This window comes from Taudactylus pleione, unplaced genomic scaffold, assembly GCF_031769625.1.
Source record: "Taudactylus pleione unplaced genomic scaffold, aTauple2 ptg000256l, whole genome shotgun sequence".
Lineage (NCBI taxonomy): Eukaryota > Metazoa > Chordata > Amphibia > Anura > Myobatrachidae > Taudactylus > Taudactylus pleione.
The window spans coordinates 4,653,116-4,797,294 of record NW_028284658.1 but is presented as its reverse complement, the minus strand read 5'-3'; the positions used below and the strand labels follow the sequence as shown (position 1 = coordinate 4,797,294).

Here is a 144,179-nt window from a genome sequence, read left to right as displayed (position 1 = left end):
TGACCATAGTGGGATATTAAGATATGGAGCTAGGGCCCCCATCACCTACCTTTTGACCCTATATATGGTTAATATACATGACCTAATTTCTGATACTGAATACCTCTCTCTCGCTCATTATAAATACATTATGACTTATTAATAGTATGTTAGTGGTATAATCCTTAATCATATTTAAATTAGAGATGTAATCTATGTTTGTAGGAGGGATGATATGAATTGGGTTATGGTACACATACAGTCAGGTGCATAAATATTGGGACATTGAGAGAATTTTCATATTTTGGCCTCTATTCACCACCACAATGGCTTTGAAATGAAACAAACAAGATGTGCTTTAACTGCAGACTTTCAGATTTAATTTGAGGGTAATTACATCCAAATCAGGTGATTGGTGTAGGAATTACAACGGTTTCTATATGTGCCTCCCACTTTTTATGGGGCCAAAAGTAATGGGACAAACTAAACAATCCTAAATCTAACTTTCACTTGTTAATACTTTGTTGCAAATCCTTTGCAGGCAATTACAGCCTGAAGTCTGGAACGTATAGACATCACCAGACGCTGGGTTTCATCCCTGGTGATGCTCTGCCAGGCCTCTACTGCAAATGTCTTCAGTTCCTGCTTGTTCTTGGGGCATTTTCCCTTCAGTTTTGTCTTCATCAAGTGAAATGCAGGCTCAATAGGATTCAGGTCAGGGGACTGACTTGGCCATTGCATAACATTCCACTGTTTAGCCTTAAAAAACTCTTTGGTTGCTTTTGCAGTATGCTTTGGGTCATTGTCCATCTGCACTGTGAAGCGCCGTCCAATGAGTTCTGAAGCATTTGACTGAATATGAGCATATAATATTGCCCGAAACACTTCAGAATTCATTCTACTGCTTTTGTCAACAGTCACATCATCAATAAATACAAGGGAACCAATTCCATTGGCAGCCATACATGCCCACGCCATGACACTACCACCACCATGCATCACTGATGAGGTGGTATGTTTTGGATCATGTGCATTCCTTTCTTTCTCCATACTCTTCTCTTCCCATCACTCTGGCACAAGTTGATCTTTGTCTCATCTGTCCATAGGATGTTGTTCCAGAACTGTAATTGCTTTTTTAGATGTTGTTTGGCAAACTCTAATCTGGTCTTCCTGTTTTTGTGGCTCACCAATGGTTTACATCTTGTGGTGAACCCTCTATATTCACTCTTGTGAAGTCTTCTCTTGATTGTTGACTTTGACACATATACACCTACCTCCTGGAGAGTGTTCTTGATTTGGCCAACTGTTGTGAAGGGGTTTTTCTTCACCAGGGAAATAATTCTTCTGTCATCCACCACAGTTGTTTTCCGTGGTCTTCTGGGTCTTTTGGTGTTGCTGAGCTCTCCGTTGCGTTCTTTCTTTTTAAGAATGTTCCAAACAGTTGATTTGGCCACACCTAATGTTTTTGCTATCTCTCTGATGGGTTTGTTTTGATTTTTCAGCCTATTGATGGCTTGCTTCACTGATAGTGACAGCTCTTTGGATCTCATATTGAGAGTCGACAGCAACTGATTCCAAATGCAAATGTCACACCTAGAATCAACTCCAGACCTTTTACCTGCTTAATTGATAATGAAATAACGAGGGAATAGCCCACACCTGTCCATGAAATAGCTTTTGAGTTGATAGTCCCATCACTTTAGGCCCCTTAAAAAGTGGGAGGCACATATAGAAACCATTGTAATTCCTACACCGTTCACCTGATTTGGATGTAATTACCCTCAAATTAAATCTGAAAGTCTGCAGTTAAAGCACATCTTGTTTGTTTCATTTCAAAGCCATTGTGGTGGTGAACAGAGGCCAAAATATGAAAATTCTGTCAATGTCCCAATATTTATGCACCTGACTGTATGTTTGAATAAGTGTCTAGATATTGTGTGGAATTATTAGATAGAAATATATATATATATTAGTCATACTGCTAGATATATGGAATCTCTACCTGCAACTGAAGCTAGATAATTTATTAATACATTGTGTATCTTTTACAACACTGTGCTTTTTAGAATACATTGAACAAACGCGTATTTTTAGGATTTATTTATATTTAAGCCTCATGATTTTTGCAACATATTGTGTAAATATATATACATACACACACACACATATATATATATATATTAATTATTTTTTGTCATTGTTATTTTACTGTAATAATTCTTATAATTTACGTTTACTATAAAACTCATTTCCATCTTTGGAAGTAAAGACCATATTACTGAGGAGATCTATGTGATAATATATGATTACTTTATTATGACCATCTGATCTATATATCCCAACGTAATTGACCACATCACATGATAAATGATAGATTAGCTTTAAATGGGCTGAGTAGAAACATGACTGATATATCACCACTAGGATCAATCCTGAATTGGGACATCTTATATGCTTCCTCCTATAAAGAAACAGATTTCTAAAATATATTGTATATTTACATTAGATCCAAAGATCGCAATATTGAAGGTGCACATGCGGTCATGTGACAAGGGTATATCACATGACTACCCAATACACCTTACTAGTAAACACGCCGAGGCAATCTGCCTATGCATCCTGACGTGATTGTTTACATCACGTGACGGTCCACAAAGAGACAGATTCCCAATAAGCTAAACTGAGTCACGTGATCTTTACACACTTTGTTAGATACAGAAACCACTTGACTGGATGCTGGGAAATGGCTCCAACAAAGATGTATTTCTCCTGGATTTTATTTATACTTTATCCTGAATGGGACTGTGATGTTTCTACATACAGATTCTTGTTTTAATCCAGTTAAAAGTATTAAACTGTATACGGCTTAATTGATTAATTATACCGCAGCTGCTGCTTGTTTACCTCTGTCTGAGAGTATTTAAAGCCACCATTATGGAACAAGGGGATTATGCTATTGAGGAAATTGTGGGTCCTCCACAACGAAACACGTCTAGCACCCCACTGGCGTTGTCTACATTACATTTGGACCACCTTGCAGACCTGCACCATTTAACAGATCCCAGCAGCACCACTCCAACTTTACATCACATGTGGGCCTTATTGCCTAAAGGATAGGACGTAACTGAGCTTTCCAAGGCTGGTAACTAACTATAGCTTGACAATATCCCAGATTTTCCACTATAGAGGCCAATGACTTTACGTACCAACTAATCATTGCCATTTGGACTAGGACCTTTTAACAGGATACTATACAGAAACCTTTTGTTTGCTTTGGCATCCACCTAATGATTTTTTATTTTCCTTTTTAACTTGTAATATTCATTGCACGATATGTTTTGACATATTTTGTTTTATGCAGCAATAAATGTAAAACTGCACTCTCTCAACATAAGCTATATACAGTCGTCTTATTTGATATGCTATAGATGTATTGAAACCTCTTCACATGTTATAGATGAATTTGTATTCATATATTGATTTTGATTAGGATGTTATTGATTAGATATATATCCATCCATCCTCGAATATACTAGCATGGTCAATCCTTTTATTTCGTAGTTAACAAAAAATAGTTTGTTTTCACTTATCCATTATATGAAAGTTTTGTGCTCTCATTCCTGTAGAAGTATCAAATAATATGGGAGTCCAAGAGAGTATAATCACATAAAAGCACAAACACACACAAAGAAACAGGTTTGCAGTGCCATCACTACATATATTTATAGATCATTTAAAAAGTAATAAGGCTTGCCTGTTCTTTTTCACAGGGGTGAGAGAATTCTTAAAATATTGCACCTTGGAGAAGCATTAACAGAAAATTGCAAGCGTCTACACAAAAGGAGCCATTAACAATGTTTGCACTGTTGGTAGCACACAAAGCAGGTATTGGGAGCATAATAATTAGCTACACAGCCAACAACAATAAGCAACAAATGCATCAGTTAAAAGGCACTCACAGCCCTGGTACAATACACTAAGGGGGTCATTCAGACCCGCTTGCGAGCGTACTGTGCACTTTCCATCGGATACATCTTTATTATGCTTGTAATATGACGCTGTTTCAATAAAAAAATGTTTATATATATATATGTTACCATCACCAGATTATATGACAAACTTTACATGGCTAATTACCTACCTTACCTACCTTTGATTATTATTATTATTGGGCACGGCTTGGTGCAGAGGTCTATACAATAAAACCGAGAGAGCCGGTAGCACATTAGGCTGTCTCCAGCCTTTTTCATAGTCTTATCTTTTGGTTTAAGAACTGAGCCCGAGAGGAGACGGAGGACAACAGAAAAAACGAGGAGAAGGAGAAGACCACAGAACGGAACACCAACTGCAGGGCACATACATGCAGTCAGACAACCATATAAGGACCAAACAATACGGCAGGTATGCAGCGCTGGGCAGGCGTCCAGTGTCCCCTGTGGAATCGGAGAAAGGGATTTATCGGTAAGTACCAAAATAATGTTTTCTCCTTCATCCACTAGGGGACACTGGAGATCAAGACAGTGGGGACGTCCCAAAGCCAACTTCCTGGGTGGGAAGTGCGGAGAACTTGCTGACCCCTCGACCAAACCGAAACAGGGACCGCCAAGAACAACAGCCCCAGAGGATCAAGTGTCGTAGAGTACAGTAGACAAATACTACTCCTCAGAAGACAGTCACCGAAGAACTTCCACAACGTACGCACAGCAGAAGCCAAAAGGAACCGAACGGCTGGCGAGAAGCGGCAGAAAATAGACCAAACCAGATAGTTGGTAGCAGAGAGCCCCAACAAGAATCCATAGGAGAAGGGCAGAAAACGAGAAGAACTCATGAACCATACTAGAGTCTGCACAGGAATCTGCAACAGCTGCAGACAGCAGAATCCCAGCACCGCTGGTCATAATCGTATAGATAGAAGTATGACAATACCAATCAACAGATACAAAGTTGATCCTGTCCACAGACTCCTAACAAAGAGTATGCCGGAAGGTCAAAGATAAGACCGAACAGTCGCCCTGAACGATCCTTGAGGTCCAACTACAACAAATTTGTGGAGCAGCAGAAAGGTTAGACCATAGAATTCTACCACGAGTGGAGATCCCACGGGGCATGAGGCAGAGGCGAATACGAGAGGATGGAGACTACAATTCATTTCAGAGGGTCAGACAGCAGTACAACCCATACTGAAAACAGGGATAAAAAGACACAACTTCCAACCTGATGGAAGTGCGTAGTCAGTACTAACTGCCGGCCCTGAACATAGTGTGAAAACAACCAGGAACTTAGCAGTAAAGGAGCACGAATGTAACCCCACCCAGGGAGAGCTACCAATATAGGGAAGCATCCCACACAGCAAGGCCAGGGCAGCAGGACAATCATGAAAGTACCCGTCAGGTACCTATCAGTGTGATAAAAATATCAAAAGATACTGAACAGGAAAACCCAACCAGGCCCCCTGCGTGGAACATAGTGACTGTCACACTTATGTAAAGATGTGCACTAGCCCAGAGATGCGCTTTGGTCCATAACCCCAACAGATTCTAGTAGAATAGTGTCGCTAATCTCAATGTTCAAACTATGCACCCACACACCAGGGAAACTCTAAAGTGTAGAGCCAACTGATTAAAAGAGCAGATGGCTGCTAGGACAGCAGCTAGGCTGCATAAGGGAGATTAACGTTATGTATATCAGGTTGCCTGAAATAGGAGCATCTTCTGAGGCATTAGTGAGGTAAGCTCTTACCTGTGAGCAACCAAAAACCCTCGGGACACTATGTAGAATGTCACTGACCTTTTTTATCACACAACAACCCGCCACGTTAGGTATAGAGAGTAGCTTCAGTGGACTTAGACCAATGCTCCACAGCACAGACTTCAGTCTGGAGAAGTGCAGTAGAAATTAGTAAAATGTTAGTGGAGACAAGAACAGGACTCTAAATTGAACCTGTTCTGCAGGCGGCCAAGGCCTCATGGTATGAATTGTACCTAAGGGCCCTTTTGAGACTCATTTTATTGAGATATGTGACAAAAATATGGAGTACCGGAATAGCTACTGAGAAGGGTACCTGTACTTAGACATAGACTGCGTTGGTTATGCCAAGTAAGAAAGGATATATCAGTGGTGATAACCCCAGTTAGGGTTAAACAAAAAACAGGTTTTTCCCTATTATTCAGAAATATTAATACAAGTGCACCACTGTAGTTGTAATGATAATAGGTCCCCCGAACGGGGCACCGTAGATATAGAGTGAAGGGAACCGGACTATAAACTCAGAAGGGTGTAAGTACCTATCTTTATATACATACAAGAAGACCACAGGACATGTATAGGGTCCATTATGGAAGCAACGCCCAGGGAATTGTGACTATCACTATGTAAGCTGCAGAACATGACTCTAGTTTACAGAGCCACCATATAATAGGTACGGATATAGCCTACAGCTTCTGGTAAACCCAGATGGCTACCCATCCGTGTAATAATAGGTAAACCTAATGAATGTGGAAGTATAAACATAATATATATATTCACACACACACACAACCCAATACCTAGGGAGAGATAGTGTAAAGCGGAGTTATTGTACCAACTACTGCATCAGGAGCGTCCAGCCTCTAATCGCAGCATCTTTAATTATGCTAGTATGTTATGGTAAGGATAAAAAGCGATATCCACATATGCATACGTGTACCTACATACAAGTTTAGCAGGTGACGATAATATTTAAAATAGAACATGAGCATAATTAACGCCATGGAAGGACAAATTCACTCCAGCATATATATATTCTAAAGCAGGGCTGGTATAAAATACAATATATTATATATACATACACGTGGCTTACCTCCACGCAGGAAACTGCTCATGTGTCGCGTGTGGCCGTCATTCTGTTACGGCATAGGGGCAAGATGTGTTAGCAGCGTGCTGTCCCAGACTGGTGTCGATCCTGGGACTTCTGTTACTGGTGTACTCGCCTTATATGTTAGGAGCGTGCGTGCTTCAGGTGAGCTATTTTAGCTCCAGATGAACCCGTTTTTCGAAAGGGGAATCAAAAAGACGATCTCAGTTTAGGCAGAGTAGCTAATACACCATGGGGTAACCTTCACAGGCTATGATATCAGGCCATTAGATTAAGCTAGGCGCCCTTTGTTATAGAGCCAAGGGGAAGCCTGACAGTGGGTAACACCCTGCGCTGCAAAGGCGGCACTGTGTCCAGTCAGCCCAGCGCTTCTAGCTGGGAATGAGCACCGGCTGAGTAACAGGCCCCAGCAACAGGGGTTTAGGCTAGTTCTCATTCTGCTAACAACTAACTATTCACAGTAGCTAGCACTATACAGAACTGTAAGGTTTTAAAACCAGCCTATAATATATGTGCTGGCACCTATATAAGCCTACAGCACCTGGTATTCCCAGGCGGTCTCCCATCCAAGTACTAACCAGGCCTGACCCTGCTTAGCTTCCAAGATCAGACGAGATAAGAGCGTGTTCAGGGTGGTGTGGCCGTAGGCTGCATGGGAAGAGTACTGCCCCTTTTTAAGGCGAGCCAATGTGAGGCATAAGCCTGGGGATGGGCCGCAATAATGTGCTAACCCTGGTTAAGGGTAAGCTATAACCATAAGTTTTGGCCTCAGCACAAGAACAATGACTAGTACAAGTACTATACATACTATATATCTTATATGTCAGCAATTAGGTTAAGCCAGGCGCCCTTTGTTATAGAACCAAAGGGGAAGCCTGACAGGGGGTAACACCCGGCGCTTGCAAACTCCACACAGTTAGGACCACGGTGGGAAGAGAACCCATGACCTCATTGCTGTGAGGCAGTAACGCTAACCATTACACTGTCTGGCAAAATGGCGGGACCGTGTCCCGTCAGCACAGCGCATTTAGCCAGGAATACTCCTGTCATAGTGACAGACATCCCTTAATTGTTGAAGCACTCCCAACAAGGGAAGGGTCTCGTAGGAGACCAGCGCTAAAGCACTCCCTGCTGCAGGTAGTGCACTGAGCTATACTGCTTGTGTGCAGGTAGATACTGCTGCCCATCGCTGTTGTAGTCGCTGGGCCGTATGCATTCCTGAATTACCACGCTGTGTGTGCACCTGATATACTAGTCAACACAGCGCTACTTGCCCCCGCAGTAGAACCGCATAAAAGCGGAGTAGTTGAAGGTGGCCGGCGCCAATAACACGAGAGGAGCGATCATGGCTCCTACACAAGCAAGGGGGGATAAATCAGCATTTTTAGTAGATGAGGAGAGCTGCTAATAGCTAAGGCAGTGCTGCATTATGCCTAGCCTGCATACTGAAATGGCAGGCACAGGTCTGTAGCGCGTGGAGTGCGCGCCAACCGCAGAGTATTTCCCGCAAAGCCTCCTCCCTGTACTGCAATAGTGCCCGCACTTCCCTGTAAGTGACAATGCAGCATACAGGGCGGGAGGGTGCGCGGTGCAACGGAGACTTCACCGCGGTCCGCATACTAACAGCCATGCTGTTGAGCTGTCATACAGCGCATAGTGGGGAAGGGGTAGGAGACCCGGACCCAGCCGGTTTCAGCTGCGGCGGGTCCTGTCTTCCAGCCTCTCTCCCGAGCGGGGGGAGAGTCAGCGCTTGCCCACCTGTGTTGGAACTGACTGCTGGCATTGCTCAGGCAGGATGTTCCAGGGCGTCACAGTGAGGCGCTTACTTGCTGAGTCTAAGCCAGCGCCGGTGCTTTCATACAAGCACCAGCGCGGCAACGAAGAGCCGCGCTGAGCGGCTCCTTAAGCCCTGCCCCAGCCCCGTTATGCAGGGCTATATTAGCGGGGCTGTAAATGTAGACTCCCGTTATGGGAGTAGTGGGACGCGGCGGTCTCCCTCCTTGCATAGAGGAGCAGGCGTCTTCAGTGACAGCTGCGGCTAGCACCGCGCTGTCACCAACATAGAGGGGCCTCTATCCATCCCCTCATTTAAATAGGAGGGGGAATAGTGGCTAAACCAGAGACCCGGACGCTGACTGCTGAGTGCAGATCTGGGTCTCATCAGCAGCTCCAACACTGCCAGGTTTACTGGCAGGAGGAAGAAGGCTGTGTAACAGTCGCGCAGCGCGCGCGCTGTCTTGAGCCCAGCGTTTTGGCCCACCACTCCAGCTAGTCAGGAGTGGTGGTATATAATTAAGGGCTGCTGCGGCCGGGATGCTGGGCTGAGGGGGCGGCGAGGTACGCGGACACATGCCGGTTTCAGCAGTGGCGGGTCCTCGCAGGGTCCGATGACTCCATTTGCTGGTGCCCCCTCCTCAGGGTCACCGGACACAGGCTGCAGTAGCCATGGCGGTGCCCTTCCCGGCGGCTCTCCCGTAGCAGGCAGTCTGACACAGCAAGCAGTCTACCTGTCCTCAATGCTTGATTATAAAACCAAAAGATAAAAGACTATGAAAAAGGCTGGAGACAGTCTAATGTGCTACCGGCTCTCTCGGGTACATTCTAAAAACTGGGGCTGATGGGGCATAGAGGGGGAGGAGCCAGTCACACTTCTAAATTATTTAAAGTGCCAGGCTCTGCTCTACCACCGTCTATACCCCACTGTCTTGATCTCCAGTGTCCCCTAGTGGATGAAGGAGAAAAACATGCTAAAGATAACCCACAAAACTTGGAATCCTTGGTACACTTTGCATAACACACCAATCATGGATTTAATTTAGACATAAGACAGAGGGAACATGTTTTGTTTATGACCCCTGGCTCATTCCCACACTCCACCTCATCTTTAAATCCTCCCCATACCCTTTGCCACACACCCCCATTATACTCTTCTTTCAGGGTGCAAGATTTGGGAGATTGTCAAAACAGTTTAATTTAATACCATAACAGGGAGCCGATATTACAGAATAATCTAGGTGCACAGAATGTATGGTATACTGGTTAAAGATCATATTAAGATGGTTAAAGACCACCTAGACAATTCTGCAATATTGGCTTCCTGTTACGGTATGAATTGTAGGTATCTTGACAAAACAAAGAGATATTAAACAAAGAGATATTAAAAGAAAAAAAAAAAAACACCATGCATCACCAGTAAAATAAAAAATAATTAAGACTGGCTCCCACCCCTTATATAACCCCTCCCCTTCCGCTAGAACCTCAGTCTATGTTTAACAAAGACAGAGAAGGACCCACAAAAGAACTGAGAAAAACCAGAAAACCAACAGGTAACTAGTATGAAACCAAACAAGTGAGGGATCCCGGCATCCCCCAAATGGACTCCAAGGAAGAGATTTTATGGTGAGTAAAAATCGTATTTCCTTTTTCATCCATCTGAGGGATGCCATTACCTCTGGGATCTACCAAAGCCAGCCAACATAATAGGGGGGAGCAACGTGACCGGCCACTCAAAACAATTTTTCATCCAACACTGGCGTCCCTCGATCCAAAAGTATGGAAGTAGTAAAATTTAGTGCGTATAGATGACCAGGTAACTGCTCTGCACAGCTGCTCTATTAAGGCATCTGCCGCACAGCCCAAGAAGCCCCAACAGCATGAGTCGAGTGGGCCCGAATTTGAAGACAAATATGCCTGTCGTATGGCAGAAGTGACCCATCTAGCGATTTATCCTTTCCAGGCTGGCCAGTGTCTTTTTGGAGCATCAATCAATACCAACAAAGAATCTGTACGCCTCAAAGACGCAGTGCGCTCCAAGTACATGCGTAACACGTACCACATCCAACAGTGCTAAGGAAGAAGCTTTACTAGTCACTGAAGCCTGGTGAAAGGACGATATCCTGGTTAATGTGGAAAGCAGATACCACTTTTGGGAGAAAGGAAGGTCTAGTGCATAACACCACCCTATCCTCATGAAAAATGAGAAGCGGAGATTTACAAGAAAGAGCCGCTAACCCAGATACTCTTCTGGCCGAGGCAATGGCCAAAAGAAAAAACAACCTTCAAAGTGAGGTATTGCAATTCTACAAATTCCAATGGCTCAAAAGGAGCTTTTTAAGTGCCTCCAAAACCAAATTCAAATCCCAATGAGGAACCAGCGGGACATAAGGAGGTTGTATACGAAGAGGTTTGAACTTCAGGAATGAAGGCTAATTTCCTTTGAAACAGGATCAACAGGGCAGATATTTGTCTCTTAAAAAAACTTTTCAGGTTTAAACTTGTGTCGTTCACACCAAAAAATATATATATTCCATATCCAATGATAAATCTGGGAAGTGGCTGGTTTGCAAGCCTTTATCATGGTTTTCACAACAGATTCCGAAAACCCTTTGGCCCTCAAGATGTTGGATTCAAGAACCATGCCGTCAAAGCCAAGCGAGGCAAATCAGGATGACAGCATGGACCCTGAAGTAACAGATCTGGACGCAGGGGCAGTCTATACGGAATGTCTGCCAACATGTTCCGAAGAACTGCGTACCTATGAGAGCTCAGGCAGTCTAGCACCACCAGAATGACTGGCTGTGACACTGATCGAATCCACTGAATTACCCTTGGTAACATTACTAAAAGAGAAAAAGATGTATTCCAGCCGGAACACCCAAGGTGCTGTCATTGAAATCAACCAGAGATGCTTGAGGATCCCGCGAAAGAGATTAGATGCACGTCTGGAGACCTTTATTTAGAGACTATTTCCGCGAACACCTCCTGGTGTAATTCACATTCCCCTGGATGCACACTATGGCAACTTAAGAAGTCCGCCTCCCAGTTGTCCACCCCTGGAATGTAAACCCGTGAAAACAGCTGGAATACAACTTTCTACACAATGAAGGGTGTGAGAAACCTCCCTCATTGCTCGCCAACAGCGTGTGCCACTCTGCTTGTTTATATAAAGCAACTGCCGTGGCATTGTCCGATTGGATTTGCACTACTGGGCTCCTTAGATGAGATTGAGCCTGAACCACTGTACACCGAATTACCCTTAATTCCAGTATGTTGATGGAAAGAGAAGCTCCCTGAACAGACCAAAGACCCTGTAGGTGCATGTCTAGAAACCCCCCCCCCCCAGCCTGTTAGGCTGGCATCTTTGGTGACAATGATCAAGGTTATTATTGACAACTGGCAACCCCTGTTCAGATTTACATCCTGCAGCCACCATAGGAGTGACTGACAGGTCTGCAGAGATAATATGAACTTCTGTCTGTTTAATCAAGGGTCTGACTTTACTCATCGATGAAGCAATTGATTTTGCAGTGGAAGAGCATGGAATCTGGCAAAAGGAATGGCTTCGAAGGAAGTTACCATTTTTCGCAGTAATTGCATAGCCCTGAGGACTGAGATATGAGGCATATGTAAAATGATCCTTATTCTGGATTGGAGATCCTGAATCTTTGGCTGTGTAAGAAACACTGACACTGGGTGATGAAGAGAAGACCCAAAAATACCATCCCCAGATAGATTTAAATTGGATTTGGGAAAATTGATGATCCAGACAAATCTCTGGAGCATGCCTATGGTAATCTAAAGATGTTGTTGCAATAGGGCTATTGAAGGTGCACTTAGCAACAAATCATCCAGATACACCAGCACATTGACCCCTCCCCCACTCCTGAGTACGGAGATCATGTACACCATATCCTTTATAAAGACTCTGGTAGCAGTAGACAAACAGAATGGCAGAGCCTGGAACTGAAAATGCCAGTGTCCCACTGCAAACCACAGAAGATGTTGATGACCCCTCCATATAGAAATATGGAGGTAGGCATCCTTGATATCTATGGAAGCCAGAAATTCCCCTTCCTCTATGGAACAAATGACAGACCTTACAGACTCCATCTTGAATTTTTCAAAGTGGAGATAAAGATTTAACCCCTTGGAGGTTGAGAATGGGTCAAAACAACCCTTCTGGTTTGTATACCAAGAAAACACTGGAGTAAAACCCCAGGCCTTGCTGTAGTACCGGAACTGGAATAATTACTCTTGAATTGGAAAACGCAGAAATTGCCTGTGTGAGAGCCACCTTTCTGCAACCATCTACAGGGAGAGGAGTGAAAGAAAATCTTTCAGGAACAGGACCCTCCAAATCTAAAATATAACCTCCCAGTATGAGATATCTTCCCAGTCATAATCCAATCCCCTTCTTCCTAGGAAGATGCGGCTGAAGCCTCATCTCCAGGAAAATCCACTGAGGACTGACCTGAAAGTCTTAGTGGCTGTGGCCCCTGCTGAAGTTACCATTTTATTTAGGGACATTGCCATCTCAGCAAAACGTTGTCCCATATCCTGGGCACATCTGGGCTCTACTGAGGGATCAGAAACTAGGAATTTGACCACGGGTACCATATAATTTGCCCAAGAGTGATATAATTCTCCTATGGCCTCATAGACCTGGTCTAATCAGGCATCACCTACTGTTCAGCCAAATTTCCTGGTAATGAATCTCCCTGTGAACAATCACCACAGAGCTGCTTAGTGTGCCAATACCCTCAGAGATAATCCTGACCCCTCCACCACAAATATTCAATGCACATAAAAGTGGGAATTGACGTCACCAGTTCTCCTTAAAATTGTATAGCAAAGTCCTTGCTTGTCTCCATGGACAGTTGGTGTAGCCTTTAAAGCCTTAGGTACAACATACAACTCCATTTAAAACATCATATGAGCCACTTAGTTATCACTTTTGCCTTATGGCAAGGTGCTCCATCATGCTGGAAAAGGCATTGTTCATCACCAAACTGTTCTTGGATGGTTGGGAGAAGTTGTTCTTGGAGGATGTTTTGGTACCATTCTTTATTCATGGCTGTGTTCTTAGGCAAAATTGTGAGTAATCCCACACCCTTGGCTGAGAAGAAACCCCACACATGAATGGTCTGAAAAGCAATACTTGTGTCATTCTCAAAACTTTTGGCCATGGCTGTATATATTGTCTGAAATATCGTCAGCTGCAGATCGGAACAACCATCGTACAGTGTGTGCCCTGTAAACCACCCAATGTATTATACAATGCTGCACATCTGATGGGAAGATGACGCAGTATAGTTTTCAGTACAGCGCTGTAAACTGGATCGTGCAAGGTGTACAGCGATGCAATGTATCATTACATCACATTGCAGCGTCGTCTACTCCGCTTGAAGCTAGGCACACTTCAGCGATATCGGCCCGATATGTAGTTTCTGTCCAAATCTGCACGCTCTCATGGTCGTTAGCGATATATACCATTCAGCCATGCTGCACGGCCAATTGGACGATATCGCATATGGCGCTGTGCAAGGGAAAGAAGAATGGAACGAGGGATCGTTCCATCCTTCATTACATCATTCTGATGTGTACCGTGGATCGATATGTCTGCCTGTCCACCGCAATATCACCCGGGTACACATTGCTCCAGTAGGTCCGTAGTATTAGAATAAGATGAGTGGTAATGGGGACGGGCAAATAAAGTTACAAGGTGTCAAGAATCCAGGGTTATTTGATCTGTAACAATAAAACGAGATGCCAAAAAAAAAGCAATTGAAATTTGAGCCCAGAATTATGAAAGCTGCAGGTGATACTACTTAGAGGACTCAAACACCTTCAATATTTTTCATCCGGAGGGAGAAAGTTAATAAATCCCATTTAAAAATAAGTTTAAACACCTTCTCCACACCTAAGAGGGTGGCCTTCCTGTTGAAATAAGAGTAAATCAATTAGTTCCAATTTAACCATATTAACTGTAGGAGAGAAGGAAAGCTCCATTTACTCAAGATGCCTTTTTTCAATTGCAAAAGGTCTGCCAACTTTTTTTTGGTAGAATACATGAAATAATCAAAATCTGACCTCATGGCTCATACAGTGAATTGCAATTGAAACTTTTTGTTAAATAATAACATTGTGCTAGAAAATTACTATTTTTGGGCAAACCACATATTATGTATAACAGAGCACTCTGCAGCTGCTGGATTCCGGAGAGGTAAGTATTAAAGAACATGGGTGCAGGGTGTGCGAACTGGGAGCCCTTGCACGCATTATAGATATGCCACTGTTCATAGGAGTATCAAATGCCGCACATCCACTGGGCGACTGTGAGAAACGACTGCACGATTACAATGTCGTAATCGTGCTCTCATTTCAGTCTGTGATGTGCCTACACTGAACATTCAGTGTAGGCACATTCATCATCCCCATACATGCTGAACCTGACATCGCCAGGTTGACCAGCATGTTCGGGCGATGATAGAGGTAAAAAATGACCAGCGGGCACGTGCATCGCTGGTCGTTTTTTACTTTAAACTGCCCAATTTTCGGACGATTAACAAGCCATTGAACGATAACGATGTTGTGATCATTCAATCGGCCTGTTTAATCGTCTAGTGGATATGCACCTTAAATCCGAGAGATCTTTCAGTCATAACCACAATTTAGACCATGAAAACACCTGATTGAAGCAGAGTGTAGATAACACTCTAAATCAGGGGTGGGCAATAAGCAGCCCTCCAGCTGCTGTAGAAGTACACATCCCAGCATGCCCTGCCAGTTTTGCCATCTGGCCATGCTGAAACTATTGCAGGACATGCTGGGATGTGTGGTTCAACAGCACATGGAGGACCGCTTATTGCCCACCCCTGTTCTAAATTGATTGGAGCTTGAGAATATAAAAGTGTCTCCTGACCATCTGTATTCAGTATGGGAATTTGCGCAAAGCATAATGACAAGATATTAAGTATATAAAGAAATAGGGGTTCAGCATAATATATTTCTCCTTTAGTCATTGGAAGTTGTATAGAGTCCCTGCAGGGTCAAATATACCTTTTGTAACAGCAATTAATTTATATTTCTAGAGTGCACTTAGAGTGTTAGAGAGGAATAACGCAAATTCAGGGTTCCCCTAGAGAGGGAAGTATTTAGTGTAGTTACTATTCTAGTACTTTGTATTAATCCCAAGCAATCTTTCAAAAATGCATTCATCTGAAAACATTGGGGGTTTAGAAAGATAAAAAGAAACTCCCTTTAAGAACCCACCGTCCCATTTGCCAAAAGAATATGGGGCCAAGTTTTGGAGGAAGTCAAACAAGTGGGAAAATGTTAGTGTAGGTGACATTCAGTGTTGGGGTGACAATAGGTCCTTAACGCATTTAATTAAACCAGGTAACTTTCTCAGTTTATATTCTGAGAAAGTTGCCTGGCATAACGAAAAGCAAAAGTGGGATGACAGTCAGATGTACTGCAAGTTTGTGTGGTTCTGCTCTATCTATAACCCCCCCCCACCATACTACATTTTATTACATGGAGGGCTGCCATGGAAGAACCCATTACTACCTTCCCTTGTAACTAAAATTAAGTTTCGCTTTGACAAGGAGACTATGGGAGCACTCAGGGGGTCATTCAGACCCGCTCGCGAGCGCAGGACGCTCACAAGCGGGTCGATGTTGCCCCACTGTGCATGCGCACAACGCCTTTGGTGGGCGTGGTTGCCAGACGGAGGCGTTCCCATGGGAACGCCTGTCGTCTGAAGCCGGCCCCACTGACATAACTAGTGATGTCAGTGGGAGTGATTTTGGCTCTGACAGAGCCAAAATCACTCCAGGGCTTGCGGCAGCGAGACCCTACCGCAGGGTATCCATCGCAAGCCCGATGGTCTTGACCATCGCGACCATCATGGACGCTCGCATAAGCTGTGGGTGGTCACCCACAGCTATGCGAGCGTCCAGGACGCTGCTCCATTTTCATGGAGAAGGGCCCTGATTCAGAGCGAGCGCTCTGGTCAGAGCGTTTGGCTCTGAATCAGGCCCTCAGTCTCTTCCCCCTTTATTTGCTGTTGGTTTTGCCCCTCCCTCTTATTTCTGTATTCTTCTTGCCTACATTTAATAAAAATAGAGCCTTCAGTACCAAAGTCTGATCTGCACAACACAGGTTTGTGGACTCAGAACTAGTCAATAAAATGAGAGCTATGGTAAAACTTACCTTTCTTACCTTACTCTTTCTTCTAAGTCCATAGGGTCCACAGGAATACCTTGGGTTTAGGTGGAGGTTAAAACCAGAGAGTTAATGCTGTTGACTCCCATGATGCACTGGTCATTCCCCCTATACCCCATCCCTATGCCAGAGGCCCTTCAGTTATTTAGAAAGCCAATGGCAGGAGGAGGACAGGAGAGAAAAAACAAACACTCTCACAAGGGAGACTGAGACCAGAGACCAGGAAAACCACCCCAGAGAAGCCAGGGGCGTATGGACGTCGAAGAAAGAATTAAGAAAGGTAAGTTTAACCAAAACTCATTTTCTTCTTCATGGTCCATAGGGATCCACAGGGATACCTTGGGGATGTTCCGAAGCAGTATTCAAGGGTGGGGACGCTCCGGTGCCCAAAGGAAGCATCCTGAGAGGCAACAGTGTCAAATGCGTAGAAGCGCAGAAAGGTGTGGACAGAGCACCACATGCCCGCCTTACAAAGCTGTTCAGCCGAGGCGCCACGGCGAGCTGCCCACGAAGGTCCCACAGAGCGAGTGGAATGAGCAGTGATAGTAGCTGGCACAGGGAGATCCAAGTGCAAGTAGGCCTTAAAGATAGCCAAACAAAACCATCTGGCCAGGGTCTTAGCAGGCCAGCCCTTCTTATGGAATCCATAGAGGACAAATAGAGAATCTGTTTTCCTAAAGGAACTGGTACGGTCCACATCGGTCCTGAGGGCACGGACCACATCCAAGGAAGCCTCCCCAGCCGAAACATCAGATAAACAGAAGGCCGGGACTACAATTTCCTCATTGATCTGGAACTTCGAGAGCACCTTGGGAAGAAACCCAGGGCGAGTACGAAGAACCGTCCTATCTGGATGAAAAATCTGAAAGGGAGGGCGACATGACAGAGCCCCCAAGTCTGACACCCTTCGAGCAGAAGCAATAGCCAGAAGAAAGATTGTCTTTGTTGTTAACCATTTGAGATCCACTGATTTCAGGAGTTCAAACGGAGGGCTCTGCAGAGCCTAAAGAACCACAGACAAATCCCAAGGCTCCACCAGAGGGACAAAGGGAGGTTGAATGCAGAAAACACCCTGTACAAAGGTGTGAATATCCAGTAATGTAACAATCTTGCGTTGGAACCAAATAGACAAAGCAGAGACATGAACTTTAAGTGAGGCCAGCCGAAGTCAAAGTTCCAGTCCAGCCTGAAGGAAGGCAAGGATTCTAGAGACCCCAAAAAATTGCAGGTCATAACGTCTGGCACTACAACACTGAAAGTAAGTATGCCATACTCTGTGATATATCCAGGCAGAAGCTGGTTTACACGACCTGAGCATAGTCTGTACTACAGCCGAACAGAATTCCTTAGATCTTAAGAGGGATGTCTCAAGAGCCACGCCGTCAAAGCTAGACGACCCAAGTCCGGGTGTAGGCAAGGACTAAGACAAGAGATCCGGGTGTTGAGGCAGCAAAAGAGTTAGAACACTTCCGGGTGGAGAGACCATTCTCCGGCCTGCACATCGTGACGGCTGAGGAAGTCCGCTTCCCAATTCAGAACTCCGGGAATGAACATGGCTGAGATTGCCAGAAAATGTTTTTCGGCCCATATGAGAATGTGAGCCACTTCTGACATGGCTGCCTGACTGCGAGTGCCTCCTTGGTGATTGAGGTAGGCTACTGCCGTGGCATTGTTGGACAGTACCTACACAGGCTGTCCTTGAAGAACATGCTGTGCCACAGTGAGGGCTTTGTATACTGTTCGAAGTTCCAACATGTTGATCGGTAGGGTTGTCTCGACAGTTGTCCAATGGCCATGAAAAGAGTGCGGGCCGGTCACCACTCCCAAACCCCAGAGACTAACATCCATCGTTAGGATCACGCAGTCCGGGACCAAGAAGGGGTGACCTCTGGTTAGGCAAGACGTCTACAACCACCATGAGAAGACAGATGACTATTCTCTCTCCAAAGGTTCTTCTAAGACTTTAGAGAATGAGGCAATCAGTTCCACCTGGAGAGAATTAAGAGCTGTAGTGGTCTTGAGTGGAATTGGGCATATTCCACCATGTTGAAGGTGGAGACCATGGATCCCAGAACCTGCATCGCTGAGTGAATGGACAAACGGCGAGTGTGGAGTAGTCTGCATACATGTTGTTGCAGTGTGGAGATCTTGTCCGTAGTCAGGAAGTCTTTGAACCAGAGTATCTAGAAGAGCCCCCAGATGGACCATCCTTTGGGAAGGGACCAGTGAAGATATTTTTCCATTTGATTAACCAGCCATGATCTAGCAGAGAGGCAATGATAACCTAAAGGTGTTGATGAAGAACCTCTGGGGAGTGTGCCAATAGCAAGAGGTCATCCAGGTATGGTAGCAGTCCGATTCCCTGATAGCGGAGATGAGCTGCCATGACCGCCATCATTTTGGTAAAGATCCATGGGGCTGTAGACCATCCAAAGGGTAGAGCCTGAAACTGAAAATGTTGTCGCTGAATAGCAGACCTGAGGAATTTTTGGTGTGAAGGCGCTTTAGGTATATGAAGGTAAGCGTCCCGAATGTCCAATGACACCATAAAGTCTCTCGGTTCCATAGCTAGCACTATAGAGCGCAAGGTCTCTATCCGAAACCTGGGCACCCTGATAAACTTGTTCAGGAATTTGAGCTTGAGAATAATACGGTAAGCCCCATTCGGGTTCTGAACCAGAAACAAGGTGGAATAACAACCTGTCCCTCTCCAAGATAGAGGGACCGGAACTCTCACACCCGCCTGCAGTAATGACTGAATAGCCTGCTGTATCAGCAGGGTTTTCATTGGGTCAGAGTGAGGGCCCATGTGGAAAAACTGGTGGGGTAGTTGTCTTAGAAAAAAGGGCGTACCCCGTAAGAGACCACTTCCTGTAGCCAAGCATCTGAGGTGATCGGAGTCTAGCACTGGGCAAAAAGAAGTCGCCACCTACCCTGGGTGCGCCCCAAAGGGAGGCCCGCCCCATCTGGCAGATGGTTTGTCCTCTGATTTTGCAGCAGGACAGTGGGTTGCCCAGGCCTGCTTGGGCCTAGGTTTGGATAACTTAGAGGAAGCCTGCTGTTGAGGACAGGACTGCGTACCTAATGTGAGCCACAAGGGAAAGCATGTCCTGAAAGCCGTCCTCGTGGAGGAGCTCCTCGAGGGCATCTGTCCAGCCTTCAATCGCCTTGGCTACCCAAGCAATAGCCATGGATGGGTGAGCAGAGGCTTCTGAAAGAGAATATATACATTTCAGACCAGCTTCTACCTTTTTATTTGTGGGATCCTTCAGCGAGGAAGCAGACGGAATAGGCAAGGTAGAACTTTTGATCAACCGCATGACAGGAGAATCCACAGCCAGGGGAGTCTCCCATTTCGTACAAAGATCAGCTGGAAAGGGTTAACAATGGACCAGTCTTTTCTGCAGCTGAAATCTTTTACAGAGCATCTGCCAGGCAGCCATCACATGTTCAGCTAGCTGATAAGAGATCGGAAACTCTGTAGAGTTTTTGTTTCTTAAACAGCGGGTGTTTAAACTTTGGAGCGGGTTCATCACCTTCTATGTAAAGTAGATCTCTAACCGCTCAAACTAGGGCAGAGATATTAATTTTTGCATGTAGTTCCTCTTCCCCTGAGAAAGATTCAGTATTAGCGAGAGCTCAGCCTCTCCAGAGGAAGCCTCAGAATCTGAAAGGAGCGTGGACTGAGAGGAAACCAGAGAATGTTTATTTTTACTAGGTAGTGATTTCTCACCCTGTAATATATTTTTAACAGGCGTGGATACCATCATTTCTAGGGTAGCGGACAGAGAATTTACTGGTACCTGTTGTGGCAACACCATAGGGGGAATTACAGCCTGTATATGCTGTGGTAATCCCAATGAAGGAACTACTGCCCGGGACAGTTAGGCGATCCACAAGTGAATTTAGCACCCGAATAAAGGAGGCCCAAGGGGGCTCCTGGACAGGGAGGCTAGGGGAGGTGACGGGCCAGGTGTGTAATAACATATGGCACAGAGTCCTTCTTGGATTAAATCATCTTCATTCAATCCTTGTGCTCATGATTTACAGGAGAGTAATATAGGTGCAGCAGCTACTATGTTACCTTTGCCTGTGGTAGGCTATTTTACTCTGCAATATGTCTAACAGTATGAGGCAGAATATCACCACTGTGTTTATAACACAAGGGGGAAGTAAGGCAAATAGCTACTTCAAGCCTGTACAAAGCTGTAGAACTTTAGCACATATATGGCACTATATATAGTGCAACTGCCCCAGTATGCGACAACTTCACAAGTCCAGTGAGAAATGAAGTATATATGGTCCCTGAATACACCGGTATTGTTAGGGACCCAGAGAGAAAGAAAGTGATAGCCAAAGTTTGACAGTATAGGAAATATAAAACATACACACAGTGCTAGCAGATCGCATACAATGCAGAAAATTAACTGCACAATTGGCACTAAATACAACTACTCAGACTGTATTGTCTGGTAGGCAATAGTGCTACATAACCTGGCTCCAGGTAGAGGTATGTAGAGGGGCCTGGACCCTGCGTTCCCGGAAAGAGCTGTGGCTGAGCTGAGATGGCCACCGGAGATCTGAGGGGACGTAGCCGGATCGTCGCCCTGAGCTGGGGGAAGGGGCCGCATAAACAGAGAAGACTGGCCTCCTCTGGCTGATTATTGACCCCAGGGATGCTAGTTTCCCGCACCTTGTGTATCCTGGTGGTCTTAGTGGAGCACGCAGACTTACCTGATGTACAAACGCAGCGTCCGCCGATTTGTCCTGAGACCGGAGGAAAGACTGCCCTCACGCTGGTTAAAGAAAGCAGTTATCCGCCTTACATGTCCCGTGTCCAAGTCAATGGTCAATCCTGCGGGGCCAGCTAGCAAAGTTCCCGGGGAGCGAGAGTACCAGACGGAACTGGAGTCGCGACGCCCCGGAGCGTTGATGGAGTTCACCACAGACGTCTCAGACAGTCTGTTGCTGAACACTCAGCTTATAGAATAATCAACTATTAAATCAAAGAAAGAAAAATGCTTATGGGCTGCCTAACGCAGCCCAGTGTCTAAAACGGTGGTCTGACTCCTGTAAACACCAGAACAAACTAAAGGGCCTCTGGCTTAGGGGTGGGGTATAGGGGGAAGGACCAGTGCACCCTGGGAGTCAACAGCTTTAACTGTCTGGTCCTAAACTCCACCTAAACCCAAGGTATCCCTGTGGATCCCTATGGACCCTGAAGAAAAGGAAATTTCTAAGGAACTCAGAAAAAGCTGTTCATATTCATTAGGCTGGAAGAATTTCAAATGCAATTCTAAAGCTAGGTACACACTGGACGATATGTCATCCGATCCGGCAGTTTTTACCTGCTATGTCGCCGACGATTGCGCTCCCGCATCGCAAGCAGGTCCGATGGGAGCTATGGTCAACAGGGGCCATGCTGCCAAATTCGCATGATCCCTGCTGTCGTTCCGTAGCTCGAGACATCATGCTGGGTTCACATCGTTTAGTGTGTACACAGCATAAAAACTTTAGCCTTCACCAAACCACTGTCAGGTAGATAGTGTATAAATGGAAAAAAACAAACAAACACAATTGTTATCCTTCCCAGGAGTGGTTGATCAATAAAAATCACTCCCAGAGCAAGGTATACAATATTCCAGGAGATCACAAAGAACCCGAGAGCAGCATGTCTCTCTTGCACTGACTTGTATCAGTATTCATGATTCCACCATCAGGCAAACACTAGACAAGAACAGTGTGCATAAGAGGAGAGCAAGTAGGAAGCTACAAGAAGAACATTGCTTCCTGATTATCATTTGCTAAAGACAACCTGGATGAGCCAGAAGATGACTGGAAGAATGTTTTGTGGATGGATTAGTCCAGTGTTTCTCAACCCCAGACCTCAGGACCCCTAACAAGTCACATTTTCCACACCACTTAGCAGGTGCACAGGTGTATTACCAACTGTCACATTTTAAAGAGCCACAGGCGACCTGAAAAACAAAGTGTTTGGGTCCGGAGGACAGTTTGGGAAACCCGGCCTTATTAATCTAATACAAAATGTTTGGCAGGACCTGAAACTGGATGTTCATGCATGAAGGTCCAACATCATCCAGGAGTTGAAGCAGTTCTGAAAGGAGGTATTGGCCAGAATTCCTCCAAGCCGATGTGGAGGACTGTTAACAATTACCATAAACATCTGATGGAAGTCATTGCTGCTCAGGGTTCACACCAGTTTGTAAATCTTAGTGATTCATATACTTTTTCTTGACAAATAATAAAAAATTGAATCGTATTGAGCAATAACTGAATGAAATAAAAAGTATACACTTTTGTGTGTTATTTGATTTATTGGGTTCTGTTTTTTATGACTGAATACCTGAAAACATTTAAAGGTCATATTTATGCAGATATTCAAAACAGTAAAAAAAAAAAAATTCTAGCACCACTAAATGCAGCCCTGTTCATGTCAATACTAGTACAACAATAGACTATGCTATTCCATTATATAGCAAACAGCACAAGTGTTGCCCATAGCAGGTTTGTCAACAGGAAACCCCCTCCTTGTCTCCTTATTCACTTTTTAAATAATAGGTAACCCCAAGAAAGATGCATAAGGGGTCATTTCCAGGAAACTGAGCCAGTTACAAAATAAAAAAAAAAATTATGAATTTATAAATATGAAACTAGAACAATTAACACTATAAAGGGGATTATTTAATACCAAATACAAAGCTTTTTTTTTTTTTTTTGTAACTGACAACATTTTCATGGAATGAGCCAGATGAATAACGGGTGGTAGGGAGTCTCCAGTGATACAGCACAACACTTGAATGTGATGGTATACAGAGCTTTATTCAAACAGAAACATCTATTCAGACTTTTTTTCTTATCCTTATTTTGAGGTTACCTTGTATTAAAAAAAAATAAAAATGTAAATATCACCCTGATGAAATGGATACAGGGTATGGGCGTGATTCTAGCAATTGAATTATGTTTTGGGATTGGCCTCATGGATGGGTCAGTGCATTTGGGTTGTAAATTAAAAAAAAAAAAAAAAAAAAAAAAAACACATTCTATAACTATCTTAACTTACCAACATTTGCAAAGTCTATCTCTAGATTTTACACTAGTAAATAACACAGCAAATAACACTGCTGTCAGATTGTTGTACAAAGTGTTGCCTGAGAATATTTAAATACAATGTTAAGTACCTCTAAAGTCCGAATGGAATATAGTTTTCTGGGACACGCACTGACTCTCTGGACTGGCAGACAGATTTACAATTCTTTACAGAAATATACATTTGTAGCCATCCTACAACTTCTGTGGCAATGAAGTCAAATGATTATTTAAAAACAGCTGTCAAATTGATATATCATATTTTAGCGTTTCTTTTCTGTTTTGAGGAACACAACTAAAACCAATTGTGTTATGGCAGGTGGTCACATGATGATTCACAAGCAGTCACATGATGATTCAGGAAATAGTATCTCTTCAGTTATCACTTCTTGAACAGCTTACAAAGACCATAGGGCCTGGTTGAGGTGCACTGTTGAAGGCTGTAACAAATTTATAGATAGTTTCGTCTTTGTAGCTGCTAGTTGAAGGATTCCTATAAGGTCAGTATAGTCTTCTGCAGTCAATCACCATTGTTTAAATGAATATCATGATAGTATGAGAGTTCGTGAAGTAGAGCTGTGTTTGTACAAGTTCAGGATGGCTCGTGCTTTTTCCTGCATGTGTAGCTGATCCTGGGAGCCACCAAAGGCAATGATTTTCCAGGCCTGACTCATCTGGGAAGTAAAGAAGTCACTAGTATTAGGATAAAAACACCTCACAATGAACACAGGCTAAATGCAAGCAGGGTTACCTCCATTATTTTTATTTAAATTAACAATAACGATCTATATCAATAATACATAATATAATTATTAATATAATAAGTGAATAATATACATTACTAGCTTTTTAGACCAGTAATTTTTGTCAGGTCACGAGCTAATGCACGGGGTTTACACTCACGCCCTCCCCCCTCCCTCCCAAATCCTCCCGTATCGTTTCCGTTCCTCCCATCTCACCCCATCACTCTCCTTAATATGTACCCTCTCCCTGCTTCTTTATACCCCGTTATTATGTACTCACCCCCCCACTGTGCCTGTATTCCCCCTTGTTATTATGGGTATGTGTTCGGCATCCCACTGGTCTGGATGCCGACGCTTATCTTACCGGCTGCAGTCAGAATCCCGGTGCCGGCATCCTGATCGCCAGGATGCCGAAGAAAAGCAGCGGGGTGGGTAATGGGTTAGACACTAGGGGGAGGGTTAGGTTTAGGGAGCGGGATGGTTAGGTTTAGGCACTGGGGGGGTGTTAGTTTCAGGAAGGAAGGTGGGAAAGTGGGAGGCAGCACGCAATATACTATCACGCCACGTGGCAGTGCAAACTAAAACCATGTGGGTTTCCTTCTGAGGGGCACCCAGGAAACTGGCACAGAGAGCGCTGAGCATCGGCAGCCAGACCCCAGACACATGCCTCAGCAAAAGACCTAGCACTTCCAGCTATTGCTGTCAGCATACCACAGCTGTTGGCAGGGGAGAAAACTATGACATGACGGGTGGGTGGCTTGTGGCAGTGAAAGCAGAGGGTGGTCTGCTCGTAGCTAATAAGATTGGAGCCTCCTGCTGCCAACTCCCCTCTGTCTCTTGTGAAGAAGCGACTACTCCTGAGTTGAAGGGAGCTGTCAGCTGTTACCTTTTAACTTTTCACCCCCATCTAAAACCTGACTTCTGAGAACATTTATGGTTAAATTACCTTGAATATAGTATACTTTTAAATGGCTAATTAAAATAAAAATCAAGAATTGTATTTATCAGTAATTCTTTTCCTTATCCTGCATGACAGTACTGAGAGAATGATAACATCTCAATTAGATTGACATGAAAACTCTGGAAAGAGACCCTTGATCAGCCATAAAGCTTAACTGGGAATCTGTATTTAATGCTGGCAGACTAAATACAGACGCTGGAAGCTTGAACAGTCAGGAACCTGACTGGGGCTGGTAAGTACCCTAACCCTCCCCCACCCCCCCTAACCTCCTCCCTGGGGTACCTAACCCTCCCCCCCCCCAGTGGTGCGTAAACTTAACCCCCCTCCCTGCACCCTAAACCTAACCCTCCCAGGGTGGTGCCAAACCCTGACCTCCCCCCAGTGGTAAACAAAAAATGGCAGCTGCTCAATTAATCTGGCAATTGAGCAGCTACCTTTTTTTGTTTGTCGTTGTGAGATGCATGAATGAGCCAGTATTAGAAGGGCATGCTGGTTCTAGTAGTGCTGCTTGGAGTTCCCAGGGGTGGCTCCAGGTAAGCTGGCTCTTAATTTGGATGCATTTATGTACGTGCCTTTATCATGAGGCCTTACATTTGTCAAAATATATATGTGCCTTTATTATGAGGCCTTATAATTGATATAGATTACATTTGGGGTGAGCGTTTGGGCATAGGGCCCCTGAGGCTACTCTGGCTGGGCCTCCTCATTGCATCACCACTTAATACACAGTTACTTTTCACATCACCTTTAATGTATGTCTTGTTTTCATGTAATTTTTCACATATATTTTAACCCCTTTTTCAACACTTATTAATTAGTCTTACACATCTATACTTTACACTTCACTGTCACTTCTTCCTTTTTTCGTGTGATGCCCTGGGGGGGTCCTGGGCTGGGCATTTTTTGGGGCGCCCTGCTCCCCGGACGTGAACCCCTTAGTGTTAGGGACGGCTAGTGACAGAAGCTGTGACGCGGCCTAGCAGCTTCCCATGTATTTGCAAATGCATGCAACTAATCTCTGAATTCCTATTACCATATAGTTTTCATATATTGTTGCAAGTATAATTCAGTGTGCTGAGGAACAATAGGGGGTTAAACACCCCCTTTTTTCTCCCCCAGTGGTGCCTAACCCCCCCCCCCCCACCCTAAACCTCCCAGGGTGGAGACTAACCCTAAGTCCCCCCGGGGTTCCCTAACTAAATAGTTTGACCTGCACTACAGAAAGTTGGAGGGAAATCTATCCACGATATCTATGGTTGTTCAAGTTGTTCCGTGTGTATGCAGCATAATAGTTAGGATTTGACCATTTCATTTCAGCAACTGGAGAGTCAAAGTTGTTAGCAAAAGTCCAAATACATGCTGGGGTAGGACAAACTAAATATATGTTAAAGGTTAAAAATGCAGACTAGATCACAGGGTTTGCTGGAAAATATAGTGTGGTCCCTTTAACTCGGTTGAATATTTTAAAAGTGGAAAAGCATGATTATTTAAATTCCTATAATTATGAATCTGTGTGGGAGCCAAGGGTGGCATAGTAATAGCGAGATGGATGTTGTTTGGTATGAGAACACCTGCAGTCAATTCTTTTCTAGCTGTATAATCTGCACAGAAATTGTGCTCAATTTAACCTTTTGCAGCCTCGCTTCCACATAAACATGTGTCGTTATAAACTTTCAAGGTTTACAAGCAAAAAAGGAGAACAGTGGCATACTTTGTAAGAGAGTTAAAATACAATTAATTTTCTATAATCTAAAATGTGCACCTTTATCACAGATATTATGTGCCCAGGTTTTGTAACAATCTAAACATGGAACTTGTATGGTAAACTCCAAGAGAAACACAAGGATGATTATTACCCATGCCATATTAGTGTGGGGTTTGATATAAGCCTGTTCAGGCTCTGTGTGCATTCCATGAGGAAAAACATCCATAAGCCACCAATGTTAATGAAGACCCAATGGAAACAGAAACATCCTGATTTGAATTCTAGAGAAGGGTATTAAGGACTTCTGAAGCTAATCATTAAATTATCTGATCATTTACAGTTGTTTTTAACAGGTCTTATGGGGAGACACTTACCGGTTCCGGGATCCTGGGCTTTTCTGCCTGTGCCAAAGTTGGTTTCTCAGCATCCCCAGCCACGGATGAATCCAGCTTTGCATTAGATGCTTTGCTTTTGTTTAAAGAGGTCCTCACAACTTCATCTATATCCACTGCCAAGCGTGGACAAGAGTCTCTATTTAAATGTTTGTTTGGGCCAGTTATCAGCAGCATTCCTGTGTCAGCATTACAAAGAGTGGATGTCTGTGTTTTCACCAGCTCTCCAATGTCAGTCTGTGAGGTATCATCATGAGTAAATGAACTTTTCCCTGGCATGACCTGTACAAAGCCTTGGTTTAGGAGACTGTTCTCCTCTTTGCTGCTACAAGAGGACTCGTTGAGAGACATGGACAGAAAGCTCTCGCAGCTTTGAGGAGGCTGAGATAGGGTACAAATAGAAAGCCATCAAGTTAATTTTTCTTTTTGTGAGACCAACTGTCCATATTAACTAGCAGTTCCCATCAACCAAACTGTGCTTCCAGCAATGTTCCTCCAACTGCTCAAATGCCTTTACACATTGCCCCACCTTCTATAACAGTGTTGGCTAACCTTGACACTCCACCTGTTATGGAACTACATAACCCAGCATGCACTGCTACAGTTTTGCTATTAGGGCATGCTAAAACTGTGGCAGGGCATGCTGGGATATATAGTTCCACAACAGCTGGAGTGTCAAGGTTAGCCAACACTGTTCTATAACAATCCCTGCATATACTCAAGTGTACAGGTTTTCTGACATCAGAAACATTAGTTGGAAAATTGTAATAGGATTAAGAGAGATATAGATAGATAAATATTTATATATATCTATTTTCTTTATTTGCACCTCTTATACCCTACCCCCATTCATTCATCCATGTGCCTCACTGATTTTGAGCAATAGCTAAAGAGAAGGCAGTTCTCCACACTGATTTTGGCTAAGAAACACATCCACAAGACAATAAGACCAAATACCAAACACACTACTTTATATAAGACAGCTAAAGCAATATTTATACTGTTATTTTACATTTTCAGCAATCTAAGTTAAAATGGCCTTATACATTTCTAACAGGAAAAAAAAAAAAAGAAAAAACTGGGCGACTTGAAATGAAGGGCTTGTCGCGTCAATTGAGTTTGCCACGGGTCAAGAGGAGACTATAGGATGTAAAATAAAAAAAAAAGATATATATATATATATTTATATATGGAGATATGGTAAGAACTTACCTTTGTTATCTCTATCTCTACGAAGTCCATAGGGTTCCACAGGATACCTTGGGGTATAGGTAATGACGTCAGGCATCGGGCACCATAGAGTTAAGTTTTCAGCCTCCCAGGATGCACTAGGGTCCCCCACTTATACCCCGCCCCCGAGCCAAGGCATCTCAGTTACGTACCAAGCCATAGGCCGGAGAAGGAGAAGGAAGAGAGTGAAGAAAGATCTGGACACACATAAGAATCACATTCTCACCAGAGGGAGACAGAAAAAAAACGGTGACTAGAGTAAAGCTCATCTGCAGCACAGGTGCGACAGGGCGGGAGTCCTGTGGAACCCTATGGACTTCGTAGAAATAGAGATAACAAAGGTAAGTTCTTACCATATCTCATTTTCTACATCAGGGTCCATAGGGTATCCACAGGATACCTTGGGGATGTCCCAAAGCAGTATCCTTTAAGGGTGGTGACGCTCCTGTGCTGAAAGGAGAATCCGCTGCCCGAAGGAAGCATCCTGAGAGGCAAAGGTGTCAAACGCGTAATACCTCACAAAGGTATGGACAGAGGACCACGTGGCAGCCTTGCAGATCTGGACTGCAGATGCACCACGTCGAGCTGCCCACGAAGGACCCACAGACCTAGAAGAATGTGCCCTCACAGAGGAAGGAACCGGAAGGCCTTCATGAAGATAAGCGTCTGAAATAGCCATACGAATCCAACCTGCCAAAGTTTGCTTTGAAGCAGGCCAACCCTTTTTACGGAAGCCATAGAGGACAAACAAGGCGTCCGACTTCCTAAAAGAAGTGCGGTCAAGATAAATCCTTAAGGCCCGCACAACGTCCAAAGTGGCCACATCCACTGAAAGATCAGGTGAGTTAAAAGCCGGCACAACGATTTCCTCATTTATGTGGAAACTTGAAACAACTTTCAGAAGGAATCCAGGACGAGTGAGCAGCACCGCCCTGTTCCTACAAAAAAAAAAAAAAATCAGAAAAGGGGGTCTACAGGAGAGAGCTCCTAAGTCAGAAACACGTCTGGCCGAAGCAATGGCCAGAAGGAATATTGTTTTAGCTGTAAGCCATTTAAGGTCCACTAAGCCCAGTGGTTCAAACGGCAGTCCTCAGGACCACAGCGAAATCCCAAGGAGCCACCGTTGGAACAAAAGGTGGCTGAATGCGAAGAACACCTTGCATAAAGGTGTGCACATCAGGGAGCGCAGTAATCCCACGATGGAACCAGACTGACAGGGCAGACACCTGCACTTTCAGGGAAGCAAGGCGAACCCCATGGTCTAGCCCCGCCTGTAGGAAAGCCAACACTCTAGACAGACTGAACTCTCGAGGGGCATAACCTCTCGGTCGACGCCACTGGAAGAACGTATGACACACACGATGGTATATCCTTGCAGAGGATGGCTTCCGAGCTCTTAGCATTGTTTGCACCACAGAGCTGGAAAACTGGATCTTAACATGGCGGTCTCAACAGCCACGCCGTCAAATACAGCCGAGCCAGGTCCGGGTGAAGACAAGGACCCTGTGATAGCAGGTCCAGTCGCAGTGGCAACCGCAGAGGAATGTCCATGGACAGACTCTGGAGGTCCGAGAACCAGTGCCGCCTGGGCCATGCAGGAGCTATCAACAGGAGTGAACCCCCTTCCTGTTTGAATTTCCGGATTACACGCGGAAGAAGGGAAAACGGAGGAAAGAGACAGGCAAACTGGAACGTCCACTGGACGGACAGAGCATCCACCAGAGACGCCTTTTCGTCTCTTTTTCGAGACCCGTACACCGGCAACTTGTTGTTGTGCCGTGACGCCATGTGGTCTATCTCTGGAAGACTCCACCTGTCCACAAGAAGTTGAAAGACTTCCTGGTGCAAAGACCATTCTCCCGGATGTACGTCCTGCCGACAGAGAAAATCCGCTTCCCAGTTGAGGACTCCCGGGATGGACACTGCTGATATAGCCGGGAGATTGCGCTCCGCCCAGACCAGGATGCGGGACACCTCTGCGAGTGCCGCCCGACTTCGGGTTCCTCCTTGTCGATTTATGTAGGCCACGGTGGTGGCGTTGTCCGACTGGACCTGCACGGGGTGACCTTGGAGAACCCAATGTGCCTGCTGGAGAGCATTGAAAACCGCGCGGAGTTCCAAGATGTTTATTGGAAGCTCCTTTTCGGCCTGAGTCCCCGTGCCCTGGAACAAGTGTGGACCCGTGACAGCTCCCCAGCCCCGAAGACTGGCGTCCGTTGTTAATAGGACCCAGTTCGCCACCCAAAATGGGCGACCCTCGTTGAGGTGGGACGTCTGCAACCACCAGGCTAGAGACAGGCGAACCTTCGGAGTGAGCACCATCGTCTGGGACTTTAGACTCTGAGGCAGTTCATTCCATTTGAACAGTATCAATTGCTGCAGAGGTCTGGAGTGAAACTAGGCATATTCCACCATGTCGCATACTGACACCATGGAGCCCAGCAACCTCATCGCCAAGTGCAGAGACACTCAGCGACACTGTAGACAACTGCGCACCCTCAACTGCAAAGCAGAGATCTTTTCCACCGTCACAAAGATCCGCTGCTGCCTGGAGTCCAACAAGGCCCCAAGGTGCAGAATCCTCTGAGACGGGATCAGGGTGGACTTTTGCCAGTTTATCAACCAGCCGTGACATTGCAGCACTGCAATCGTCAGGTCCAAATGGCGTAGAAGGAGCTCTGGAGACCCTGCCAACAAGAGAAGGTCGTCCAGATACGGTAACCTGCTTACTCCCTGTGAGCCGCCATGACCTTGGTGAACACTCGTGGTGCTGTCGCCAGGCCAAAAGGTAGCGCCCGGAACTGGAAGTGATCATTGCGGATTGCAAACCTGAGGAACTGCTGATGGCGCAAAAGAATAGGAACATGCAGGTAAGCGTCCTGGATGTCCAATGACACCATGTAATCCCCAGGTTCCAGCGCCAGAATGATGGACCGTAGGGTCTCCATCCGAAACCGAGGCACCCTCAAGGACTTGTTGAGGGCCTTGAGGTTGAGTATTGGACGGTACAACCCATTGGGTTTCTGCACCAAAAAGAGATTGGAATAGAAACCCCGGCCCCTCTGGGAGAATGGAACAGGCACTATAACTCCAGCCTGGAGCATAGTGTGCAAAACCTTCCGCAGGTCCAAGGCTTTGTTCAAGTCTAATGGAAGGGCATAAATTGACTTGAGGCAGATTTCCACCTTGCGGTCCATAGCATCCTTCAAGGAGGACATGGAAGGCATGGGCAAAGTGGCACTTCGGACAAGACGCGTCACATGAGAATCCACCTGTGGAGGAGATTCCCACTTAGAAAAATAAATTGTCAGCAAACGGATAAGCCACGGCTAAGCACCTCTGAGGCTGATACAGTTTTCCAGGGTGTTTCCACGCCTCCTCTAAATGGTCTACTAACTGACCCGAAAGAGGAAACACTGTGGCGTCACCCTTAATATCCTTAAAAAAGGCATATTTGGACTTGGACACCGGAGGATCATCATCCTCAATAACTAAAGCCGTGCGGACTGCCCGAATAAGGCCAGCAATATAAACCTTGGACTTGGCGTCCGACTATTTAGTACGGAGAGGTTCTTGGTCAGATAGATCCAGAATCTCCCCATCATCGGACGTCACGTTGTCAACCTCATAAGGAGCGGACAGAGACGCCACAGGCCGCAACACAGACTGCCCCTGTGACACTACCGACAAATGCTGTACGGAATTTGTCAGTGAATTAACCCACGCAGGCTCCTGTGAAACCTGGGGAGGGGAAATAGGGAGACAGTGGGGTACCATCAGTTGTCTCGGGAAACCCTGCATGGGTGACGACACCACTGACTGCTGGGACAATCCCATCTGGGAAAATGCAGGTGGCAGAGCTAACTGGCCCACTAAGGTTGTAAGAGCCTTAGCGAAACAAGCCTAGGGAGGTTCCTGTACCGGAGCCGTGACAGTAATTGGCCGCGCCAATAAATAACACTGCCGACATAGCCCCTCCGCGTTACCCTCCCCTTCCGCTATTGGTACATTGCACTTAGTACACATAAGCTGGAGAGGAAATTCACTCTCAGACATGATGGTAAGTATGTGACCCCTCTCACTGATACTTGTTAGTATAGTGGGAGAACCGCCCTGCAATCACCGCACCGCAAGAGCTTTAGCAGAGTAAAAGCAGGGACAGTAAAATGGCTGACAGTAGAAAGTGAAAGTACAGGCAGCAGTCGCTAGCAGAAGTAACATACAATGCAGAAGAAATCAATCCCTGCACTATCAGCGCTGTTTCTCAACTACACAGACACAGAGTCTGGTAGGACACAGCGCTGCATACACTGACCTTAAGCCACGGAGGAGAGGTATGCTGGGGGACACAGACCGCGATGCCACCGATCAGCAGCTCCAGCAGAGTTCACCATGCAAAGATGGCCACCGAGGAGCAGAGAGGAGGCCGGCCTGGGGGAGGAGCGCTACCACAGGACCAATCGGCAACGCTGAGAGGGCTGTGTGCAGCGGGGGAGGCACCGGCTGTATATAGGGAAGGCGTGCTCCCCTGGCATGCAATTAACCCCTGGGACGCTGCAGCGCTTGCCGCTCAGCTGCGGCCCGCTGTCACGGGGGGATAGTGGAAGCGCAGGTTAGTACCTGGCTCCATGCTGCAGCCAGTCCCCAGGGAGCCCCCTACCTGGGGACTGAATACTGAGGACCATGTTCTCAGCAGGGACCCACCGCGGGACCCCCGCTGCTTACCTGCTCCCCTTGAATCCGGCCATGGTCCGAAACATCTGGGGTCACCGCTAGCCGTGACCCCAGATTACCAGCATCCCCGGATTAGTACCGGCGTTCTGGTACCGGCGGGGTGTAGGGGAGACAGCATGGACGTCAGCAGTGACTGTCCATGCTGTACTCCCAGATGTGCAGCCACAGCTTCCTTGAAAAAAAACTTCAGGGTATTCGTAGCCCCCCTCTAAACATGTGCTCTGACTCTGAGCCGGGCACCGACAAAACAGATGCCTTGGCTCGGGGGCGAGGTATAGGAGGGGGACCCTAGTGCATCCTGGGAGGCTGAAAACTTTACTCTATGGTGCCAGATGCCTGACGTCATCACCTATACCCCAAGGTATCTATCTAAATATATATATACACATACACACACACATATTTGGTTATGTATATTCTTGCTGTAAATTAGGCAAATAGTCTGAGGTCAAAATCAAATTTGGAAGTTCAGTGCTAAGCTAAAATGGCAGCCTAGACTAATCAATGCATCACATTATAAGTCAAATTTAAAAACAAGCTGTGGTCTGCCAAGAGGGCACTTTCTAGTGTTCAGGCTAGCTGTAGATTGCCCCAGCCTAGAGTAACAACCATGTAATACACAAAAGAAACATAGCAATATCTGAATAACAAATTTCAAAACAAGAGTACAATTGCAGTTTATATATTGTGCCAAAGGTAATAACATAGTACTTAGATTAGCTAATGTTTAAATTATTTAAAGACCTGTAATGTAAGATTCGGTCTTAAGTGTCTGCTATAGATCTGGGTGACCTATATTTACTTTACCTGTACACGTGAAGAGGCAGCTGATGAAACAGACAGTGTGATAGGCTTGATCTCCTTGTCTACAATATCCAAAGCGAGGGACTTCCGCACTTTTTTTATGGGACTGTGGGAATGCTAGAAGAGACAGGAGAATGCTTACATACTACATAGCTCAGTCCAGGCCTGTAAATATATTGGCCCAAATTTAGGCATTCTGATACTACAGCCATGGCCAAAAATTTTGAGAATGACACAAGTATTGGTTTTCACAAAGTCTGCTGCTTCAGTTTTTATGATGGCAATTTGCATATATAGTCCTGATTGTCATGAAGGGTGATCAGATGAATTGCAATTAATTGCAAAGTCCCTCTTTGCCATGACAATGAACTTAATCCCAAAAACAACCTTTCCACTGCATTTCAGCCCTGCAACAAAAGGCTCAGCTGACATCATGTCAGTGATTCGCTTGTTAACACAGGTGAGAATGTTGAAAAGGACAAGGCTGGAGATCACTCTGTCATGAAGATTGAGTTAGAACAGCAGACTGGAAGCTTTAAAAATGAGAGCGGAGCTTGAAATCATTGTTTTTCCAGTTAACCATGGTTACCTGCAAGGAAACACGTGCAGTCATCATTGCTTTGCACAAAAAGGATTTCACAGGCAAGGATATTGCTTGCTAGTAAGATTGCACCAAATCAACCATTTATCGGATCATCAAGAACTTCAAGGAGAGAGGTTCAATAGTTGTGAAGGCGGCTTCAGAGTGCCCAAGAACTTCCAGCAAGCTCCAGGACCATCTCCTAGTGCATCTTCACGCATAGTGAGGCAAAGACTTTTGGAGGATGACCTTGTGTCAAGAAGGGCAGCAAAGAAGCCACTTCTCTCCAGGAAAAGCATTAGGTACAGACTGATATTCTGCAAAACGTACAGGGATTGAACTGCTGAGGACTGGGGTAAAGTTATTTTCTCTGATGAATCCTCTTCAGGTTGTTTGGGGCATCTGGAAGAACACTTGTCTGGAGAAGGAAAGGTGAGCGCTACCATCTGTCCTGTGTCATGCCAACAGTAAAGCATCCAGAGACCATTGTTGTGTGCTGTTACTTCTCAGCCAAGGGAGTGGGCTCACTCACAATTTTGCCTAAGAGCACAGCCATGAATAAAGAATGGTACCAAAACATCCTCCAAGAGCAACTTCTCCCAACCATCCAAGAACAGTTTGGTGATGTACAATGCCTTTTCCAGCATGATGGAGCACCTTACCATAAGCCAAAAGTGATAACTAAGTGGCTCGGGGAACAAAACATCAAAATTTTGGGTCCATGGTCAGGAAACTCCCCAGACCTTAATCCCATTGAGATATGTGGTCAATCCTCAAGAGGCGGGTGGACAATCAAAAACCCACAAATTCTGACAAACTCCAAGCATTGATAAGGCAAGAATAGGTGGCCATCAGTGAGTATGTGGCCCAGAAATTGATTGACAGCATGCCAGGGCGAATTGCAGAGGTCTTGAAAAAGAAGGGTCAACACTGCAAATATTGACTCTTTGCATAAACTTAATGTAATTGTCAATAAAAGCTATTGACATTTATAAAATGCTTGTAATTTTACTTCAGTATACCATAGTAACATCTGACAAAAAGGTCTAAAAACACTGAAGCAGCAAAATATGTGAAAACCAATACTTGTCATTCTCAAAACTTTTGTCCATGGCTGTACTATTTACTGAAAGATCTACAGCACCTTATTAACAAAAGGTATAAAGCTTAAACACTCTGCAATCAAAAAGGAAAAGCAAGATTAGATTGGCTACAATTTATACCAGTAATCAATCTTTAGGTTATTCTCAAATTACCATTTTTTCTTTAAACACATTAAATTGAATATTGCAAAACAACAAACTTGCTTATTTCTCTTGTGAATTAAATAAATAAAAAGTAATTTAAGACGAAACTAACACTTGTGGATAAGTTTGTGTGCATTTTTGCCAACATGTTTGAAATACTAGCAAGCAGAAGTGTAGGTGGGCTGTATAAAAAGATGAAGAAATTCTAATCGTTACCCCAGGTTTCCTCTTCTGACGCTCATGATTGGTCTCATCTACAATGATCAGCTCAATGCCAGCCTCACTGAGCAACACTTCCTTCAAATCTTCTTCCAGGTGAGGAGTTGGAGGCTACAGTATCAGTGTTCAAAGAAAAAAATTGTTATCAATGTTAAGCTTACCATAACTCTTATTTTATCTTTTTTTAAGTCCATAGGGTCCACAGGGATAATGTGGTTGGAGTGATCCAGGAACCAAACAGTTAAGCTTTCAGCTCCCAGGATGCCTCTGGTCCTCCTCCATATATACCCCCGCCCCTGGCCACAGGCATACAGTTCTGTAAACAAGCCCAAGGCAGGAGAAGAAAAGAGGAGAAGGAAGAACAATCGTACCCAGAAACTCTCAGAAAATGAAGGAATCCGTGCCCGAAAGAAAAATTACCCAATGAAGCAAGGTGCATCAGGGTGGGTGCCCTGTGGACCATATGGATTAGAAGAAAAACAGTTATCAATGGTAAGTCTAGCATAACTTATTTTCTTCTTCAGGGTCCATAGAAATCCACAGGAATACCATAGGGGGAACTGCTTTAGGACACCCCAAGGGTGGGGGAGGCAAATGTTCAACATGAAACCACGATGAAACGCCCGCGATGGTTCCACAGAGTAGAATATGCTGTCGCCGTGTTTGGTACAGGGAGATCAGCCTTAGCTTAAACCTGGAAGATAGTCATATGTAACCATCGAGCCAGAGTTTGTTTGTTGGCTGGCCAACTTTGTTTGTGAAAACCATATAACACAAAAAGAGCATCTAATTTTCTAACAGTTTGTACGCTCCACATAGATGCGGTGAGCACGAACCATATCCAGGAAGATTTCACCTACAAAAAGATCTGAAGACTGAAAAAGCTGGAAGCACAATTTCTTCATTCACATGAAGACGGAACACTACCTTAGAAAGGTAACCCTCCCCTGCACGGAGGACAGCTCTAACCTGGTGAAAAAAAAATGGGGAGCAACAATAAAGTGCTGCAAAAATCAGATACTCTGTAGATTGGAAGAGGTTGATAGCGAAGACATTTTTTTTTTCTCCTCTCTATCACTTCTGCATGCAGAGTCCAGAGGTTCCAAAAAGGGGGAGCTTGTAGCCCCTTGAGAACCAAAATCAAATCCCACGGTGCTACCGGTGGTACAAAAGGTGCCTTAACTTGGAGAGCCCCTGAAAAAAAGAATTCTAACATCCGGCAAAGAAGCAATTCTCTTCTGGAACCAGACTGACAGCGCAGAAACCTGTACTCCCAGGGTGGCTAGGCAGCGACCAAAGTCTCTGGTCCAGCCTAGAAAAAAATAAAGTACCCGGGAAAACCTAAAACCTTAGAATCATAGTTTCTTGTGGGAACACCCAACAGAATGCCAAACTCTGTAACAGATGCAGGCAGAGGAAGACTTTCGTGCCCTAAGCATCGTTTAAATCACAGAGCTGGAGAAGCCTTTGGCTCTTAAGATGCAAGCCTTAAGAGTCACCCCGTCAAGGACAAACGCGGTAAATCCGGATGCAGGCAGGGACCCTGCACTAACAGATCCGGCCATAGAGGAAGAGGAAACTATCTATGGATAGATTCCATACGTCGGTGAACCAATGACATCTAGGCCAAGCAGGAAGTATTACTGTTCTGACTTCCTGCTTGAATTTCCTTAGATCCTTGGGAGGAGGGAAATTGGAGGAAAGAAAGAGATACGCCAGCTTTATCAGTGCATCGCTGAAGGAGGCTGAGGGGTCTTTTACCTGGACCAGTACCTGGAGACCTTGTGGTTGTGAAGTGATTTCAAGAGGTCTGTGTCTGCTAGGTCCCAATTGTGCACCAGGAGTTGAAAAACCCCCAGAGGAGAACCCACTCTCCAACGTGTATGTCCTGACAACTTGGGAAGTCTGCTTCCCAATTGTGGACTCCCTGGACCAGAGATAGCCAGAAGATGATGTTCTGTCCAAAAAAAGAATGTTTGTCACTTCCCTCATGGCTACATGACTTTGATTGCCTCCCTGACGATTGGAATAGGCTACTGTGGTCATGTTGTCGGACTGGATCTGGACCAGCATGCCCTGGACCAGGTCATGTGCCATGACAAGTGCTTTGTATACTGCTTGAAGCTCCAGAATGTTTATGGGCAGATGACTTTCCTTTTTGTCCGTTTTCCCGGAAAGGTGTGATGACCTGTCACCTCTCGAAGACTGGCATCCGTGGTGAAAAGCACCCCATTGTGGATCCAGAATGAGCAACCTTTATCCAGATGATCCTGAGCGAGAGCACGCGCGAGAGAGAGCAGGAGCGCGAGACAGACAAATATATATATATATATATATATATATATATACATATATATATACATACACACACACACACACACACACATATATACACATATATATACACACACACACACATAATATACACACACACATATAATATACACACACATATAATATATATATATATATATATACACACATATATACACATATATATATATATATACACACACACACACATATAATATACACACACATATTATATATATATATATATACATATATACATACATACACACGTGAGATAGATATAGATATTCTCTATCTATATCTATATATATATCCATACATATGCACACATACATACACATAGATAGATATATCTATCTATCTCCGGAGTGAAAAGGATCCTCTGGTACCATATTAGATGATACTGTCCGTTCCATCTGTAGAGAATCAATTGCTGCAAAAAACTGGAGTGGAACTGAGCATATGCCACCATGTCGAAGGTGGATACCATCTACCCCAAGACCTTGCAATGATAGGGCCAGTGTCTTGTCCTCTGGCAGAAACACGATTTATGCCAGATAATCCAGAAGGCCCCCAGATGTACCATCCGTTGTATTGGAGACAGAAGATTTCTTCTAATCCAGAGGCTCCCAACCACAGTCCTCAAGGCTCCCCAACAGTTTAGGTTTCAGAGATATCCTGGTTGAGCACAGGTGACTTAATTAGTACCTCAGTCAGTCAATTTGATTTAACCACCTGTGCTCTACCAAGGATATCGCTAAAACCTGAACTGTTGGGGTGCCTTGACGACCACTTTTGGGAACCTCTGTTCTAATCAATTATCCAGCTGTGCTTCTGTAGGCAGGCCATGAGAGTTGGAGATGGTGTTGTAGAATCGCTGGAGACTGTCATCAGAAGACCCGCCCAGGTTTGGCCGTATTCGGATTCCCTGAAGCAGGCCGGCATCACCGCCATTATGTCGGTGAAGACCCGCGGGGCTGTCGAGAATCCAAAGTGCAGTGCCTAAAATTGGTAATGTTTTACGACAGCAACCCATAGAAATTGTTGGTGAGATGGCTTATTCGGCACATGGAAGTACGCACCCTGAATGTCCAGAGAAGCCAAACAAAATCCCCATAGATCAAAGAGTTTCCATATGGAACTTGAGTACACAGATAACCCTGTTGAGGATTTACAGATTTAGAATAGGGCGATGAGACCCATTCTGTTTCTGAACCAAACATAAATTGGAATAATCCTTTCCCTGTTGAACCACAGGAACCGGGATTAATCACCCCTGCATGCAGCAGGGAGCAAAATGGCCTTCTGTAGGGCCAAGTTCCTAATGGACTCCGATGGAGGAGTTAGTGCAAAAAACGTTTAGGGAGGATGTCTCAGAAAAGTGAGAGCATACCCTTGAAAAACCACTTCTCAGACCCAGGAGTTTGTAGTTATTTGATGCCAGTAGGCCGCAATTGAAGAAGTCGGCCTCCCGTCCTGGGGTCCCCCAGGAGGAGGCCCACTCCATCAGGCAGAGGGTTTGTCGTCTGGCTTAGAAGCCGGACATCTGGCAGACCAGAACCTCTTAGCTTGCTTGGCGGTCCTGCAAAGACTTCCTAGACTTTAATTTAGCTGTTGATGGCAGACCTGCAGAATTTGAAGCTGCCAGAGTAGCCAGTATCTTATCTAATTCTGCTCAAAAAAGTATATTTCCAAAGTAAGGATTCCAAAGCCTTCTTTGCCCCGTATCTGACTTCCAGGACCTTAACCAAAAAGGCTCTACAAACCACAACAGAGGCTGACAATGCTCTAGAAGCAAGGAGCCCAGCATCTGTTAACAGCTTCTCCAAAATAGGGCCAGATTCCCGTATCTGGAGACATAAGTCAGCTGTTCTCTGGTAGCATTTGGTAGAGTATCCTCCAATGCCCTCATCCATTCTTCAATAGCCCTGCCCCAGCCATAGCTGGTCGAGTAACAGCTCTATATGATGAAAATACTGCTTTATGACAGGTTTCAATTTTTCTAATCTGTAGGATCTTTAAGAGGAGATTCTGACCGAATAAGCAACGTAGCGTTCTTGACTAGGTGTCACCTGAGAATCCACGGTAGGAGGGACTTCCCACTTAGTACATTCAGTAGCTGGGAAAGGATACAAAGATGCAAATCTTTCCGTTGATCCGGGTTACTCCATGCCTCTTCAATCAGTGAGCGGACCACCACCCACCCCTCAGATTTAGGAAACTCAGGCTTTAACATCTTCTGGTGTTTAGATACTGGAGCCTTCTTTCTAGGAGCCTGCACATCATCCTATATACTTAGGATTGATTTGACCACCCTCAAAAAAAAAAAAAAAAAGACATCCACTATAGAAGGATGGTCGTCCTCTCCCGAGCTAGACTCGGGAGAAGAACCCGGCGTATCATCTGATTCCTCCGATGATGCGTCTGAATCTACACACTGAGCAGACATAAAAAACTAACATCCGCTTATGGACCGTAGCGCCTACCGGTCTGTTCGTAACAGTGGCCATACTCTGACCTGAGTGAGTATAAACATCCAACCAGGAAGGATGTATACAGTAGGAGGGACAAACATAGCATTCTGAGAGTATCCCATTAAAAGGAGGCAGTGTAGGAGTAGCCAAATGATCCACTGCATCATCACCTGGGAAAAGGAGGCACCCAAGATGGCTCCTATACCTGGGCTGGTAGACTGGACTGGTGATGTGGTTCTTTATAACAGACAGCACACCAACTATCCTGTATAAAGTCCTGAGGGGACAAGCCTGCTAAACAGGATTTACCTGAAACCAGCACAGAGGCCTCAACCTCCTGTTTCCCTTTACCTTTTGCATATTCCATAATAAAAGGTAACAATGCAATGCAACAGCCTTTACAAATACTAGGATATATGAAGTACACAGAAAGCCCCCCTCCCCATCCACCTGTACCAGAGTGATGAGGAGGAATGAGAGTTATGGTAAAACTTACCTTTGTTAACTCTTTATTCGAAGTACATAGGGTCCACAGGGAGACCGTGGGGTGTAGGTGGTGGTTTAGGACCGGGCACCACGCAGTTAAAGCTTTCAGTTTCTTGGATGCACCAGTCCATCCCCCTATACCCTGAACCCGAGGCACCTCAGTTCGTGACAAACCAAAGGCCGGAGGAGAAGAGAGAAGGAAGACTGGTACATACAAGAATCACACTCTCAAGGAGAAGGAGACGGGGGAACTGGTGACCAGAAACATAGCCCATATGAAGCCAGGTGCGTCAGGGCGAGTGCCCTATGGACTTCGAAGAAAGAGTTAACAAAAGGTAAGTTTTACCAGAACTCACTTTCTTTTCAGGGTCCATAGGGTCCTACAGGGAGACCTTGGGGATGTCCCAAACCAGTAATTTAAGGGTGGGGACGGTCCTGTGCTGAGAGGAGAATCAGGCGCCTAAATGAAGCATCCTGAGAGGCAAATGTATCAAAGGCATAAAACCTCAGAAATGTATGGACAGAGGACCACGTGGCCACCTTACAAAGCTGTTCAGCTGAGGCGCCAAGGCGAGCTGCCCACGAAGGACCAACAGAGCAAGTAGAATGAGCAGTAACAGTAGTCGGTACAGGAAGGGCTGCCTGCGTGTAAGCCTGTGAGATAGTCATGCGAAGCCATCTAGCCAATGTCTGTTTGTTGGCTGGCCATCCCTTCTTGTGAAATCCATAGAGCACAAATAAGGAGTCTGATCTTCAAAGGGAACTGGCACGGTCCACGTATATCCTGAGGCCACGGACCACATCCAAGGAGGCCTCACCTGCCAATGGGTCTGGTGATTGAAAGGCCGGGACTACAATTTCCTTATTAATGTGGAAACTAGTAACAACATTTGAAAAGAAATCACGGAGAGTCCAAAGCACAGTCCTGTCCTGATGAAATATCAGAAATGCGGAGTCAGGAGAGTGCCCCTAAATCTTACACCCTTCTGGCGGAAGCCATAGCCAGAAGAAAAAGTCTGCTGTGAGCCACTTGAGTTCCACAGAATCCAGGGTTCAAATGGAGGACCCTGGAGGGCATGAAGCACTACTGACAAATCCCATGGAGCCACTGGAGGGACAAAGGGAGGTTGTATACGGAAGACACCCTGAAGGAAGGAAGGTGTGGACATCCGGAAGTGGAGCAAGTCTACGCTGGAACCAAATGGATAGAGCAGAGACATGCACTTTCAGTGAGGCCAGGCGGAGTCAAAGCTCTAATCCAGCTTGAAGGAAGGCCAGGACTCTGGAAATCCTAAACACTTGGGAATCGTAGCTTCTGGTACGACACCATTGGAAATATGAATGCAACACTCTGTGGTAGATCTGAGCAGAGGCTGACTTACGAGCTCTGAGCATAGTTTAGACTACAGAGCTACAGAATGCTTTGGACCTCAGGAGGAATGTCTAAAAAGCCACGCCGTCAAAGACAGACGACTCAGGTCAATGTAAAGGCAAAGACCCTGAGACAACAGGTCCGGTCATCGAGGCAGCAGGAACAGAGTGTCGATGGAGAGACTCTGAAGATCTGAGTACCAATGACGTCTGGGCCAAGCTGGAGCCAGCAGCAGGACAGTGCCTCCGTCTTGTTTGAATTTCCGAAGAATTAGAGGAAAAAGGAAGACTGGAGGGAATAGATACGCAAACTGGAAGGTCCACTTCACCGATAATGCGTTTACAAAGGGTGCCTTGGCATCCCTTGTTCTGGACCCGTACACCGGCAGTTTGTGATTGTGTCGGGAGGCCATGAGGTCAACCTCTGGGAGGCCCCATCTGCTCACTAGGAGTTGAAAAACCTCTTGGTGAAGAGACCATTCCCGGGAATGCACGTTGTGACGGCTGAGGAAGTCTGCTTTCCAAATGAAAACTCCCAGAATGAACACCGCAGACATGGCCGGGAGGTGGCCCTCTGCCAGTGTCAGAATGCATGACACTTTGGTCATTGCTGCCCGACTTAGAGTAACTCCTTGATGGTTGATGTAAGTCACTGTTGTGGCATTTTCGGACTGTACCTGTACAGGTTATCCATGAAGTATGTCCTGGGTCAGTATGAGGGCCCTGTAGACAGCTCGAAGTCCCAATATGTTGATTGGCTGGGTTGAATCGACAGATGTCCAGCGGCCCTGAAAGGAGTGTGGACTGGTCACTGCACCCCAACCCCGGAGACTGGTGTCTGTTAGGAGAACCCAGTCCAGGATCCAAAAGGGGCGACCCTTTGTTAGATTAGATGTCTGTAGCCACCAAGATAGGGACAGACGCACCTCCGGAGAGAGTACCATCGTCTGAGCTTTGATCCGATGGGGTAACCTGTTCCACCTGGAGAGGATCAGCCTTTGCAAAGACCTGGAGTGGAACGGAGCATACTCCACCATGTCGAAGGTGGACACCATGGATCCCAGAACCTGCATTGCTGAGTGGATCGACACCCGGCGACTGTGGAGTCATCTGCGCACTCGTAGTTGAAGTGTGGAGATCTTGTCTGATGTCGGAAAGATTATCTGATCCTGAGAATCCAGCAGGGCTCCCAGATGAATCACTCTCTGTGAGGGATTCAGGGAGGACTTTTTCCAGTTGATTAACCATCCGTGCTGGTGAAGGAAATAAATGGTTAGCTGCAGATGGCGGTGAAGCACTTCTGGGAATACTGCTAAGAGCAGGAGGTCGTCCAGATATGGTAGCAGTCGGACACCCTGACCACGCAGGTGGGCCGCCATGATAGCGATCATTTTGGTAGACACCCGTGGAGCTGTGGATAGTCCAAAGGGCAGAGCCTGAAATTGGAAGTGTTGCTGTAGTATAGCAAACCGGAGAGATCACTGCTGTGAGGGCGCTATAGGTACATATAGGTACACGTCCTGAATATCCAGCGATACCATAAAGTCACCAGGCTCCATAGCTAGGATGATAGAGCGTAGGGTTTCCATCCTGAACCTGGGTGACCTGAGGAATTTGTTCAGGGATTTGAGGTTGAGAATAGGCCGATGAGACCAATTCAGATTCTGAACCAGAAAGAGTAGAATAATAATCTGTCCCCCGCTGAAATAGCGGGACTGGCACAATTACCGCTGCCTGCAGCAAGGACTGTATGGCTTTCTGGATTTTAGGGCCTTGTTCGGGTCTGAAAGAGGGCCTGTGTAGAAAAACTGGTGGGGAGGCAGTAAAAGAAATGAGAGGGCCTACCCGTGAGAGACCACTTCTCTTACCCAAGCATCCGTGGTGGTTTGACACCAGCACTACGCAAACTGAAGTAGTCAGTCTCCCACTCTGGGATCCCCCAGAGGGAGGCACGTCCCGTCAGGCTGAGGGCTTATCCTCGTGTTTTGAAGCAGGGCATCTGGTGGTCCAGGCCTGCTTGGTCCCGGGCTTGGCAGCCCTAGTGAAAGCCGATTGCCTAGGAACGGACTGACCTTTAAGCTTTCTGTGAGAATGAAAGGACTTAAAAGATGTAGTTCTAGGCTTTGTAGCAGAAGTTGCTGAAGGCAGAAATGCAGTTTTTGATGCTGCCAAAGTGGTTACAATCTTGTCAAGGTCTGGGCAAAACAAGATCTCTCCGTTGTAGGGTAACACTTCTAGGCCTTTCTTGGAATCCACATCTGTCTTCCATGAGCGTAGCCACAGAGTACGACAGACTGACATGTCGCGGCCGAGACTCTGGCATCCAACATCGCTTCTCCAATATAGGAAGCTGGATCTTGTATGTGAGCGACGAAAGACATCTGATGGAAGAGAGTCAAGTGCGTCAGCCCAGCTCTCTATAGCTTTAGCCACCCATACAATAGTTATGGTCGGACGGGCAACAGCTCCTGAAAGAGTATATCGACTTAAAGCAAGATTAGACTTTTCTATCCGTAGGATCCTTCAAAGAGGTTACTGTAGGGATAGGTAAAGTAGCGCTTTTAATTAAACGCGTAACATGTGAATCTACTGCAGGGGAAGTTTCCCATTTTGAACAATGAGCTGCAGGAGATCAGACGTTCTTGGGGCTGAAACCTCTCACCAGGCATCTGCCAGGATGCAGCCATGTGTTCAGCTAGTTGATCCGATAGAGAGAACTCTGCTGAAGCCACTTTCTGTCGTTTAAACAGTGGGTGCTTAGATTTAGGGGCTGGCTCGTCATCTTCTATGAGTAAGAGGGATCTAACAGCTCGCACCAAGGCAGGAATATTAATTTTAGACTGACTCGTCCTCCCCCAGAGGGGAGTCAGTGTTAGAGAGATCAGCATCTTCTGCCTCCTGAGATGACACTTCAGAATCTGAGAGCTGCGTGGACTGATAACACAGGACGCTTAAAAGGCTTACTGGGTAGGGCAGAGGTTCCCAAACTTTTTTTGAATCACGGCACCCTAGAGTAACAGCATTGGTTTCACGGCACCCCTAAGCCAAATGATTGTTATTGAGAAATTCAGAATTTTTTTTTTTAGTAAAGAAAGTGAAGCATATTGTGCTTACCGGTCATCCTTAGGTTCAGTTATGTTGTGTTAGACAGTTTTGAGCTTCTGTGTGTCGCCATATTTACATTGCATTGGCCACAAATAATTTGATATGGTGCTGGACCACCAACCTGAGGCACCCCTGCAAGTGTCCTGAGGCACCCCAGAGTGCCACAGCGCACACTTTGAGAACCACTGGGGTAGGGGCTTCTCACCTTGCAACATAGTTTGAAAGGCTGTAGAGGTAGCCACTACTAGATTGTACTGAGCTAGAGAGTAGGTCAACCCATGGAAGGGGCACAGGAGGTACCTGTATTGCCTGAACCTGTTGTGGCAAACCCACAGAGGGAATTACGCCAGTTGTGGTAACCCCATATGGAGAATTACAGCCAGTACCGCCAGGCGGTCTGCAATAGCAGCCAGCACCTGAAAAATGAAGTCCAGGGGGGCTCTTGTGCAGGAGCTGGGGAGTCTGATTGGCCTGGTGGAGTATAGCACATAACCCATCTTGAATCAAATCATCCTCACTTAAGCCTGAAGCACATAATTTGCATGATAGCAGTATGGGTGCAGATGCATGCTTGCTACTCTTGCCTTTGCTAGACATAGCTGTAGCGTAGTATAGCACACAATATGGCACTGGGTATGTAGGATGCGAAAGCAATATACTGATCCTGTCTTATGCTTGGGCAAGCTGCAGGAGCGCAAAGCACAAATATGGGACAGTGCAGTAACCAACTGTATGTGACAACTCTCAAAAATACATTTGTTGTAGAGATGTGATGCACTGGAAAAACCCTGATTACACCTGTATGTTAGTGCAAAGAAAGCAAAAAAAAAAAAAGAAAATACATACTGACAGTATAGAGCAATAAACTAATAGAATAAGTCACATACAATGCAGAAATACCATATAACTACAGAAGGGCACTACAATCAACTAAACAGATTCTGTGGTTAGTGACTCAACATCTGGTAGGCTATAGCACTACATAACTTGACTCCAGGGAGAGGTATGTAGGGGGACTGGACCCTGGTTTCCCTGAGAGAGCTGTGGCTGAGCCTGGAGAAAATGGCCGCTGGAGACCTCTGAAGGGGCGTGGTCGGAGGAGAGCAGTTCAGGGAAGCGAGACCTCAGAGGAATGGTGCCTTAAGCTGAGGGGCCACTTTAATGGGGAACGCTGACCTCCCCATGCTGATTTTTAACCATCGGAACGCTGGATTCCAGCTCCATATGTACCCTGGTGGTCTAGTGGATCACTTTGGACCAAGCCTGTGTCCATTCTCAGCGCCTCAGGTCTATCCGCCTTACTTGTCCCCTTGCGTCCGGGCTGCAGTCTGGGTCCATCCGCGGGGCCGGCTAGCGAGGACCCCGGGATGCCCGCCGGAATCCCCAGCCGAGGCTGGCGTTGCGGTGTCCTTGAGAGGTGACAGAGTGGCACCGCAGACGTCCTGTGGACAGTCTGCTGCCGCACGCTCAGCAGGAAAATATAACATAAACAAATCATAAAATAAAAGCTAATTGGACTGCCTAAGCAGCCGAATGCATAATGGTAATCAGACTCCGGCCGGGCACCGACAAAACTAGAGGTATAGGGGGTTGGACCAAAGCATCCGGGGAGCTGAAAGCTTTAACTGCGTGGTGCCCGGTCCTCAACCACCACCTACACCCCAAGGTCTCCATGTGGAGCCCTATGGACCCTGAAGGAGAAAACAGTGATAGTTATAACTGAGTCAGAAATAAAAGGCATTATCAACACACAGCAAGCAAACAGACACATACAATGCATATGTAATTTAGTTACAATAGACTCTGAATCAACTACTCAAACACAAGGCTTGGTAGTATATAGAGCACCTAACCCGAGGGAGAGGCATAAAGGGAGACTGGCCCAAAAACCACGAGACCAAATCGCTTCAGCATGTAAATGGACTGTGAGCGTCTCATTTACACGAGGAGGGTAGGAGTGACCCAGATGCGCAAAAACCTTTTATGGATATGCGCCAGGGGAGGAGCTGCTGGGGGAGAACTGCATCAAACGACCAGGCATGCTGGCCTTACGGCAGCAGAAGCGTCTGCTGTTGGACGTCAATGCAGCGGTTTCCGGTATGTCTCCAGCGCCGGAAGCAAGGACTGCCGAGCGCAATTCCCCGTAAGCGAAGAATCACCTTACCTGACATCTCCATGCATCCGGTTGCAATTCAGGCCCCAGCATCGCTGCTAGCAAGCTCTGCTGTGACCAGCCGAAATCACCAGAGAGGTTACTGGTGTTGCGGCCAGGTGGAGGTAGATGGAGTCTCAGTGCATGCGTGTTAATACAAACGCTCAGCACTGCTAACTCAAAAACATATAAAAATAACATAAAACATAAAATAAAAAGCTTGGGACTGCCTGAGCAGTCCCTTTACAATGGTGCGTCTGAATCCTGCAGCACCAAACGAACAACTGAATGTCTGCGGCCGGGTATATAAGGAGGAGGACCAGAGGCATCCTGGGAGCTGAAAGCTTAACTGTTTGGAGCCTGGGTCACTCCAACCCCATTATCCCCATGGTATCCCTGAGGATACCTAAGGTCCCTGAAGAAGAAAAAAATGTATTGCTTCCACATCTAAGGGCTAACAATGTCATAAAAATTAAAACTAAACTTTACTCAACTGCATTGCGACACTTACAAAATGACAGGTTTAATACATTCACAGTAGTTCATGTAAGGAGCAGACAGTGTAGACAAGGACATGTGTAGATTTGATGTAGCGCATCATTTGACTAAAGTGACTAAAGCATGCCAAGTCATGGTTGTGAGGATACTGGGCTTCTGCAAAGCTTTGTGCATAGGTGGTCATCCTAAGACAGCCTTATGTATTAACAGATGGTACACAGTAGCATTGAGAGTTTGGCATCAATCTCTTTATCAAAGTAACTTTTAAGAATAGAGTGTTGCTATTAAGCATTCTTCAAGTACTCAAACTGCAGCAGATGCACTGCGGAGAGTGGATCCATCAAGCTTGTATAGTGTCACTGGACAAAACTGGGCACCCATTCGTGAGGCAATAAAGGGTAACTCAAAAAAGTCTATAGCCAAAAGTGGTCCTACAGCTGACCAAAATTTCCTGCCTTTCATGGCTGCCTAATAGCATGAGAAGTCTATGGCCAGTAGCGAGCACAACTTCTAAGGGAACCCTCCAGGTGACTAGATGACCTGATAACCCAAGGTGAATATAGCTCTACTTGAGGAAATTTTAGAGGACCTAGTGGAATCTAAAGAACACACCTGGTGACATTTAACATATAACCCACCGCACTTCAGATGGAAATGTAGGGGGTAATTCAATTAGGTGCATTTATTTCACACACGCAAGTGTGACTTCATGCTAGTACCTTTGGACTCGCAGATTTTTGTTCACAGCCCCAAAGGACAGCTAGCAAAGGGGTCCAAGCAGTGAAAGAGACGAGTACCAATGTCGTTGCTGGCGTTTACACACCGTCGCAACGGCAACTCGTCCTCCTCGCATGCGAGATAATTGGACCTAATTGAATTCCCTCATAATCTGCTTGAGGATACATGGAATACAATACTCGATGAGAGTATTAATATGACACATTCTGCTCTCAGCACAATGCTTAAGTACTTCTAATATAACATAGTACGAGGGTTGTCCAAAAAGTAATGCCTAAATGCTCATAACTAAAATAATATGCAACATTATTTGAAACGTTGTCAGTTTGTAGTTTAATATGTCTGCTAGCTATATATGTATTTTTGTTTAGGTAGTCCAAGAAATACCATGGAATCCAAGATGAAACAAAGAGCCATCATTGAATTTCTGGGAAAAAAAAGGCTGAGTGCTACAGAAATCCACAGAAGACTGAAAAATTAGCAATGTCAGAAGGTGGATGAAGTTTTTTCAATCGGGAGAATCATCCATGTGCGACAAACCTTGTGGTGGCTGACCATCAACTGCAGTGACAGCAGAGAACCAACACAAAGTTGATGCCATGATTCAGAAAGACCGTCGTCTGACCATCAGAGATATCAGTGATGAACTTGAATGTAGCCATGGCACTGTAGAAACACTAATCAATGATTTGGGATATCGTAAAGTGTGTGGTAAATGGGTTCCAAAGCAATTAACCAGGGATCATAAGGCCCAGAGGGTGGAAGTGTGCAATGACCTTTTGACTAACTTTGAAGCCTACCCTAAGACGTTTTTGAAAAACGTAATTACAGGAGATGAGACCTGGGTATTCCTTTATGACCCAGAAACAAAGGCCCAATCAAAACAATGGAAACACCCAAGTTCACCTAGGCCAAAAAAGTTTAAATCACAGCGATCCGTAAACAAAGTTATGGCCACATTCTTCTGTGATTGCTGAGGTGTTATTCTCATCGATTACTTGGAACCAAACCAATCAATCAACAGTGATCGATACATTATTACATTTAACAAGCTGAAAGAAGCCATCCGCAAAAAAATTTAAACAATTCCACTGTCAAATATCATTTTACACCACGACAATACCAGTCCTCACACTTCGCTGGCAATATCTGCGGCCTTTGCCAAAATGGGTGTGGGCAATAATGCCACATCCACCATAGAGTCCTGATTTGGCCCCTTCTGACTTTCATCTGTTTGGCCCTCTCAAATACTGTCTCCGGGGTTAACATTTTAGAGACCTAGAGATTGTTAAACTCATCATACGTGCCAGGGTCAAACACCAACCACTAGAAATTTTTCCAAAGTGGATTCACAGCTTGGGTTGAGAGGTGGAGAAAATGTTTGAGTGCAGATGGTGAATATTTTGAGTAGAGGCATTCTGTTACTAAGACTTCAAAGTATTTTACTGCAAATTTTCAAATCTGTATCTATAATAAAATTTTTTAGTTGTGAGCATTTAGGCATTACTTTTTGAACAACCCTCGTATTTCTATCCTTACCAAGACAAAACCGGCAACCTGTCAACCAACTAGTCATCTCTGGACAACTATTACCGCAAAACGTAGATAGATAGGATAGATATGATTATACTTACCAATGGCTTCAATGACCCAAACTTTTCCAATGCATTTTTAAATGGTGTGGGTGTGTGGGGTGCATTCTCCCATGCATATTTTCGATTTGGAGTGACAAAACTAAAATGATAGCAGTAAAGAGAATATCACTGTATAAATATGAGCAATATTCAAAACAATACTCTGACTGGAGAATTCATAAAGCACTTATTACCATTACATCTGTGACGGCATCTACAACCATGATTTATATCATGTGAAAAGCTTGAAAGCTCCAGGAAATTTCTGGATTTGGAACAAAATGCAACCTCGCTTTAAGCTATGACTCAACATAGGACTTCTTATTACAATGATATCAGGGTACAATATCTAACATACGGTTTAGCTGGATTACAGTTTCAGTTATAAATAAAATGAGGCTGAAGCTTAGTTCTGAATAGCCGCAATACAGTTTAATACGTCCAAAAACAAGGACTCAATTATGCTAATATTAAAAGGAGAGTAAAAAAACTAAAAAGTAAAGGCATTCAAGAGTTAAAATTTATGTTTTCTAGATTTAAGAGGCCCATATATCAATTTCACGATTCCCCGATCCCCATTCCACCACCTATCAAAAATATCCAGCATGTTAGAAATCGGACTTGACAATTTCGATTACTTTTGGGTCGAAATCGGTGAATCGAGGATCTACAACATGTTGAATTTTGACAACTTTTTTGCACAATCAACGCAGCATTGTGCTGATAAGATTTTTGATGTTTGGGCTACATTACACATTTTGAGCGAGAGCAACCATGGCTGCTATCACAAACCTTGCAGTGGATGTGCATGATGAGAAGTAAACAGTAAAGGTAATCAAAGGGTTAAGAAGAAAAAGGAGAAAAAAACCTACGCGGAATTCTTCTGCAACAATGGTGTTTTGTCCCGGTGGAGAGGTGTAGTAACCACAACTTTTTGGCTACAGACTGGCGTGGAGGTTAGAGATGGGTTTTCAAGTTCCAAAGTATCATGTTTTGACCAGAAATTCAGGAACTGAAGGGGAGAAAATTTTCAATAAAAAAAATAAATAATAATAATAATGAATAGTCCATGTGAGCAAGGTATTCTCATTACATGTAATGTTATGGTAAGGCTACCTAGTTTCCCAAAAGAGAGTTGTTTAGTATTAAAGAACAAAAATCCCCTCACTCTGATCACTAACAACAACACATAAGACAACAATAAAGTATTTTGAATTGTATAAGTTGGATTTTCATGGCGACAAGTCACATTCTAGGTTTAATTACTGAAATAAAACAATTTTGTTTTATATGTAGTTAAATGTAGCTCGTTGATCATGTATGTCCCATAAGTATGGAAATGATGCATAGATAGCTAGAAAGCAGCTTGTTCTGTACAAGTTTTAAAACTTTGAAAGGAAGCTCCAGGGTACACACAACCCACTCCAAAACCATGGTAACAGAAGATATTTTTATACTTGCGTTAATCTCCTTTTCTCAAAGTCCATTTGGTGACACTGTAAAAACCGAAGGGCATTGAGGACGAACAGTGGGATTTAGTCACTTTAAAATGTGCTGAAATGGAGTTGAAATTCCACCCCCACTAAATCCCCTTAAACTTCCAGGTCTTCAGTACTTAGAGGAAAACAAACGAGAAGATGACAACAAGCACCAATTTAAACTACAACCTTAAGGAGAAAAAGGATACAGAACAAAAGCATACAGATTCAGAGAAAAGGCTTTAACACAAGTATAAAAATATATAGTTTTCCTCTTTCATCCATACGTTAAACACTGGAGATTTCCCAATCTGTCCCTAAGAAAGTAAGATCAAAAGTTGATGCACGTAGCACCTTTTTTTGTTGTTTTTGTAACACAGGAAATTTTTTTTGGGGGGGGGGGGGTGGGGGCTCTTGGTTAACCGCAGCAGCACAGATGGGTTTCACTGATCCCGTCTGTGCTTCTGTGTCGCTGACACTAATGCATAAAGCACGGATCTTCCAGATCCGAGCCTGCATCTGTGTCATATGGCACTCGATCTAATGAATATGCAAATCATTAGATCGTGCACTTTAGATTGGGTGAACATCGTGCAGCTTTTGCTGCACGTTGTTCACTTCAGCTGCCGGAGAGAATCAAGGAAGATTGCATATGACATCGGATTGCTAGTTCTCTATGCGGAAGCTGCAGCCAGAGTGAGAAGAACACAGTAGGGATGGCTATTGACCATCAACCGTTTACAAACATCGATGATTTACTATCGATGGACAATGGTTTTGCCATCGATGTTAGAGAGACAATTCTTTTCTGCCATCGATGGCAAAGTGGAACCCGATTTTTTTTTTCTGCTCATGACAGAGCTTCGCACCCTGTCTGTCCACTAAGCCCCGCCACCTGTCTCTTTATTAGCCCGTGGCTTGCCAGACACACGGTAGCAGAGGCCATCAAGTGATGCAAACCATCGATGGTTCACCAGTTTGCTATTGTACCATCAATGGAAAACTACCGATGGCCATCCCTAGAACACAGAGAGAGACACTACAAGACAAGTCTGAACTTGCCAGTTGCATGGTTAGTGCAAGATGGGTTGAACTGCCGTACTTAATATTTTTTACTCCTGTTCCCAAAATGAAACTTATACCAAAGAGATTGTATTTAAGTGTATAACCTACTTAATGTACAAAAAAAAATGAAACACACTTTTTTTTATTAGATATTCGAGGTGAAAGGTCAAATCATGTGACCTTGAAATGTAGAATTGAATAATTAAATATAACACTTATTTTTTTACGAAAATTATTGTGGTAGAACTTTCATGTTGGTCTTGTTTTGAAGTTAAGTTATGATTCGCTTTAGTTGACCTTGCAAACATAAATTTTAAATTTTTTGTCATGTTTGCAACCCTGTAGCATGAACACTGTGTATCACTGAGGCATAAAATTTTACATATGAAAGTTACTTTATGACATCTATCATCCTACCAAATTTAATGAAAATCTGAGACGATTGGGTTGAAAAGTTACTTTACTTGTGATGATTTGGCATGGAATGACCCATACACTAAGCGGCCAAATTATTATGACCACCATGCGATTTTATGCAAAGTAGCTATATCGCAGATAATACCGACATAGGATGTATGAATCTGTATAAGAACAGAAGAAAGGTATGCAGAGACTAAAAGTCTATCACTCGTGAAATAATAAACAACGCAATCTGACAACGAACAGTACACAGCACATTACATAGTATGAGCTACAGAAGCAGAGCAGGCCTGTGCGTACGCCATTGCTACATGCTGCAAACAGGATGAAATGCCTCCAGTTTGCTCATGAACATAGGAATTGGACAGTAAATGATCTGACAAATCACGTTTGCAATTACGCCATGCAGATGATAGGGTGAGGATATTGAGACAACAGCACATAGCATGGATACTTCTTTCATAGTCATAACTCTTCAGGCTGGTTGAGGAAACATCATAATATGGAGCATGTTTACATGGGAGTGTCTGGGCTCTTTGATTCATGTGGGCAATTTGTAGAATCCATGCCAAGAAGAATTCAAGCTATAGTAAGGGCAAAAGGTGGCCTAAAGGTACTAACCCGGTGGTCATAATAATTTGGCCACTCAGTGTACATTACACAATATCTCCTTCTCTACATATCTATGTATATAATAGTCTTCCAAAAACTGAAAAATAATTTGAATTTCAGATACAAAAATAAACAAAAAATATTTTTTTCTGTGAAAAGTAATGGGTTGAAAACTTACAGCCGTCTTGTAGCAATGAAGCACCTCATGCAGACTACTGAGGACAGGAAGGAGATCTTATGGGCAGGTGAAGCAAAATGTTTAAATCGCGCACACACACACACACACACACAATATAAAAACACATATGTAGTCAAACGCAAGTTCTAACGCTTCAGTGTTTATACATGCCAGAATTCGTTTTTGATTACTTGTGTGAAATGTGTATTATTTCTGAGTGCCACAGCAGTATACCACAGGTTCTCAAACTCGGTCCTCAAGACCCCAAACAGTGCATGTTTTCCAGGTCTCCTCATAGAATCACAAGTGAAATAATTAGCGCTTTTAAAATGTGTGAGTAATGACTACACCTGTGCACCTGCTAGATGAGCTGGAACATGTGACCAGTGTGGGGTCCTGAGGACAGAGTTTGAGAACCACTGGTTTATACTATTGAAATTTTACTTGAAGGGCAACTGAAAGAATAATTACTACAATCTAGAGTGCCAGGACCTGCCTAATATTAATATAGGTCACCTTGCCATGGTAGTTGGGCATTCAATTTACCCAAAATGCGCTCTAAGAAACGAACGTTTTTTCTTTTTTTTTTTTTGAAATGTTTATTTCAAAAATCTATATACTTGCAGAGTTCAACAGAAATGTTATTATCCTAGGGCAGTGGTTCCCAAACTTTTTCGAATCACGGCGCCCTAGAGTATCAGCATTTTTTCCACAGCCAAAAGTTTCGTATTGAGAAATTCAGCAAAAATTAAATGAAGTAATCTGTGCTTATATGTCACCCTTAGGGTCAGTTATGCGGTGGATGACAGGGCTGCGCTTCTTTTTGTCCATATATTTTTTGACTGGCAGCCATTAGCACTGATTTTGCCTATCACACTGACTAAAACTAATTTTATTTGGTCCTGGACCACCAACTGGACGCACCCCTGTAAGTGCCCTTAGGCACCCAGTTTGGGAACCAATGTCCTAGGGTCAAAAGTGTGCACTTGCATCTTGGATTGTGTATTGTATTTTCAGTCACAGCAATGTAACAGCTTTAAATGTGGACACACACACACATTTTTTTTTTCTGTATTATTATTTTACAGGCTCCTTGGCCCCCACCATGCCTCTAGATAAGGAGAAACAGAAGTCTTCAAAATAATTTCTAAAGAAGATCTTCAAAACATTTAAAGAATGAAGGCTAGTTCTCATACATGGGTCTGCCTTGTTCCCACAGGTAAACACTCGCGTCGCCTTTTAGTGCACTCGCAGCAAGATGCAGAAGGCAGCTTCTGGTGGGCTTTCTACTCCTAAGCCCGTCCTGGTTGTTCCAGTCTGGATAAGACATCTAGGCATATATTTATCTTGCAACCGAACTCCCTGTGCAAGTGAGGGGGGAAAGGTGGCTGCCACTGAGCAATGCTAGCAGATGTCTGGAACTGCCCGGTAATTGAGCAAGCCCACTCTTGACATCCCCTTGATCTGGGAAAAGAGCTGCTTCATCCTTTGACCCAATTCTGGCGGCTTTCGTTTACTTCCATTGGCAATGGACGCCGCTAACACCTGCTATAATGAAGCTTCCCTGGAGAGTGGCTCAGCTCCTGTACTAAGAACCACCAGAGACAGCTTGAAAGTCACTCTTCCACTGCCTGCTTCTGTGCGTGTACATGTGTGTGTGAAAATGGAGTACTCCATTCACCTTTAGAACTTTCAATATGGGGTATCCCTCCAGAACTTGCAGACCATTACCAAGCAAAACTGTGAAAACAATCTATACCACTATCCAGCCAAACGGGTACATGTAATAACACAAGAACAGTAACAAATCAAGAACTAGTTTTCCCACAATATCTACAATTCATAGACAGAAAATAAAGGGTCCAGGCTGCTAAGTGCCTGTAATGCTGAAGCTCACACTGCATTACAACGGGATCGGTATGAAATACCGCAGGACGCATATTCAAATCCCGACGCCCGAAGACCAGCAACAGAAAGATCCCGACAGGTACGTTTTTGTACTATTACTAACCCTCTCCCCCCCACCCCTATCCCTTCCCTTAGGGGTTCCTATCCCTACCTCCCCCCCCCCCCCTAGCCTAAGTCCCCTGGGAGCCCCTAACCTAACCATCCTCCTGTCCGCGCCCGCCGCCCGGCTTACTTTCGTTCGGTATGCCGGCGTCGGGCTCCCGGCATAGGGATAATGATAGGAGTCAGGATTTTGACGACCATCATTAGACCCCTGCCGGGATTAGACAGTCGGGAAGCCGGTGGTCGGCCTTTCGTCCATCGGCTTCCAGACTGCATCCCATTACAACTTATGTGGGTACAAAAGCCAAAGAGGAGGAGTTGCAGAGGGAAGGAGAGAATTTTTTTCACTTAACGAGATAAACCTTTTAAGTGCCCAGCTCCTGTGCCCTCTCCACAGCGCTCGTGTCTTCATCCAATCTGGGGAGCACTGATACCATATCATTTTAAATATAATCTAAAACTCCAGGAACAATTGACAATTCCAAGCTATAGATATTTCAGTGCCCATAAAATAGCAATGTGAACCAGTAAAACTCATGTTTGACAGCCTGGTCCCAGCAATTTAAATGTCACCAATGCATCATTTCCATACTTAACGTACACAATCCACATTCAACACCAAGTTAAACAATGTGGCTCACAGAATATTTTAACAGATCAGTACTTAAACTCTGTGGAAGCTACAATGGTCTATATTTTCACATCAAATTTTTCTTGTAGTCATACCTGTGATGGTGAAAAGGGCAGCGATTTAACAGGTGTGCTTTTTGGAGTCATGCTGTTTGTGTCTGTAATGGAGGCATTGCTGCTGACTGATTTTTCTGTGACAGGTGATAATGTAATTTTCCTCTTCTTGTGGTGTTTGAGCAGTGAAGGTGGTGTTCCAAATCCAGGTTGGGGACGTGGAGAAATGGGTATTAACTCCCCCTTGCTGCCTTTACTGAGGTCAGATAGCGTATGTCCATCCAGCCGGTATTCTGTAACATTGGGTGTCAAAGCTTTCGAAGATGTTGAAGCAGCTGTCGGGCTGCCAACATCGCTTACTGCTGAATCCTCTGCAAAATCAAATGTTGTGAGGTCACACCAACCTTCAGTGTCCTGGGAAAGAAATGTTAACATGAGATCAATAAGAGGGAGAAAATAACCTGTGCAAGTGCAACATTATTGCAGACACTGGAAAAAGCAAACAAGTCACAATGAAAAAACCTTTCATATATTTTGTTTTTTATTTGAGACTCCTTCCCAATAAAATTGAAGAACTGGCCATTGTAAATAATATGCTTTCCAACTTTCGTACTTGGATTATTGGCCTCATAGTAAAGACAGCATTTGATGGGTAATCTTAAGGTGCGTACACACGGTACGATTAAAATGGACGATATGAATAACGATATTGATCATATCGTTATCATTCATATCGTCCATTTTTCGGTGGCCAAACGACCTGCGATGCGCGGGCACGCATGGAAGATAACTATATCGTCCATCGCCCATGCATACAGGTCAACCTGGTCGATATGGACCAGGTTACTATAGGGAATCGCGGGTCGTTACAGTCGTTGGTGGGTACATGGTGTGCTGGATGATAGATATCGATTGTCCAGCACACCCTGGACATCGTACAACGATATCGTTGTCGATCGTCCCGTGTGTATGCACCATTAGGGACTGGTCTGTAGAACTTCAGGCTTTTTAACAACGAGCTTTAAATAAAACTTATTTTGTGACTGACTTTCACAGCCTGGCACACCAGTACTTAAGTTGCATTTACAAAAATAAATGCATACATTTCATAAATTTTTAACATAAAGCTGAAAAGTTCCAAAGCTTCCCTGCTCAGAGATTTTGCTTACCTGTGTAATCGCACACTAACAAACTGTAAACGTATAGTTTTGGAGAACAATGAATACAAAATGTACTAGTGGCTGTGCCCCCAAGATCTAGAAGCCAATAATATTAACACATTCCTTTACTAACCACACAAATGGAGCTATTTATTATTAAATATTTGCGACATTCCCCGAAAACACACGATTTCGAGGGATAACAAGAGATATGGTAAGAACTTACCTTTGTTATCTCTGTTTCTACGAAGTCCATAGGGTCCACAGGGTTGACCTTGGGGTATAGGTTGGGAACCAAATCCGGGCACCACGCAGTTAAAGCTTTTAGCTCCCAGGATGCACTGGGTCCACTCTCCCTATAACCCCACCCCCAAGCCAGAGGCACCTCAGTTTGTAAGTAGCCAAAGGCCGGAGGAGGAGAGAAAAAGAGAGAGAAAACTGGAACACTCAATAACCATACTCACCGAAATGGGAGACGGAAAACCGGTGACCAGCCACACAGCCCATATGAAGCCAGGTGCGTCAGGGCGGGCGCCCTGTGGACCCTATGGACTTCGTAGAAACAGAGATAACAAAGGTAAGTTCTTACCATATCTCTTGTTTTCTACTTCAGGGTCCATAGGGGGTCCACAGGGTTGACCTTGGGGATGTCCCAAAGCAGTTCAACCAAGGGTGGGGACGCTCCTGTGCTGAGAGGAGAATCCGTCGCCAAAAAGGAAGCATCCTGAGAGGCAAAGGAAACCAATGCCTAGAACCTTAAAAAGGTGTGGACAGAAGACCACGTGGCCACCTAGTAAGGCAAAACAGCCGAGGCGCCACAGCGAGCCGCACACGAGGGTCACATGGCCCGAGAAAAAACAAGCATCAACAACAGGAAGGCCTACCCATGGGTAGGCCCCTGAGGAAGACCTACGAGGCCATCCAAGCCAACATTTGGTTATAGGCCGGCCATCCTTTCCTGTGAAAACCAGAAATCTCAGACCACCAATAAGGAGTCCGATTTCCGTAAGGAACCTGAACGGATCACATAAATCCAAAGAGGCCAGACCACAGTCAATGAGGCCACACCAGCCGAGAGGACTGGGGACAGAATGGCCGTACCATAAGTTCCAGAATAATATGGAACCTGAAAACCACTAAGAAGAAACACAGGGCGAGAGCAACTCCCACCCTGACATGATGCCCTCCAGAAGAGGGAGCCACATGAGAACGCTCCCAATTCAGACACTCTCCTGGTTGATATAAACACCCTGAGAGAAAGAGAGAGCCTAAGCAATAGACCATGTAATGGCTATCACAACCAGCGGTTCCATTGACTGTCCCCGGAGGTAACGAAGAACCACTACTTACTCCCAAGGAGTCCCTAGGGAGGACAAATGGAGGCATAATCAAGAAAACACTCCAAAGGATGAACTGGATACCAGAGTGAAGCAATTCCATATCTTAACCATACTGACAGTGTAGAGATCCGCACTGTCAGGAAGACCAGGCCAAGTGTGAAACCCAAGCCAGCCGGAAGGAATGCCAGAATATCTGGAAATCCTGGACACCGGAGGATTGTATCGACAGGTACAATACCATAAGATTTATGGCTGCCACAGTTTGTGGTAGGTCCCAGCAAAAGCTGATCCATGTGCTCTAATCATTCAAACGATGACAAAGCCAGGGAAGCCGTAAGACCACTGTAAGGACACAGTCAAAGACAAACGACCCAGGTCCAAGGCAAAACCAAGGACCCTGAGACAACAGGTCCGGGCAGTGAAGCATCAGGGATGGAGTATCGATGTAGAGACTCCGAAGATCCAAGTACCCCTGACATCTGGGGCAATCAGGAGCCACCAGCAGGAAAGCATCTCCGTCTCGATTGAAAACACTTCCAAAGACCTCGAGGAAGAAGGGAGACCGGAGAACACAGGTACACAAAGTGGAAGGACCACTTCACCGACAAAGAGTCGCTGAAGTTTGCTTCAGAATCCCCAGAGCTGAACTGTAACACCATAGTGTGATAAAGTCAGAAGGCCATGAGGGTCACCTCAGGGGGGCCCCCCCTGCTCACCAGGAGATGAAACCTCTCTTGGGGAAGAGACTAGTCCCCGGGATGCACGTCGTGATGGCTGAGGACTCCCGCTTCCCAATGGAGAGCTCCTGAAATGAACGCTGCCGAGATGGTCGGGAGGAGACCCTCGGACTATGTCCGAATATGTGACATACCTGTCATTGCCACCCAACGAACAGTGTTGCTAAAAAGGAAGCCACTGTCCTGACCCTGTCCTTTTTCCCCGTTGATTAAACGTCTGCACCCTGAAGAAGCCACAGTCATCCTGACCTGGCCGTAAAGTACCCCGGTGATCCCGCTAAGAGCAGGAGGCCGTCCAGGTACAGGAGCATTGGGATATACTGAACAGAAGAACTGTCAGAAAATCCAAAACGCTGGTAAACCCCTGTGGGGCTGAGGACAGTCCCAACAGGCAGAGCCCGAAAAATTGTAAGTGTTGCTGTGATACAGCAAACCTCAGCCCATGCTGAGGAAAGGTCTCTGTAAGTACCCGTAGGCACGCGTCCTGTATATCCAGTGATACCCTAAAGTCCCCAGGTTCCAAACATCGTATGATGGAGCATAGGGATTTCCTCCTGAGCCCAGGTAGCTTTAGGAACTGGTTCAGGGAATTGAGACAGAGAACAGGCCAAAGAGGACCATTCAGCCACCGCACCAGAAAGAAAACAGAACAACCAGTCCCTCACTGAGATAGTGGGGATGGCCCAATTAGCTCCGCTTACCGCAACAACTGCATAGCTTTCTGGATCTGTAAGGCCCTTGTAAAGAGGGCGTACCCTCCTACCCACGTAGCCACGGCAACTTGACACCAATACCGGGCGAACTGAGAAAATCGTTATCTCCCAGTTGTAGGCCTGTCCCGTCAGACTGAAGAGATATCCGTAGGTTCAGAAGCAGGATCGGCTGGCAGTCCAGGCCTGCTCGGTACTGGATATGTCGGCCCTTGTAGATGCCGACAGTCTACGAAGAAACAGACCTTTAGGCTGACCCAGAGGACAAAAATGACTTAACAGACTTAGTCTGAGGCCTTGTAGTGGGCATAGCTGAAAGCGGTAAACTTGTTGTTAGTAATACTGCCAATGTTACTACAATCTTGTCAAGGTCAGGACCAAACAATATCAACCCTAAAGATGGTATCTGCACCTCTGCATTCCCAGAGCGCAGCCATAGGGTATTACGGAGGATACAGTCGCAGCCGGAACTCTGAAAGTTAGGAGACTGGTATCCAATATAGGCATTTCCACCTATGACAACAGCATATATTACGTGAGCGACCAAATACATTTGAACCCCCGACGTGTTGGAGGGGAAAAAACGTTACAAATGCATCAACCCAATATGCAATAGTATTAACCAACCATGCTATAGCCATGGTAGGATGGGTAACAACTCCTGAAAGCAAGTATACTGATTTCAGGCAGAGTTACCACCTACGGATCCGAAGAATCCGACCACGCAGGAATGGGAGGCGTAGTAACGTCTGTAATCAGACGAGTAACACGCCCATCCCCCCCAGGAGGGGCTCGTGATGACCCTCAGGGAATTTGGGACAGGAGGCCAAACACTGTTGTAACACCTCCTATCTGGCAACAGCCAGAGTCCCGCTATGCGATCCACCCGCTAGTCAGCAACAGGTAACCCGAAGGCACGCAATACTGAGGGTGTATGATACAGGTGCAGGTCAACATTCACTCTAACCAGAATGGACCTGCTACCAGCCCTAAAGCAGGGATAATAATACCTGAAATAGGCTTCCCTCCGTGTAAGAGGGAAAGAGCCCCGAACAGTACCCAGCTCACGGCAGAGCCAACTGGGAAGTAACCACAGGGCGTCAACCACGCCAATTAGCGTTTCGTAGAAAACGACATCCACCCAGGGTGGCTGTTGTGGTAATCCCTGCAAGGGGAATGACAGACTATTGTGGCACCAGGGGGAATTCATATACTGCGAAAAACCCCTGCAGGGAGCGGTAGTCTGTGTCACAGGGGAAGAGTGCAAGAAGCTGCGAGATACCCTGAGATGAAAAGGGCAGTATGGTGAAGTAACCCCAAGTGAGGTACAACAATGGGGCCCGCCCGGCGATCCGCAATTGAGAGGATCCCGAGAAAACAAACCGCCCAAGGGGGTCGTGAAAGAGGCCGGCACCAGATGACGCCACATACAGAACCCTTTATGAGTCAAATCCTCCGCACTAACACCTGCAGCACATGACTTGCAGGATAGTAAAAATGGGTGCAGTATAACGCTCTATCTCCTGGTCAGACATATCTGACCAATCTTGGCAGAAATATTAAGCAGCACTATACTGGTCCTGACTGATGCCAAAAATTAGCTGCAGGGACCCATTTTCAGCGTATGCAACACACAGTTCCATCTAAAATATGGCAACGTGCAGCACGCAACAGTATGTGACAAACCACACAAATATTAACAAGTATATAAATGTGAGGTCTCAGAACCACCCTAAGTACAGCTGTATTAGGGCAGATAAAGAAAAGGGATAGATATACACTGACAGGTGAGAGAATAAAGTACAGTCAGCACTAGCATAAGTCACATACAATGCAGATATATACATATATACATAAACATGTCATATAATATACTGCACTATTACACTGCATTCAACTGCCCAGATTCAGTGTCTGGGAAGGCTACAGTGCTGTGTACACTGACCTGATGGTGAGGTACGCAGGGGGACTGGACTCACTGCCATCCTGAGAGATTTCTGCTGCACCACAGAGATAAAATGGCCGCTGGAGACCTCAGAGGAAGCGTGGCCCGCGGAGGAAGCAGCTCAGCGACGCCAGACTATGGATACTCAAAGGCGCGCTGAGCTGAGGGGAGGAGCCGCTGTATCAGGGAAGGCTGCCTCCCCTGGCCGGCTATTAACCCCCGGGACGCCGGCTCCCTGCACCGATCGTTAAGTCCCTGGTGGTCTAGTGGACACACGGGGTATGGGGGGCCCGCCGCCACTGCCGGCGCCTCCGGTCTGTCCTCTGAGACCGGAGGCACAGGACTGCATTTGAAATGCGCGGATCACCGCAAGCGGTGATCCGCGACCTTACCTGCTCCCCGTGGATCCGGCAGCAGTCCTGGGCGCCCGCAGAGTCCGGCTAGTACAGACTCTGGGGTCCCGCTGAGATCCCCAGATCTGTACTGGCGTCTCAGCGCCAGCGGGGTGACGGAGCGGCAGCTTAGACGTCCTATGGACAGTCCGACGCTGCCGCTCTGAAGAGTCCAAAGTCCATGAAAAAACTTTGTCCCTAAAAAAATAAAATAAGCTTAGGGGCTGCTAATCAGCTCCCCCTGCGCTAACGGTGACCCGACTCCGGCCGGGCACCAACTTAAACTGAGGTGCCTCTGGCTTGGGGGTGGGGTTATAGGGAGAGTGGACCCAGTGCATCCTGGGAGCTAAAAGCTTTAACTGCGTGGTGCCCGGATTTGGTTCCCAACCTATACCCCAAGGTCAACCCTGTGGACCCCCTATGGACCCTGAAGTAGAAACCTGCAAATATTTAATATCCCCCAGATGCATTATGGAGGGACAGCAACAGATCTCAGATATCTGCTGCAGTCCCTCCATTTCCGACAGCAGCCACAACTCCCATAGGTTTCTATGTAGGATGCGATGCTATCAGATTTACCAAGCTCTGGAATGTAAAGCATTCCAGAGCTTAGCCCCCACAGCTAATGCCATCTGAAGATGGTGTTGTGTGGCTGTAGCCTATGTGCTAAACTTGGTAAAAATTACTCGGAGAGGGTTCCGGCCGCCACGAATGAGTGGTCTGTAAATCTCTCATAAGTAGGAGTCCGGTACAGAAGTGGAGATAATGGCCCTGATTCAGAGCCGCTCGTAAGCAGCCGCTCGCTCGTTCTGACCGATGTTCGCACATCTGCACATGCGTACAGATTTTAATACGCATGCGCGAACCAGTCAGTGCGGCCGAAAATAGTTTGTTCGCTATATAGCGAATGCCTGCTATTTTGAGTGACAGAAGGAGGCGCATGTGGGTGGTAACAGGGGAAGGTGCTTGAAAACGGGGGTGTGGAATTCGAACGCAGGCGTGCTTAAAGGTCAAAACGGGCATTTTAAGGGAGTGCATAATTAATACAGCAGCGTCATTGACCACGTCACTTGGTTTTTCTTTACTCAGAACTGCTCGCAAGATAGCGGTTGAAAAAACCAGCCACAAGAATAGCGAGCAGTTCATACGCTGTTCGATGTACTCATTAATCTAATAAATAGCGGACATGACGTATGGTGCGAGCGGCAAGGGGCGTATTTTTCAAAATTACAACCGCAAGTTTTGCTCACTCGTTCAGACTTAGAGGCGTGAACAGACCGCAATTAGCGAACGGTTCATTTGAATAGCCACCCCTTGTTTTAGAACGAACGACCGCAAATAGCGAGCGGCTCTGAATGAGGGCCCATGTCTCTTCACTCGGAGCACATCACAGTTACAGGCTCCTTTCGGCCCCCATGTCCCTGTGGGTGCTCATATATATCCCGGCGCTATGATCGCATTCTGCAATGCGATCATGGTCGTGAATATCACTCCCAGGTCGCATTGCAAATGCAATTATTGATAAATGGGACCCCAAGTCTTTAAGCCTAGGAAAGGAGTGTGCAAACAATATCATATGACAATCAACTTTGTAAATTAAAAAGGAACAATTGCAGAAAAAAAAAAAATGGCTGTTCAAGCAACTCAGAGAAAAGGTTTAAAGCAACTACAAGACCATCATTATTTTTGGGGACAATAGAACTGTGGGGACGTTCCAAAGATGCCCTATGGGTGGGTACGTTAAAAAGTTGCGTTGAGTAATATTTTCCATTCAAAACTTGCATATTTAGATGCAAGAACCTGAACTTCGTATGCCCTAACAAACTTATAAACAGAAGACTAGTCGGCTGCTCAACATAGCTGCTCAGCCGAGTCTCTGTGACACGATACCAGGCAGTGCTCAGCAAATTGGTATACTTTAAACACAGGCCAACCCTCTTCTTGACATCCCAGAGAACCAAAAGGTCATCTGTTTCACGAAACTCTGATCCACCCTCCCCTGAAGACTGAAAGCTCTAAATCTGGAATCACAATATGCCCAAGGAAGATTTTTCCTGAAGAATAGCCCTGTTTTCAGGAAAAATTAGATTTGATCATTAAAAGCTCTCATATGCTTCTCATTATAGAGATAACCAAAAGAAAACAGCCTTTCATTAAGAGACTTTAACGGCACTGAATCCAAGGGTTCAAGCGGTGGATGTTGTAAAGCTGTTGAGACGAAGTTTAATGCTGCCCATCCACTAGCAGACCTCAAACGACTGCACAATTACGACATTGTAATCGTGCAGTTGTTTGTCAGTCTGGGATGTGTCTACATTGAACGAGCAATCGTTCAGCTAGGCACATCAATCATCTGCAAACATGCTGAACCTGACGTTATCTTCAGGTTGTCCAGCATGTTTGCCCAATGATAGATGTCTAAACAACAAGCAGGAGCGCGCATCGCTGGTCCTTTAAGACATTTTTACGATTTATGAACGATATCGTTATCGTTTAATCACTCAACTTAATAGTCTAGTGGATGGGCACCTTTAAGTCCACTGAAGCTAGGATGCTGCACATGTATCAAAACCTGCACTTAAAACAAGCAAGCTTGTTCTAAATGCCAGGGTGCCAAGATATGAAGTTTTAAGTAGCACGTCTCAAAGCATTGTCCAAACCTTCCTGCAAAAGAACAAGAATTAGGTCAACAGAAAAAAAAAAAAAGGACGAAAATTATTGCCCAATAATGATTTTGTGGCCTTAAACATGGTCCAACCCTGTAAATTAAGCCCTTTGCTTTAATAATAGCTTTAAACAGCCACATCATTAAACCCAGCCATGTTAAACCCTGAAGAGGAAACAGTCTTTGATTTAACTAATCCTATCTTAAAAGAGTGAACAACAGATGGGGCATGCTGCTATATTGAGAAAGTCACTGTGCCACAACCTTCTTGGCCAGTTCGATGACATTAGAATTACCTTCTTTAAATCCAATGGAAGCATTGCTACCATGGGAACAGGTAAATTAGGAGAAAATTCAATGGAACCGACAGTTTTTCCATGAACAGAAGATCTACAGTATAAAAAGGTAGACACCAACTGGTCAACAGGTACAAAAGGTCGACATGGGTGAAGATCGACAGGTATAGAAAGTCAACATGGTCAAAAGGTTTTTGTTTTCTAACCTTTTCACCATAACCCTCTCCTTGGTGCCTAACCCTAACCCTCCGGTAAGAGCCTAACTGTAACCGTCAATCCTAGTGCCTATTCCTAACAGTCAAGATAAGTGCCTAATTCTAACCGTCCCTTCTAGAGGCCGACCCTAACCCCAAAATACAAAAATGTTGATCTTTTGTACCAGTCAACCTATTGCATGTCTACCAGTTGATGTCAACCTGGACACAGTCCACCATTTAACTGCAAATCTATTGATTGGAACCGGATGTATATAATTCTTGTGTTTCCACCGAGACACCCCCATATTAACATTTTTCCATGATCTGCTGAAATCATTTCAGATGAAAAGGCGATTAATCAGATTGCTGGACAGGTCTGCTGAGAAAATCTGCTTCCTAGTTCTCCGCTGCAAAACACACTGAGATTGTGTGAACATTTTGTTCTACTTAACATATTACCCTGTTCTTCTCACTCTTCACAAGAGATCTTGGATTCTTCTATAGTTATGGGCAGCACGATGGTGTAATGATTAGCTTGCTGCCTCACAGCACCGAGGCCCTTGGTGGACACTAAAACCAAGAACTATCTGTGTGGAGTTTGAATGTTCTCTCAATGATTGCATTTGTTTCTTCCCGCAATACAAAACATACATGTAGGTTACTTGGCAACTGAAAAAAAAGTACCCAAATGTATAGGTTTGTGAACATGCGCCAAGGAAAATAGATTGCAAGCTCCACTTGGGCAGGGACTGATGTGAATTATTTAATATACTCTGTTAAGTTCTGTGGAAAGTGTGAACACTATATAAATAACTTAATAGTTGATAATCCACCAATAGGACTTCAAAATCTGTAGTAAAGAGGAGGACTTTCCCCCTCCTTGATCAACAGGGAATCCTGGTAAGGAAGGATAGTCACTCTATTGGACATCTAATGAGTACCATAAAAGTCATGATCCTGAGAAGACATCAGTGCCCTACCCAGATCTGAACTGAAGTACAAATCCTTGATGTCTATATAGACCATGAACTTGCTGTGCTAAATCCCATCTTTACAGACCTCAAATACAACATCTTAAACCTGCCCACCCCAATTTGAGTGTTTACAGATTTCAGGTTTATTAAATTATAAGCAAAAAATTATCAGTCTGGTTTTTAGAGAAAAAAAAAAAAAAAAAAAAAAGATGTGACCAGAATCTCAAGCCCTTCTCAGAGCCAGTCTTTGTTTTGTCACAAGAAAGCTAGTGGTATGGTATGAGACATTCTGAAGTGGAATTAAACCAATGATTCCAGAAGAGAAATCAACTGATGTCATGAGTGGGCATATTGCCCATCATGAAGAGGGTTAGGAGGCTGGCAACATAGCTGACAAAGCCTGGTGACTCTTTGCTATCCTCTAAACTTATGTTTACCTGTGGAATGAAACAAATGAAACCAAAAGCCCTTGTGGTTGAGATCATTAATGGGGAGCAAGAAACACTTTTTTCCCCAATGACTGGCTAGTAATCTTGTCCAGTTCCAGGCCAAATAAAACATTACTTGCAAGAGTTAGGGCGGTTTCCAAGTCAGCCATGGAGTAGCAGGCAAATTTGCAAGCTCCCCAGCCCTAATACCCCATTCTAGACATTCTGAAACCAACCTATGTGGTTGTTGGGCTCCTTACCCTCTCCTGAGTGGCTAGTGTGTATATTGACAGGATTCCCTGCTGGGTCGGGGCATCGGCGGTGGAGAATTGTCTGTCGGCATCTTGACTGCCTGGCCCCTTCTATACCAGGCGTCTCTTGCACTTGGAGAACAATCATATGTTTGGAGGGCACTATCACATTGTTCTACATCACTCCTTGAATCCAGTCCATATTTTGGGATCCACTTATACACTGGATTTGAAGTCCCATTTTTGCATGATTATGCAATTAATTTTTTCCTATAGTTATGAATGATCTATGAACGATTTCCAGTAAATGAATCATAACATTGCATTATAATTCTTGATTTCTTACCCCCGAAGAAGTCAATTTACGGACAAAACACGTAGGGTTTCTGGTGCAATGTCCAAACACCAAGCGGGAGAATCCTGCCAATCGAGCTCACACCCATAAAGATGGTAGCAGGATTAGATCATCACCGCAACTGTATTGTGATTGTGGATACTTTACCTTCTTTATGCTGTAAGCAGTTTTTTATTAAAAAAAAAGAAAAAAGATAAATTGCCAATTATTTATGGTCCGGCCATTGGGCCTATTTTTTGTTGGGTGATCTTTGGCGAGAAGGTATTTCTTTTAGGAACATGCCAGACATATCAGCCTCCTAGTATCCTAGTGGAAAGGATTTGTAGACACAGTAAAGACAACCTACTGATCCTATCACATGATTTTATCACTTCTATTTTAATATTTTTTTTTTTTTTATGTATAGCGCCCTCTGGGGGGGTGTGTATGTGGGTGTAATATATATATATATATATATATATATATATATATATATATATATATATATCATACACATACATATACACACACACCTATCCTGTGCGGCCACTGGCTTGTTTCTTGGCCTGGCGGAATTATACGTTTTGTTTTTTTTACTTGACCTGTAGCCCTATGGGTCATTTGTTTTTCTCCTTAGTGTATATTTTCTCTTTAGTTTTTTTCATTTGTTTCTGTCTGGTCTTAAATAGAATACTGGTCCGCAGCACTACATTGTGTTGGAGATTCTGGGGTTGGGATCCCCCTTGCTGCTCCCCATACCAACACCTAAATCTTAAGTATCTAGCACACTATGGGGGTGATTCAGTTTAGGTCAGAATTGCAAAGCTGCATGCAAGCACCTCTGCAATTCCATTCTTGTTAAAATGCAAAATGCAGCACGTGGTGTCTGATACCTCCTGCTGCATGTGTGATCCCAGCACTGCAACAGAGGTCGTAGGCTAGGCTCACAATCGCAACCATTAGTCGCGACAGTGGACGGCGCCTGACCGCCAGCCAGCTAAGTAAGCCTCAGCTTACCTCAGGCAGGCCGGCTTGCGGGGCCAGGAAATTATGTCCGTGGATACAGCCCTTAGCTTTACCACTCCCGGAAAATGGGGTCAACACGGCCCCGTTTCCGGGAACGCCGGCCATTCCTGCCAGTTTCTGACCATTTGCCCAAGTGCCTGAGGATGTATGCTGCACCTGTGGCCAAAAGTGTCCTGACGAGGAGTGCTGGACAACATTCAATGGACCAAACTATAAATCGGGCTGAAAATGTAGTGTACGTAATTTCAACCATCTGGCTTACATTCCTGCCGATAATGCATGTTAAAATTTCACCTTTGTGGATGTATTTAAATCAGCAGACGTGTATTTGCGTCTTCTCTTAAAACAAGTAACCTGTTACTGAATACAAGTCCATTATTTGACAGTCTTTAGTGATCTATAAATAGAGCATATGTTTTCCATCAATGAACGTTGGTCAAACTTTCCACCTAGGTTTATAAACCCTTGATCTCTTCTGTTTCTACCAGTGCAATACTGGTGTGACATTGCTTCACCTGAATGATGTGCTACCACAGATGAGGGCACATTTGAATTTTGAAGGACATATAGTCGCAATGCTTTGCTACAGCTGTGTGGGGAATTGTGTGCATTAATGTGTAGCATAGTATGTAATTTTTATATCCTTCCTATTCAATCCCCACATGCTTTTTCAATGCCCCTCCGTCCTCCCCACATGCAATCAGGCCATCCGACATGCACTTACTATGCCCTCCAGACTACCTCACATTCCCTTTCAGTGCCCTTCAGGAATATACCCTTTGATGTTCTTTCCAGAAAGTATTCTGTCCGAGGATATGCCTCCCCATCAGTCGATGGCAAAAGAGACGACGGGGATCCTATCTGGAGACAGACGTAGGGGCTGGTATTGCCTCAGCAGGAAAAAACAAATTCTTATAAACGAAGAAGATTGATTCTGGTATTGCCTCAGCAGGAAAAAACAAATTCTTATAAACGAAGAAGATTGATTCTCTAATTCAGGTCGCAATGGTTTTCTTAGTTGGCATGTAACCTTTTTGTCATATCTGCTGGAAGAACAAACAAGTGCTCTGGTTTCCCAAAGTTCCTTCAAATCTGAGTAGGTAGTCAAGAGTAAATATTGCTCTTACAAGATCTAGCGTATGTCATTTATTTTCAATCTCACCCTTAGGTTGATGGAAGAAAGACGGTAGTGTGATCTCCTGATTCAGGTGGAATGAAGATACTACTTTTGGCAGAATGGCTGGATTTGTACTCCGTACGACTGTCTGGCATGGTATATTAAAGAAAGACTTCTGCACATAGGGCTGTAAATCACTCGATCTCCTGGCTGAGATAATTAAAAATACCACTTTCCAAGTTAGGAATTTTATAAAGGCTTTCTACAAAGGCTCAAACAGATGTGACATCAGAACATTAAGTATTACACTTAGGTTCCAAGGGGTGACCTAATTTGTGGGCAAATTCTCTTTATGGCTTGAGAATCTTATCCAAGTCTCCTGCTAACATTCTGTCCAGAAGGATGGCACAGATGCATTTCCTGCACGATAGCTTTATGAAAGGTCCAGCGGTATCAATAAAACTGCATCCTTCTGTGCAAGACATGACTTTCCTGCTTTCATTATGTCGAATTTAGATCCTGTCCAGAAATAAACGTTCACCAGATTCTAAAGTACACTTGCGAAGACACTTGTTGTCTGCATAAGGAGTTGAATTAATTGATCACAGTCCTTTTTCTTTCAACAATTCCTGCTCAATTCCTGCTCAAACTCCACATCATCAAGATGGAGCCTGGAAGATTTGAAAGTTGAAGTGGCCCCTGATGCAATAGATCAGATTGGTAAATATCCACTGCTCTTCTATCGCCATTTCCCAAGTGATTGAGAATGAAGCTCTTCTAGGCCAGTAAGGCAGAATTGGTACCAACTCTACTTGCTCTTCTATGATTTTTTTTCAGAGTGTAAGTTATCACAGGGAATGGTGGGTACAAAACCCAGATGAAACACCCATCATAGTGAGAAAGTGTCTATGCCTTGTGTCCCTGGTAGACTATATCTGAAGTAGTAGTGAGGCAGCTTTGTATTCAGGTGTTGCCATGAGGTCTATTTCTGGGCAACCAAACCTCACTATGGCCTGGATTACCTGTGTATTCAGCTCCTATTCTCCCAGCAGGTCCTGCTGTTTGCTGAGAAAGTATGCTATAACATTTTCTTTGCCTGGTACATTGAGTGCGGATTTAACTGCCCATGCCATGATTCTTGTTACTTCGCTCATTAGAGCCTGGCTTTTGGCTCTGTAGATTACTTATTGCTTTCCATACAGGGCTAATTTCTCTATTGAGTCCAACATCCTTGTACTACGTGCTGTAACAGAACTGCCCCCCAACGTAATGAGCTTGTTAATATCCGGTACTGTGGTTGTGATAGCAAAGTTGACCAGTGTTCCAATGAGCCAGACTCTTTTTGTGGATTGTTCCAGCTGTACAGTGTACTGTAGAGAGGCTTCTGACTGTATTTTAACATATTATAATGTAGCTTTAACATTCGCCATCTTGCCCATGGAAATAGGTCTACAAACGAAGGGCAGTGCCATTTTTAGGTCCTTTAACAGGCCGGGGGCATGCACAGACCGCCCCGCAAAAGGCATCCTGGTCTGGCCACATCACAGGTCCCCTCTGGCGTGCGGCTGCACACTGTACTCTGCTCACCACTGAAGGACTTGACATGGGGACTGTATAAAGGTTTTGGCTGAGGTTCCCTGCTGACCAAGTCGCCGGCCATCACCAGGCTGTCCATGTCCATGACAGGAAAAATAGGACAAGAGGGAAGAGGAGGGAGCTGGGATATATAGACCAGGTGGGTGGTCTCTTCGGAAAAAAACTAATTCCCTGTTTAAACCGAGGAGAATGTGGTACTAACCCAAAGTAATGGCTGCCATAGAGAAGAGATGAAGAAAATAAACTTCAACCAACAAAACTCACTGGGGGCGTTGACCCATTATATTGCACTTGCTAGGAAAATGGGTAGTTTTACACCTGCTACATACCGACTCCATGTCTGTGTTTGGCACTAGGTAATTGATGTACTCCACCATCCATTTCTCTGGACCGGAGCTCACCGAAGCCACAGCTGATGAGGGACTGGACTGTGCGCTATCTTCATCCTCTCCTTCACTTAGCAGCTCAGACTTTACCTCTGTTATTTTTACTTCCACTATGTCAGAGGCGGGAATGTTTTCTACTAAGTCAACCTTTTCCTGCAAACCGGTCTGTAAAAGAAACAGTTAATGGTAATAAGCTCCAGATCTAGGAGAAGAAAAAAAAAAAAAGGTCACTTTAAAGACGGTGTGTCGCTTTACCGATGCCACGGCAGCTTGGTAACCAGAGTCTTCTTTTTCCTCTTTGACACTGCTTTTACTCCCATTCAGATAACCCCCAGTCTCAACCTTCCGCTTGATGGTTGAGTTCCAGTGATTCTTCACTGCATTGTCAGTTCTGTGCAGGAAAATAGCAGATTAAAAAGGGAAGCATTCTCTCCGACAGTGCTACCATTTCATTACATCCTCAACATAAGGGTTCACAAATCTGTTTTTAGGCCTCACCAACAAGGCATTTTCTGCATTGTATTGATGGACATCAGATCTATGGGTAGGAGTAGGAGTTTGAAGTAAAAATCCTTCCCCTCTATATACCCTAGCCTGATAAGAAACTGCTTTTTCCAATTGCCCCCAGGAGCATTGAAAAATCATCGCAGAACTGCTTATGGCAGCAAAAGAATGTTAATTTTCATTTATCTACTGCGGTCATCAGCCACCACAGCAGTGATTATGAGGTGACTGTTGTATATAGCTAGATGGGGTGGGACCCATCAGTTAGAACCTCCTACTAGGCTGACTTTCTCACAAAGGAAAGACCACCTAAACAATAAGACATTAAACCCAACAGCTGTTGCTTCTCTGATCTCTCTCAAAAAGCAGGTGGTGGGTATTTTACATTTTCTGTGGAGTTGCCTGTCTTTATAGTCTCATTGCAATAGAAGTGCCCATTTTCTCTTTCTGGTCAGATAAACTGGGTTGTTCCAGAGCTAAATCTGAAGTGGTACTGTCTGGTATATTTTTTTTTTATTTACATGCTGAATACATGTCATACATAATTACCTAGTGGATAGTGAGGAGCAAACACTGTTAGCAGCTGAGGGCCTACAGTCATGCACACTAGTGTGCGGATGGGCCGATCTGGCAGAAATAGCCTGAACTGCTTCTCCAGGGATGCAAACCAACAGGAATTGGTGAAGAAACTTTAAACTTGTTTTACAAGCAGGGGGCTGTATTATCACCTGTCAAAACATATTTGAGAGCTGCCATATAAAAGTCTACAATCATCTATTCCAGGGATTTTCAACATTCAGCTGTTGTGGAACTACACATACCATCATGCCCTACCACAGTTCTGCTATTAGGGCATGTTGTGATGCTTAGCTCCACAACAGCCGGAGGCCGCAAAGTGAATACCCCTGCTCTATTCCAGCTATATCATCACTAACCCATAGTGGTGTATAAACGCTTTTAATGGATACAAATAAGCAATAAACACCATTCTTCCTAAAACACCCTACAAAACAACCATCAGCCGTAATCCTGTGACCTACAGATAAGAGGCTACTTCTGTAACTCGTTTCATGACTGTTTTAGGTTGCCCCAACCTATAGATGTTATCAGTAATAGTAGGTTACGAATGGTAATTTCTGGACACCTTGCCACCAGCTTTCATTACAATCTGGACAAATCTTTCGCAAGACCCTGCCTCTACATGGCAAGCAACTACCACTGTCTGCTGCACTTATTTTTTTTATATGCATGTTTTTTTACATGGTGCAGTTTAAATCATTCCTGTACCACTGTCAATTTATCTGAATAGCACTGTAATATCTACCATTGCTTCACACCCACACATTTGTAAGAATATTGTATCCTAATTTTATAATTAGGACTAATTTTATAGTCCTGCAACTTCACAGCTCTATACTCCTTTTGTTTACAATATACTATTGTAGTTGTGCCTCTATATCTACCAGCACTGTTCTTCCTTTGATCTGCATTTTAGAAGTTTTAACTCTACTGTTCCTGTATCTCATGCTTATTACTACTACTGCTATTTTTTCCCCCCCATGTCCCTCTTTTCTTCAACTCCCCCCTCATTCAGCAGCTACATACTGTAATTCTCTCTTCTACAAACAGTTCCCACCTCTTTCCTCCGTCCATAGTCTGCTCCTTCTCCTCCCCCTCTCTCCTCCGTCACCCTTCATCCCAAATAGTACTCTTCACCGTATCTCCCATTACTCCATTATCTATCACTCCCTTCTCTCCAAGTCACCTCTCCTCCACCAACACTACACTAAACCTTCACCTTGCCCACCACCTGCTGTCACCCTTCCTCATTCAGAACCCTGCCACATCTCCACATCCCCCTTCTCTAAATTAACCAATCAATCTCACCTCCACGATACAGCAACCCTAATCTCATCCTCATCTATCCTCTTAACACTGTCCATATCTCCTGTGCCAGCTGGAATGCCAGATCTATCTATAGTTATCTGGTCCCCATCCATCTCCAACTTCCTAAATCTCCTAGTTATCAGGGAATCCTGGATTTGCCCCTCTGACACCACTTCCCCTGCAACCATCTTCTTTGGGGGCCTCACATTCTCACACCCCCTGGCCCGGGAATCTCCATGGTAGTGGTGTTGGGGTCCTTCTATCTTCTGGTCACTCCTCACACTCACCTTCTGAACCCTCCTTTTCATTCTTTACATTCGAGGTTCATGCTATTTGCCTCTTCCAACCTGTTCACCTTTGAGTAGTCATTTATCGTCCCCCTTAGCCCTAGCTTTAAATAACTTTATTACTTTGCTTCCTCGTTCCTAATCTTCAAATGGGCTCTCAAGACCCACCTTCCACAAAGCTTTCCAGTACTCATCTTATCCTGCTGCTGCATGCTCTATCTACCCCATCTGTGTCACTCCTTTTTGTCTGCCTATTCCTTTAGAATGTAAGCCCTCACGAGCATGGCCCCGTTTCCGCACGTGCTTCTCCTTGCCTACTTATACTCATTTACTGCTAACTCCCCACATTGACACCTAACACTTGGCTGCTGACACACTGCTTATTTAAGAGTTATGCAGCAATGTTTATAAATCATATCCTTGTCCTGTTATTCACGGTTTTTCTTGTATGCTTGTTTATGTACTCTGCAAGGCGCTGCGGAACCCTTGTTGCTCCATATAATTAATGGATAATAATGAATAAAAAAAATGTATATTATAACAATAATAAAAACAAGAGAGATATGGTAAGGAACTAACCTTTGTTATCTCTGTTTCTACGAAGTCCATAGGGTCCACAGGGTTGACCTTGGGATATAGCTGGATGTAAACCCTCCTGTGCATAAGCCACACAAACAGAACAAAGCCAATGGGCTAACGGTTGTTTGTTGGCAGGCCAACCCCTCCTGTGAAAACCAAAGAGGACAAACAATGAATCAGACTTCCTAACGGAAGCAGTCCGGTCCACATAGATTCTGAGAGCACGGACTACAACCAAGGAAGCCTCACCAGCTGAAAGATCAGGTGACTGAAAAGCTGGCACCACAAGTTCCCGATTGATGTGGAACTTCGAAACCACTTTAGGTAAAAACTCAGGACGAGTGTGAAGCACTGCTCTGTCCTGGTGAAAAATCAGAAAAGGGGGACGACAGGAATGTGCCCCCAATTCTGACACCCTCCTGGTAGAAGCAATTGCAAGGAGAAAAACAGTCTTAAACGTTAACCACTTGAGTTCCACCGACTCAAGAGGCTCAAAAGGAGGACCCTGCAGGACCCGAAGAACCACCGCCAAGTCCCAAGGAGCCACAGGAGGCACGAAGGGAGGCTGGATTCGGAGAACACCTTGGAAAAAAAGTGTGAACATCTGGCAGTGTAGCGATCCTTCGTTGGAACCACACGGTCAGCGCAGACACATGCACCTTCAGGGAGGCAAGGCGTAAGCCTAGGTCCAAACCTGATTGAAGAAATTCCAAGATCCTAGAAACTCGGAACACCTGAGGATCATAGTTTCTGGACTCACACTACTGAAAGCAAGTGTGCCAAACCCTGTGGTAAATCCGTGCGGAAGCAGGCTTGCGTACCCTGAGCATGGTACTAATAACCGAACCAGAGAAGCCCCGAGACCTTAAGACGGCTGTCTCAAGAGCCACGCCATCAAAGACAGCCGAGCCAGATCCGTGTAAAGGCAGGGCCCTTGAGACAATAGGTCCCGACACTGAGGAAGAAGGTACGGAGCGTCGATGGAGAGGCTCCTCAGATCGGGAGAACCAAGGACGTCTGGGCCACACTGGAGCCACCAGCACGAGTGTGCCGCCGTCCTGCTTGAATTTCCGCAGGACCCGAGGGAGAAGGGATATCGGAGGAAACAGATACGCCAGTTAAAACTGCCATATCACCGACAGCGCGTCTACCAGACATGCGCCTGTGTCTCTTGTCCTTGACCCGTAAACAGGCAACTTGTGATTGTGACGGGAGGCCATCAAGTCCAGCTCCGGCAGCCCCCATCTGTCCACGAGTAGCTGAAACACCTCTGGGTGAAGCGTCCATTCCCCGGGATGCACGTCGTGACGGCTGAGGAAGTCTGCCTCCCAATTGAGGACTCCGGGGATGAAGACCGCAGAGACTGCTGGAATGTGGCACTCCGCCCAAGCAAGGATGCGAGACACCTCCAACATCACAGCCCGACTGCAAGGACTTTCTCCAATTTATCAATTGGGAGCATCCTGGGAGCAGCAAAAGCTTTAACTGCGTGGTGCCCGTGGATCCAGATCCAGCTATACCCCAAGGTCAACCCTGTGGACCCCCTATTGACCCTGAAGTAGAAAAAAATATGAGATATGGTAAGAACTTACCTTTGTTATCTCTATTTCTACGAAGTCCATAGGGTACCACAGGATACCTTGGGTATAGGTGATGACGTCAGGCATCTGGCACCATAGAGTAAAGTTTTCAGCCTCCCAGGATGCACTAGGGTCCCCCTCCTATACCCCGCCTCCGAGCCAAGGCATCTCAGTTACGTGCCAAGCCATAGGCCGGAGGAGAAGGAAGAGAGAAAAAAGATCTGGACACACACAAGAATCACATTCTAACCAGAGGGAGACGGAAAAACCGGTGACCAGAGCAAAGCCCATCTGCAGCACAGGTGCAACAGGGCGGGAGTCCTGTAGAACCCTATGGACTTCGTAGAAATAGAGCTAAGGGTAAGTTCTTACCATCTCTCATATTTTCTACTTCAGGGTCCATACGGTATCCACAGGATACCTTGGGGATGTCCCAAAGCAGTATCCTTTAAGGGTGGGGGACGCTCCTGTGCTGAAAGGAGAATCCGCCACCCGAAGGAAGCATCCTGAGAGGCAAAGGTGTCAAACGCGTAATACCTCACAAACGGTATGGACAGAGGACCACGTGGCCGCCTTGCAGATCTGGACTGCAGAAGCACCACGTCGAGCTGCCCACGAAGTTCCCACAGACCTAGTGGAATGGAGCCCTCACAGAAGGTGGAACCGGCAGGCCTTCATGAAGATAAGCTTCTGAAATCGCCATACGGATCCAAGCTGCCAAAGTTTGCTTTGAAACAGGCCAACCCTTTTTACGGAAGCCATAGAGGACAAACAAGGCGTCAGACTTCCTAAATGAAGAAGTGCGGTCAACATAAGTCCTTAAGGCCCGCACAACATCCAAAGTGGCCACACCCACTGAAAGGCCAGGTGAGTTAAAAGCCGGCACAACGATTTCTTCGTTAATATGAAACCGGGAAACAACTTTGGGAAGAAATTCAGGACGAGTGCGCAGCACTGCCCTGTTCCCATGAAAAATCAAGAAAGGGGGTCTACAAGAGAGAGCCCCTAAATCAGAAACATGTCTGGCCGAAGCTATGGCCAGAAGGAAAACTGTCTTAGCTGTTAGCCATTTAAGATCCACTGAGCCCAGTGGTTCAAACGGCGGTCCCTGGAGAGCCCTCAGGACCACAGCCAAGTCCCAAGGCGCCACAGGTGGAACAAAAGGCGGCTGAATTCGCAGAACACCTTGCATAAAGGTGTGCACATCAGGGATTGTAGCAATCCTACGATGGAACCAGACAGACAGGGCAGAAACCTGCACCTTCAAAGAAGCAAGGCGAAGCCCATGGTCCAGTCCCGCTTGTAAGAAGGCTAGCACTCTAGACAGACGAAATTCCCGAGGTGCATAACCTCTCGGTCGACACCACTGGAAGAACGTATGCGACACACGATGGTATATTCTCGCAGAAGACGGTTTCCGAGCTCTTAGCATGGTTCGCACTACAGAGCTGGAAAACCCCCTGGACCTTAACATGGCCGTCTCAACAGTCACGCCGTCAAAGACAGCCAAGTCAGGTCCGGGTGAAGACAGGGACCCTGTGACAGAAGGTCCGGTCGTAGCGGCAACCGCAGAGGAATGTCCACGGACAGACTCTGAAGGTCTGAGAACCAGTGCCGTCTGGGCCATGCAGGAGCTATCAACAGAAGCGTCCCTCCTTCCTGTTTGAATTTCCGGCGGAAGAAGGGAAAACGGAGGAAACAGATAAGCGAACCAGAACGTCCACCGGACGGACAGAGCATCCACCAGAGACGCCTTTTCGTCTCTTGTTCGAGACCCGTACACCGGCAACTTGTTGTTGTGCCGGGACGCCATGAGGTCGATCTCTGGAAGACCCCACCTGTCCACCAGCAGCTGAAAAACGTCTGGGTGCAGGGACCATTCCCCCGGATGAACGTCCTGGCGACTGAAAAAGTCCGCCTCCCAGTTTAGCACTCCCGGGATGAATACTGCTGATATGGCCGGGAGATTGCGCTCCGCCCATACCAGGATTCGGGACACCTCTACGAGAGCCGCCCGACTTCGGGTTCCTCCCTGCCGATTTATGTAGGCCACGGTGGTAGCGTTGTCCGACTGGACCTGCACTGGGTGACCTTGGAGAACCCGATGTGCCTGCTGGAGAGCATTGAACACCGCGCGGAGCTCCAGAATGTTTATTGGAAGCTCTGTTTCTGCCTGAGTCCACCTGCCCTGGAACAAGTGTGGACCAGAGACTGCTCCCCAGCCCCGAAGACTGGCGTCAGTTGTCAACAGGTCACAAATCGCCACCCAGAACGGACGACCCTTGTTGAGATGGGTCGTCTGCAACCACCAGGCTAAGGGCTAGGCGAACCTCCTGAGTGAGCACCATCGTCTGGGATTTTAGAGTCTGAGGCAGTCCATTCCATTTGGACAAGATCAGGTGCTGCAGAGGTCTGGAGTGAAACTGGGCATATTCCACCATGTCGAATACCGACACCATGGGGCCCAGTAACCTCATCGCCGAGTGCAGAGACACCCGGCGGCTCTGCAGACAACCGCGCACCCTCAACTGCAAGGCCGAGATCTTTTCCCCCGTCACAAAGATCCTTTGCTGTCCGGAGTCCAATAAGGCTCCGAGGTGCAGAATCCGTTGATCAGGGTGGACTTCTGCCGGTTTATTAACCAGCCGTGCTGTTGCAGTACCGCAATGGTCAGGTCCAAGTGGCGTAGAAGGAGCTATGAAGATCCTGCCACCAAGAGAAGGTCGTCCAAGTACGGTAACATGTGGACTCCCTGCAGCCGTAGGGAAGCCGCCATGACCGCCATCACCTTGGTGAAAACACGTGGTGCTGTCGCCAGGCCAAAAGGTAACGCCCAGAACTGAAAGTGGTCGTTGCGGATTGCAAACCTGAGGAACTGTTTTATGATGGCGTAAACGAATAGGGACATGCAGGTAAGCGTCCTGTATGTCCAACGACACCATGTAGTCCCCAGGTTCCAGCGCCAGAATGATGGACCGTAGGGTCTCCATCCGAAACTTCGGCACCCGCAATGACTTGTTGAGAGCTTTGAGGTTGAGTATCGGACGATACGACCCATTGGGTTTCTGCACCAAAAAGAGATCGGAAAAGAAACCCTGGCCCCTCTGGGAGAATAGAACAGGCACTATAACTCTCCAGCCTGGAGCATAGTGTGCAAGACCTTCCGCAGTTCCAAGGCTTTGTTCCGGTATGATGGCAGACCCGTGGTGAAGAATCGAGACGGGGGTCTGTGCCGGAAGGAGAGGGCGTACCCGTGAGAAACCACCTCGAGAACCCAAGTGTCTGTCGTGGTGACTGACCAACACCGGGCGAACTGCAGCAGGCGGCCTCCCACTTTGGGATCCCCCAAAGGGAGGCCCGGACCGTCAGGCCGCAGGCTTGTCATCTGGCTTAGGGGCCGGACGTCTGGTACTCCAGGCCTGCACCGGGGCTTGGACGATTTTTTGGGGCCAGCCTGTCGGGGAAAGGACTGTGCTTTAGGCCTACCCTGGGCCCTATAAGGCCGAAAGGACGACGTACCTGAACCGGAAGGAACTGCAGCAGACGGGAGACATGCAGATTTGGCTGCCGCCAGTGTGGCTACAATTTTGTCCAGGTCCGGACCAAATAGAACTTCTCCATTAAAAGGCAACGCTTCCAAGCCCTTTTTGGAATCAGCGTCCGCCTTCCAAGATAGCAACCATAAGGTGCGACGAGCAGCTACAGCTGCCGAAGAAATCCGAGACGCCAGGGTACTGATATCCAAGGCCGCTTTGTTGATATAAGTGGCCGAATCCCGGAGATTGCCGATCAACTCCGTCTATTCAGCCAAACAGTCGGAATCGAAGGACGCCTCCAAAGTGTCAGCCCAGCGCTCCATAGCTCTGGCAACCCAACAAATGGCCATAGCCGGCCTAGCTGCCACTGCCCCCCCGCCCCCCGCAAGGGAATAAACGGACTTTAGGCAGATCTCCAGCTTGCGGTCCGTAGCATCCTTTAGGGAAGACATGGATGGCATGGGTAATGTGGCACTACGGACTAGGCGTGTCACATGAGAATCCACCTGTGGAGGGGATTCCCACTTAGAAAAATAATTATCCGCGAACGGATAAGCCACCGCCAACCGCCTCTGTGGCTGGTACCGTTTGCCAGGCTGTTTCCACGCGTCCTCTAAATGGTCCACCATTTGACCCGAAAGAGGAAACACTGTGGCGTCACCTTTAATATCCTTAAAAAAGGCATATTTAGATTTGGACACAGGAGGATCTTCGTCCTCAATCACCAAAGCTGTGCGGACTGCCTGAATAAGTCCAGGAATATACACCTTGGACCTAGCGTCCACATCCTTAGTACGGAGAGGTTCCTGGTCCGAAAGATCCAGAATCTCCCCATCATCAGACGTCACGTCGTCATCCTCATAAGGAGCAGACAGACGCCACCGGCCGCAACACAGACTCCCCTTGTAACACATCCGACAAGTGCTGTACAGAACTAGTCAGGGAATTAACCCACGCAGGCTCCTGAGAGACCTGGGGAGGAGAAATAGGGAGACTGTGGGGTACCATCAATTGCCTCGGGAAACCCTGCATGGGTGACGACACCACTGATTGCTGGGACAATCCCATCTGTGAGAACGCAGGCTGCGGAGCTAACTGGCCCACCAGGGATGTAAGCGCTTCGGCGAAACAAGCCCAGGGCGGCTCCTGTACCGGTGCTGTGACAGTAATTGGCCGCGCCAATAAATAACACTGCCGGCATAGCCCCTCTGCGCTACCCTCCCCCTCCGCTATAGGTACTTTACATGTAGTACACTGAAGCTGGAGAGGAAAGTCACTCTCAGACATGATGGTAAGTATGTGACCCCTCTCACCAATACTTGTTAGTATAGCGAGAGACCACCCTGCAAGCACCGCACCGCAAGGGTTTTAGCAGAAAGAACAGGGACAGTGATAAGGCTGACAGTAAGAAATTAAAAGTACAGGCAGCAGCGCTAGCACAGTCACATACAATGCACAGAAAAATAAATCCTGCACTATCAGCGCTGATACTCAACTACACAGAGTCTGGTAGGACACAGCGCTGCATACACAGACCTGACCAAGCGGAGGAGAGGTATGCGGGGGGACCCCGCCTCCGATCTTAGGCTTCCAGCAGCGTTCACCATGCGTTACTGAAGATGGCCACCGAGGAGCATAGAGGAGGCTGGCCTGGAGGAGGAGCGCTGCCACAGGGCCAGTCGGCGTGTGCAGAGAGGGCTGTGTGCAGCGGGGGAGGCGCCGGCTGCGAGACAGGGAAGGCGCACTCCCCTGGCATGCATTTAATCCCTGGGACGCCGCAGCGCTACCACTCTGCCGCGGTCCGCTGTCCCAGGGGGGTAGTGGAAGCGCAGGTTAATACCTGGCTCCACACTGCAGCCAGTCCCCAGGGAGCCCCCTGCCTGGGGACTTTGGACCATGTTCAGCAGGGTCCCACCGCGGGACCCCTGATGCTTACCTGTTGTCCCCCTTAGATCCGGCCATGGGCCAAAACCTCTGGGGTCACCGCTAGCTGTGACCCCAGATGCTTACCAGCATCCCCGGATCGGTACCGGCGTGGTGTAGGGAAGACAGCATGGACGTCAGTATTGACTGTCCATGCTGTACTTCCAGATGTGCAGCCACAGCTGCAATGAAGAAAACTTCAGGGGCTCTTCTAAGCCCCCCTCTAGCAGGTGCATCCGACTCCGGCCGGGCACCAAACGAAACTGGGATGCCTTGGCTCGGGGGCGGGGTATAGGAGGGGGACCCTAGTGCATCCTGGGAGGCTGAAAGCTTAACTCTATGGTGCCCGATGCCTGACGTCATCACCTATACCCCAAGGTATCCTGTGGATACCCTATGGACTCTGAAGTAGAAAAATAATAATAATAATAATAATAATAATTATTATTATTAATCCCCAAGATGAATTTGTAAATCCACTAGAGACCGTGTAAGCCCTTCTATCTAGCAGTTGTCTAAGAACACCATTGGCTAAATGTAAGCCTCCAAAATTCCGATGCTGCAGGAATTTATGAAAGTCTCCCCATATTTTTAAAGTGACAGTTACATTTAGCCCATGATGTACTTCGACAACCGCTAGATAGAAGAGTACAAATTGCAGGTGGTTCAGCCCAGTTTGCTACAAAGTCTTGTGAAAAAGGAAATAGCCAAGTTTGAAGGGCAGAGAAGCACTACCATTCAGCAGAGATGACATTGATCAGGCTGTCTATGGTCTCCAAAGAAACCTTGGGGAGTTTACAGCATGAAGATAATCTGAATGCTGCCTACTAAGTAACCAACAGACTAGGTCCACCACCTTTAGGCAATAAGTTACAACTGGAATATTTGTATGGATTGCAGAAACATTTTGTTGCTAGTGTCTATACCTTTTCATTCCTAAATGAACAAATGCATAGCTGATTTCAGGAAATTAAACATTCCCCTAGTTTACTAGTTTTATTTTGCAACTTTTAAGTTAAAATTCTACCACTTCACTGTAGTTTTCAATTCTGTTTTGATGCATTTACCCCACACTTTGTTTTTAATTATGTTACAATGACACTTGGGTGTATGGACATCCAAATCTATGTCTCAGCATGTAAACATGTGGGAATGATGAGATGGACCTTAATAGACATACTGATGCAGAATACTGGTGTTTCCTGTTGATTACCAAGTCATTATGAAGCAGGGGGACACAGCAATATCAATGAGATTTATTTTCCTGTGCATGCAAGAAATGCCAAGTTCTTTTATTAGCAGTTATATTTGTTTTACCGGAGTGCTACACACCTGAAGGCCTGTATCATATAGTATGTTTGATAAGTGCCTTTGGAAAAAAAAAAAAACTGTCTGCAACCAGTATATAGGTGTATAATGTAATACTTTATATATGCAGATGTATTAATGAATTATAAGCTGTAACCAAATATCATTAGTAATAGATATTTACACATGGCTCTCAGTGCTTGCGCTCAGTGACCCCATGGGGGATGAGTGAAATTGTGAGATCAACTGCTGTGTGCTCATAGGGAGATTGGCCATTCATTTTGCTTTGTTTTAATTTTGTTTCTTGCTTATGCAATTCATTTCGTTTTGATCACTTTATTTGATTCAGTTTGTATGGGTGGCCTGTTGCGGTCAGTGTGATCCACCTGCAGTGTGGGACCCCACCCTTTGCAACATGTGGATATTTTTTATGTTTTGACATTCCATTCGCATGTGCTTCAGTCACTGTATTTTGCTCATTTTATTTGCACATGGGATTTTACTTCATCATTTCTAGTAAAGGACTAATGATATTTGGTTACAGCTTATATAATTCATTAATACACCTGCATATAAAAAGTATTGCATTATACACCTATATACTGATTGCAGAAACAGTGTTTTTTTTTTTCCGCAAAGACACTTATCGGGCTCATCAACCATATTATGAGATACAGGCCCTTCAGGGGTGTAGCGCTCCGATAAAACAAATAACTGCTACTACGGGACTTGAGACAGGACACGTATAGCATCGGAGCAGCTCCCAGAGTATAATTAATACGTATTCGAGCGCAGGATTGCCACCTAAACTGTATAACTATCACCTCTGTCCAAGTTCTTTTATGCCCAAGTCTGCATCCATATATCACGTGAGAGCCTGCTGCTACAAGACAGACATTGTGGGAAAGCCATTACTAATAAAAACTTAAAACTCAAAACTGTTAAAGCCACCCCTTACCTCCCAGGCAGCAACTTTGCTATTTCCGCCCAGCGGTTGCCCAAAAGTTTGTGCGCCTGACAAATAATGCGATCCTCCTCCTCGGTCCATGAAGACTTCTTCACTTCTGGGTTAAGGTGATTGTGCCAACGCTCGCGGCACTGTTTACCCATTCGACCCTTGAGTTGCTTGGCAATGAGGGTCCAGTGTTTGGTTCCATACTTCTGTACCAGCTCAATTACCTAAGGGCACATTTTAGTTAACATATTGACATAAAATGAACAGTATAAATTTTAACATTTATAATAGGGTATAATTTGGAAATCTAGATATATACAATGTAGACGGTTGATGGTCACTACGCTCTGCATGAAGGTTATAGTAGGGTGCTAGAGGAGATATGGTTAAGTAGGCTTATAGAATGATAGCCAAAGAAAGCTTTCTTTGGCCATCATGCTAATAAAACACATTGGTGTTCCTTGAAAATTTGGAGTGCCAAGCATCTGTATAGTGTATGATAGATACGTACGTACGTAATATATAAATATACACACATACTAGATATGAGTGGTACGTTTTTGGCTCGGATCTTCCTGCCAAGTTCGGATCTCGGGACGAGGCAAAACATCTTTCACGGACATCTCTGTACAAATGTCCATGACAGATAATGTTTTGTCTATGAAAGATGTTTTGCATCATTCTGAAATACAAATGTGGCGGGAAGATCCGAGCCAAAACCAAACTGCTCATCTCTAGTATAGACAGATATATTCACACATGTATACATTTTTAAACAGCTTGAAAATGGTCCAATACAGATAAGAAATGTTGCCATTTATTGTAAAAAAATAATAAAATAAAAAAAAAACTATCGTTTATGCAAATTTTCCTGCTTGTTCAGACACCCAGCTATTTGATTTTCCAGTCAAGAGTCCCCATCACAAGCTACACATACATACAAACCTATCCCTGTGTTTTATATATAATCTAATCTATCTATCTATAGCGACACTAAATGCAGGCAAACAAAGAAATGGGCAGCAAAGTAGATGACCAACGTTTCAATGCTAATACAACATTTCCGTTAGGATAATACAAAAGGAAATGTTATATAAATATTGAAAGGTTGGTCATCTAACTTTGCTGTCCGTATCGGTTCACCTGCATTGAGTGCTACCATGTATAGCTTTTTATATTTACTAGAGATATCCATCACATACCTTTTCATCTTCCTCTTTAGTCCATGGACCTTTCACGAGGTCCGGGTGGAGAACACGGAGCCATCTGTGCTGACATTGCTGCTCCGTCCGGTTCTGTGGGAGAACAAGGGAGGAGAGAATTCATACCTTTCCCAGATCTTGTACATTTTAAGATAGAAGCTCTCTCGCCTGTATAATTTGCCAAAGGTTAAAAATAATATCCATGATATAGAATCAAATTCATAAAGGAGTTAAGTATTTGAAAGGCTATACAGTGCCTTGCAAAAGTATTCACCCCCTTGTCTGTTTACCGTTTCTGTTTCATTACAACCTGTAATTTATTTATTTTTTAATCTGAATTTTATGTGAGGGTTCTGCTCAAAAACAAGAGATATGGTAAGAACTTACCTTTGTTATCTCTGTTTCTACGAAGTCCATAGGGTCCACAGGGTTGACCTTGGGGTATAGCTGGATCTGGATCCACGGGCACCACGCAGTTAAAGCTTTGCTGCTCCCAGGATGCACTTGGGTCCGTCCTCCTCTATACCTCGCCCCCGAGCCACAGCACCTCAGTTGGTAAGCAGCCAAGGCCGGAGGAGGAGACTAAACAGAGAGAAGGAAGACTGGAACACACAAGAAACCATACTCACAGAAATGGGAGACTGAAAACCGGTGACCAGCCACACAGCCCATATGAAGCCAGGTGAGTCAGGGCGGGCACCCTGTGGACCCTATGGACTTCGTAGAAACAGAGATAACAAAGGTAAGTTCTTACCATATCTCTTGTTTTCTACTTCAGGATCCATAGGGGGTCCACAGGGTTGACCTTGGGGATGTCCCAAAGCAGTTCAACTAAGGGCGGGGACGCTCCTGTGCTGAAAGGAGTACCCGGCGCCCGAAGGATGCATCCTGAGAGGCGAAGGTGTCAAACGCATAGAACCTCAAAAACGTTTGAATGGTAGACCAAGTGGCCGCCTTACACAGCTGAACAGCGGAGGCGCCACGTCTAGCAGCCCAAGAGGGACCCACAGAACGAGTGGAATGAGCCTTAACAGAGGCTGGCACAGGTAAACCCTCCTGTGCATAAGCCTCACAAATAACTGAACGAAGCCAACGGGCTAACGTCTGCTTGTTGGCAGGCCAACCCCTCTTGTGAAAACCGAAGAGGATAAACAAAGAATCCGACTTCCTAACCAAAGCAGTCCGGTCCACGTAGATTCTAAGTGTCCGGACTACATCTAAGGAAGCCTCACCAGCGGAAAGATCAGGTGACTGAAAAGCTGGCACGACAAGCTCCTGATGTGGAACTTGGAAACCACTTTGGGCAAAAACTCAGGATGAGTGCGGAACGCCGCTCTGTCCTGGTGAAAAATCAGAAAAGGGGGGCGACAGGAAAGCGCCCCCAACTCTGACACCCTCCTGGCAGAAGCAATTGCCAGGAGAAAAACGGTCTTGAACATCAGCCACTTGAGGTCCACCGACTCAAGAGGCTCAAAAGGAGGACCCTGCAAGACCCGTAGCACCACCGCCAAGTCCCAAGGAGCCACAGGAGGCACAAAGGGAGGCTGGATCCTGAGAACACCCTGGAAAAAGGTGTGAACATCCGGTAGTGTAGCAATCCGTCGCTGAAACCACACGGACAAAGCAGACACATGAACCTTCAGAGAGGCCAGGCGTAAGCCGAGGTCCAAACCTGATTGAAGGAACTCCAAGATTCTGGAAACCCGGAACACCTGAGGATTATAGTTTCTGGATTCACACCACTGAAAGTAAGTGCGCCACACCCTGTGGTAAATCCGTGCGAAGGCAGGCTTGCGTGCCCTAAGCATGGTACCAATGACCGAACTGGAGAAACCCCTAGACCTCAAGACGGCTGTCTCAAGAGCCACGCCGTCAAAGACAGCCGACCCAGATCCGGGTAAAGGCAGGGCCCTTGAGACAACAGGTCCCGACGCTGAGGAAGAAGGTACGGAGCGTCAATGGAGAGACACCTCAGATCGGAGTACCAAGGACGTCTGGGCCACGCCGGAGCCACCAGCACGAGCGTGTCGCCGTCCTGCTTGAATTTCCGCAGAACCCGAGGAAGTAAGGATATCGGAGGAAACAGATACGCCAGGTGAAACGTCCATTTCACCGACAGCGCGTCTACCAGACTGGCGCCTGTGTCTCTTGTCCCGTAAACGGGCAACTTGTGATTGTGACGGGAGGCCACCAAGTCAGGCTCCGGTAGCCCCCACCTGTCCACGAGTAGCTGAAACACCTCTGGGTGAAGCGACCATTCCCCAGGATGCACGTCGTGACGGCTGAGGAAGTCCGCCTCCCAATTGAGGACTCCGGGGATGAAGACTGCCGAGATCGCTGGAATGTGACACACTGCCCAAGCAAGGATGCGAGACACCTCAGACATCGCTGCCCGACTGCGAGTTCCTCCTTGGTGGTTGATATACGCCACCGTGGTGGCGTTGTCGGACTGCACCTGAACCGCCCTTCCGTGAAGAGTGGGACCGGACGACTGCAGGGCCCGGTATACTGCCCGCAGTTCCAGAATGTTGATGGGAAGAAGAGCTTCTTCCGCAGACCAACGACCCTGAAGTGACAACGAGCCGGTCACTGCCCCCCAACCCCGAAGACTGGCATCCGTCGTGAGCAGGACCCAGTCCGGGATCCAAAAGGGGCGCCCCTCGACCAGATGAGCTGTTTGAAGCCACCAAGCCAAAGACTGCCGAACCTCCGGGGACAACACCAGCAACTGAGAGCGGATCCGGTGAGGTAACCCGTTCCATTCCGATAGAATCAGCCCCTGCAGGGGCCGGGAATGGAACTGGGCAAATTCCACCATGTCGAATGTTGACACAATGGAGCCCAGAACTCTCATAGCCGAATGGACCGACAGGCGGCAACTGTTCAGGCAACTGTGTATCCTCAGCTGCAGGGAGGAGACCTTCTCCGGGTTCAGGAAGATCCTTTGCTGACGAGAATCCAGCAGGGCTCCCAAATGAACCATCCGCTGAGATGGAATCAGGGAGGACTTTATCCAATTTATCAGCCACCCGTGCGCTTGCAGGCAAGCGATCGTCAGGTGGAGATGTTGAAGCAGTACCTCCGGGGTGCTCGCCAGCAACAGGAGGTCGTCCAGATACGGCAGCAGCCGTACATTCTGGTTCCGAAGATGTGCGGCCATGACCGCCATAATCTTCGTGAACACCCTCGGTGCAGTGGAGAGACCAAAGGGTAGCGCCCGGAACTGATAATGGTGTTGAAGGATAGCGAACCTCAGATACCGCTGGTGCAAAGGTGCTATCGGAACATGGAGGTAGGCGTCCTGGATATCCAGGGACACCTTGTAATCCCCCGGTTCCATCGCCAGAATGATGGAACGTAACGTTTCCATCCTGAACTTGGGAACTCTGAGGAATTTGTTCAGAGACTTCAAGTTGAGGATAGGGCGATGAGAACCATTGGGTTTCCGCACCAGAAACAGAGAAGAATAGTACCCCGTCCCTCGTTGTAATTGAGGAACGGGAACAATGACCCCTGCTGTCAGCAAGGACTCTATAGCTTCCTGAATCTGTAAGGACTTGGTCGTATCTTTAGAAGGACTCGTGCAGAAAAACTGGTGGGGCGGTCTGTGCCGAAAAGACAGGGCTTACCCCTGGGAGACCACTTCTCGAACCCAGGCATCCGTGGTGGTATTGTGCCAGCACTGGGCAAATAGAAGTCGTCGGCCTCCCACTCTGGGGTCCCCCAGAGGGAGGCCCGTCCCATCAGGCAGAAGGTTTATCTTCCTGCTTGGAAGAAGTGTGCCTGGCACTCCAGGCCTGTTTCTTGGGCTTAGAAGCGGCCTTGGTCGTCGACTGCCTCGGGAAGGACTGACCTTTGGCCTTGCCCTGAACCCGAAAGGATTGAAAAGCAGAGCTCCGAACCTTGGTAGGTGCAGAAGCCATAGGGAGGAAGGCTGATTTAGATTTAGCCAGTGTCCACAATTTTGTCCAAGTCTGGACCAAAAAGCAACTCCCCATTAAAAGGTAAGGCCTCCAGCCCCTTTTTGGAGTCAGCGTCAGCTCTCCAAGACCTCAGCCACAAGGACCGACGCGCCGACACAGCTGCAGCCGACACCCGAGAGGTCAGCAGGCTTGCATTTAACGATGCTTCCCCAATGTAGGAAGCCGCATCCCTCATTTGACCTATCAACGCTCTCTGGATCATCTTCCAGAAAGGTATCCTCCAAAGCATTGGCCCAGCTCTCGATGGCCTTAGCCACCCAAGAGATGGCCATGGACGGACGGGCCACCGCCCCCGAGAGAGAGTAAATAGACTTCAAACAAGTCTCCACCTTCCTGTCCGTGGGATCTTTCAGGGAGGAGATTGACGGCAAAGGCAGCGTAGCGCTTTTAATTAAGTGGGTAACGTGGGAATCCACCGCGGGAGGAGTTTCCCCACTTCCTGCATTGAGCCTCCGGAAACGGATAGTTCGAAGCCAACCGCTTCTGTGGTTGGAACCTCTTGCTGGGCAACTGCAAGGCCCCTGCCATATGATCCGTCAACTGATCGGACAGGGGAAAAACCGGCGAAGCTACTTTGGCCTTTTTAAAATTTGGGTACTTTGACCTGGGGGCCGGCACATCCTCCTCAATGTGAAGGATGGCCCGCACCGCCCTAACCAATGCCGGCACATTAATGGAAGACTTAGCCTCCACCTCCTGGGCCCCGGCATCAGAGTCAGAGTCTTCATGGATCTCCCCATCATCCGAAGACACGTCCGTGTCCGTGAACTGAGCCGCCAGTGAAGCCGGAACGGAACGCTTGGACGCCCGAGGGGGCAAATCACTGTGCAACATAGTTTGAAAAGCCGATGACGAAGCCACCAGGCTCTGAACAGAGCTGGAGAGGACGTCCACCCAAGGCGGGGGTACTGCCTGAGGATAGCCCTGAAAATGTACCATCGACTGCTGCGGCACCGTGGGGGATTGCACGTATACCGGCAAACCCGCATAAGGACCCACAGTCTGAGACCCGGGAGGAGACTGCACCAGACGCGTCACACCCGGGGAACGGGGGATGGTAGGCTGAGGCAACGCCCTATAAGGGGCCGCAGTCGGGACCGCAAGTCGGTCCGCAATAGACGCCAGCACTTGCGTAAACATCGCCCACGGAGGATCCTGCGCCACCGGGGGTTTAGAAGGTCCAGGTACCAACTGGCACCGCCCACACAGACCGTCCTGAGACAAATCCGCCCCGTCAACTCCTGCCGAACAGCGTCGGCAGGAAAACAACACAGGTGCCACAGAGTGCTCATTCTCCTCATCAGACATGACACAAACTTTTTTGCAATAAAAGTGTCTCACCGAAACGAGGTAAGGCGTATAACACCCACGCACTCCCAAGTATGCAACCCGAACAGCCCACAAACTGGTACTGAGGAGCACACCACAGTATGTGACGGACCTCACAAATACGTAGATTTATATAAGTGAGGTTACACAGAAAGAACACCCCTCCCCCACGCACCTGCAGGCCGTAGGAGAAGGAAAGGGATAGGTAAAAAGCTGACAGTAAGTAGAAAAAAAGCACAGACAGCAGCACTAGCAAAAGTCACATACCATGCAGAGATATTACTCACTGCACCTTCCGCTACAATCAACCTCCCAGATTCAGTATCTGGGAGGGCTATAGCGCTGCGAACACTGTCCTGATTAGGGGAGAGGTACGCAGGGGGACTGGTCCACTGGAAGCCTGCCTGGGAGCTCTGCGATGCTGCCTGAAGATGGCCGCCGGAGAGCACTGAGGAGGAGTGGCCAGGAGATAACAGCCCAGCGACGCCAGCACGCTTGAGAGAAGGCGCGCTGGGCTGAGGGGAGGAGCACTGAAGCAGGGAAGGCTGCCTCCCCTGCTAGTATGAAAACCCCCAGGGAAGCCGGTTCCCCGCCGGTCTTACACCCTGGAGGTCAGCAGACACGCGGGGTATGCCACATCGTGGGGGAGCCCGCCGCCGCTACTAGCGCCGCCGGTCTGTCCCCAGAGACCGGTGGCATGAAGACTGCATTAGCTTTCCCCGCGCGCAGCGCTGCACGTGGCTTACCTGGCCCCTTGAGTCCGGCAGCAGTCAGTGGGAGCTGCCGGAGCCACGCTAGCACTGACTCCGGGGTCCCGCTGCGATCCCCGGATCAGTACCGGCGTCGCAGCGCCAGCGGGGCTGTTGGAGCGGCTGCGTGGACGTCCAGATGGACAGTCTGATGCTGCCGCTCTGAAGATAGTAAAAATAAAATAATAAAATGTTCTTTAAAAAAATAAAAAATAAAGCTATGGGGCTGCTTATGCAGCCCCACTGCGCAGGGTGACCCGACTCCGGCCGGGCACCAACTAAAACTGAGGTGCTGTGGCTCGGGGGCGGGGTATAGAGGAGGACGGACCAAAGTGCATCCTGGGAGCAGCAAAGCTTTAACTGCGTGGTGCCCGTGGATCCAGATCCAGCTATACCCCAAGGTCAACCCTGTGGACCCCCTATGGACCCTGAAGTAGAAATAGTCTAATTTGGTGATGTGAAATGAGAAAAATAAATATAAAAAAGTGTGCATATGTAATAACCCCCTTTGCTATGAAGCCCCTCAAAAGTTCTGGTGCAACCAATTACCTTCAGCAGTCACATAATTAGTGAAATGAAGTCCACCTGTGTGAAATCTAAGTGTCACATGATCTGTCAGTATAAACACACCTTTTCTGAAAGGCCCCAAAGGCTGCACCACCACTAAGAGACATCACACCATGAAGACGAAGGAGCTCTTCAAACAAGTCAGGGACAAAGTTGTTGAGAAGTACAATTCTGGATTGAGTCAAAAAAAAAAAAAAAAAAATATCCAAATCTTTGATGATCCCCCAGAGCACCATCAATTCCATCATCATCATCAAATGGAAAGAACATGGTACCACAACAAACCTGCCAAGAGAGGGCCGCCCACCAAAACTCACAGACCGGGCAAGGAGGGCATTAATCAGAGAGGCAGCACAGAGACCAAAGGTAACCCCTGAAGGAGCTGCAGAGTTCCACAGTAGAGACTGGTGTATCTGAGCATGTGACCAAAATAAGCCGTACACTCCATAGAGCTGGGCCTTATGGAAGAGTGGCCAGACAAAAAGCCATTATTTAGTGATGAAAATAAGACAACGCAAATTGAGTTTGCAAAAAGTCATGTGGGCGACTCCCCAAATGTATGGAGGAAGGTGCTCTGGTCAGAGGAGACTAAAATTGAACTTTTCGGCCACTAAGGAAAACGCTATGTCTGGCGCAAACCCAACACATCCTATCACCCCAAGAACACCATCCCCACAGTGAAACATGGTGGCAGCAGAATCATGCTGTGGGGATGTTTTTCAGTAGCAGGGACTGGGAAACTGATTCGAGTCAAGGGAAAGATGGATGGTGCTAAATACAGGGATATTCTTGAGCAAAACCTGTTTCCGTCTGCCTGTGATTTTAGACTGGGACGGAGGTTCACCTTCCAGCAGGACAATGAACTGAAGCATACTGCTAAAGCAACACCTGAGAGGTTTAAGGGGAAACATGTAAATATGTTGGAATAGCCTAGTCAAAGCCCAGATCTCAATCCAATTGAGTATCTGTGGTTAGACTTGAAGATTGCTGGTCACAAGCGGAAACCATCCAACATGAAGGAGCTGGAGCAGTTTTGCCTTGAGGAATGGGCAAAAATCCCAGGGGCAAGATGTGGCAAGCTCATACAGACTTATCCAAAGAGACTTGCAGCTGTAATTGCCACAAAAGGTGGCTCGACAAAGTACTGACTTTAGGGGGGTGAATAGTTATGCACGCTGAAGTTTTCTGTTATGTTGTCCTAAATGTTATTTGATTCACAATATAAAAAAACACAACTTCACAGTTGTAGGCATGTTATGTGAATGAAATGATGCACACCTTCAAACAATCCATTTTAATTCCAGGTTGTGAGGCAACAAAACATGAAAAATGCAAAGGGGGTGAATACTTTTGCAAGGCACTGTATATACTGTTTTCTAACTTTATTATAACATGCCCATAAGCATATAGCACACATTCCCTCATTCATTTCTGAAGTTACCAGCACACATTATGGACAAACATCAAGCCTAATAGCTCAGCATGATTATTTCCCAAACCCCCACTGCTTCACGCAAACACCAGGGCCTCTCAACTTGCCCATGTGAAGGATTCATTCCCTGTCTGCTTCTTATAATAAAGAGAAAATGAAGAATCTATTTAGAAGCCACGCATCAATTGGTAAACATCATGGTTCTTCATAATAAGTACTTGCATTATTCATCTCTCTTAAATGGACAAAAATAATCAAATACCACAGCGGATTGAGGAGCTACTCACAGACATGTGACTGGCTATCTGTTTCCATTCACCCTGTCCAAACCTTTTCACCAAGGCTTTCAGAGTTTCATCCTGCAGAAGAGAAATTCGGACAATATGTTATAAGGTTTGCACAACATACAATGGGGTCTTTGTTAGGCCAAAATACATCCTAAATTCTTGCCACTCATCACCCTGAAAATTCAAAGTGTGAACTATTTGAATTTACATGAACTTTGTTTCAGGTTTGGAAATGTACATCTCCCATTTGTAGAACATGCTTCTAAAAGGGGATGAAAATTAAAAACTAAAGACAAATAAGAAAATACTGGATGTTTATCATAAGTGCATACAAATATTTTACAGAACTGAAGCTAGTTTTACTCTATAAATAAGTTACTGGTTTTCTCAAATTAAATTGTCTAAGACCATGTACATACAGAGCTGGGTAATTCCATTTGTTCTCCATTCTGGACAGTAGATAGAGGTAAACCAAGCTTCAAGTTAACAGAATTGTAATGCTGAATGTCTATTAGTGTCATACCAGGCAGAAAGTGAATTATACAGAGTCACATTATTAGAACTACCACCTACAGTTGACATCGGCAGCACGTAGCCCATGAAGTATGTCACGCGCCAGCTTGGTGGGTATATAAGATGTGCAATTGGCAGTCTGCACACAACACATTTTTTTTTTGTTAATATTATTTTTAGGGAGACCATCTCACCTCTTCCTGGCTCCATTTAATCTTAACTCTGTTTTCCCTGTGTTCTGGAACATCAGAGTCTGTGTCTTGATACTGCAAGTCCTCCAGATCATCACTGTGGGAGACGAGAAACTCTAATTGAATTACAGAACCAACAAAATAAAGAACTACTAAAATGTGCATATTAAAGAAATAAATGAGCAAACTTTATATTTTTCTTTACGTAATAAAATATTTAGGCATTAAGCACATTCAAATCACCTTAATAACACTTTTGCCTAAAGTTAACCCCAAGCTAGGAAACATGGGAGAAATCTATTTTGGCGCATAAAGTTAGTAAACTCCTCCCATTTAGTGTATTCTGCTGGGCATACACTATACAATTATCTGTCAGATATCTGTCCAATCTGGCTGGTTGGAATGAAAACCTGGTAATGTATGGGAGCAAATGACAATCGTCCATTTGGTCCCAAACACTGGAAAATGGACAAAAACAATTGTTTAAATTGGTCATGTGTGTTTTATTTAACCAATTTGTCCAAACAACCATTTTTGTCTGTTTTCTAGTGCAGGGGTCAGGGAACTTTTTTACCTTTTACCCCAAAATATATTTAGATACGCCAACGTTACCCCCTTGATTTGAAAGGAAGGAAATCCTATAGCAGTGCCCCCATAGTTATGCCCCTGTAGCAGTGCCCCCCCATAGTTATGCCCCTGTAGCAGTGCCCCCCATAGTTATGCCCCTGTAGTGCCGCTTGTACAAACCAAACAAACAAACCAAAAGAATAAATAAATAAACTTACCTTAATCCCCGCTCCTGTCCGCCCGGCTGCTCCTCAGAACTATGGGGGAGACGTCATGACGTCTCTCCCATAGTGCGCTGGAAGCTGGAGTTCAGAAGAGAACTCCAGCCTCCTGCTAGCGCGGCGCTGCAGGGATGGAGCCGGGCGCCCGCTGGTAACATCTCAGCAGGCGTCCGGCTTAGAGCCTCCCTGTGGCGCCGGGCTGGAGGTCACTGACGCCGGGTGCGCCGCTGCACCCGGCGCCAGTGACCTCCATTCCTAGGGGTAATGGATGGACAGCCGGGTATGCAATGATTCATATGCATGCCCAGCTGTCCGTCCATTACCCCCAGGAATTTCAGTTTTACCCCAAATGGGGTAATTTACCCCTGTTCCCCGACCACTGTTGTAGTGTCGGTGAGCAAATGGTCGATTGTTATTTGCTCCCATACATTCCCAGATTTTCATTCCAATAAGCCAGATTGGACAGATGTCTAACAGATAACTATATAGTGTATGTCCAGCATGCATTATTTACATTAAGTAAAAGGGATTCTGCAAGACAGGTTATTTGGATAAGCTGAATTCATGACTGTTCACTTTCAAAATCCTCCTGTCATGACCTCAAATCTAGATGTAGCATAGTATTAAATAGAATAAAGTTCTAGAATAATGCAGATACCATTTATGACTAGTCAACTGAATGTACAGAGTAAAGTAAAAATGAAACTGGGGTACAGGCAAGTTTTACGATTAGTTAGGATTCCCTGGTAAAATTACCTAGATCATGGTACTATTAAAACTAGGTTTGGCAATCTTTGGTATAACTCAAGACCCAGAGTTAGAAAAGAGCAGCTCCAATTAAGGTATAAATATACTACAGAAAGTTAGGTGCCACGAGTACATGTATAGAGGGTATGGTTACCTGGCATCAGGGATTTTTTTAAACACTGTTGAGAACCATAATCATCAGCCGTAGCACATTTCTCCCAAAAAGGAGGAACCTGATGAATTTTCTGTATTATAAGAATACATGTCATGCCCACTTTCCGTGCCAATATGTTATAAATTTAAGGATTATGAAACATTGTCATTTAAAAGTTGCAGGCCTTCACCTCACAAATTTCTGTAACTTTAACCTTTGTAATTCCTGACAAGTTCAGAGGTCATAAGAGCAGACTCGGGTCCAGGGACCCGGGATTCCAACATGGGTAGCTTGCAGGGTTGGCCACGGGTCATTCCCGTGTCACCTTGCAGTGTAAACGCACGAACCGGGCCACGATGATCTGGATCGTGCCGCATGCTGCCCAACTGGCCGGCTTGAGTGGCAGATTGACATCTCCAAGCGTCCGCTGCAGTGCAACGCCGGAAGGGCCGGGTCACTGCAGACCCGGCTCCAGTGTGAACAGCGCCGCCCCAGGCATAGACCGGGTCCGGTGCCGTGGTGTAAAAGGGGTCTGCCCCGGGTTGGAAATGTGTTCCAAATCTTGGGTAAGACCCGGGATTTTGGTATAAAAAGGGGTATAAGTGATTCTTCTGCAGAAAAAAAATAAAATAAATCAAGTGGGAAGTTGCACACACTAAGAGCTATTTCACACATGCCGGTTTTGATTTAATCGGCTGTGAAATATAGTACTGCAGGGAAAGGACAGGCTCCTTTCACACGACACGGTCACGGCACGGTCGTCGTGATATAGCCGGAAAAAACTTCTATGCAGGACGGTGCCGTGCCATCCCTGCACGCCAGTGGTGTGAAGGAAACAATGTTTCCTTTCACACACACACACACACTGGCTTCTGCCGGCCGGGCTTGTGCAGCAGCGCTGCTGCTGCGCATGCCCAATAGGGAAAAAAAAAAAAAAAAAACACCTGACATAAAAAGTGGCTCAAAGCCGCTGCTTATGAAAGGCACCGAGTGCCAGGAAAAAGCCGGCCGGCTACCGGCCGGTTCTTGCCTGACCGGCCGAAACCAGCATGTGTGAAATATATCTTTCAGGTGTGTACCCACCTTTAGGGCTATTTGCAGATCGAGTGATCCGAAGATATATCCGCAGATGATGGTCGTTCAGACACACTGAACGACCATCATCTGTGCTGCAGCTGGTCCCGGCGGGCGAAAAAAAACAACATTTGCGGCGCTGGGGAGGGGGGTGCTTTGGCATAGGAGACTGCTCTGGATGCTTTAGCAGCCTTGGACAGTCTCTCAGTGCAGCCCAGCACACAGCAGCGTGTGCTGGGCTGCTGTGGATGGGGAGCTGTACCGGAGTCGGTTAAGTAGTACACACTCGCGGCTCCCCCCCCCTCCTCTCTGTGCACCCCTGTGCACGGGCGATCAGCAGATCGCCCGTACACACTTGCCGATGGACAGATACAGTATGTGTGCAGACGTATCTGTTCATTGGCTGTGCAGCACAGCCAATGCGATATGTCTGAACGACGCTGTTCAGACATATCTGTATGCAACGGCCGACGGGGGCACGATATATGGACCCAGCTTTAGGTAAAAGTAACAATCGCATGAGTAGGTTTGTGTAGTTTTTGTGTGTTTTAATTAAAGTGGTTTACGTAATCGCAGAGAATCCAGATGGTCCTAAAATGCACCTCCGGAAGTGCAAACAGAGACATGGGTGGATCCCCGGGGATGCTAGTTGCTACTTCAAAGTAGCAAACACAAAGCTAATAATTTGGTTCCCGAATGTCATAACGTAACCAATGCCTATATTATTTATTTATTGAACGATCTGTGCAGATTGCTAGAACTAAAGAAGCAAAACATCAGGACAAATTTCCACACTATGGAGCCAAAGCAGCACAGCTGTACCCAAGGATAAAGTGCGCACGAAACACATTAGAGGCAGCTGGTGATTATCTCCTGCACACTGTATATCCCAGCCGCACAGCCATTCACTCTGCCTGCCTGACGTCATCACCATGGGCCGTTCACAGCCAGACGCCAGGGGCCCACGTGGAGCTAAGAGCCTGGGCCCGGCTCAAGCGAACAGCCCCCCAACCGAAGCCCGGACTGACTCTCTGGAGAGAAGATGGATGAACCGGAGCTGCTAGACAGGGTAAGGTAGGGAAAGTTAGTTTAATTTCCACCACAAGGCACAGTGATTTTGGAACGGAACCCACCAATATCACATCTCCACAAAGGAACTATAAACACAATTTTAACCCATTTCCTTTACAGGTGCCACAAACATAGGTTTATATTCCCCTCATTAAACATATTTAGCGCTCATTATTACATTATATAGGAGGGAGCGTGGCATTGTGGCATGTCCGCAATCCCTCACGCTTGGACTTACCCAGCACATTCGGAGGTGCTGAGCTTCCCCCAACCTCTCCACTCACAGTGAATAGGTGCCATATATTCGTCCAGGGGAGAATGGTCACTGCAACTTTTCCCCATCCGTGGGACACTGCAGCCAGCGTGTGGGGTAGGTACAGGGCAGGCAGTTTTAGCAGGGCTGGGCACATTTTGCCACGTTAAAATTGAGCAGGGCGCAGCCCCCTGCTAAAACAGCCTAGCGAGAACACCAATTGGACCTATCTTAAGTTTGTCATGAACGAGGAAATCATATACAGGGATAGCCGTTACCTGCATCCACAAGAGTGGAGACAGAGCAGAGTTTCTGAAAATCTGTCCTCATGAAACCCTGATAGAGCCTGTTTTGAAAGTATCCTCAGAAATAATTCGTATTACATGTAGATCTATTCTGTTAGTTAATTAACACCTATTCTCCAACTATATGTTCTGGAAAACATGCAGTTCGGGTTCCTTGAGGATCAGGTTTGGGATATTAGAGCCTTGATACCAGAAGTGCCAGCGAGTTCATGGATTCTCTTATTGAACTAAATTGTTGAATATCCAAGGTTATGCAATCCTCAAGTTATTAAGGTTATTTTTTAAACAAGACCATGGGGATAGATCAGGGTTCTCAAACTCTTCTGCTCTGGGACCTCATCTAACAATAAAAATAATTATAGGACCACCGGCAAGTTACTGCAAAATGACCGCCACATATGTGTGGTCAGCGAACCGCACATGCACAGTAGCACTGTGGAGACACAAAACTGAAGTGAAGTGTTCTCCATTAGAAGACCCTGTCCCTGCAAGGTGAGGCAGAGACTGGAGTGACAGTGGGTGACTGGGGCGGCAAAGGGTGACTTAGGAGGCAGTGGATAACAGGAAGAAGCTGAGGGTGACAGCCCCCCGGGGGTGGGGGGAGACAGATGGTGACAAGGAGCAGAAACGGGCATCAGGGAGAGGCAGTGGGTGGCAATAGGTGAGGTAGGAGGCAATGGGTAACAGGGAGAAGCAGTGGGTAACAGGGGGAGGCAGAGGGTGAGAGGGAAGGAGAGGGTGACGGGAAGGCAACGGGGAGAGGCAGTGGGTGAGAGAGAAAGGATGATGGCAGTGGGTTTTTTGATAAATGTGTTTTTTCTTCTATTTCCCCCCTCCAGTTCCCACTCTGTGCTTCCCCTGTTTCATCATAGGGCAGCGGTCCCCAACCCGTCGCTTGCGAGCTACCAGTAGCTCACGACCGCAGTCGTGGTAGCTCACCTTATGGCACTAAGCTCACGGCATGCAAGCCGCACATAGGATGTCATATGCGTTGTGGCGGCAGTGCATGACAGACACTGCCAGCAAGCTCGCTGCTGACCACGTTAACAACAGCGCTGACAGTGTTCTTTAGAGCAGCGCTGACTGCCACTTGTTTAGAAAGAGTGTGGGACCAGGCCATCCACTGTCTCACCTGCAGCCATAATACATCCAGCAGCACCCTGCTCACAGCTCTCAACAGGCATCAGAGGTACAGTTGGGCAGTTTGAAAAGGTGGTGTGGGACTATAAAGTGAATGGAGATAAAGTCCCAGCCAATCAGCTCCCAACTGCCATGTTACAGGCTGTGTGTGAAAAATCAGAGCTAGGAGCTGATTTGCTGGCACTTTATCACTGTTCACTTTATCGCCATCCAAAGCTTAGTAGCTTTTTCACTGTATTAAGAAATGCATTGTTGTTTTTCTATGAGAAATTTGGATATTAGCCAGATTTTAGCTATCAAAAATAAAATGTGGCTCTTCAAGATATCTCATTTTTCTCTAGTAGTTCCAACCCCAATTCAGGTTTGACAGCAATGCCATAGGGTCTCCACAGCAATCATCACATATTCTGTGTCCACCCCCACCCTGGCAGCAACGGACCCCCAGGCTGCACTTACTTAAGAACATCTGAACAGACTGCAGAGAGAGTCTTGCAGTTGGCTCCTCTGAGTCTGTCCACTACTGGCGCTGGCTGCCTGTGTGTCAGTTTCTGCTGCTGGGCAGGAGGACAGGAGATGCTGAGCACTGGGGTGGGGCAGCTGACTGCTGCTGGGATGGAGGACAGAAGAGGCTGAGCACTGAGGAGGGGGTGGGTCTGCCTTCTGACTCCTCATATATCTTAGCCAGTGATACGAGGAGCCTGAAGTAACAGACAGTTCAACTGACTTCAGACTCCTCGGATCACTGGCTGAGAGATCAGAGTCATCATCACCCTGACCCCATGTGAGTCGCGACCCCAAGCGGAGATGACCTCGACCCACTTTGGAGTTGTGACACACAGTTTATAGATAGATAATACCACTGCATTGGCTTCTCTCCAAGATCCACTCTTTAAGGCTCTTCAGAAAAAAAAGGCAAAGTGTTTCTTACACTGTAGTGTTCCCTCTAGACTGCGGGCAGGGAGTCTCTGTGCGCTAGGCTTCCCCCAAGCTCTCCCCTCACGGTAAATAGAAGCCGTGCGCATTGTGGCCCACGGGTGGAGAAGACGCAGGGCAAGCGGTTATAGATAGAAAAATGAAAAGCTGCTTTACGTCCCTTTAGGAACAGTACTTAAGTTCAATGTGGCTATAGCTTCGGGCTCCAGTATGCTTACATTTTAGCAGAGATTCTAGCATACGCAAAAGAAAACAGACAACACTTAATAAAATCATTGAGGGTATGGAAACAAAAATAAAACTATTTCAGGAGAGCCATATGGTTGCAGCCATGGATGGCAGACGCACAATGAAAATTGTTTAACCACACACATTTGTTGGAGATTTTTTGTTTGTGCAAAATCTAGACGCAATGGGGGCAATTGAATTCAGTTGTGAATATCCACAGAAAGGAGTTCCCGGAGCTATTCAATTCACTGCGTCGTTAACGCCATCTAGTCCGACTTAAGTCGGAGAATGCCGGATAGCATGACTAAACCTGGGTGTTTTGTCGAGCTAACCAGCATTAACTGATGAAGTGCCAGCCGCGATGCTGTGGGCAGCAGGACTTCGAAGTATGTGAAGACCAAGACCAGTAGGATCACAACACCTACAACCAACGGCACAAGATAGAATTTCATTCTAGACAAAAAATGTATATCTTCCTGAAATCCTGAGTTTACCAGCGTGTGTCTGTAATTTACATAGTGTTTTAATTTTCTTGTCTTTGGATATAAATCAACAGGCTGGCAACATTTTCTGAGGAGAACACTGAAATAGATCTACAATCCATATTTACATGTAGCTTAACATCATCTGTGTTTCACTTTTGTGCAGGGATACCACTTTCAGTTTACATGTAGCTCATTCAGAGAGCGTGCATAAGAACTAATGGCACTCTCAGGAAGAAGGAATCACAGTACAACACTCTCCTAACGGGAAGAGTCTGAGTACATTGCTTTTCTTAACCAGGGCTGTTTTATTCGCAGCAATCTAGTGCCTTCTCAACAACTAAACTAATGGGAGTACACATCAAAATACACGGTATTTGTCAGGATAAAGACCTGTCAAAATTCTGCAATTAGCTTACCAACAGTCTAAATCAAATAGTGCCAATTAGAAATTGGATACGCATAGTCAAAGTGGCATGTGAGAGCTACCCAACCAGTGGGAGGGCAAGATCCAAGGCTAATATCATTGAGTGTCCAACTCAAGGCATTTGGACATAGAATGAAACACATTTTCTGGGGAGAACACTGAATGGAGTTTTAGGACAGAGCTCATTAAGTACATAGTATGCTACAGTTTAGCCTTGAGAAGACACTACTAATGCTCTGTAAAATGAGTGGATCACGATACCATGTTTATGTTAATTTTTTGTTTTTTTACAGGTGTTTTAACACTAAAGGTGCCTACACACTAGGCGATGTGCTCACGATGGCAGCTCCCTGGACACGATTGCTTGTTATAAAAAAAAAAAAAGTGTCCAATTTGACCAACAATCTCACGATCTATAGTGCAACGTGTCAGAGATTGGCAGATCTTACCTGCAACAGGCAAGATCTGAAGATGCGATGTACGACCAGCGGGTACACGCATAGGCATCATGAGTGGACACTCACGATTTGGACATATTTTACACGGTTTATCCTTCCGATGTGTCGAAACTGGGAGAATCGTGTAAAATATTGCATAGTGTATAGGCACCTTAACTTTCGACCCCAGAAAGTTTCACCGATATGTTGGTATAAAGTCACATTGTTGCAATTAACCCATCGCCAAGAGATCTTTTAGAAAGTGGAGCCACATTGTTGCTGCAATTCGGTTAAATAGACAATCATTTGTACAGCTTTAGCAAAAGATTTAAAATAATAAATAAAAGCATACCCATATGTCAGATACTGTATAGGACAGCTCTATAAATTTGAGCGAGGTTAAAAATAATACCTTGGCAGATGCAGTGTCTCTCGAATCATGCAAAGCTTTACTCAAGCCTACATTACTTCACTGTTTATAGGGGTTCGGTATGAATGACAGCCGGACTATGTCCGACGGTTCAAATCCCGACAGCAGAAGACCGGCAGCCCTGAAAATCCCGAAGGTAAGTATTTTAACTATTGCTAATCCTCCTCCTCCTCTCCCAACCCCCCCATCCCCATCAGACAAATCACTGGCTAATATAAAAGTATATTAGAATTTTTCAATATGCTACGGATTGAGGTATAATGGTGCATAGACACGGTCAGATCTGTCAGATGAAGGATTTTACTAACGATTTCAAACAGTATTAAAATCGTAAAAATCTGACTGCAAACACGGAGTGTCAGATATCGTTATCTGACAGGCGGAAACGTGCATCGTTCATCTTTGCAGGCCTACATGTCAGATTTTCTTTCAGATATGAACGATTTTTAAAGTAGTTATCGTTCATATCCGATAACAAATCTGACCGTATGTATGCAACATAAGACTTTAAAAGAATTAGTATTTCAGCATATTCTTCTCACAATATCAGATGGCACATCTTATATTAGTTCCAGGTTTCATTATTTCTTTGATCACAGAACACCTCAAATAGCAGGTTACCTTCAAAATATACAATATTTTTTGTTTTTACAGGTGTTTCAATACTAAGGTGCCTACACACTAGGCGATGTGCTCGCAATGCGAAATGTGTAAATTATACAGTTTACACTGCTCTCGATTCAATTCAGCTTGATACTGAATACCCGAGAAGGAGCTACTGGAGCTATTCAATTCAGAGCGCAGTTTGGTCCGACAGTTGCCAGATAAGTCAGAGAATAGCGGTTCTCGCAACTAAACCTGGGTGTTTAGTCGCGAGAACCGGCATTCTCAGACTAAAGCGCTGTCTGCGAGGATGTTAGTACCGCGCTAATACTGGAAAAAGCCTCACAGCCGGCACTTTAGTCGGATTGCTCCTAATCCTTTAGTTGGACCAAACCACGCACTGAATTGAATCAAGGACATTAGGAGAAAAAAAACAAAATCGCACATAGTTGATCCATTTGGCAAATGTATGCATTGCCTTGGGGAGAAGAGACTGATCTCTAAAAAGAAAGTTATGGTACCGATGGGCAGGAGATGTAGGGTGGTAGGCACCAGCATGAAGCAGGCAGTGATGGACAGGTGATGTGGGGTGGTTGTCACCAGTGTTTAGCAGGTAGTGATAAGCAGATGTGGGGTGGTGGGCACAAGGTGAGGCAGTCAGTGAAAAGTAGCAGGAGATACGGAACAATGATATCAGGGTCAGGTAAGCATTGATGTGTGGCAGGAGATAGGAGTGGGCACCAAGTGAGGCAGCCAGTGATGAGTAGTAAAAAAATATGGGGGGTGCGCACCAGGGTTAGGCAGCCAGTTATGAGTAGCAGAAGATATGAAAAATGGGCACCAGGATGAGGCAGACAATGATTAGCAGGAGATGGGGTGGGCCCCAGGGTGAGAGCCAGTGACGAGTAGCAAAAGATATAGGGAGTGGGCACCAGATGAGGTAGGCAGCAATGAGCAGCAGTTAATAGGGTGGGCACAAGGGTGAGGCAGTCAGTGATGAGTGGCAGGAGACACGAGGAGTGGGTACCAGGGTGAGGCAGGCAGTAAGTAGGAGACATGGGGGTGGGCACCGGGGCGAGGCAGGCAGTGATGAGTAGCAGGAGATGTGAGGTAGGCAGTGATGAGTAGTGAGGCTGATGGCAGAACAGCTGGGTGAGGAAGTGATGGAGGACCCGGGAAAGGGATGATGTGGTGGAGGCGCTATACGTTGGATAGCAGCAAGCTGCAGGTCGGGTGTACATATTGCGGCGGGTGTTTAGATCGAGCGGGCACACAGAGAGAGACAAATAGACGGAGAGCGGGCAACAATGGGGTCACATAACGTACAAGAGCTGCGAAGCGAGACTACAGGGATAATACACACTGCAATGATCTCACCTGCGTCCCCTCCGGGCCATGGCCGCCTCCGAGGCCGTTTCGGGCGTTATTGTTATTTCCTATCTCCCGCCCGCTGCGCGCGCATCCTAGCCACGCCTTTTCCGGGGGTTGAGGGTCAAAGTTTACGTCACATCACCTCCCGTCCCTCCTCTGATCCGGGGCCGACCGATGACAAAGAGATAGAGGCGGAAGATGAGACGTCTATCAACCAATCAGAAATCAGTGTGGGGACTCGGAGGTGCGGTAGAGGCGCACAGTACAGTAGTAGGACTGTATCAACCAGGGACGCCTCAGGATGCACGATGGTTTAGCTGGGATTTTGTCTTTATTTAGGGGTTTATGTATCAAGCAGTGAAAAAAGTGGAGAAGTTCCCATAGCAACCAATCAGCTTTCAAGTAGCATTTATTAAGTACAGTTTATAAAATAATAGGTAGAAGCTGATTGGTTGCTATGGGGAACTTCTCCACGCTTTTCACTGCTTGATACATAAACCCCTTATTTCCAGTTATTTATACAGCACACACGTATTTCCACAGCGCTTTACAGAGAATATCTGGCCATTCACATCAGTCCCTTCCCCAGTGGAGCTTACAATCTATATGTTTCCTACTACATGCACACACACACATACACGCTAGTTCATTTTGTTAGGAGCCAATTTACCTACTAGTATATTTTGGAATGTGGGAGGAAATCCACGCAAGTACAGGGAGAATATACAAACTCCACACAGTTAATGTATTTATTGTAAACAAAACTGACAGATACAGACGTGAGAAATCTAGGTAGAAGGTAAAATTTAGTGTAAATAGAATAAAATGGATGAAGTGTGGATGTTATTATGCCTAATAATTTCTAGGGACACTTCTAGATATATGCAATGGTGCTCTCAACTTTGTCACTGTCATTCAATTAAACGGTATATTAATTGGGCATTATTAGAGTATGTCTACCAACATGACCATTTTACCCAGCCCAGACACATTACTAGTTTGTATATTTTCCCTCTTATTCCACCAAAATGAATGATGATGCAGAGGTGCTTACTAGGGATGCAGCTAATTTACTGGGGTCCGGAATGCCGGACGTTGGAATACCCATGCTGGAAGCCTGACTCAGTACTAAAGATAGGTGTCTAAATACAGACGCCTATCTTTAGCCAGACGTCGAAATCCCGAACAAACGTATAAGGGGACTGTTAGCTGTTAGCCACAGGGGGACGGGAGGATTGATGATGCAATTTTCTGTGAATTATGTAATCACAGCCCACCCCCCCGTACACAATGCAGTGAATTACACATTTTGTTGCAGGGGCAGGCCTTCGGTGATGCAATTTGAAGAGCCATAACCATCCCACATTGACCTTAAGGTGCATACACACGGTACGATCGTCAACGATAACGATATCGTTGAATGATCTCCCGGGTGTGCTGGATGATCGATATCGATTATCCAGCACACCACCAACGATGGCCAACATTGATCGCGGGTCCCTATAGTAACCTGGTTGATATCGACTAGGTTGGCCTGCATGCACGAACAATGGACGATATTGTTATCGTCCATATGTGCCCGTGCATCGCAGGTCGTTGGGCACCGAAAAATGACCGATAACGATATGATCGATATCCTCCATTTTATTCGTACCCTGTGTACGCCCCATTAGACTTCCTGGAGCAGAGGGGAAGAAAATTATTATGACAAGATGTTAAAAAGTGATGTTAATACAATGGGGGAAATTTATTAAAAAGTATTTTTTTCAAAGCTGCCATTTTATCGTGCCTTATGCAGCAGCCTGCAAACCAGCACATTCAATAGAGGCAAAAATCTGCAGTTTTTATAAACCCCCACCCTACATATTGCCGTTCTGATTTTTTACCTGTAAAAGTTACAAACCACTTTATATACAACCACTGTAAAACCTGCCAAACAAAAGAGGTGGATGTGCTAGATGATATTGCTGAACTCACAGCCAATCGGCCCAGGTGTAATTATGATGTTTATAAAGGACCAGAAGCATGTGCTTGCTACCCCTTTCACATCGTAATGCCAAGTCACACCCGGGATTTTGTACACGGGTCCATCCTGGGTGCGACCCGACTGAGACCCCTTTGAGACTATCACCGACATCACGTGCTGAGCCAGCGCTTGGAGATGAGATCATCTCTAAGCACTGGCTCTTCCTATGCTGTGAACGGGACCCGGGTCGCATCTACCCGGGTTACCCATTCACACTGCATCACGAGCCGGGTTGAACCCGCGTTCAACACTGCTCGTTACCAGGGTTGAAATGCCAAGTTATTTCAACCTGTCACTTTCACACTGCACAGTGTTGCTGCACGTTCACGTGCAATAACCCGGGTTATTGCTGTCAGTGTGAAGGGGGTATCAGTGTTTGTAGGAAAATGGCGCATTTTGGCAATCTCATTATGATGGAGATGTATTAAGCTCTGGTAAGTGATACAATGGAGAGTGATAAACTACCAACCAATCAGCTCCTAATTTTCATGTTACAGGCTGTGTTTGAAAAATGACAGGAGCTGATTGGTTGGTATTTTATCATACTCTAATACCTCTTTTCCACCAAAAACCCAGGTCCGACCTGGGTTTTTGGACATGGTTCCAACCCTGGTCAGACCCATTAATACCCCTTTTCCACCTAAATTCCGGGTCTGACCCAGAGTTGGAACAAAGAGCCGGACGCTATTTGTGCTCGCTCGTTCATTAAAAAGGGGTGACTATTCAAATGATCCGTTCGCACTTTGCGGTCTGTTCACACCTCTATGTCTGAACGAGCGAACAAAACTTGCGGTCGTAATTTTGAAAAAGACGCCCCCTGGCCGCTCGCACCATACGTCATGTCCGCTATTTAAGAGATTAATCGAGTACATCGAACAGCGTATGAACTGCTCACTATTCAACTACCACAATCTTGCGAGCAGTTCTGACTATAAATCAACCAAGTGACGTGGTTAATGATGCTCCTGTATTAATTATGCACACCCATAAAACGCCCGTTTTGACCTTTAAGCACGCCTGCGTTCTGATTTCCACTCCCAGTTTTCAAGCACCTTCCCCTGTTACTACCCACATATGCCTCCTCCTGTCACTCAAAATAGGCATTCGCTATTTAGCGAACAAACGATTTTCGGCCGCACTGACTGGTTCGCGCATGCGTATTAAAATCCGTACGCATGCGCAGTTGTGCGAACATCGGTCAGAACGAACGAGCGGCCGCTTACGAGCGGCTCTGAATCAGGCCCAAAGTTCCTATCCGGATCAGACCCGGAATTTTGCCGGCGCCGACTCGGGATATTCCAGAGTCAGCGCCGCTCAAACCGCAGTCGGGTCTGCATAGACCCGGCTTTTCCGGAGTGAAAGTGGTCGCTTGGAGATGACGTCATCTCCAAGCGCCACTGAAGCCGGACCAATCGGCCGGCTAGCAGCGCACTCTAGGTCATCGTGACCCGGAGTGCCCTGTTCTCACAGCAGGGTTTCACAGGCTACGCCCGTGTTAAATCCTGCTAGTTACCTGGGTTGGATTGCCGGGTCACTCCCCTTTTACACCAGGGAGCTGCCCGGGTTAACCCTTCAAAAACCCGGGTTTTAGCTCCGGTGTAAAATGGGTATTACACTGCACCTTCGATCTGGGTTACTCCCAGGTCAGCCCTGTTCACACTGAACTCATGTCTGCCCTGCTAAACCTGTGAGGTCATAAAAAGTGGGAGGTGAATGCCCCACAACCACCAATCAGCTCATTTTAGGCATGACCCAGCTCAGATAACCCGGGTTGCACCGTTTACACTGCACCATTACCCGGGTCCTGGGTCCAACCCTGGTAGCTACCTGAGTTGGATTGCTGGGTCACTTGACCTGGGTTATTTTTCAGGGACCCTTTTACACTGAGCTGCGACCCAGGTTTTTGCTCTGGTGTAAAAGGGGTATAATTTATCATTTTCTAGAGCTTAGTACATCTGCCCATAATGTAATTTGTGTGAGCTTGAACCTGGACTCTCTCTCAGATCAAGAGGTGGTGCAGATGTTACATCTCAACTGTACAAATTTCCTGAATCTATATATGCAGGTAAGAGTAGAGCTAATAATAACATGCTCCTGTGCAGTATCTCCTCTGCGCAAGTTATTGTGTGCTGCTCATTTTATGGCCACTGGGTTATTTTAGTCTGTAACATCTGCCTAGATGGGAATAAAACGGATGACATTTTCCAGGCACTGTATGTGCCCTCAAAACACTGTGGCATATTGTATATCTGCTTTACCAGCCAGGAGTAACAGTGACATGAGCTCAAGGTAGCAAACTATACTGTTTGAATCACAGAGGCTACAGAAGAGCCACACTGTGGCTTATTGAAAGGCCTGCAAAAACTTTCCAGGAAGCTAGCGCAGTTATGAAGAAACGGATCTCGTCATGACGTCTCTCCCGTCATGCAGAGCGGGCCGGCCCGGGGGACAGAGGAGCGGACGCCAGAGAGGGGATTTAGGTAAGTGGAGGTTTTTGTTTTTTTCTTCCGTGTGTGTCTATCTGTGATTACTGCTGGGGGGGGGTATCATTGCTGGGGGGAAGCAACTACTGGGGGCACTGCTGGGGGGAGGATACTACTGGGCGCACGACAACTACTGGGGGCACTGCTGGGGGGGACCACTACTGGCAGCACTGCATAGGTGGGGGACTACTACTGGGGGCACTGCATAGGTGGGGGACTACTACTGGGGCACAGCTGTGGGGGAGACTAATGGAGGCACTGCTGGGGGGGGACTACTACTGGGAGCACTACATTGGGGGGACCACTACTGGGGGCACTGCACTGGGGGGGTTAGTACTGGGGGCACTGCACAGGGGGGACTAGTACTGGAGGCACTATATAAAGGGCACTGCACAGGGGGGGACTACTACTGGGGGCATTATATAAGGGGCATTGCATAGCGGGACCACTACCTGGGGCACTATACAAGGGATAAGGGGCACTGCGTAGGTGGGACTACTACTGGGGACATTATATTAGGGGCACTGCATAGGGGGACCACTACTGGGAACACTGTTTAGGGTGCCACTGTATAAGGGGCACTGCATAGAGGGGACCACTGCTGGGGGCACTGTATAAAGGCTTGTGTATCTATCCGAGGGTGGGGGGGCAAGGCTGAAGAAATGCCTAGGGTGCCAAGATACTTTGCACCGGCCCTGAATACATCTTGATGTTATAACTTCTTGCTCAGGTAGAGCATTAGTGGCATTTTAATTGCCACTGTAATACAACTCCCCCTTACTCTATATTGACATGGGGGAAAAAGTGTTTGGAAAGAAAAAAATTTTGAGAAAAGTAAAGTGAAATCAAACCATATTTGTCTAATATTATGTACTTTCCCTTTAAGATTATCTTACCAAATTAATTGACAAGTTGTATTATGTGGTTTTCCATAAAACCAAACCAGTGCTTAAGAGATTTAACAGCAAGTTCTCATGTATCCACAATAGATTGCAGCTGAGCCAACACAATTGTTTTGCTAATTGCAAACACCCCATAAGTATAAATCAAAAGCAGTAAGGTAGGTTGGTACAGTAGTTTACCAGAGAAGAGCAAAAAGGTAAGGGGAAGAAGTTTGTTATGGGTGAGAGGCAGCTGTGCAAAGTATATTGTAATGTTGTACAATTACCTTTGAGAACACACAAAGGGGAAGAGGGGGAGGGTATTTAGCAAAGCTTAGAGAGATAAAATTGTGAGAGCTGAAATACCAATTAGCTTCTAAATTACATTTTACAGACTGTGTTTGAACAATTACAGAAGCTGGTTGGTTGGTAACTTATATCTCAATTTTTTTTTTCCCTCTGCGCTTTGATAAATACCCCCCTAAATCTAGTATAGATAATGTAGTTGGAATGGACACTTTTTCTATCCCTGCATGTGATAGTCTGTATTTAGGTATGCTGACCAATGTGATGTTTGAGAAGTTCTGGGACATGTAACTTTTTTGTTTTATAAGCACTGGTTAGAATGTTTCAGTTCCTAAAAATATGTATAGTCACCCCCTCTTACTACATATATTTGTAAATGTTTATTTTGTATAAGTAAGTGTTGCCTTTCCAGATCTTGTAGTGCTGTCACATTTTGTTTATTAGTGTGAGCTGGTATATCCTATTGCTAAAGGATTAGTATTTGTACAGAGAATGTCTTGCTTTGTATGAGAACTTGTGCCATAGGACATACAAACTGTCTACCCCATACCCCAAACTGTACATGTTTTCCAGGCTCCTCGCCAAATTGTAAGTGAAATAATTAGCTCCACCTATTGATCTTTTTAAAATTTGTGAGTAACTAATGTACCTGTACACCTGCTGGGTGATCTGTGTGGGGTCCTGAGGGCAGAGTGTGAGAAACCTTGTCCTATGGAGTACTCTAATTTTTCTTCTGCTGTCTTAAAATGTCCAGAAACTAGATTCTCACCAAACTGAACTTGGTTTATTTATTCCTGTGGAATGGAACTGGCTGTTAAAAACCACTGGGACAGGCAGGTGCGTAACTAGGTATTTCAATGCCCCATAAAGTTTGTAAGGGCCCTTATGTAACACCCAATCCTAAAAAAAAAAAGTATATAACGCACAGCTTTGATATGGAAGATGGGTCCCATAGCAGCTGCACCCCTTGCACCTACGGTAGTTATGCCTGTGGTGAATGGCATGAATGTGAATTAATGTGTTGTAAAGTCCAGTGTAATATATTTGTGCTATATAGAGGGAATAGTGCAATCCAGTTGCCAAATGTTGATTTGGCTCATGAAGAAAATTCTGAGATGATCCAAAATTCAGGAACCTGTTTAGAACCAGTAAGGTTACTAGGTCATGGGTGTCTATATCAAACAACTAATTGCAGGTGATATTCCATAGTGATCAAAGCCTCTGGTACCATGGTCATTTCCATGTTTAAAGAAGGTAATTTTAAAGTGGAACAAAGCATAGAAATGTAGTAAACTGGCTTGTTTCATTTGAGTGACGGAACATTGCTGTGGGCTAAACAAATTCTTCAACTCCTACATTATCAAAATAATAACCTGATCATAGCTTGTTTTAAGGGATTTCTGTTCTGCATCCTCTCATCCACCTGTAAAGTCTAAGGGGCCTATTTAACAATGTGTTTTTGTTTTTTTTCATAAAGATGTAGAAACTGCAGTTTCTGCATATTTTTATGAATTGCGTACGAATAGCACAATACAGGAGTTTTCACAGAAATCTCCAACAGAGTGTGAAGTAGCATCGCAGTCAGTCAAGATGGCGGTGCGCATGGACGCTGCGGCTGAACAGTGCGCTCTACATTTTAATAGACTGGCTTGTTATATTACTACTCCTATTTGGGGGCTTCAGAATTTGCCAGTTGAGGACTGTGTACCCCCTGAGAGGTGGCAGTGACGCTGTGTGGTGGAGGCTTGGACCGTTACTCTAGGGTGCCGTGATTCAAAAAAGTTTGGGAAACACAGGCCTAGAGAATTCACGGCCGTAATATTTAATGACTGTCTATATCCCCCACAGTCAAATGGGGGTTGTGCTCTGGATTTATTATATGATGCTGTGGCCAAACTGCAATCTGCCTATGTGGAAGGGGCGTATGTTGTGGCCAGCCGGTGATTTTAATGGAGTGGATTTAAATTTGATTTTGCCTACATTTTATAAAAATATTGTGGTTAAAACTCTTGGAGGAAACTTCCTGGATCAAGTGTATACAAATTTCACGCTAGGATATGACTGTTGTATGTGCCCATATAGGGAAATCAGATCAGATATCCCTATTGTTGATTCCTACTTATGTACCCATTAAGTCTATTAAACCAATTAGGAAATGTGTCCAGTTGTGGCCAGAAATGGCCGCTGAATGTCTGCAAGATAGTTTGAAATTTACAAACTGGGATCTTTTTTTTGAGGAATCTGTAGTAAATGGGTCTGTAGATGTGGATCTTTAACTTGTATGGTCAAAGGGTACAGAAATTGTTGTGTGGAGGGCATAACTGTTGGAAATGTTAAGGTGCTTTCAAACGAGAAACCCTGGCTGCATGGGGAAGTTCATTGTCTACTTAGGACATGATAGGACCTTTTTAGGTCTGGTGACAAGGATGGGTACAGCGTTGCTAGGGCAGACCTACGGAGGGGAATTAGGTGTGCCATAGCAGCCTATGCAGTAAAATGGAAGAGCATTTTGGCCAAAATGGTGATTCTAGGTGCATGTGACAATGCTTGCAGAGGCTCACAGATTACAAAGCTAAATCGGATGTTGCTGGTGTGCAGATAATTCCCTGGTAGAGGCTGTAAATTGGTTATACTCCAGATTTAATAACGCAAATAAGCCAATTGTCTGACCCTGGAACAGAGTAGGGCAGTTCCCTTGGTGATGCATGAATCTGCTGTCCATCAGTGAATTAGTCTGGACCCTAGGAAGGCTGTGGGTCCGGATGGTATCAAGGGCAAACTTTTGAAGGAGTGCAGTGATCAGTTATCCTTTGCCTACTGTATGATCCCTACATGTGTTAAGTCAACTACTTTAGTTCCTATTCCCAAGAATGGAATTCCAAAATGTTTAAACTATTATCATCCAATAACTTTGACATTAGTTTTTAAATGTTTCAAGAGGTTAGTGTTTGAACCATGTTAGGTCACACTTTTAAGTGGGTTTTGATCCCTGGCAGTTTGCCTTTAGGGCAAAACGCTCTATGGAGCATGCTGTTTTACTCACTTGTACCAGGTACAGTCTCACCTAGAAGCTAGAAACACTTATGCAAGAATTTTATTTGTAGACTTTAGTTCAGCATTCAGTACTATTGTACCCAGTTCATTGATTGCTAAACTATTTGGACTGGGCTTAAATTATTTTACTTGTGGGTTGTTTTAACTTTTTATCTGATAGGCCCCAGGTGGTTAAGTAGGGGAGAAGTACCTCGAAAGAGAAGGTGCTAAACGTAGTGGTCCTGGAGGGATGTGTTCTGAGCCCGGCACTGTATTCGTTGTTGCCCCTATGAATGCGAGTCACACTCATGGTCTGTTAAGATTGTGTAGTTCACAGATTGTTGCCATCGTTGGTCTAATAAACAATGGATGAACACTCATACAGAACTAAGGTTGTCAATGTTTTGAGTGGAGTAAGGAGAATTGCTTACTCTTAAACACTTTGAAAACCAAGGAAATTATTATTTATTTTTGGGTGGTTTGACTATTGAGATAGTGTCATCCTTTAAATTGTTGTGGTGGGGTTTTTTTTTTTTTTATTTATTTTTATTTTAAATCTACTACTGAGGCCCTGGCCGCTCCTCCCCTAACCCAGATGCAAATTCCTGTGTGGGTTCCCGCTGGTTTGTTATTTATGACCACCTCATGTATTGAGACGCTCGTAGTTCACCTATGGTGTGCTGCTGAAAGCCGTTGGTTCTCAGAGGTGTGGGTCAGACTCCCTTGGGTCAGGTATACAGTGCTCTATATTCTACCAAGCCCCCGGGGGTTTGGTCAGTTGATTCAGAGCCCATTTGCATTTACACTTGCATATTCAATTATATTTTCATTGTATGTGACTTTAATGCTAGCTGCTGTAATGACACTGTCTTTTATTTTCTAAACTGTCAGATATGTCTATCAGAGTTTCTCCACATTCCTCTGTACAGGGGTGTGGGGTTTTTCATTGTCTTACACATTTATTTTTGAAGACAGTCACATTGCATTTATACCTGTGATACATTATGTCTAAAACCACGGGGAATGAGGAGGTTGAGCCTCCTACGCTGGTATAATGTAGATCCTGTTCAGCAAGCTTGTCAGAACAGTATTTTGTGCAGGATGGTTTGCGTAGGGCCTGTTATAAACAGCCTCTTCTCCAATCTGGTACATCCGCACCAGCACAAGAACCACCTTGGGTGACCTCTTGGTTTTAGGTTTTGTAAAATTTATTGGACCATGCAGCAGCGTCACAGGCTCCTGCAGTGGTGCTGCATCCCTCTATGGGGTACCCACAACATTTTCATCCTTCTATGTAGAAGTCTCCCATGAATCCTTTTAGCTTTGATGCTTAAGCTCACTCTAGTCAGAGTATGCTACAGTCAATAGCCGCTCAGCATGTAATGCAAGCGAATAGTCCAGTTGTGATTAAAAAAAAAAAGAGCATAAGAGTATCCCTTCAGGCATTGCCTCAGGATCCTCACACCACATCATCAGACTCTGATACTCAGAGTTCCGGTTCTTAGTCTGTTGAGGAAGACCACCAATCCTCGGCAGATGTCACCTCTCTGGTGAGAGCAGTTAGCTCTGTCCTAAGTATAAAGGAAGAGGAGGTTCTGCATAAATCTAAGATTCCAGTCTTCAGACTGAAGGAAATAATCATTTGCCACCTTCTGATGCCTAAACTGATGGCTCTCATGTCTGAAGCATGGAATACTCCAGATAGGAGTTTCCATGTGACAAAGAATTTAACTTCCCAGTACCCATTTTTACCGGGTTAGTGTAGCAAATGGAAAGTTCCTCCAATCGGTAGATGCTCACGTGACGAGATTGATCCAGAGCTCTACATTACCTATCTCTGCTGCATCCTCACTTAAGGAGGCTACAGATAGAAATCCAGTTTTGTTTTTTGTTTTTGTATTGTTTTTTTTTCCTTCTATTATCTGGAGCTATTACCAGGCCACCTATGGCTATAGCCTGGGTGGCCAAGGCTTTGGAAGAATGGACGACATCTCTGGAAGATAGTATGCCAGATGCTACCAGCGAACAGCTGTTGTCTCTTCCAAATGCGAGAAGCAGCTGCATATGTTGTGGAAGCCGTTATTGATGCAGGTATTCTGGTTTCTAAAGTATTGGCAACCTCTGTGGCTGCTCGGAGGACCCTGTGGCTAAGAACCTGGAAAGCAGATACTGTCCAAGAGAGCCCTTGAGTATTTACATTTTGTTGGGATGGTACTGTTTGGGCCGGAATTGGATAACATAGTGACTGCTCTAGCAGCATCTAAATTTGCTGGGTTGCCCTCTAAGTATAAGCAGCCGTCCTTTCGCCCACAGGGAAGGGCGTAGGGACAGCCTTTCTCTAGACGGGATATTTCCCACAAGAAAACGCAGACTAGGAAATCCTGGTCAGTCAAATGTCCAGCTTTCAAGCCGGGCGGTAAGCCCGCTGCCTGATGGAGCGGGCCTCGCCCTAGGGGATCTCAGGGTGGGAAGCCGACTTCTCCAGTTTTCTTACCCCTGGCATCAGACTGCTACGGGGAGAAGTAGTTGCTCATGGGTACACCCTCACATTCCTGAGGCATCTCCCCTTAATTTTTTTTTTTTTTTCCCTCTACAACCCTTCCTTCAGACCCAGTCAAGGCCTTGGCCCTTCAAGAGTATTTTGGCCCTCCTGAGGTCAGGGGTTATAATCTTGTTCCTGTGACAGAACAGGGAAGCGGTGGCGGAACTCCCGGAGACAATGGAGTCATTTGCCGCCGGGCGTCAGCCCTGAAGGGGGCACCCAGCTCCATTATCCCCGGTAGCTGCATGGAGAAGGAGCGCCGCTGATTGGCGCTCCACCTCCATTGGTGTAACTACGGAGGGTGCAAGGGGTGCAGTCGCACCCCTGCACCCTCAATTTGCCGAGCGCCCGCTGAGTGTGTTACCAGCGGGCGCCCGGCTCCTATCCTCCTGGCGGTAGCCGGAGGGCGGAGCTCCCTCCGGGTCCCGCAGTGTACTATGGGAGTGATGTCATAACGTCACTCCCATAGTGCAGAGTAGCGGACGTAGCTCAGGAGTGAGCTCCGTCTTCCGGGTCCCGCAGTGCACTATGGGAGTGACGTAATGACGTCACTCCCATAGTGCCGAGGAGCAGACACCAGGGATGGACTGCAGCAGCACTGGAGCAGGTAAGTGTGTGTGTGTGTGTGTGTATGCGCGGTGGGGGCCATCACTACAGGGGCCATCTACAAGGGACCTCACTACTGGATGTACTGCATAGGGGGACCATTACTGGGGAGCACTACATAGGTGGACCACTACTGGGGGCATTATATAAAGAACTGCATAAGGGGGGCGGTGGCAGCTGGGGCTGGCATAGGTGCTGGGGGGGGGTGGTACATTTTAGTTTGGGGGGAGGGGGGGGGGCACCAACATTTATCTTGCCTCCGGGCACCTGGGATGAAGTTATGCCACTGCAGGGAAGGAGTTATTCAAAATTGTTTCTGATTCTGAAACCAAATGGGTCTCGTCGCCTTATTCTGAATTTAAAGACTCAAAAACTTCATCCATGTACCCAAATTCTGTATGGAAACCCTACGGTCAATATGCTAGTGCTGGAGCCTGGAGATTTCATGGTTTTCCTAGACATACAGGATGCATATCGGCATGTACCTATTGCATGGTCTCCAAAAGTTTCTGAGGCTTGCAGTGGGTCGGCAACATTATCAACTTCAGGCTCTGCCCTTCGGTCTGTCTACAACGCCTCGCGTATTTACCAAGCTAAAGGCGGCTCATCTCAGACAACAAGGATTCTGGATACTACCATACTTAGACGACCTCCTGATATTGGCACAATCTCTGGAGGTTATGAAGCCTAATCTCCAAATGACCATTGCCTGTCTACAAGAGCACGGCTGGATAATCAATTGGAAGAAGTCTTCTGTCTCCAACTCAGCAGATGGTACATTTTGGGGGTGCTGCTGAATTCTCTGGGGCAAAGGTTTCTTTTTCCAGTGGACAAGATTGCTGCCCTACAAGTACAGGTATGCAAACTGCTCCACAATCTGAGTCAGTTCACTTGGCAATCCAGGTACTGGTATCCACCTTTGACATGGTGGTGCTTGCCCTGTTCCATTCCAGAACCCTGCAATGATGGATTCTGTCTCATTGGAATAGTCGGTATCAACTGATAGTCTCAAGTGATGCGCATCTTGCCAGAAATTCGCCTATCCTTGTGTGGTGTCTGCAGATGACTCATTTAGACGAGGGTTGCCCATTATGGATCCCAGATTGAGTGCTCACCACAGATGAAAGTCTGCAAGGATGGGGTGTGGTGAACTGTCATCACCTGTCAGGGAAGTAGAACCGCTCAGGAAAGTCACCTGCCCATAAATATCCTGGAGCTTCGTGCGGTGCACAGGGCGCTCATTCCGGCACAGGGCTGCATTCACAGCAGGCCTGTCCAGATTCAGTCTGACATCACCCCCCAGCTGCCTTTGTGGACACTGTTGTGGTGAGGTGGGACTTCAAGTTGGCATATTAGTTTCCTCCGATCTCCCTCCTCCCCAAGGGTTGTCAGAAAATTCAAGCAGGAACGCAGCAGGATGATACTAATGGCTCTTGAGTCTTTCGTCTTAAGGGCCAAAGGGTTTTTCTACTTCTGTGATTCAGACTATGCCTGGGGTAAGGAAGCCTGCTTTGGTCTGCATCTATCACAGGATTTGGCATTCATTTTTCTTTTTTTTTTTTTTTTTTATTGGTGTTCCCACAGAGAATGACCCTAAGGTTTTCAGGGTCTCCCGAGTTCTTGCTTTTATTCAGGCTGGACTAGACTTAAGTCTTTGCCTGGCTACCTTGAGAGTTCAGGTTTCTGCATTGTCCGTTTGGTTCTAGCGCAGAATTGCCACTCAGCCAGACGTTTAGCACTTTCATGTTGCTCTCCCCCCTAACCCCCCATCCCCATCAGAACAGAGCTGTCCTCCGAACAATGGTGGGGTACCTACCAAAGGTGGCATCCAGTTTTTAAATAAAAATTAAGAAAATGTAGTCCCAGCCTTTCAGTCTTCTGGCCTTTCTGTAGGTGAAGCTTCTCTGGCTGTGGTTCGAGCTCTTCGTATCTACATGGATCGTACCACTTTCATCAGACAATCCTTATGCATTTTTGTTTTTATGGCTTAAATAAGTGAGGCTGGCCAGCTAACTAGCCGACTCTGGCTCTGTGGCTGCGTATGACTATCTCAGGTGTACAGTGCGTCCCGAAAGTATTCAGTGCTTCACATTTCCACATTTTGTTTGTTACAGCCTTATTCCAAAACAGAATAAATTCATTTTTGTCGTCAAAATTCTAGACTCAATGCCCCATAATGACAACATGTGAAGTTTGAGATTTTTGCAAAATGAATAAAAAAAAAAAAAACTAATCACATGTACATAAGTATTCACAGCCTTTGCCATGAAGCTCAAAATTGAGCTTCGGTGCATCCCGTTTCCACTGATCAATTAAGATGTAGGAACATCTCGAGGATGGAGTCTACCTGTGCTAAATTCAGTTGTTTGCCTTTCAAAATAATGTCCAAACACCTGTCTATATAAAGTCCCACACGTGACAGTGCATGTCAGAGCACAAACCAAGCATGACGTCCAAGGAATTGTCTGGAGACCTCCGACAGGATTGTCTCGAGGCACAAATTTGGGGAAGGGTACAGAAAAAGGTCTGCTGCTTTGAAGGTCCCAATGAGCACAGTGGCCGCGATCATCCGTGAATGGAAGAAGTTGAACCACCATGACTCGACCTAGAGTTGGCCGGCCATCTAAACTGAGCAATCATGGGAGAAGGGCCCTAGTCAGGGAGGTGACCAAGAACCCGATGGTCACTCTGTCAGAGCTACAGCATTCCTCTGGAGAGAATAATCTTCTAGAAGGACAACCATCTCTGCAGCAATCCACCAAAGAGGCCTGTATGGTAGAGTGGCCAGACGGAAGCCACTCCTTAGTAAAAAGCACATGGCAGCCCGTCTGGAGTTTTTGCCAAAATGCACCTGAAGGACTCAGACCATGAGAAACAAAATTCTCTGGTCTGATGAGACAAAGATTGAACTCTTTGGTGTGAATGCCATGCATTATGTTTGGAGGAAACTAGGCACTGCTCATCACCAGGCCAATACATCCCTACAGTGAAGCATGGAGGTGGCAGCATCATGCTGTTGGGATGTTGTTCAGCGGCAGGAACTGGGAGACTAGTCAGGATAGAGAGATGAATGCAGCAATGTACAGAGACATCCTGGATGAAAACCTGCTCCAGAGCACTCTTGACCTCAGACTGGGACGACTGTTGATATTTCAGCAGGACAATGACCCTAAGCACACAGCCAAGATATCAAGAGTGGCTTCAGGACAACTCTGAATGTCCTTGAGTGGGCCAGCCAGAGCCCAGACTTGAATCCAATTGAAAATCTCTGGAGAAATCTGAAAATGGCTGTGCAATGACTCTTCCCATCTAACCTGATGGAGCTTGAGAGGTGCTGCAAAGAGGAATGGGCAAAACTGCCCAAAGATAGGTGTGCCAAGCTTGTGGCATCATATGCCAAAAGACAAGGCTGTAATTTCTGCCAGAGGTGCATCAACAAAGTATTGAGCAAAGGCTGTGAATACTTGTGTGATTTCTTATGGGTTTTGTTTTTTTTTTTTTTAATTAAATTTGCAAAAATCTCAACTTTGTACTGTGTGTGTAATTTTGAGGGAAAAAATGAATAAATTCCATTTTGGAATAAGGCTGTAACATAACAATGTGGAAAGTGACTCACTGAATACTTTCCGGATGCACTGTATAATCAGGCTGATCTCCCTGTTCCAAACACAGTGACGGCACATTCTACTCCTGAGACCATTTTGGGCATTTAGACATGGTGCCTCTGCAGAACAATTGTTCAAGGCGGTGACTTGGTCTTCGGCCCACAATTTTTTTTTTTATTTTTTTTTTTATCAAATTCTATGCAGTTGATACTTTTGCCTCCCAGGATGCTTCCTTTGGGCTGCGGATTCTCCTTTCTGCTCAGGAGCGTCCCCACCCTTAAGGGAACTGCTTTAGGACATCCCTAAGCTAGTTCCTGTGGACCCTGAAGAAGAAGAAGAAAATAAGAGTCATGGTATAACATACCTTAACTTTTTTTTTTTCTTCGAGGTCCACAGGGCACCTGGCCTTATTTGGGATTTGTTTGTGTCACTGATTCCCTCTTAATTTATTTTTCTTGTGTACATTGTACTTCTCCACTTTCCGTCTCTTGCTGTTTTAGGCATGTTTACAAGCTGAGTGGCTGGGGGCAGGGTATATAGGGAGGAGGCCCTATGCATGCTGGGAGCTTGAAAGCTGTAGCTGTTTGGTGCAATGGATTACTCCAACTACATACCCCCCCCCCCCAACTTAATTCCTGTAGACTGTGGATTTCTAAGAAAGAGTTAACCAAGGTATGTTAATTTTTTTTTTTTTTTTTTTTCCAATTGGTAATGTAATTGCTGACTGTCTTGTGTGGTATAGTGCTGCTTGGTTTTTTGTTAACAGCACAAGTGATGTTAATAGTTTTCATTTTCCATTATTGTCAATAACTGCTATTTACCGAGTTTGGCCCCATTAGTTTACAGTACACAATCTTCAGATGTGGTGTAAACTGCTTTAAGCCTATGGAGGCTTACAAGCAGATGAGAGCACTTCCGATCTCTTTCTCCAGCGGAAACTGACTCTGTGCGCATGTGAAGTGGTGGCTTTCCATAAAACAAACTTTAAAGACTTCAACAAAATGCCAGGGGAAAAACTCTCAGGGACCGTGACTACCATAACTGCTATCCTTGCGAGTTTCTACAGTGACCTGCTCTAGGAAGCAAATGTTTGTTACAAGAGGGTTTACAGTATGTGTACATTAAAAATTTAAATCTGCCACGCTAGAGATCCTTAATTGCAGTAGTTCTGCGATTATTGATACATGGGGCTAAATTCAATTAGTGTGATTAATAGTCAGGGGAGGGAGTTTCAATAAAACGTGCTGTTTGGGCAGCTAAAGAACTTCTCTCAACCCCCTGGGGATGCGAGGAGAAATCAGACAAGTGCCGGGCGCGCAGCTGTTTGTTGGCTTAGCACAGCGCTAACAGCTGCGCGCCCAACTCTTTAGTCAGAAGATGCTGGTTACTGCGCCTTAACACCAGGTTAATTTGCAAGAACCAGCATTTTCTGACTTATCCAATTCCCGACCAGGCAGATGGCACAGTTTATTGAATAGCTGTGGGAGCTCCCTCCCATGGCTATTCATCATCGCATTGAATTTGGTCCATAGACACCACTTTTTTTTTTTTTTCTTTTTTTTTTTAAACTGGTAATTCTCTCTACAACTAGTCTACACTTTTAAAGGCGTAATGCTTCCAACATGGCGTGTTAATGTGTGCATTTTGAATGTTATTTCACTCTAGCATAATAGATTGAGCATAGAGATGCATTCTGTAGCTGCTTTTAATAGCCTATGTTCTCAGCTCACTAACCTTTCCTAATGTTTCATAGTGGTTTGCAGACTAAAGCTGATATCAGAATGTCTTCTGGCTGGGATAGCAGTGGGACAAGCTTCTTCATGTCTAACCCCAATCTCACACTAACTGAGATCTTGGATTTGGGTTTTGTAGCTGCAATGCGTGGCAATTCTTCTCCATATAATCCACAGCTTGGGCAGTGGGACCATAGGACATGTCAAAAGTCTGGGGGATCACCTTTCTTTATGAAAACATCAGAAACTACACCACTAGCAAGTGGAGGAGGAGGAAATCTTTGGCTGGGAGTAGAAGATGTTGGACAAACAATATGCAAGTCTCCCCTCAATCCTGATGATCTAGTCTTTGAACAGTCCTCCTTGGCTTCTGAACCTCTTAACCAATTTAATAACTCAATAATAGGTGTTTTATATGGTGCCAAAGTGTCCACACCTTATAAGAAGGAAGAGAGCTTGGAGACCTCTGACCTGTCGGTAGTAGATGTTGCTGTATCAAAACTGCAAGATTCAGAGGTAGTTGTCAATGTAATAGGACTACAGAAGTCTGCTCCTCCAATGTGGGAGATCTCTGAAATAAACTCTGCATTAGAAGAGAATACTCCTTCATTAGATGTTTCCATTTCTGACTTAAGATTCCCAAATGGCTCTAGTGAATGTGAACCACCGGTGCCTGCCCAGCTGTCTGCTACCCCCTTTGCCCAGTGGGTGGGCATCAAACACAAGGATGTAGGACGTTCTTTTCTTCAACCTTTCCACTACCAGCGCCAGTTAAGTGCTTCAGAGATCCCAATTGGTAACCTAGCACCTCCAGTCTGCTCTTTTAAGGTCTCTGCAGTGTCCCCTGACAAGATGGACTGGCAGTTTGATATGATTACTGGTGCACAGGCAAACTAGAGCAGTTAACTCTACTTACTGGAGCAAAGAAAGGTCTACATTGACCTGCTCTAGGAAGCAAATGTTTGTTAAAAGAGTTTGTTTTCTTTGTTTATGTCCTAAAAAGGCTGTGCGTAGCCCAGCATATTCAAGGCAACTGTAAATACTGTGACACTGCATGTCCTAAGGCTTTAATATAAATCAATTTTTTTGTCTTCATTGCATTTGGTTTGAATCAATAAAGTATCACTAAACTTTGGCATGTCGTCACTGTACAGTATATACTCACCTCAACTCTTTCTTTGTACACACCCTTGGAATAATATGTCTGGGGGTTGGTTTTTACATTTTTATTTTATTTTTTTTCCCACCCTATACAGTACACCGACAGGAAAGCTAATGGTTAGTTGTCACATTGCTGGATTTGATGTCTGAAGCCTTGCAATCATTTGATGCCAGGCTTCCGAAGTCCATCCCTATCTCAGAGCCAGACAAGTCACAAGACTCTCTAGTAAATTGTGGAATTTTGGACTGCAATATGCAGAAATTGATCCCATAGGCTGATAGACATTTAACAGCTTCACCCTGTGCATTAACATTTTCTTAATCTGGGAAGATACATACGGTATCTTTAATCCTAAAATATTAGCTGGTTTACACAAAGTTAAAAGTACTTTTCAGGAAGAGAAGCTGGACCATAGTAAAGGGCAGCTACATGTGGAATAGTTGAACAAGGCCCATACCTTACTGTTCTTACAAACTTTACCTTCATAATACCTTTTATTGTAAGTAAAACTTGTGGTGGTAATAAATACCCATTAGTGATGACCATTTAATTTTTTTTCTCTCCCTCCCTTGTATAATGTGTTCTCAGCATCCTGTTTTTAGTGTTGCAAAAGCAATTTATCTGCACAATAGCTCAGATGCTGCAGTGTGTTTTTTTTGTTTTGTTTTTTTAAAAAGACAAAAAAAAAAACAACCCTGGCCTCGCTGTGGACTTTCTACTTTTGACTGTACACCCTTTTGTAACAGCTCAAACAGTATAAGAAAAGGAATTATCAGTAGATGTATGAGGACTCTAGTTGTTTGGTTCTAATTAATTGTGTGTTTTGATCTGGATTTAAAAAAAAAAAAAATTATATATATATATATAAGCTAAAATTGTTTTTAATGTGGGCCGGGTTTTTTTTTTTTTTTTTTTGTTCCTATAGTAGTAACCTAAATTATCAATTTTGACCACCTCACAATATTATTAGCTAGTTGGCTGGCTAAACTAAGCAACAGAGCAGCGCCACAAACACATTACCATTTAAAGAATAAAGCACATCTATGAAACAAGGTGGCACAGCAGTGGCAGACAGGATGGCAGTTTAATAAACTATGCAACCCCATAGAATGTTGGGCAGTACAGGGAAATAGAGGTGGAGTTTTGAAAGTAGTAGAAGGCAGGTAAAAGAATTAATATTAAAATTAATGAAACTTCACATATGGACCAAATGCTTAAACCAAAGGCCTCCAAGTGTGTTTTAATTCTGCAATTGTAAACTGATACATGCAGCAAATCATAGGCCTCAGGAGTCAGGACAATAAGATGTTCAAATGGCCTTGCAAGATACAGAAAACTCATCAATGCTGAACAAAAAAAAAATGCAGCCCATAATGAAAAGAAAAGTAGTGCACGATGGAATTGTCATTGGGCCTTCCCACCCATACTTATGTTGTATATTTAAAAAAACATCCAGTTTAACAAATTATTTTAGCTACCGGGACTACCATTTTTATGGCTGAAGTGCTTGATTTGTTTGGGCCCCCACAAAAAAAGCTACCAATGGTCTTAAGGCAGCTAGCAGTGTTTGTCATCTTTCAACTGTGAAGCTGATTTTCTCACTGTTAATATCATTGGCAGCTAAGATTGGAATTGTTAGTTCTTTTGAATCCTGTTTTTCCACATTTTTAGGAAGCCGCCTCCGATGTCAATTGCACAGAAGGTTCCCGGCTGTGTGAACACTCTTTCCAAGTATACAGTGGAGAGTGGGCAGCTTAAGTAAACCAAACCTAGTTTGTAAATAAAAAGGCTCCATATTGCATTTTTTGTTTTGTTTTTTTCTCCCAGTATTTAAAGGGACTGTACAACAGTCAGATAAATAACAATCCACAGAATGGTGGAGGATTACTATTAATGACAATGTACAAATTAGCATGAGTCATGGTAGAGGTATCAATCATTTTGTGCAATTCTTTTAGGCCTGGCCAGGTGTCATTGTGTCACTCTGATGCATTGAGTTGACTCTCCCTCATTACCAGTGGATCTCTTGGAAAAGGTCAGCTTTTTCCTGCCAGTTGCTGGAGAAACTGAAGATGTTGTCGTGTCATGTGCCACTTGAGCTGTTAAGAGATGCAGAGAGCTCTTTGAGCAAGTTAAGATCTATGAAGTTGGAAACAGAGAAATTTACATATGACTTGAACCTAAGTTCAAGCATAATTGCCAAAAATGATCCATTTGCAAGATTTTGACAACCCTTTGGTCCTGGCGAAACAAATAAGAATGTTGTAGGGTTTTTTTTTTTTTTAAATCGGAATCACTTCATTTAATATACTTCGGTTTCTCTAGCTGCTTTTCCAGTAGTTTTATTAAGGGAATCATCTGACTTATGCTGGCAGTGTCTCAACTCACTTCAAATGGTTTTAGTAGCTTGCATAACAGAGAATATTCTAAAGTATACTGGACTAAGGTACATTCTCCCTATGTCATGGCTTCTGTAGGTTTGGATGGCTTGTTGCTGTTCCTCTATTTGCTGAAGCACAAAGTGTAGAATTCCACCTGGTCACTAACTCCTGCTTCAATTGGTGGCATGGCAAATTGAACTCTTCTTGTAGCACTGCATTTCTACATGCAGTGGTTGAATGCCCAAAATGTCCAGAAATGTTTAAATTATTAACACTGCCTGAACACACAACATGGTGCCTCACAGCGCTTCTAGTAATGGCACCCTAATGATAATTTTTAACAGTACCTGAACATGTTTTGTTATAATATTTTATAACACCATGCCTAAACATAGTGCCTCACAGCACTCCTAGTAATAATAGTACTATAATTGTGTGTTGTTTTTTTTAAACCGTGCACACGTCTTATTTTGATACAGTGCCTAAAGAGTACAGTGTGGTCCTAATGGCGTTTTATAATGCTCCTAATATTTTATTTTAATAATGACACCCCCAGTGGTGTATCTATAATAGGTGCAGTGTGTGCCCCCACGGAGTGTGCACACTGCACCCATATTATGTTAGACTTACCTGTCTGTAGTCCCATGTCTGGTGTCTGCACTGCTCAGAACACTGGAAACTGGCTGTGGTGGCCATTTTTCCAGTGTTCTGCGCATGCGCAGTAGACTCCAGGCACACTCTAGTGTCCGCAGTCTTCTAAGACTCCGGTGGTTGGCTAGCCGTGTCAGTTGGCTGTAGGGAGAGAGGAGGGGGGGCCCTGCACGGGGAGTGCACATGGCCCCCTCCTCTCTTAAGACGCCCCTGATTGGTATTTTTTTTTTTTATTTTATTTTTTTTTTTTTAGGTGCCTGAAATTGGCATTTTTAACAATGCCTGGCCCTGAACAGTGCTACAGACCACATGCTCTCTCAATCTCCTGTGTGAAATGGCACCTGATCACAAGGGAGGGACTTTTTTTTATATGCAATTGAAATAAACACTAGATCCGATTCCAGGAAGACTATGCAATACGAAACACCTGAGATCTGGTGCTGAGAAGATTACATTTTGTTTCATTTTTGGATTTTGAGTTGGCCTGAAAACCTGAGTTAGGGCTTTGTTCAACTTGTAACGCCTAAATTTGGGTGTGTTCGTATACCAAGAATCCAAACACGCACATCTCTTATCAGCAACTATAACAATGTGTTCTCCTTTAACACTCCATGTCAGATTTTACTATCCAAACAATATTATAAGAAGTTTAATATAAAAACCTTGCTACATAGTCAAAATCTAATGATAACATCTGTGCTGATAATATAAGAGAAGAATGGTATAGAGGCACTCACACTAATTAAGAGAATCTTATACACATTTATTATCCTAATAAACATTTTATTTACTGGTCAATAGAATAATACTAAAATTATCACAAACAATCTCCATATATTACATAATGTAATAAAAAGAAAAAAATATTTGACAAATTGATGCAGCTCTGCTTATTTGGGTTGCTATAGGACAGTGGTTCTCAAACTCTGTCCTCAAGACCCCACACAGGTCACATTATGCAGGTCACCCATCAGGTGCACAGATGTATTCATTACTCACTGACACATTTTAAAAGAGCCAATTGGTGCTAATTATTTCACTTGTGATTCTGTGAGGAGACCTGCAAAACATGTACTGTTTGGTGCCTTGAGGACCGAGTTTGTGAAGCTGTGCTATAGGCAATGGATTAAATACCTTAATCAATCCAATATAAGGAAAGTAGGGAAATTTGTTGTGTCCACACTGAGCTCTTAATATTTGTAGTTATAACAGTATCTGCCTCATATCAGTCCTTGAAGTGTATATACACTTTATATTCAATTCTTAGCGCCAAGCTCATTTTTGGTGGTGATACATAATCAAACACTTATTTAATGGCTGTCTGGAAAATGTGTCTTCCAACCTGAGAAGAGCCAACCAGGAAAACTTATCCAGCTATGGTACAGTGTGTACTATGGTATAGCTCCTCCTTCTTGTGCCAACACAGTGCTGCAGTGTGCACCCAGGGGGAGCTGTGCTAGCTAAATGACCGTTAGAAGCTGATTTGGTTGCTTTGAACAACTTTTCATCTCTCTCCATGGCTTGATACATCTCCCCTCCAAAGAGAAGCCTGAAGGAGCTCCGTGCAGACAGGCATCACAACAGAGGCACTGAGACTCCCTTCAATCAAGCAAGTAAAACTACTCTAAACCACTGAGTGACTTTGATTTCATGAGGACCCCATCGCACAGTCCAAGCCCTTCTTGTGCCCCTATCATACTGTGTTCGCCTCTGCTGTGTACCCAAACTGCAGTGGCAGGAGGTTAGGGTTGTGGCAAGGTGGGGGAGGGCATGAGGCTGGGGATGTACCACTAAACTCTGTTCCCCTCACCCTCTTAGTGGTCACCCATAAAACATAGATCTCCCAAGCAGGGCCCTCTTTACTTTACATTCTCTACATAATTCTGTACACTGAGCTATGCAGTTATATAATTATGCATATATGTAATTAGAGATGAGCAGGTTCCTTTTCTGGAAAACTGAACCCAACTGATCTTACCTGATCTGAGCACTCAGATCTCCTTGCTATTTTTGGATTCCAAAGTGAGGAAAATCGTCCATCTTCCCAGCATTGGAATTCACATGTTTTGGATCCAACAAACAGCTCTACCGTGGTGATTCAGGCGCCATTTTTCAGAGGACCACGGGAAGAGAGCAAGTTCAAGTTCCAGACTTTTTTTTCTCAAATTTAATTTGAAGTATTTCAAAACAACACTGTTTGTCTTTGATCAGTAGTGGCACCCACATGTCCCTGACTCCCTTAGAGTAAATACTGGCCTAGAATTTTTTATTTATTTTTTTGATAGGCAGTCAGCAAAACATTGTTCTTTTTTTTTTTATAGTGCGGGTACATAATTCTATATTATATACTGTGTGTGGTTTAAAAAAAAAAAAAAAAAAGGTGTGGGCAGTTTGTTAATAAAAAACAAAATCTTCATGCCGTGATACTGTGGTTTTTTTTTTTTTCTCTTTAAATCTAACACTAACGGTCAGTAGGTGAAGGGCCACTGCCTTAATATCATCTCCGCAGTCTGTCACAGTTGGTGGGCAGTTTGTGGGCAGTTTAAAAAAAGAAATTTTTATATATATTTACACATACATACAGGGTGAACTGTAATAGGGTGAGAGTTTAGAATATGTGAGCGTTAAGCAGTAAACTCTCACATTGTAAAAAAAAAAACAGACTAAATTCAGCACCATGCCTTTAAGGAGACAATGTATAAAAAAAACCTGACTGCAGCCCAGAGCACCAAAGTGGGAGGTATATCAAACCACCAATACTAAAAACAGAAAGGTAAAGAAAAAGTATTCCAGGTGCTGTCAGGTTGATGATATTAATTGCAATAATTTGTATTAATTAAAATTAAGTACATATATGAATACAATAATAAAATCTAAGACCAAATCCCCCCTCCTAACAGCTCAGAGTCTAAGACACAATATCAAATGTGTAACAGTCCAGTATAGGCAATATTCTGTTTTGGATTTGATGCCAAGTGCAGAAGAAATCTATATCTACAAATGTAGACAGTTGTATCCAATTGGGTATTTCTTCAATCCAGATGGCAATATGTTGATATAAAGATTCAACTCTTCTGTCATTTTGACAAAGAAAAGCTAAAAAGGGTCTGAAAAATTGTGGAGCTCAAATGATTGCCATCTGGATTGAAGAAATACCCAATTGGATACAATTGTCTACGTTTGTAGATATAGATTTCTTCTGCACTTGGCATCAAATTCAAAATGGGATATTGCCTATACTGGACTGTTAGACATTTGATATTGGGTCTTCGACTCTGAGCTGTTAGGAGGGGGGATTTGGTCTTAGATTTTATTGTATTCATGTATGTATTTAATATTAATTGCAAAAATTTGTATTGATTAAAATTATCAACATGACAGCGCCTGGAATACTTTTTCTTTAACTGTCACATTGGTTGAGTTTTATCTACAAAATGGAAAAACATCTGGATGAGCATTTAAATGGTGAGGTTTTTTGAGTCTAAAAAGTTTCATGTTCTTATTGTTACATTGGCCGAGTTTAAAAAGTGTCCAGCTTTTACTGCTAAACTCTCACATTTTCTAAACTCTCACCCTATTACATTTGGCCCATGTGTTCAAAAAACTTCAGGCCGTGATACTGTTTATCTGCGCAGTGCGTCGCAGTTTGTGGGCAGTTTGTTATTTTAAAAGTGTGTGTTCAAAAAACTTCAGGCATCAATATGAATCATGATGATCAATCGATAGAACAGCAACTAAGCACTAGCATTGCAGCTGCTGCCACTAGTCATGACAATACCAAATACTAATCAACGTCCTCTACTAAAGCCAATGCTCAAGGGCATAATGGGTTTGTCAGGGCATCTAAAATCAAAACAATATTTGACATTGCTAAAGAAAAAAAAACTTCTAATTAAGGGAAAGTTTCCTGTAGAAAAACATAAAATTGCTAACGTGCCATAAACCACAGGGCTCAGGCCTTGTCCTTTATTTCTGAGTGGTGGTTCTGCAACTGCTGTCAGTCAGGCATCTACTTATGCCTCACATGGCTATGCAAGACCATCTCACTCTAGAAGAGGTGTTAAAAAAAATAAAATAAAAACCAGCATATATCAGTGCTGAAAAGAACCACTAAGGCAGTAAAACAAACTGTGAGCTTTAATCATTAAGGATCGCAACTGCAACAGCACTCGCAGTTGACTGATTGTTGCTTACTGCACATGCATTTGCATCCCAGTGCACGTGCGTGAAGGCACCACTGCTATCACAGAGACCACGCAGAGCCATTGCAGAGAGATTGACAGGCAGTGAGCATTTGGGGGTGGTGATGGAGGGGGGGGTGGTCGGAGAAACGCAGGCGTGCCTGACCATTTAAATGCCGTTGCATTGGCGTGCATAAATTAGCCATAGCGATTGCATACGCAGCTTGAGTACTCATTTGTGCAACGAAGTTGGCAATTTCTAAGTAAGGTCAGGGCTGCTGTAATTCTGCATGAGCGGCCAATGTTACTCTCTGTTACCGATATTTATGGAGGTTTGCAAGGTATTATTGATGTGGGATAGCTGTAGTAGGAGGCAGTGGGCGTCTATGCTGGCAGTGCGATGGCATTGTAATAGCAATCATTAGCATATTATTGCAGCAGACCTGCGTGCGATTACGGAGCTGTGATTGCAATAGCAAGTCATAATGAATCAGCCCCTGCCTGTTCAGAAATGTCACAATCCCTGAGCAGAGCATGTGTGTATGCGAGTGCTATATGTGAGCCTGACCTTTCTTATACTGTACTCCTTCCATCATTTGTACAACGTGGGGATGAGCAGGACAAGTACAGATGCCGACCTAGAAATTGAGGATGCTACTGTAAAAGTGCAACACAGGATGAGGGGGTTATTTGTTTAGCTGACACCGGCGCTTATGAGGATGTTGATGGTGAGGATGTTTGTGTAAGTGAGGCACCAGTGAAAGTGATAAAAAGGCTATTGTCATGCCATGTGTGTGGAATTATCCAGATTTACCAAAATCCTGACAACTGTCTTGCCATCTGAAGCATTTTAATTTTTTTTTGTGTGCTTATGCGCTCAAGATCTGTCACCCTTGCTTGTGCTGAGCATGCGGCTTGTCCCAACTGCCTGTTTATTCCACTGCCTTCATGTGAATGCTTCATGGAGGGTGGCCTGGGGGTCAGGAAAAGTATTCTTCAGTGAAGTTGTCGGTATGCTGGAGCGGTGTGTTATTCAAGCCCATCGCGTTTCGGCTTGGTACAACCTTTCTTCTTCAGGTTCCATAGGGTCCACAAGAAATACCTTGGGATATAGTTTGACAATGTCCATTGCACTAAACAGCAAAGCTTTGGAGCTCCCAGCATGCACTGGTCCTCCTCCCTATATCCCCTGCCCCCAGCCACAGGCATTATTTTTTTTCGTTTAGTGGTTGGCAAGACGCACCTGTTATACAGTGGGACTGCTAGGCATTCCTAAGCTTTTTTTTTTTTTTTTAATGTTTTCTTACCTTTAAAGTTATGAGGCTTCACAAGTTTAGCGGTAACGGTGCCAAGTTAGACACTATACTGCGACCCCCATCTACATCCGCCAACGGCCGACACACCAGTTCGCAGTATTGCCCTGAGTGTTTTTCGGCGGCCTCAGTATGGCTTAGCTGGCGGCCGGAAAACACTGAGGTCCGGGACTGCGGTCAGGCAAACTGAGATGTCAGGTAAGGATTCCTTTCAGGGAATCATCCATGAGCAGTCCCCAGCCTCTGGTGTATGAATTCCTAATAACCTTTATACCCAAACTGTCGCTATTTAGCGCTACAAGTCGCACAAGAAATAATTGCTTTCCAGACTTTGATTTGTGGTTCCAAAGCACAAAAAGATATTATTCACATAAAAGCATATAGTTGCACACCTTGATCTATAATACAATTAGCGCAAAGGTTATTAAATACGTAAGGTACAGCCAATACATACGCATGCGCCCCGGATCAGTCATCAATCCTGACGTCTGTGGTCATCAAATGGGTATGACTGGAGACTAGCCATGGACGCAATTATATATACCCTTACATGAGGTGGCAACACAATAGGGACAGACAAACACTGTTTCATTGGTTCTTGCTCCTGAATGATCTTTTTATTGGACAGTTCATATGGTGTCATTAGGGGGGTGGCTTGATCTTGCAGCTGTTCCTTTGTGTAGTCTTCCTGCCAGAGAACTGGTATAAACTAGCTAAGACACTTCATACAACATTTCAATATCTAACCATAATCTCTCTATGATCCATAACTTGAGAACGCAGGATGTGACTTCCTCGTCGATAGAACCGGAAACCTGCAAATAAACAGGGCATCGGTGCAATACTAAACATGACATGTCCACAGTGTTCTATACCTTATATATCAAATACATGCATTTCATATCTTAACCAATATCTTTAATATGAACCATAATGTGCAGGAACCTTTTGTGTGTGCGTGTATGTATGTATGTATGTATATATATATAATATATAATTTTTTTTTTGTGGTTGCTAATGTGCGTCTGCATACTAAACTAAGGAAATGTTCATCAAAGTGTATACACATCAGTAAGCCCACGCGCATCCACGTGTACTCAAATGAATGTATATGCAATCATCAATGTGTGTTTATTTACAATTATATGTAAGTATGCGTTGTGTGTCTACACACACAGTGCAAAGGGTGCACTGTGAGCAGGAGTGGTATACGGCACAAACACGCGCTGTGTGTATGTGTGTATGTGTGTATGTGTGTACGCATAAAAGCGTCTGTGTTCACATCCATGTATGTGAGGACATCCGTGAATGTCCATGTGTACGCATGTGGTTACACATACAAGTGTTTGTGTTTTAGTGTATATGTGCTGGATTCATTATATATATATATATATATATATATATTTATTATCCACTTCTAACATATTTTAACATTTAAGCATTGCCTGGACTAATTCTAAGGTGTAAATAGAAGTTTACTTCTAAACAAGGGAAGACCCACAGCTGCTTGCTTCTGGTAGCCTGTGACAGGCTTTTCTTCACTTAATTAGGATGTAGATGTCAGCTCCTATGAACCAAAAAAGCACCGAGCAATAGGCACACAACTGCCAATGACTTGCAGGTTCCTGACCATGACTCCTAACTTCCTTTGAGCATACTAGTCTCTGTGTCTGTAACAAATTAATTAAAATATGCACAAATACACATTTGTGCTGCAATCAGACTAAGCTGATGCAGAGCATCGTCCAACTTGCTCTTCAACAGACCATCGACAACTAGATCGTCTGATAATAATTTGCAAGCGATCACAACCAATTATTTGACTTCGACAGGTGTTGAGATGCATCAGAGGCCGCTGCATGTGAGAGCTGTACTTGTAATACAGACTATTCCTCACCACGGCTGTCGGGGCCTTACTGACCGTTGCCGGGGATGGGTGGCAGGATGCACTAGTGCGCACTAATCCACATCTTGCCACTCTAGTGCAGCGTACCCAGCTGGCAATAGATGCAGCTTAGAGGAGATTGGCGCTCCCCCGGCCGCTCCCCCCCCTCAGCATCTGCAGCGGAGTTCTCAGAGGTTTGGATCAGTCTCTCTGTATACCTCTCCCTTTTGATTTGGTATATAGCATAATCTATATCCTACCTTCCCCCGCTGGGGGTTGGTTTACTTTGAGTACACATTGCGGACGCAGTTGCGCGTCTTTATGCATTGAATGTGACTGTGCCAGCTGGTGTATGTACACTGCCTGTGTTTCACAAACTCAGGTATTACTATTCCTGTATTTCCCCTTGTCCTTTTGAAGTTAGGGTGCGTCACTGATAGTAGCAAGTCACATTACGTTTTATATTGCATTGTTCTTTCAAATTATGTCAGTTTATAAAGAACTAAGTGCTTCAGTGCTGATGTTTTGTAAGTCCTGTGCTGCATGCCTATTAGAACAGGATATGAATCCGGAAGATTTCTGTAAAAATTGCAGTAAACAGGTGCCCGGTGGGTCTGTTACTACTACGAATCCTGTTGCAGCTACGGAACCTACTTGGGTGGCTGTCACTCCAGAGGTACTGTTCTTAATTAACAAGGTCGCAGAGGGGTGGACTCCAGCTATGGAGTTACCTCAGGCTATGGGATTCCCACAACGGGCTCTCCCTATGGGGATACCCCCTATGAATGTTGGTTGGTCCAGAGTGGGCGGCCCCAGTCAAGGGGTTTGGTCCTCCCCTCAAGGGCCTATGAAATCAATCGGACCCGGTTGATTCATCAGAAGAGGAGTCTCAGGTTTCTGAGTCAGGCTCATTGAATGATAATTACCAATCCCTGATGGATGTTCCTGCCTTGGTGAGGGCAGTGAGGTCTGTCCTCAATATACAGGAGGAGGAGGTCCTACCAGCATCTAAAGAGGTGGTCTTGAGATGTCAAATTGTGGCAAAAGATTATTTTCCACACTCAGGGCAGCTAACAAATCTTTTTTTTTTTTTTTTTTCTGAGGCATGGGAGATCCCTTGCAAGTCTTTTTCATCTACTAAAAAGATTGCTGCTAGGTACCCATTTGCACTGAGAGCGTGTAGCAAATGGGAGGTTTCCCCCACAATAGACGCTCCTAATCCTAGAGTGGTTAGGAGCACTACACTGCCTATCCCTACGGCATCTTCCTGAAAGGATGGTGTGGATAGGAGGTTGGCTAGTTATCTGAAGACAATTTTTTTTCCCTATCAGGGGCAATTACCAGACCAGCCACGGCGATAGCTTGGGTGGCTAAAGCAATGGAAGAATGGACCAAATCTTTGGCTGAAACAATTGTAGACCCAGCAAGAGAACAAAGGTTTTTGCTGGGTCAGATACAGGAGGCTTCTGTATACTTAGGGGAAGCAGGCATCAATGCAGGTATAATGTCATCGAGAGTGTCAGCTAACTCAGTGGCGGGCCGTAGGACCATATGGTTGAAACCCTGAAGAGCGGATCCAGGATCCAAGAAAGCGTTAGAATCCTTGCCATTCACAAGTAAGGTGCTTTTTGTTCCAGGTTTAGATGAGATTATGGCATCTCTGGCTACACCAAGGTCGCAGAATTACCAACTACCTCTATGACTAGAAGACAGTGGCCACCTCGGTCCTTTCGGGCGCAAGAGACAAAAACAGTCCTCAGCTAAGAGACAGCAGTCTTGGAGAAAGGGACCGCCCTGGAATACCTGGGCAAACAAGCGTCCAACAGCTAAACCAGATGGTAAGCCTGCTGGCTGATGGGGCGGGCCTCCATCTGAAGGATGTCAGGGTTGGAGGCCATATATTACAGTTCTCCCGGGCCTGGCATCAGACGTCCACGGATGCCTGGCTACAGGAGTTGGTAGTTCGCAACTATGCCATTTCTTTCAGAAGCCGTCCACCTTGGAAATTCGTGGTTACGGATTTGCCAGGGGGACCCAGGCAGAGTTCGGGCCTACCAGGATTCGGTGGAGGCCCTTCTAAAAGCAGGGGTGGTCCTCCCAGTCCCTGTGATGGAACAGGGAAGGGGTTACTACTCAACCTTATTTTTAATCCGAAAGCCCAATGGATCGTACAGACCCATTCTAAATCTGAAAACTTTCAACAAGTTTGTAAGGACGCCAAAATTTTGCATGGAGACTTTATGGTCAATCATGTTGGCAATGGAACCAGGGGACTTCGTTCACTCGATATTCAGGATGCATACCTGCATATCCCAATCACAAAATCCCACCAGAGATTTCTCAGGTTTGCAGTAAACCAACAACATTTACAGTTCCAGGCTCTACATTCCTTGCTGGCCACAGCTCCAAGGGTGTTTACGAATGTAATGGCGGTCATGACTGCATGTCTCAGGCATCAGGGAATCCGAATCCTGCCATACCTGGACAACCTTATCATACTTGTTCAGTCGCAGGAGACATTACTGTGAAATCCTCTCTATCACCAACCCAGCTGATGATACACCTGGGGGCGATATTAGACTCCCAGCAACAAAGGATCTTTCTGCCGGAGGACAAAATTGGAACACTCCAGGCACGAGTACTTGATCTATTGAGCAATCAGGTAGTGTGGGTCTACCTGGCCATGCAGCTGCTGGGCTCTATAGTAGCCACATTTGACATGGTGGCTTATGTGCAGTTCCACTCCAGAGTCCTACAATGGTGGATCTTGGCACAGTGGCACGGTCGGCATCATCAGATAAAACGAAGATGATTTGGATCATGCCGGAGGTTCATCTCTCCTTAGCCTGGTGGCTGGAGATGACTCATCTAAACAGGGTTCATCCGTTGTGGATCCCGGAATGGGTACTTCTTACCAAAGATGCAAGTCTCAGATAGTAGGGAGCAGTCATAGGTCAGCACACTTTCCAGGGAAGGTGGACAAACCTGTAAAGTCGTCTGCCAATAAATGTGTTAGAGCTTCGGGCAGTACACAGGGTGCTCCTTCAAGCACAGGACCTTCTTTGGGGCAGACACGTCCAAATTCAGTCTGACAATATGATGAAAGTGGCCTTTATAAACCATCAGGGAGGCACATGAAGCCCATCGGTGATGAGAGAGGTGGCAGGCATTCTGCAGTGGGCAGAAAGCCATCTCCCGGGGATAACAGCTGTATTCATCCCAGGAGTGCTCAATTGAGAAGCAGACTTCCTAAGTCCCCAAGATATACAGGCCGGAGAATGGGTTCTGCAACCATAGGTGTTTAAAACCCTGGTGGACAAATGGGGTCTACCAGAGGTAGACCTGATGGCATCATGCCACAATTACAAGGTCCCCAGGTATGGCTCCAGGACAAGAAACCCCTCAGCAGCCTTCGTGGATGCTCTATCGGTAAGATGGGACATCAAACTGGCATACCTGCTTCCTCCAATCTCCCTCCTTGCAAGGGTGGTCAGGAAATTCAAACAGGAAGGAGGCAGGGTGGTGCCTAATAGCTCCTGCCTGGCCCAGGAGGCATTGGTTTGCGGACCTGAAGTGTCTGTCAGTAGACAGTCCATTTCTACTGCCTCTGCACCAAGACCTGCTAATCCAGGGTCCATGTTGTTACTAGGATTTAACCCGACTGGCTTTGATGGCTTGGCTCTTGAGTCTTCCATGTTAAAAGCCAGGGGGTTTTCTTCGTCTGTGATACAGACGATGCTCAGGGCATGGAAGCCAGTCTCTGCACGCATTTATCACAGGGTTTGGCGGTCATTTTTTCTGTGGTGTCATAACGGGAAATATGACCCTAAAATATTTAAGGTGGCTAGAATACTGGAGCTTCTCCAGGCCGGACTGGACTTGGGTCTCCGCCTGGCCACCTTGAGAGTTCAGGTATCAGTCTTGATGGTGTGGTGCAGTGTAAAATTGCTTCTCTGCTGGATGTCAAAACATTCATGCAGGGGGTACATTGACTGCAGCCTCCTTTTCTCCCACCAATAGCACCGTGGGATTCAGCAGTAAATTTCCTTTCATTTGATATATGAATCATTGCACTGCGTGAAGTGAAACAGTTTTTATAAGCATTCAAAGTTGAAGATTCAAATTTCAAAATGTGTCCGCAATTTTGGCCACGTGTGTGTGTGTGTGTGTGTGTATACACACACACACACACACACACACACACACACACACACACACACACACACACACACACACACACACACACACACACACACACACACAGAGTCAGGTCCATAAATATTGGGACATTGACAGAATTTTCATATTTTGGCCTCTATTCACCACCACAATGGCTTTGAAATGAAACAAACAAGATCTGATTTAGCTGCAGACTTTCAGATTTAATTTGAGGGTAATTACATCCAAATCAGGTGAACGGTGTAGGAATTACACCAGTTTCTCCCACTTTTTAAGGGGCTAAAAGTAATGGGACAAACTAAACAATCCTAAATCTAACTTTCACTTTTTAATACTTTGTTGCAAATCCTTTGCAGGCAATTGCAGCCTGAAGTCTGGAACGCAGAGACATCACCAGACGCTGGGTTTCATCCCTGGTGATGCTCTGCCAGGCCTCTACTGCAAATGTCTTCAGTTCCTGCTTGTTCTTGGGGCATTTTCCCTTCAGTTTTGTCTTCATCAAGTGAAATGCATGCTCAATCGGATTCAGGTCAGGGGATTGACTTGGCCATTGCATAACTTTCCACTTTTTAGCCTTAAAAAACCCTTTGGTTGCTTTTGCAGTATGCTTCGGGTCATTGTCCATCTGCACTGTGAAGCGCCGTCCATCTGCACTGTGAAGCGCCGTCCAATGAGTTCTGAAGCATTTGACTGAATATGAGCATATAATATTGCCCGAAACACTTCAGAATTCATTCTACTGCTTTTGTCAGCAGTCACATCATCAATAAATACAAGGGAACCAGTTCCATTGGCAGCTATACATGCCCATGCCATGACACTACCACCACCATGCTTCACTGATGAGGTGGTATGTTTTGGATCATGAGCAGTTCCTTTCCTTCTCCATACTCTTCTCTTCCCATCACTCTGGTACAAGTTGATCTTTGTCTCATCTGTCCATAGGATGTTGTTCCAGAACTGTAATGGCTTTTTTAGATGTTGTTTGGCAAACTCTAATCTGGTCTTCCTGTTTTTGTGGCTCACCAATGGTTTGCATTTTGTGGTAAACCCTTTATATTCACTCTTGTGAAGTCTTCTCTTGATTGTTGACTTTGCCACATATACATCTACCTCCTGGAGAGTGTTCTTGATTTGGCCAACTGTTGTGAAGGGGTTTTTCTTCACCAGGGAAATAATTCTTCTGTCATTCACCACAGTTGTTTTCTGTGGTCTTCCGGGTCTTTTGGTGTTGCTGAGCTCTCCGGTGCATTCTTTCTTTTCAAGAATGTTTCAAACAATTGATTTGGCCATACCTAATGTTTTTGCTATCTCTCTGATGGGTTTGTTTTGATTTTTCAGCCTAATGATGGCTTGCTTCACTGATAGTGACAGCTCTTTGGATCTCATATTGAGAGTTGACAGCAACTGATTCCAAATGCAAATGTCACACCTAGAATCAACTCCAAACCTTTCACCTGTCCATGAAATAGCTTTTGAGTTGATAGTCCCATTACTTTTGGCCCCTTAAAAAGTGGGAGGCACATATTGAAACTGTTGTAATTCCTACACCGTTCACCCGATTTGGATGTAATTACCCTCAAATTAAATCTGAAAGTCTGCAGTTAAAGCACATCTTGTTTGTTTCATTTCAAAACCATTGTGGTGGTGAATAGAGGCCAAAATCTGAAAATTTTGTCAATGTCCCAATATTTATGGACGTGTGTGTGTGTGTGTGTATATATATATATATATATATATATATATATATATATATATATATATTTACGAAGAGGGAATCTTATGATTATATATAGAGTGTTTCTTCCTTCTCCATTCTCTGTCTCCTTGCCGCGAGGCTTATTCACAAACTGGCTGGGGGCGGGATATAGGGAGGAGGACCAGTGCATACTGGGAGCTTCAAAGCTTTGCGGTTTGGTGCAACGTATGTCGTCCAACTATATATCCCAAGGTCATTCCTGTGGACCCTATGGACCTCGAAGAAAAATAATTATCAACAGGTATGTTCATACCATAATTCTGTATTTTACACACAGTAAAAGCACTTGTGTCTGTGGTGGTATACATTTAACATCACGATAGCCGAATGCTTTTGAAAGAGTCTACATTGTATTTGATACTCATGGTATCGCTGTAATTGACATTGAATTATGATTGTTTAGAAATATAGCATTCTTTTTTTACTGCTACGTATACATTTTTAGATAAATAAAATAAACCGTATTTTTTTACAAAAATACCAAGTGTAGTGGTCTCCGTCATTTGATACTCTGTCCTATACATAGAACACACACTGGTTATCAGAATTACACATTAAATCAAAATTACCCAGCACTCTACCGTAAAGACACATCTGTAGCATTTGTAAAGCTACAGTAAAGTAGAGGTAGGGACCTTAACCATCTAGTAACCCTCTCCCTGTTACATCATTTGCAGTGCATTCTTGAAGCTTTTGTCAAAATCAGAATTTATGCTAAAAGTAACAACAAGCTGTCCAGCATCAGCTAGCTCCTTTCTCTTACCTAGATCCCCGCACTGCAATCTCCACCACCAACACCTTCATCATCAATATCCTCACTAATGATCAGAGCTAGTCTTGCATCCAATTTGCAAAGACTAAAGGAGTCCTCCCCTATTTAGGATTTATCAGAAGAATCCTTGTGTACTAGGCCTGCTAATGCTGGGGGTTGATCTACATTCCAGAAGGGAACCAAGAATACTAGTAGGACCCTCAAAAAACAATTGACTGTTAAACAATCCTTTGTAAGAGCAAGTATGACAGCTGTCGCACAGCGGATCACTGATGCCATGACGGCTATGCTATTAGATCTGCATCCAATATCCACCATTAATGCATCAGGTTTTAGAAGGTTAATTAAGGTCCTGTGTCCCCGCTACCAAATTCCATCTTTTTTACTAAAAAAAAAAAAACAATTCCTCCCCTGTACCAGGACGTTAAGAAAAGTAATTTTGGCCTACAAAATGCCATTGTACCCACTGTCCACTAAACAACAGATATGTGGACAAGCGGTACTGGGCAAACAAAAGATTACTTAACTGTGACAGCCCACTGGGTGGGTGTATCACCTTCAGCAGCAGTAGGTAGCACAAAACTCCAGCTCATTCCCCGGCAGGCTACTCTCTGTATCACCTGATTCACTAAGAGGCATACAAGTGTCAATCTCTTAGAAAAACTGTGATGGCTTTGGAAAATAGTTTACCAGCTTGGACTCTCCTCAGGATTTCTGATATTTGATAATGCCACAAATCTTGTGACAGCTGGGCGAATTCGAACACGTCCAATGTTTTGCTCACACAATGAATTTGGTGGTTAGGATTTTTTTTTTTTTTTAAACTGCCAGGTGTATGCAGGAGATGCTGTCTGTGGTCTAAAATAATTTGGGACATTTTTGGCATTCAGCAACTGCACGTAGAAGATTGCACCAACTGCAAGAAAAATTCAATATGCCATTCCACCAACTGAAGCAAGAGGTAGTAACCAGGTGGAATTCCACCCTTTATATGCTTCAGCGAATGGGGGAACATCAACAAGCCATCCAAACCTACATAACAAGCCATACCAAAGGGAGAAGGGGAATATACTTTGGTCCAGCACAGTGGAGAATACTTTCCGTGTTGTGCAAGGTGCTGAAACGATTTGAAAGCACCTGTGAAGGGAGTTCAGACTCTGCCAGCTTGAGTCAGGTGATTTCCCTAATTTATACTTTTGGAAAAGCAACTTGAGATACTGAAGGAGATGAAAAAAAAAAAGCAATTCTGCAAAGTATGCCAGATCAAGTCCTTTATTCACTTTGCCAGGATCCAAGGGTTGTCAACATCTTAAAATTGGATCACTACATTTTAGCAACCGTGCTTGATCCTAGGTTTGTCATATGTAATTTCTTTCCAACTGACACAGATCTTAATAGATGCAAAGAGCTGGAACAGCAGCTAGAGAAACTAAAGGAGATGAAGCGAAGTGATTCCGCTAAATATGTTGTAGATCGAGTTTTTTATTTGCTTTGCGAGGACCAAAGGGTTGTCAAGATCTTGCAATTGGATCACTACATTTTGGCAAGCATGCTTGAACCTAGGTTTAAGCCATATGTAATGTCTTTCTTTCCAACTTAACAGATCTTAAGAGTGGCAAAGAGCTCTATGCAAGCAAGTTGGCAGCTCAAGTGGCACATGACATGGGCTTTCCCAAGAGACCCACTGGTGATGCAAATGAGTCAACACAACATTGTGACACCTGGGGGTATATTTACATAGGTTCGATTTTGTTTTCTGTTCGATTTGCCATTCGATTTGGGTTCAATTTTATTAGAGGGGATTTACTAAAGGCCAAATCAAATGTCGAATCAGACAGAAAAATTAATTTAATTCAAAATTGAATTTCTGAAAAACATCAATGTTTTCCCATGGAAGAATATAGGGTCCCTTCCTTTTACTAACATTCGATTTTGAAACCAAAAGTAAAACTATCTCAAAATCGAACTGCAAATCCCCAAATGAATAGAAGAGCTTCATGCTTTCGATTTGAGCTTGAGCAGTTCTATTTGACACAGATGCATGCATACATCAGTGAAATGCATGCATGTATCTTAGTGTAAAAAGCTTAACTGT

General features: G+C 45.2%; 2 protein-coding genes and 1 pseudogene across 4 annotated transcripts; 1 reads left to right on the top strand and 2 right to left on the bottom strand.

The window, feature by feature from the left end:
• Positions 1 to 7,361: 7,361 nt before the first annotated feature.
• On the bottom strand, positions 7,362 to 7,481 carry LOC148514898 (5S ribosomal RNA; annotated as a pseudogene).
• Positions 7,482 to 23,164: 15,683 nt separating this feature from the next.
• On the bottom strand, positions 23,165 to 106,763 carry MYBL2 (MYB proto-oncogene like 2). Its single transcript, XM_088480605.1, has 14 exons — positions 106,593 to 106,763; positions 96,147 to 96,240; positions 95,440 to 95,511; positions 87,093 to 87,185; positions 85,894 to 86,114; positions 73,587 to 73,722; positions 73,275 to 73,496; positions 57,820 to 58,191; positions 52,203 to 52,342; positions 51,331 to 51,430; positions 36,557 to 36,670; positions 34,517 to 34,630; positions 27,728 to 28,126; positions 23,165 to 24,618 (listed from the first exon to the last, which is right to left on the bottom strand). The coding sequence occupies exons 1-14, from the start codon at positions 106,610 to 106,612 to the stop codon at positions 24,490 to 24,492; spliced, it is 2,226 nt and encodes a 741-aa protein (XP_088336731.1). The 5' UTR covers positions 106,613 to 106,763; the 3' UTR covers positions 23,165 to 24,489.
• Positions 106,764 to 112,159: 5,396 nt separating this feature from the next.
• Positions 112,160 to 124,936, top strand: LOC148514896 (uncharacterized). Of its 3 annotated transcripts, none has more exons than XM_088480789.1 (2): positions 112,160 to 112,194; positions 123,822 to 124,936. In XM_088480789.1, the coding sequence occupies exon 2, from the start codon at positions 123,850 to 123,852 to the stop codon at positions 124,696 to 124,698; it is 849 nt and encodes a 282-aa protein (XP_088336915.1). In that variant the 5' UTR covers positions 112,160 to 112,194; positions 123,822 to 123,849; the 3' UTR covers positions 124,699 to 124,936. The 3 variants fall into 3 exon arrangements, with proteins under 3 accessions (XP_088336915.1, XP_088336917.1, XP_088336916.1); XM_088480791.1 differs by lacking the exon at positions 112,160 to 112,194 and adding an exon at positions 112,507 to 112,529; XM_088480790.1 differs by lacking the exon at positions 112,160 to 112,194 and adding an exon at positions 113,096 to 113,119.
• The last annotated feature ends 19,243 nt before the right edge of the window (positions 124,937 to 144,179 follow it).

Excerpts from the sequence above, each read along its gene's own strand:
- LOC148514896 (XM_088480789.1), top strand. The coding sequence starts at position 123,850 with ATGTCTTCTGGCTGGGATAGCAGTGGGACAAGCTTCTTCATGTCTAAC.
- MYBL2 (XM_088480605.1), bottom strand. The coding sequence starts at position 106,612 with ATGGCCCGGAGGGGACGCAG. Across the intron at positions 86,115-87,092 it reads CTAAAGAGGAAGATGAAAAG|GTAATTGAGCTGGTACAGAA; the intron begins GTATGTGATGGA and ends ATGTGCCCTTAG. Across the intron at positions 51,431-52,202 it reads TTGTTGCAGAAGAATTCCGC|TTTTGTCACTCCAAATCGAA; the intron begins GTAGGTTTTTTT and ends CTATCATTTTAG.